Source organism: Arctopsyche grandis, chromosome 1 (assembly GCF_051622035.1).
Source record: "Arctopsyche grandis isolate Sample6627 chromosome 1, ASM5162203v2, whole genome shotgun sequence".
NCBI lineage: Eukaryota > Metazoa > Arthropoda > Insecta > Trichoptera > Hydropsychidae > Arctopsyche > Arctopsyche grandis.
The window spans coordinates 41,937,284-42,081,462 of NC_135355.1; the positions used below are offsets into that span (position 1 = coordinate 41,937,284).

Consider the following 144,179-nt stretch of genomic DNA (forward strand, 5'->3'; position numbering starts at 1 on the left):
TGGTAAAGAAGAATTTTCGATTATTTTTCACCATCGTAATGGCGGAATTGATATAAATATCTGTCGTTGATCAATCCGCGCAAAATGACAAAGTTTCAAAACGATCGGAAGAATGTAGGATATAATATATGTAATATGTTGTCAGACCAATGAGAGAAATGAAATATATGTAGAAGAGCCTTGTAAAAAAATTATATAGAAATATCTATTATATAATATATATTTTTAATTAATTGTCCAAAAAGGCGCATTGGGGTCTTCCTGTCAAACCTTCCTGGTATATATATATATATATATATATATATATCTACATATGTAAAATAAAATAAAAATCTCAGACAAGTATGAAAATATTAATATTATATTTCTAAAAATAATTTTAAATGTTGAACCATACAGCGTTTTTAATAATCAAGACCAAAATCATAAACTTGCTTAAGCAGAAAAATTAGCATAAGTGCGCGTATGCAATAACACGCGCGTAATGATAAACTGAAAAATATATTACATTTTCATATAACGAATCAGTTTTCGTATTTAAATATGTATGTACGTATCATACAGTAATAAATGTCGAGCATTCCGAGCCCACGTTGAAGATCAACTGGTTGTGTGATCGTGCGAGGGAGAAGAGCGCGAGAACAATACCGCAGGGGCGTCGGCAAAGAGCGTGAGAGAGAAAGAGACGCATATACGCGTGTCAACTACCACGGCAACATTTCTCTCCAAAGCGTAGATACCACTAGAAATGTGTGCCATTGACCCACATAAGTTGAATGACTATTTATACTGGTTATATACAGCCGGTACGCAAGTCAAGCGTAAAACTTTTTTCCATACTAATTTATTTTACCGCGACACATTTTTATACGACACGTAGTATTGATAGTGAATTTGAATTCGAATCCATATAAGCTACTCATGCTGCTGACTGCTGAATTGCAAGAAAAATTATTTGGATAGAAGCTTTTATACATACATAGATGGTAATGAAGATAAACAATATATTCATTACCATCGTTGATGAAATAAATTCTTGATTCAAGGATAAAATTTGTGACTTATGTAGAATAGATATGTAGAATTAATTTTCATCATGATTGTAACTAAATTGACAAAATCTATTTTGATATTAAAATTGTGCATAAGGAAAATGTAACTACATATAATGGTTATACACAGTGGTTTAGTGTTAAATAAAAAAGAACCCCTCCCCTCTTTTTTCATCACTTAAAAAATATGTATCCTAATATTGGTAGTTCAAATATTTATAAAAAAAAATCTAATGCTTATTAACAAATATTCTTGTTCAGATTATGATGTTTTTTTTTATATTTTCTAAAAACTTCATAATAATAAGTAACATAATATGTAACTAAATGAAAACAAAAATATAGAAAAGATATTGGAAAAGAAGAATTAAAAAATCTTCAAGTTTAAGAAAGACTTCTAGCTTGTTTTTAAAAATATTATGGTTTTCAGAATTTACTACAATGGTTGGGAAGATTATTTCAAACTTCAACTGTTTTAACTATTTGAAAAGAAGGAATCTCTGATCAATTTATTCGATTTTTTTCTTTTTGGAGTCTGAAAGTATGTCCTCTAAGATGAGTGTTTTCATTGAACGTAATGAATTTGGACATAAGACAATAAATTATGATGATTATTTATTACTTTACAGACTTCGATTAAGTCGCCTCTTATTCTTCTCGTCTCAAGTGTTATGTATATTAGCCAAAATATTTTTTAATTTTACTAATAAAACAATTTTCAATCAAAGTGCTAGGGCGGCCACCTGGCCCAAAAAAAAAGTACCTGGCCCGACTACACCACTGGTTATACATATATTATAATTAGTCACCGGACCCAGAAGGTGTTCAAAGATTTACAACAATGGAACAATGGATAGCACTGTGACTATCCTACCTCTAATTATCATACTTCCCAAAATTTGATAAAAAGCTTTTGTATATTTGTCTGGAGGAAGTCACAGCTACCAATAAAGCTATTGCTGTAAATTATCGTATTTTCAAGTCGTTTTTTCATCAAATTACAATAAGATGACAATGTATAAAACAATGAAACCTTTGAAATTGTTTACTTAATGTTCAAATTCATTTCCTAAAAGAATGTAAGAAAAAGAGTATAAAAACGATCAAATTTAGATTTTGGACTTCTTGATACACGTATACATACATGCAAAATATGACACTAATAAGTGTGCTGATTTAAGATTTCAGATTTGTAAAAGAAATATATCAAATAAATTGTATATTACAAACGAATCTTATGTTAAAATATTCAATAGATCAGTAGCCGATTGAAAGTATGAATAATCAACACTGAAAGCATCGACGTTTTTGTTGAATAGTAATTTTTGTCATCGCCTAGAGGCTTAAAATCTCACTTTTGACGAATCTAATAGTCGATCTATCAATTTGAATTCGTTACTGCTAAACTTGACATACTTTTTATGAATAAACTAGCTGAACCCGGCATGCGTTGGAATACCGCAATAACGCATGCATTTCTCGTTCCCGTTCCCGTTCGCATTTGTCGGAAAAACGAAGGCACCGAACACATTTGAAATTCAATTATTTGTTTATTTTACCCTAACAACACACGTCACGACGGGAAAATATTTGAAATTATTTGCGTTGCATTGCCACTCATTCCCGTTTTTCCCGTTTTTGGCCGATTTTTTTTCTCAGTAAGCTTCCCGGACATGCATACAATAAATCCTAAAAGTTCCATTGTTCCATCGTACAATAATGCATGCAATTCCCGTTCCATTTCCCGTTTCTCGATGCATTTCGATAAGTGAATGTTTCAGTTTCAAATTAATATTTACTTAATAATCAAATTAAATTATAGTAAAGTATAGGAACGCATACGTGACAGAAAGACAAACGTTGATTTTTATACATATGTAGGATTGTTATGAGAGGTACGTAATGTAAGGTTGGTATGAGTGGTACCTAATGTAAGAGTTGGCATGCGTGCGTGCAAATTGGTTACCAACGTACACATTTCCTTAACTACACAATGGCGCTTCATATGTATTTTCGTGTCGGTAAAATCGTAATTACGAATATTATTATTAAGAGGTTTTTTCACAGTAGTCTTCCTGGATATGCATACAACAGATTCTGAAAGTTCCATCGTAATCAGTCCAGTGGTTTAGGCGCCTATCCGGGACAGTCAGACACACATTGATTTTTACATACCTCCTTTGCATTTCACATGTCATTTTTTATATCTCTTATCTCTTATCCGATCGTTTTCATACTTTGCCATATTGCTCATTTTGGTCATCAATATACGTTAATGTATCGTCTGCCATTACGTTGGAGATAAAATATCGTATACAACGCGATTTAAAAACGGGGCACGTAGACCTTCTTGACGTTTAGCAAGCGTTCGTCCCGTGTTTTCCAACTTTTTCACCTTGATATGGCCACATCAGATTTTAATTGTTTAAACGCTTATAATTCACTCTATATTTTTATAAAATTTGCTCTATAGGTTCTCGTTATCTCTAATATATAAATATTTATAGTTTTAACTCTCATATGTATATATGTATATAGCCAGCAGCATAGCTCTGACGTTAAGCTTCTACTTACCGTCAAGAAGGTGCCGGGTTCAATCCCTGAATAAAAATGAATTTTTCAGAGTATGCTGTTGGTCAGACCTGGATTTGTGACTCCAGGTTGATCGTTTCCTATCAGACTTTGCCAATTTTCTCTGATTTCATTGTTGAAACGGTTCCCGGAAAAAAAAAATTGGCTAAAAAATCCTTCCTACCTACTATGTCACCACTATTTGAAATTTGATTGATGTACAATAAAAATTTATGTACAATTCATAGATGTCTCGTTAATTTGCGAGTTTTTTCAGTGTCTCGCAATTCAACGACTTATAATAAAAATGCTGCATTTGTATTTGTAATTGGCCAGGAAGGCGCATTGGGATTTACCTGTAAGGCCTTCCTGGTATATATGTAAAAATAAAAATAAAAATAAATAAATAAATATAAATTTCAAATTTGGCGTGTAGCTTCTTGTAAGGTAATACACGATATATATTGATTTTTGGCCAAATATGTCAGATCTGACATTTCACGACTAAAAGCATATCTCTTCACTGGGTTTTATCTGCGAGATAAGTATTCAATAAGAAGTTATGTTGTATCTAATTGTTAATATGATTTACAATAAGCTTACATACATTTAGTTTTTTACAATAAGCTTATTATAGACTATCTTTCAAAATGTGTTGACAAATGATTTTATGTACCTGCTTGGAAAAAAGTATGTTTTAATTGTGGTAAAATGATTACATAGTGATGCCTGAAATCGCATAGCACAATTATTAGAATATGAATTTAAAATGCATCAATATAATGATTTAATTTGAAAATACAATATTGTTCCACTTTTCACAGCGAGCTTATTAATAACTAAGCGCATTTTAATATCGGTCCATCATTATAAAACCGGTAGTATTATTGTATTGAGACTAAGCCGAGGAACAATCTGTAGCGTTCAGATACCCAACGGGCTCGACTTTCATGTCGATAAACTGTCGATAAAAACGCATCGATAACGAGCCGACGCGGCTTAAACGCCGCGCCAGAAGCGATTTTGCAAATCCTTAAGATCAATTTCAAGGTCGCTCGTTTGGATGCAATACGACTGCCTCCGGAGGAACTTTCTCCTCTAAGCTCCAGTTTTGAAATTGCTCGTGCAACACAAACGACGGTTGATATTATATTTCCCTGTCGACGGTGACGATGCCGATTTCGCGGCAAATGTCTCCGAATCAGCGGAGCATATCGTCGCTGCCATTTTTTTTTTCGTATTATTTTTATATCTGTCTTCTTCTTCTACTTCATTCTGCACGAATAAATTACGGCGGAAGAAGAAGCCACTGCGTCGGGGGAGCCTCTTCTGTTTCGAGGTGTGCGAAACACGAAAAGTAAGAGTTGTTTGTGCCACTGACATTATTCTGCACGGTCTAACTGTACTGGACACTGAATCCAGTTGAATGGGACTTTGTTCTAGGATTCTGAGTTAATGTTCTATGATCCTTGCGTAAAATGTAACTAACCCATATGAAAGATTAAATTTTAGCTTTAAAAGTGTCAGTGGAAGAAGCCCATATATAATATATTAGCGGTTTCAAAGATTTAAGAAGAATAATGGTATTGAATTAGAAGTTCAATTTGCTCAAATTGTATCTAATATATATAACTAGCTGAACCCAGCATACGTTGCAATGCCACAATAACACATACAATTCCCGTTCCCGTTTCCGTTCTCGTTCCCATTCTCGTTCCTGTTCCCATTTGTCGGAAAACAGCAGGCAGCGAACACATTTGAAATTATTGCGTTGCAATAACACTCATTCCCGTTTTTCCATGCATACAACAATTTACATGCATACAACAAATCCTGAAAGTTCTATCGTAATCGGTTAAGTGGCTTAGGAGCCTATTCGAGACACACACACACACATACATTTATTTTTATATAAAATATCTTTATAGATTTCGAAAGAAGTATTTTTGGTTGGGAACTTCGAAAACAAGTCTGATCTGATCCAGTTATCATTATCTATTCTACAATATATCTTTTTTAGTATTTATATTATCTTATTTTAATGTTAATGTATACCTAGGGTTGTCAGATTTCATGCAAGTCAAACCATGACACCCCCCCCCCCCCCCAAATATAATCAAATCAAATAATTTTTAATTTATATTAAATAATCTAATTATATTAATAACTTAAATAGGAACAAAAGCAGTCATAAAAAAATTGAATTTAAAAATAATTGACAATATAATAGAAACCAACGAATTGGAACAAAAGCAACCATAAACAACTAAATAAAAAAAATACAAATAATATAAACAAAAAAAATACAATTTTTTTAATAAATAGATTTTCTAAAATCTATATTTTTTATACTTTTCATTAAAGAGTATTTCGATTATAATTAGATAATCATACATTTGGCAACAATTTAAATCATAGTCTTCAATGCATTTTAGAATACTTTCAACAGTATCCACAGAAAGTATATTTCTTTCATCTGTCATCGACTTTTTTTTTTCATAGTTTATGTTACATATTTTTTAATTCCGAGTTAAAATATTCTGTAGGAATTTAAAAAGTAGTAAACCGGGACATTTGGGCGTCCCGAGAGGCTTGTTCGGGACACCGGGACACGAGACTTAAAACTGGTGACAATCCAGATTAATCGGGCTTAAAAAGACTTAAAAGCTACAAGACCTATTTAGAAATCTTATAAATGTTCGTAATATATGTATGTACATAGAGATTTATTATTTTTATCTAAAGACTTTTTTTAAGTCGATGATCCACAAATTGAAGAAACTGGTGTATTCTTAATTAATGAAAAAAAATGGAATTGTAGTGGATTTTATAGAGTTTAATTTTATTTATACATCCCCAATAAGTTATACAATTGGTTTGAATTAGTTTGGACATGATTTTTATTGATAGTGAAAAAAAACCTTCATAAGATGATTACAGTATTTCGAATATAATTCTATTTTGTTTGGTGCAATGTGTATAATAGTTTCAAAATTTCAAAAAATTTGTACTTTGGAAGCATTTGAGTTCATGGCTGAGATGCACGAGCGAGAAGATCCAATTCAAAATACGGATACGTGTGAAAGATCACGCGCATATGAGATGTTTCATTTGGGTACAAAAAATAAGTAAATTTCACATGTTGTACAACAAAAACAACATTCAATAAAAGGTAGATGCATGTAGAACAAATTGAAAAAAATAATAATTTCAATTAAAATTTACGCGCTGCTGTAGAATGTTCAATGTCAATTTTACTCCATGAATTGATTTTGATGATTTTGTCACTGAACTTGGGTTCATTATCGTCGTGGAACCGTTGACTAATAAGGAGAAGCAGTCAAGGTTGTAGTTCAATGATTCATGCGATGCATTTGGGTCATGCAATACGAGGGTGAAAAGAGTTAAAACTCTCGGAAGATCTTTGAACGATCTTTGCTTACGACGGTTCTCAAAATGTAACACGAAACAGTTGTTTTTTACAAATAAAAAAGTTTTTGAAGGATGGGTTACATATTTTACATATTTTATTTTATTTTTACATAGATATATACCAGGAAGGCTTGACAGGAAGACCCCAATGCGCCTTCCTGAACAATTACTTACAAACAATGCAGCATTTTATTATTACATAAATCACCGTATTTCCAGAAGCTGAAGAACACGAAATAACAATTAATTAATTAATTTCAAAATTAATCCATTAAGACATCTATATATTCAGATTTTGTACATATTTTTTAAAAATTATACACACAATAAATACAGAAGATTTGTGACAACAGAAAAGATGATTTTTTGCCAATTTTGAGGAACCGTTTCAACAATGATCAGATAAAATTGGCAAACTTTGATAAGAAACGATCGATTTGGAGTCACAAATACCCCCAAATCTAACCAGCAGTATGGCGGATCGAACCCACTGATCACTTGGTGCTAAACATACACGCTACCATTAAGCCATACAAATTACATAAGTAAGCCAACAGTATGGCTCGGTGGTTGCGTTTATGCTATGCACCGAGAGGTTACCGGGTTCGATCCCATGCTAATCTTTAATACTGCTGGTCAGACTTGGATATTTGTGACTCCAAGTTGATCGTTTCTTGGCACAGTTTGCCAAATTATCAGTTTTCATTGTTGTAACGGTTCCTCCATCAATAAAATGAGCAAAAATCATCCTACCCGCTTTGTAACAAATATCTGAATTTGATTTATGTACGATATGTAAAAATTTATGTACAAGTCTAAATCCATAGATGTTTCTATAGATTAATTAATTATTAATTTTGTGTTCTTCGACCTCTCGAAATACAGGGATTTTAGTAATTTAAAAAAATGCTGCAATGTTTGTAATTAACCATTTAGTAGTACCACTATAGTACTTATCAGAAACTAGAATTTCATTAACCGTATTAGCACGAATATAACGCAATGATACCTACAATATTCCTCTGCAAAAATCATTTGCGTTGTATGCGAAGTTTAAATGCTTCGAACGCCGATCGGCGTTTTGTCCATGGGCCTAAAAAACGCCGATAGGCGTTGTATATTGAGCATGTACAAAGTACACAAGAATACTACCCGCTAAGCCTTTCCAGGTAGCATTGAAAAAAATGCATTTAACACGAGTCGTGTAATCCGTGTCATTCATTTATCAATGTTTATAAAGACTGGTTTACACCGAAATTTCTGAATTTATAATCATAGCAGAATTTCCCGAGGGAAATCCCTAACTGCTGAGTATTTTAGAGTGTGTCTTGGCATTTAGATATATTGTGATCATTATATTTTAACAAAAATGAAGAAGATGGAACTATTTTTTGAAGCTAGATTTTAGCGAATTTTGGGAAGGCGCATTGGAGTCTACCTGTCAAGCCTTTCTGGTATATACATCTATGTACAATAAAATAAAATGAAATAAGATTATTTGAAATTTTGATCGGTTAAAAAATATGAGCTTCAAACTTTGTCAGGTGTAAATTAAGTTCCGTATAATTAGAAGCGACATTCGTCCACTGGCGTAAAACTTGATTTTTTCATTTCGAACTTTTTGATTTTTCCGAGATACTTATCTACGAATATGCATAACTTGTTCTTCTCGTAGATGAGACGTATATATGTACATACATATATATACATATGCATACAACGCTCGACAGAGAAAAAAAATTGATGCAAATTTGATACCGTAAACTTTCACTCTTCCGTCGAATGACGCCACGGTCGTTTTTGGACTAAAGTCAACATAAAAATACTCGTCTCCACTTCTAAACATCCATCTTTCTTCACCAGACCACCTTCAAAGTGCACGATCGCCCATCCAAAGCTTCTCCAACTGAGATTCAAATCACACGGTCGACGAACGCTCGCCTCTTTTCACAGTGCATTTATTTAGCGAAAATTTGAACGAGGAAATCGACCGGTTAGAACGGATCAATACAGATTTTGTGATACGAATCGGTCGAACAGGTCGTCTCAATGTACACATCACGTCCGTGGACCGATTCAAAACAACGGCTTTTCACTTCACATGAGCTTCCATATGGATGGCTTTATTACCATTCTAACTGGGACACCGGAAGCGCACTAAAAGTGATCCTTATACGCATTAATTGCAGTCGTATCTATTTGACGGGTAAAAATGAAAGCATTGTGATCTGATCTGGCAGTATGTTATATGTATTACAATAGCTAAATATGAGCACACGTGCGATTCGTATGAAATGAGCATTCAAATCGAGGCCGAATAATGAGCGTGAGAGAAATTGCTTATGAAGTATTCAAATAACGAAATTTTTACAAATAATCTTGAATCGTTCATAATATTAGGCATTTCTTCAAACTTTCGTTTACTTAAAAAAAAATCGTATAAATAATATTTAAATATATTTAATTGATGGCTTAAAAAACACTTTTTCTATTAATACCAAAACCTGCTTTGACTCTAGTTCCAGCTATTTATGACTTAAAATTTAATATTAAAATGACATGGTATTAAATTTTTAAAGAACTGTGTGTAGTTTAAAAAAAGTGATAATGTTAAGCCAGCAGTATGGTTTAATGGTAACGTGTATGTTTAGCACCAAGTGATCAGTGGGTTCGATCCGCCATACTGCTGGTTAGATTTGGAGGTATTAGTGACTCCAAATCGATCGTTTCTTATCATAGTTTGCCAATTTTATTTGATCATTGTTGAAATGGTTCCTCAAAATTGGCAAAAAAATCATCTCTCCTGTTGTCACAAATCTTCTGTATTTATTGTGCGTATAATTTGTAAAAAATATGAATCTATAGACGTCTCAATGGATTAATTCTGTAATTAATTAATTGTTATTTCGTGTTCTTCAGCTTCTGGAAATACAGTGATTTATGTAATAATAAAATGCTGCATTGTTTGTAATTAATTGTCCAGGAAGGCGCATTGGGGTCTTCCTGTCGAGCCTTCCTAGTATATATCTATGTAAAAATAAAATATGATTCAATTTTAAGTCATATTTTGGCTTAGTCAAAAAACTATTCAAATAATTTTTTTACTATGAGATTGGTCATTTTTAAGCGGTTTATATTACCAACACCGAGCAAAGCCGGGTAAAAACACTATTGTACTATAAAGAGTAACAATACAAATCATGTTATGAATAGATAATGAGCACTGAATTAGTGTCTATTAAAATAGAATATGAACAATAAAAAGCTTCGGAAGGTTAAAAAGAAAATCACCGTTCCGTTCCGTTTTGATAGGAAAAACGCATACGCATATACATACATATGTATGTATATTTAAATGCAGCAACAATATTAAACATTTAAATGTGAAATAAAACATTCGACATTTGTGAGAAGGTGCAATTATGTCGAGAGTTTGAGAGGGGCTTGAATATTCAAAGCGGAACAATTGAACGAGTGGTAGTGGCGAGAGGGACAGAGCGATACAGGCGTGCGTGAGAGCGAGAGAGACAGAGATAGAGAGCTTTGTGCGCGCGTGTACACGGCCCAGAGAAATGGCTGACCTTGTTTCTTGACCCACATTTCTCCGGCAGGTACCGCACCTACAACTGTGGCTCGCGACACACCACTAATACCTATACATACATAAATACAAATACAACACGACTCGTCGTTGACAATTTTCATTTTCGAATGCCGCGCGACTTGTCAACAGAATCTATATTTCATAAAATCCACATCTGTTCTCGGCATTTTTTGTGTTTAATATAAATCTGGATATTCAATGTGGTTCTCAAAGATTTTTATATGCAAAATTATGACGAGAACGTAAAAATAAATTCGAACGGGACCAGTGGTATAGTGCTAAATAAAAAAGTATCAGGTCTATTGTTAATTGAGTCGTCTAGTTCCAAAACCCGGTATCTGCATATTTGGTCAAAACGGAGATAAAAATGTATTCTGATTCTAGGAATATTTAGGATTCTAAGAACGGCAAAAATTCTCTCTGTTTATTTGAATTAACGGCAAAACTGCCGACAGCCAATCAGAACACTGCATATGGTAAGATGGCGGCCATTTCGGTCACCTGGGGTGCAACTGTCATTCCGCATTTCCATCGTAATTGCTGTTATCATGGACGATATGTCTCGAAGTATTGAAAAAAACAAAGATGGAGATACAAGAAAGAAAACAATCCGAAAGAAATCGTGAGCAAAGGAACGGAATCACCATGAAAGGACAACTCGGGAAAAACACCGGCAAAATCGTTTTCAAGTCTTAATATTTCATTTAATCTCAAAAATTTTCCAAAAAACTAAATTGCAAAATAACTTTAAATCTAAAATAAAACTTTGTAAATGAAATCCACTAAATAAAGTTGTGGCAGAAAAACTGCATTTACCAACAAATTAGTGAAATGCTTTTACCGGGTTTTGGAACTAGACGACTCAATTGACTCTACATATATTATGTTATGCATTTTTAATTTTTACAAACCTCCTTTAGGTTTCACTTACGATTACAATTCACAGGAAAATTTGCCTCTTATCCGATCGTTTTCATACTTTGCCACATTGCTCATTTTGGTCATCAATATAAGTAAATGGATCCTCCGCCATTACGATAAAATATCGTTTAAGACGCGTTTTAAGTTTCCATTTTTAAAATCTGAGTGACGTCTATGTAGTCTTTAGTTTTATACATAGATGGCGATAGTGAAATAAAATTATTTATTATACACAAAACTAAAAAAGAGGTTTGTTTTTTTTAAAAAATTTTATGTTATGTATTTTACTATTATGTTAATTGTATTTTTGCTCTCTTGTTTTTTACAGTAATGGAGATGTCTATTGTTAATTGACGACCATTCGTCTAACGCAAATCTGCTTTTGCCCATAAAAAATGGTTCACTATTGTCAATTACTATTGTCCTGCATAGCAAGAGGGTAAAAAAAAGGTTGACAATAGTGAACTATTATTTTTGGGTTAAAGCATCCTGGCCGCTTAAGTCTGCTTAAGTCTGCTTATGAAGTTATGACTAGACTCCGGACCCAAAGCGCGCCGTTTATTGTTCAATTGTTGTAAATGCTTTGTTAAAGGTTCGCCGAACCTTTTTTTTGCACTCTAGCTTTGTAAATAGAGCCAAACCGTCCCGATTCCTAGAAAAAGCACGCTCTCTATCCGTAGTCTAGTTATGACTTGAGGTAGGATAGGGAGCGTGCTTTTTACAGGAATCCGGGCGTTTTGCCTCTATTTACAAAGCGAGAGTGCAAAAAAAAAGGTTCGTCGAACCTTTAACAAAGCACCGCGAACAATTAACAATGAACGACACGCTTTGGGTCCGCTCACTACTTATGACTTTATGAGTATGACTGTCATGAATCATGATCAAAGATCGTAGTTCGATGGCAGCTTTTCGCACAAAAAATGGTTTACTATTGTCAATTTCCGAGTAAAATAATGCTTTTTGCTATCTTGCTTTAAACACCAATGGAGTGGTCTATTGTTATTTGAATAGAATCCATCGAACGCTGAAGACGGGTCACGATCCATTTGCCGTTTGTTTTTACAGCTTCAGTGGATGATTTCACTCGTTCCGTAAATTGTCTTTGAATGGTTTATAGACATGTGGTAATATGAACGTATTTAGTATTGTTTTGCCTTAACCCTTTGAGTGCTGACGTCTTTTCTGTTGAAAGCCCGCCACGATAAAAATTTCGCCAACATTTCCAATTAGAATTATTTAGAAATCTGGTATAAAAATTGTAGCTAATCCAAACAAACCCTAGATAACTACCGCCGAGAATTTCAAGTTTTGTAAAGGTGTGCTTAGACTCTCTAATATATCTTTGTAATAATATAAAATAAACAAAAGAAGGTTATTAATTAATGTATTTTCCAAAATTAGTTCCATCTTCTTCATTGTTGTTAAAATATAATGCTAACAATCTAAATTGCAAGCCACAATCTACATAAAATACTCAGCAGTTAGGGATTTCCATCTAGAAATTCTGTTATGGTTATAAATTCAGAAATTCCGGTGTAAACCAGTCTATATAAACATTGACATGGATTACACGACCCATGTGCAAAGCATTTTTTTTTCAATGCAACCTGGAAAGGCTTAGTGGGTAGTATTCTTGTTTATTTTTTACATACTCAAAAAAGAACGCCCATCGGCGTATTTCAGGTTCATGAACTTGTTGGCGTAACGCCAATCGGCGTTGGTCAGCATTCAAAGGGTTAAACTACGCATACAACGCAAATGCTTTTTGCAGAGGAATGTTGTAGGTAACATTGCGTTATATTCGTACTCATACGGTTTATGACATTATAGTTTCTGATAAGTACTATATTGGTACTACTTCCGATGGAGAAAAACATAATATATTAAAAAAAAGGCGTTTTCTGAAACTTATCATACCTATTATATGCTAAAAAGATTCAGCTTAATCCATTAGGTGGCTTAGGGGATATGAAAATCTAAATAAAAATGAAGAAAAGGACACCTAAAGATGTATTAGGGAGATGTACCATATCTGATCAATTTAAAAAAAGCAATTTTTTGACTATTGTTCTTGTTCTTGAAAAAAACTATAACAATAGTAATAACATTGCTTTATTAGTACACAAAAGAATTAACCTTTGAAGGACGGAGCGTCGAAATTGAACGAGTGTCCCGAACCGGAGTCGAGTAAGACCCCAGTATTTTTTAATCAAAATACAGCTTTTCTCAATACAAATCAATTAATCATTTTATATATCAACATAAAAAAGTTTAAGTCCTATAGCATGTTTTTGACTATTTTTGTATTAAAAAATAACGACAAGCATCGACATGAAAACGCACATAGGTAAGGCCAACAGGCGACTGCATGACTCAATAGTCACGCGCCAAAAGCGACGAAAACAATAGCTTACGAAAATATAGCTGTCTCTTTATCTCGCATTGATTCATCGATCAACAAGAATATGCAAGCGAACAGTCAAAAACATGACTTATCGCTACCGCCTTAAAGCCATACTTTGGAACGTAGAAATGTATAAATGTATTTTTTACGATATACCCCTTTTATAAATCATACAAAATCTATTAAAATAAATTTCTTGTAGTTCATTCTAGGAATACAAGAAATATAGGGTGTAAAGCTTTGAAAACTATATAGTTATTACGAAAAACGTAAAAGCTGGGGCACTTGCATACCCCACTTCGGTGAGGGAGGATTTGAAACATTTTCTTCTTTCTACTAACCAACACGCTTGCATCTTTCATGAGCTAAGCATTAAATATTTATGAGCTTTTTATCTAGTATTTTCATGAAGTGTTCATAAACAACTACTTTCCACGTCTTACTTGTTACATTTAATTAGTCAAAGACATTTAATAGATTCCATTGAATAACTTACCGTGGCGTTAAGTCCTACCCAATTCCAGGTTAATGGGGTAATTTTCGTGTCATTCTTTATCTGCGGTAGCTTGACCACCACCGCAGCAGACAATATAAACTAGTTTTTGAAACCGCCACTTCACATTAACATTCAATGGCTTGTGCAGTTTCTGTTTACCATAAAATTAGCATGTGCCAAAACTCGGTGCAGCGGTTGCATTTAAACCGCGGCTACGACGTGTTGCACTTCCGTACCGTAAGGCGTAAGCAGTGACGGTGACACGATTCTTTTTTATTATTCTCCTCCTCTCGCTTACGTTAAATCTTCAATCAGGATATATCCAAGTGCAAGGAAATGTCCAGTGAGTAATGGCACATCGTAACAGGGTCAACCGCTTCATTTCGACATCCTCATCCCAAATTCTTAACGCACACTCACACCCGCCATGACTACCGGTCACTTTAAGTTGAACCATTTGGTTACAGGGCTCAGTTTCAGTTTTAGGGGGAGGCTGGGTTTGGCGGCGCCCGAGTAAGATAAGGCGCCACTCAATGCGCCAAAGGCGCTTTAAAATTTAAAATTAGAGCGCAAAAGGCCCTAAAAATTTTTAGATTAGAGGGCCAAAAGCGCTTCTACTTTCTAAACTGTAAACATGTTTACACAATGTTCAACTTCAATATATCGCTGAAAGATCCTAACCGATTCACGTGCAATTATATTCCTTAAATAATTCCTTATTATCTGACACACGATGGGAAGCGAAAAAACTAAGTGTCAAAGCAGCTCGGTATCAAATTGTTGACGTTCATGATGTTTTAATTACTTTATCTGAAACCGAAAGAAAAGATCCAGGTGTAGCACATGAAGCAATCGCATTAGAGGAACAGTTAAAAGATTTCAGCTTTCTTGCTTCATTTATTGTTTGGTACGGTGTTCTTTTTCAATTTAATTAAATTTTAATTCTCAGATACAACATTAGTGTCAATGAATGAAAGATTCGAACTGTTGAACGAATATTCAGAGACGTGGGGATTTTGTGTATTTTGTAAACAATCTACCGGAAAGAGTCGATCATCAAATTAAGCTCGCCGCGAATTTAAAATCTGATATTATTGTAATGAACTTGGCGATGAATCTATCATTTTGAAAGCCTTTCTTTCAAATAAAGTTCAAGGTGAAATTAATCCACTCATTGTGTTAAATTTTATAAAACAGTATGATTTATACGAGAATTTTATCCAAACATTTGGGTTGCTATGCGAATTTTTGTCTGAAACTGTATCAAGTGGTGAACGTAGTATTTCGAAAATTAAAACTTATCTCCGGTCTACAATGTCACAAAAATAGACTTTCCAGTTTTCAAACTCTATCTACGGAAAATGATATCGCTGAAAATCTTGATTTTTCAGCTTTAATTACAGATTTTGCTAAATTATTTTGCTTAATTTTGAATTATTTATTTATTTTTAACTACACCTGGGATTGGGAAATCTTGTTAGCCATTTTTCTGCCAGTCCCAAGACCGGAAAAAGAGGATGGTAACCCATTTTTTAAAAAATTTCTATGGGCGCTTGGAAAAAATTGCCCGAGGGCGCCATAGGGTGTAAGCCCGGCACTGACAGGGCTATCATAAGTTATGATTCATATGGTCTGACCCTTAAACCTTAGGCTCTTATCTTATTAGTAATAAGTTATTACATTGCTTATATCCTATACCCAGTGGCGGACTGGCCATACAAGCGAACATGCCCGATGGCATGTGGGCCCCACTATCTGTTAGAAAATATGGGCCCTCAGTAAAATTAAATAACTTTTTAACTATTTCACGTGTGTAAAAATGTATAGGATATTGCAACTTTAGGACCTAAAGTTTGGGTATTTCAACAAAACAAATTTCTTACGATATACACAAATAACTAATACCTGCTTTAACAGCCCAAGGATCGGTTAACTTTTTTATTAGGCTTGAAATGTAAGTTTCAACATTTGCGTGGGCCCTTTTGCCGGGCCTATTCCAACCTCAAGATTATGTATATACCAATACCTATGTAACAACTAACTACTGAAATAAAAATGGGAATAAACAAATTTTCTTAAAACAATTTTGATAGGATGATTCATCATCAACCAGCGATTTAAATTTACTTCATACTTTCAAAATAACATTTGATTATACTTCGATGATATAGTAAGATTTAAATACACAATTTTAAACAGTTTCCGAATATAAAATCTATTCCTAATCTAGACACATCCATGTAAATAAAAATATAGGATAGGGGCCCCCTCCCCAAAATCCTGATTTTCGATTAACATTAATTGAAAATATTATGCATTTTTTTCAGGGACGTAATTTGGGGGGGCCATAGGGGGGCACTCGCCTAAATTAAGGAATAGTGTGAATTTAGAAAATATTATGAATTTAATGATTAATGAGATACTATGGATCTATGAATGCTACGTGTATTTCTTATGTATGTTACTTTTGGGTAACTAATAAAATAATCGCTGCTATGTGCTTTGAAAAAAAACAAAACAAAACTTTATCTAATGTTATTACGTACATATGTACATAGATAAAGTGACAAGACAGTCGGTAGAAATTAAGTTAATTGATAGTTTTTTGGAGAATCAGTATGATGGTCGATTAATGTTGACTATGTAAAGATTTGTGGAAAAAAATTTTCGCCTGCGGCGCTTTTTTTTCTTTTTACATAATATTTTTTTATAATTACTTTTTCAAATATAAGCTTATTTTTTTCATATTTTATAACTCAATAAGGTAAAGAATATTTTCCATTTTTATTCCGATATAAAAAAGATTTTTTGAAAAAAAATTCAATTTGACTAATCTTTGCCTGCCCTGCCCCCCAAAGAAAAAGCTGAAATGACGTCCCTGATTGTTTTCTACCGAAAGTAAAAGCCGCTTTTATGCCGCATTCTTTTATGATGCATTATATTTACCTAGGACAAGGGTTAAAACGAAATATACAATATAATTTATGGATCTATTTTGCTTTTGCCATTTTTCTTGTACCTAAATTTGTTTATTCCCAATTTTGAAAAAAAAAAAAAAAATTTCCCTTGATTTTTAGCGTGATGGAAAGAAGAAAATTTTTTTATATGGGGGGGGGGGGGACAAATTATTTTAACCCTGGGTGGGGCCCCCTTTGACTCCTGGCATGCACTGATTTCAGTCCCAGTCCGCCACTGCCTATACCTGTATCCTGGCCGTACACACGCTAGTAAAGCACACATCTTTCATCCCTCGAACATTTCCCGACATATGTTTTCAGCCCTTGAACGAAAACTACAAACCACTATAAAGAAAACTATGTAGTACTAAGATCATCGACGTATCGCCGTTTCTTCCTTTCTATCAATCGATTAATTAGTCGAATCGTGAATCGAAAGTGAAATTGACCGTTTAGTACGGGGCAGTGTGTACTTGTGACGTTCGAGTAATTAGATCGGTGATATCTGCACGGACCACCGTACCGTGTAATTTATTTGTTATACTGCTTTTTTGAGAGTCGTATAAACGAACAACAAACTGGATTATCTAATAAGCCATAATGCGGTCTTGAAAAATACTCATACGTCTGCAAAAAAAAAAAAAACTAGTCTTCAAGTAACACGACGCTCTCTAGTGCTGCAATTCAATGTGTCACACGCTCTTTATACACGTGTTTTACAAGAAAATCAAACTTTATTATCTCTATATCACTTTTATATCTCTGTACTGTAAAAAAAAAATTAAATTTATGTTGTGCCCAAGATGAATACAGATAGTGTATATTGAAACAAAAACAATACACTATTTGTTCTGAAAGTCGTAGGTTATGTTTCGCAATATTATTTTGATATCTTTAAATCGAGTTTATAAATAATTATTTTTAAATTTAAATATTCAAACATTTAAAATTTTGTCATATTTGCATAGAATACAAATTAATAAAATATTAACGACATCTTTTGAATATTTGTAAAATTACTATATTGTAAACGCGTTTAATTTAGCTAGTAACAAAACCAATATTGTTGAGGATTATTTTGGCCCAAATTGTATATAAAATTTATAGCTTCTCTTATTTATTAAAATAACATGATTTGTTTTTGTAAAAACATATCATATATAGTTTCAAAAAGCTTGGCAACCATTATTTTACATTTTTATTTCTGTCACACGATACACATTTTTTATGAACCAGAAAGTGTTCTTAAATATATGGTTCAATCATTTTGTTTATACTTTTTATTATATGTACATTAAATTTAACAGTTTTTAAGAACTTATCTTATATCAGTAGGAGTTTTTCAAGGAATAATTATTATTCGAATCCCATATATGGATGATACTCATATTGTAACTAACACATTTAATAGTATATATTTTGATGTACAATTGTACATAATAAACTTCATATCATATAAATCACACTCTAACTACATACTTCTCGATGATATCATTATCAAAGTTTTAAAATCTTGCAGATTTTCTATTAATAAATTATTTTCAAATATTATATTTGCCTTCAGTTTTTTTAGCATATGTTCCTACACCTCGGAAAATTTTCTTCCTCATAAGAATTAATATTATTTTCGAAGGCTGTGGATTCGGAATTGGAGTCTTCAACTCTTTTTTTTATAATTTTCTTTTTTACAGTATGTCTCAACTAGAGTCTCCAATTATATTGTAATAAATCCACCAATAAATTGAAATTTAATAATTTCCTTATAAAAATCATGAATTACATTATAAATAAAATCGTTGGATTGCACATATTTTTATGTATTATTTGACTTGTTTTCGAAGTTTCAACCATTATCCAAACCAACAATACTTACAAAGTCTCTTTCGAAATTTTATATTAGAAGAAGATGCAGAGTAATCAATAAAACATTAAAAGATTAACAGAAGTTAATAAAAACACATAAAACGTAATATTATGATTTTATCACGCACGTTCTTGGATTAACGTGCGTGTGTGTGTTCATTGATTTTGCTGATAATTCAAATTGACAGTATCTAGAAAATTGGCATATAAAAGAGCATCACACTACCACTGAATTCATTCTGTCAGCACAGTGTAATTCGAATACAGCAAAATGACAAACTTCAGAAACATCAGCCTGGCCGTTGCTTGCTTCCTGCTTGCTGTTCAGTACTCAGAGGCATCTAATATTATACATCCAACTCCTGAATCCTCACCTGGACACCTGAGTTATTCTCCAGTTCAAACTCTCCAACCCATCCAACCTGTTCAATCCGTTCAACCGATCCCTGCACAATCGTACTACCTAATAGGATCGGCTGCTCCAAACTTCCAATATCCTGTAATCCAGAATCCTCAAACTCCATGCCCACCAGAACGAATTCCAACGCAATCTCAAATGGTCCAACGAACAAATCCACAAATGTATTCCAAACCATCAGTCCTTGACTCAATTTTGAAATTCTAAATATAAAGTTGTCCTTTACCACTTATTATGTTATTATTAGCGTCTTGAGAGTCTCCAATTTTAGTTTGATAGTTTGAAAGTTTGATGAAAAAAATATAACCAGTATATATTTTTCAGTTATTCTCACGGACCAGCATCATATTTTTAAACAAAAAGTTTATGTATGTATATGAGTGAAAATTTGTTCATATAACAAATAAAACGAGTTCGAATTTTCGCATGATCACAAAACTTCATCTATTGTTACTACGTACATAGATAAAGTAATAATAAGTAGTAAAATGCCATGGGTGCCATGCCCCCCCCCCCCTTGGGACGAATTTAATTTCATATATACTGTAAGTTTTTCATATTTAAATATATATTATATTATTTATAACGGATTTATATTTTTATAAATATTAATTGAAAAATATTTCTTTCACATTCTTTGCTGAATGGGGTTTTACATCATAATAGTTTTCTTTAAAAAAAAATAACTAAAGTATCATATCTAGAGGTAGGATAACCAAGGTGCTGTTTATTGTTCAAATGTTGTAAATGCATTGTTAAAGGTTGGCCGAACCTTTTTTACAAAGGATTTACAACAATTGAACAATGAGCGGCACCTTGGCTATCCTACCTCTAATCATATCTACTATTATTTACATATATTATAATGTTATATAACTAGACAAATCTAAAATCACATCATTTTAAATTTTTTTATGTTCAATTTCAAAATGGCCCCCTCCTTGACCATTTTCTGGATAAGAGTCGTTTATAATCGGCGGCCCATAACCGCCGGTGCACGGACCAGTAATGGCCGCGGACAATAGTTTGAGTAGCACTGGTTTAAAGTGCACTCGTCGCTTTGGAACGGTCTGTAAAGGCGAATATTCATGTTCTATGAAATAAATAAATAAATAATATAAATAACTAATAATTCCATAAATTAGATAACATGTCAATTGACGGGCTGAAAACCAGACTGGTACAAGTGATATTTTTAAAAAAATCTGGTTTAAGTGCTAAAATAATAGTATATATGAAATGCTATTATTTTAGCACATAAACCAGCTTTTTTTAAAATGTCACTTATACCAGTCTGGTTTTCAGCCCGTCAATTATTAGTGATTTTTTTTAAATTCCTATAATTTCTTATATTTTTAATATATTTTCAATACTTACTGAAATCATTCAAGTTGGAGTCGGAGTTGGTAAATTTTGTAAATAAATTTGGTAAAATAATTAAAATTTGGTAAAATCTGACTCCACAGCCCTGTTATTTTGGATTAATGTTAACGGCTATAATTTTATTTAAAAACATAATAATTTTGAAAAATGTTGGATTGTACACAGAATAAATATTTAATGTATAATAATATTATAAAAAAAAAGCTAGTTTTATTTTATTGTTGATTAAATTGTTTTCTTAACACCTATTGATCAAATTAAAAAGCTACGTCACATGACTATCATTGCAGTAAAGCTTTTTCTATTTGACCATAGATGTCTCAAACTTTTATAAAAAATTTTCGAGAATTAATTACAAAATCAGGTGTCTCGGAACGTGCGGACAAGAAGGTAGGTGTTGTCGAACAGCTCGGCCAGGTAGGAGAATGGAATTTCGAATCGGCCGTGGGAAAGGAATGCGATCGCAGCACGTATCGGTCCAGAGGCGCCAACTTCAAACACAAACAATAAGCCCTTTTCGACCGCACCGAGACTTCATTCTCGACTCGAAAATACATACGTATGCGTAAGAAAGTGGATCACGCACGCGAATCAACCCTTTCGTGACCGTTTTCTTTCACCCGCTGTCTGATTCTAATCAATTTCTCGAGTCTCGACGAGGGTCACCATTCAGTATTCATGGTATTTGCCCGGACCCAGATTGCCAGCTGATTAATTCACCGTTTACATTTTTGTTTGAAACTTATCACCATGGAAACACGCCCTGCAACGTTACCAACCAGTAGTCAAAAACCTTTCGAATATACATATATATTATATTTACCTGCAGATATTTTTCCAACTTCTTTACATCTTGGAGGTGATCAACCCACATCTACATACATACATACATATATTATAATAAATGAAGGTGAGCATTCTGCAAACAAGTCTCCAGCTAATTGCATGCCATAGTTTGTCGTAGCTTATTTGTGTGATTTTAGATATTTATTTTTTCATTGTTTCTCCTTATGTGATAATTGTAATTTTATATCACCTTTCAATCGAACGCCTGTAAATTGTTTAATAAATATTTATATTGAAAATTTTGTCTAAAAAAAATAGATGCCAATAGAACCCCCAGCCCATATATTACACGCTACCATTAAGCCAGCAGTTTGCTTCATTGATCATTGGGTTCGGTCCGCCAAACTGCTGGTTAGATTTGGGGATATTTGTAACTCCAAATCGATCGTTTCTTATCAGAGTTTGCTAATTATATCTGAACATTGTTGAAACGGTTCCTCAAATTGGCAAATATCCTTTCCTGTTGTCACAAATCTTCTGTATTTATTGTTTGTATAATTTGTAAAAATTATGTAGAAAAATCTAAAATCCATAGATGTCTCAATGGATTAATTCTGAATGAATGAATTAATTAATTAAATGTTATTTCGTGTTCTTCAGCATTGTTTGTAATTAATTGTCCAGGAAGGCGCATTGGGGTCTTCCTGTCAAACCTTCCTGGTATATATCTATGTGAAAAATAAAAAGATAAAATATATGTACATGGTACATAGTCCCAAAAATCACCCCCTGGAGTGTTTTCGGGGATATTTTATCCTTACTTGACAGTGATCGATGTCGGTGAATCCCATATTTGAAGAAATTTAGGAGAAACTTGTCTTATCTCGGGCTTATAGATATGCATATACATACATATGTATGTGCGAGCTCCCAAAAATATGCACTCTGCACGTGCAACTACACCCGAATTCGGTTTGGGGAACCCACAATGTGAAGCGGTGAGCCAAAGGACGTAACGTCCCGTACCATTCAGTGTATTTTCGCCCTAAGAGTATTAATTTATTTATATTCTTTATAGAGCGCATTTAGATTTAATCATATTTTAAGAAATAAATAGCTCCATCATAAAAAATATTACATAATAAACATTATATAAAAGAAAATAAAATTGATTTGTGAAGGAATAAACAAAAAAAAAAAAAATTAAACGAGGCAATGTTTACTTGAATTATCACCACAGACGATAAAAAAATATATCAAATTGATATAATTGGTGGTAACGAATGTACAACGGAAAACAATTAGCATCTCGCCTGACACCTGAAAAGTCAACGAACACTAAAAAAAAACATAGATAAAGTAAAAAACAATCTTTAGAAGAAGACTGTATGTAGTTTTGAAACAAGAAAATGTTCGGCACGAATGCATAAATTGAGGCCACACACGCAAGTCAAGCCGAAATGTCTGGGGTTTAAAATTGATTACACCCATTAAAATATGGGTCGAAAAGTATCAGAAGCAACTACCCTTTTGCACGAAGAAAATCGCCATTTTATATTAATAAGCACTTAAATAAAAATTTCAAACAAAGAATTTGTCACGCAATGGTATGAGTAACTTCGACGCCTGTAAATTAGTCACAATTTTAATTCCACACTTATGTACATGGTACGTATACGAGTATGTACTTATCCCCAGGGATCGATCAAGCGCCGGGTGACCCAGTTGATTATAGACAATAAAATGTATAGGATGCAGTTAAATACTGCATCGGATGCACCCGTAAAGTTCGCTTGGGAAATGCACGAAAACGAATTCAAACTAAAAACGTGTGCCCTTTGACTTGGGCATCATTAGAAATTCTTTTTACATCAAAAAACCTTTCATAAAAACTACTTGAGGTCATACATACATATATAGAATGGGGAGCTTTTCCCCCACTAAATAATGATTCACGGAAAAACTGAAGAATTAGAAAACCAATCCTTATAAACATGGTAAAATAAAAAAAAACTGGTCAAATAAACGCATGAAAAAAAATATTTTTGACTATTAAAATTTGCTATAATAAGTATTTTAAAGCAATGATATATCACAATCAATAGGAAAAACATCTGACTATTGATTCCAATACTCATTTTGATCACAGCAATACTATATTTTGAGTTAAAGACAGCAAAAGCCAAAAAACTGTAAAAATTGCGCACTTTTTTAGACGGTCATATCTCGTAAACGAGAGCAAACCAACAAAAATCATTATCATATTCGAATTCAGTAGTTGAAACTTAATAAAAATTGATTAGTCTTCGCTCTGGTAACTCAAAAACGTGATTTTTCGTTGCTCAGTGTAATTATCGTAGTGAAACATAATAAGATACAAAATAAAATAAATTACAAAAAAAGTAAAATACAAATTAAATATCTGAGATAGTAACATATTAACTAAAAGAAAACGAAGTTAAAGAAATGTATTGGAAAAGAAGAATTTTTGTAAAAAGAAGAAATTACAAAAAATGAATTAAAATTTAAGAAAGACATCTAGTTATTAAATATATAAAGGTTTTATGAATTTACTACGTTGTTGGGAAAACTATTCCAAACTGAAACCACTCTGTTTCAAACCGATCGGAAGAATGTAGGAATATTGCCTGAACCATTAGCGAAGTGAAACATATATTATATAAAAGCATATTTTATATATATAGGTATATATGTAAAAGCCTTGTAATAATAACAATGAATGTTTAAAATAATTATATTATAAAAAAAAGTTTTTTAAAAACATACCTCTTCTATAATTTGTATATAAAATTATTATTTTGATTAAAAATACCAATAATTTTATTTTACTACCGTCATCTATGTTTAAAACTAAAAACTGGATAAACTTCAGGCACTTTTCAGAAATTCAAATTTCAAACGCGTCTAAAACGATATTTTTTCTCCATCGTAATATCGGAGGATACATTTACTTATATTGATGACCAAAATGAGCAATATGGCAAAGTATGAGAGGCAAATTTTTTCCTGAATTGTAATCGTAAGTGAAGTATAAAAGAGGTATGTAATAAAAATGTTTCGAATTATTGATACAATCAGTCAAAAAATGTTTAAAAAATGCATTTTATTATTCTGACGTCATCAACTGTTAACTGAATGTTAATAAACTCGACATAATTACTTACATGATGAACCATGACAGAATGATGAAGGTGGAATAAAACTGGAACAGAGATGCTAATTGCAATTTTACACGTGCTCTGCCTGGATTTAATATAACAATTTAAGTTTTTTATTCGACCAATGTCGCTTTTTAAATCACAGACAAATTTACTATCCAATAATGAGTAGTCGTACAAGTGAATCACAGTGACTTCATCGCAATTTTATTTGATACTTGACCTGTCACCATAAAAATTTAACCACAGAAAGCAGAGGTTCAATGCCACGTGTGTACTGTACAATTATGAATCTTTATTAAACATTTTTATGTAATTTAAAACATAAAAATTCCTCCACATTGTAAATATGTACATTTAGGACAGGTATGCAATAGTAATACCGTGTTGAATTATTATTCATTCAAAACTATTGCCGTTAAACGACACTGGTTACATGCGTTAAGGTGAAACTTTTAACCTGTGTGAATCGTAAACGATTTGTTAATGTTCAAATAAAGCCTGTTTGATTGCTGATTTTATAATATAATATAGATGGTCAATGTTTTTACATCTACCGACATTTATATGTCGGTAGATGTAAATTCGAACGGATTTTAAAATGAGGGAATGCCAAATATAGAATCAAATTATATACGTATGTAAATTTACATTTGTTGACATTCAAATCTGATTTGTTAAATCAAATCAAATAAATTTTGGAAAGGGTACTCTTCCAAATAGATAAAATTGATTGTAATTGAAGGAATAATGTGTTGTTTATTTGTATGTAGATTCAAATTTAGGAAGGAATTAGATATGTATTTTTCCACTTCGTATCTGCAATATATGTTTATGTATTTTAAATGAAATATACTTAAAAGTGTACTATTACTAATGCCCACTAAAATGATTAGAAAGATTTAAAATTAAAATAAGGATTCAATTAATATTCGTAGAATCCTAATTTTGAATGAATCAATATCTTATTTGAATAAAATCGTCAAATTAAGGTCGAATTGGATTCGTTTTCATTCGTATCTGTTGTATTTATGTACTTGAAAACTAAACGGTGTTTTGAAAAGGGTATTCTTTCTGTTTCCTTCTAAATATACAATAAATCAATTACGAATGATTTGGATTAAATTTGAATTGTAAAATATTTACAAATTTTATACTCTAATATTTTTCAAATATTTTTACCTGAACCGGAAGTAGTACTTTTACTCTGGAGAATCGTGGGTTTTTATGTTCTTCTCAGAAACCGTTTGGTTTATTGAACTGAAATTTTAACATAAAGTGGGGTATGCAAGTGCCTCAATTTTTACGTTTTTCGTAATAACTATGTATGTGGTTTTCAAAGCTATACACCCTATATTTCTTGTATTCCTAGAATGAACTACATACAAGAAATTTATTTTAAAAGATTTTGTATGATTTAGAAAAAGGGTACATCTTTTATACATTTCTACTTCTTTTATACATTTCTACGTTCCAAAGTATGATTTAAAGGCGGTAGCGATAAGTCATGTATTTGTCTGTTCGCTTGCATATTCTTGTTGATCGATGCTATTGTTTTCTATTGATAAGCTATTGTTTTCGTCGCTTTTGTCACGCAGTCGCTTGTTGGCCTTACCTACATATGTGCGTTTGCATGTCGATGCTTGTCGTTATTAATACAAAAATAGTCAAAAACATATAGGACTATAATTTTTTTTATGTTGATGTATAAAATGATTATTAATATATATATTGAACCCATTTGTATTGAGAAAAGCTGTATTTTGATTAATGAATACTGGGGCCTTACTCAACCCCGGTTAGGGACACTGGTTCGATCCCGAAGCTCCGTCCTTCAAAGGTTAATTATCGAATTTTGCTTTGTGACCTTCTTATATTCCTCAAATACATATGTATATAGAGTCATGGGTTGCTTGCTACAACCCATATCCGATATCTAATTATAATAACGAGCGATTGAACTACGCTATAATATTGTAGAACAAACGTTTGATTTTACATTTCAGTGAATAGGTTCATTATATGTTGAATTTTGCCGTACATTTTGCTAGAATTTTCTTTGTTTCCCGGAAGTAGTCGTCAAAAGTTCGCGTGCGCACGAACACTTCATGGCAAAACACACGCCACACAACTTGAATACTGGAGTAGTTATTCAAAAATCGAAGCACGTATCCAAATGGCTATAAATAAATAGTTCAAAATTTTCCAAACGGATTGAATTCTTTGAAGCTGCGTCGTGTCGAGATCTCCATGCGTTCGACCATTAGAAGGATTGACGCAATTGAGAAGATGTACGTTTTGTTGTCCAATTTGTAGCCAATTCAACGAAGAGCTCGTCTTCAATGGGTGGTGAATGGAGGAGCCGGGATTAAAAATAGCCAACGGGATCTATGTATAGTGAAACGACATTTTTAAATTGTACGTAGATTTATGCATGTTTAATGTTAGACTCTTCATCATCTCCATGTATCTCCATGTACATAAAATATCATATTTAATAATATAATATACCTAATATACCTACTATACAATAAATTTACAACAACGATACAATTCACATCGAGATGATGCCACATTTAAATCAAACATATATAATAAATTATTGACACTTTTCAGATTGGAATGCATCGTATACATATACACATGTATCTATGATATAATTATCTATTGGTGACTCTTTAACAATTAAACTATTCAATTCTGTGTGCGATGATTCAACACAGATGACACAACTATGTGTATTTTTTTATGTACAAATTATATATAATAGGATGAATTTAGACAATTTTGATGTATAAAAAAAAGTATACAATTTTACGTTAATTCTTGGATAGGTAGTAACTTATAATTATCCGAAAAGGCACACTTTCGGCTAATTTTTTTTTACTATATGAGTAGTACAAGGTAAGTTAAGCTTTTCCATTGCATTCTAGTGCAACAATGCTGTCATCCAGTGGGTTTCCGGGAACCCTTATTTTAAAATATAACGATAGGATATGAATTTTGTTCATTTTCACTATCCATATTTCAATAACAACTATTTCAATTCAGCCTCACTGGCCATTTGTGATAAATTGAACCTGATGAAAGTTGCTATGAATATTTAGATATGATTCGATTTATAAATCTATAATTTATTTTGCTTTTCAACTAATTTCAGATCTTCGAATTCTCATCAACAGTTTAAAGACTTTTGGAATGTAAGCTTAAAGTAATGCAATAAATAAAATGTAATTTTTTTTCTGAATTTATAAATATAATTTTTTTTTTGTAAATATATTCAAAAGTATATATTACTAGTATAATTGCCCAGCATTGCTCGGACGGTAAAAAATATTTAAAAAAACTTATCTTTGAACCTCTTCTAAAACTGTCTACAGTACAATATAGTATAGGTTTTTCATTAGATCTTTATATCATTAGATAGTATAGGTTTTTCATTCCAAATTGACCCTTATTCATTTCAAATTGACCTTTATTCATTTCGAATTGATCTTTTTTCATTTCAAATTGACCCTCATTCATTTCAAATTAACCCTTTTTCATTTCAAATTAAACCAAACTTTTAGATCAATTTTAATTGAAAAAGGTTTAATTTCAAATGAAAAAGGTTCAATTTTAAATGAAAAAGGATCAATTTGGAATGAAAAACCTGTATACCAAATTTGGTGGTTTCAAGTAAATAATGATAGTTACTATGTAGGGTGACCGGAAAAATGCACTCGAGATAGTTGCACTCTCGAGACATCTTAACATTCAAAGATGCTCAACGAGAATTAACGCAATAGAATCTCATAAGAAGCATTTGTATGTTATCGTAAGTTTTTTTTGAGCGTCATTAAAAATTAGGACTTCTCGAAACTGCGCTACCATTCAGTGCAATTTAGTGCATCTTTCCGGGAACCACTATGTAGGTACAGCAGATCTTATAGAGAAAACCCGTCGTTACGGAAATTGGATGACACCACTGAGTGTGCATTTTGAATATTTAAGCTAGCACCGAGTCTAACTATGTAAAATAAATCCTAAAGGAAGTAAAATTTGACTATAATTTTCAACAACGGAAAATTGCACATTTAAACCATCACAGTATTGCCTATCAGGCATTCGGCCTGATTTCCACTCTCCAACAGTTCAGAATATCCCGATTCAACACTGCAAGCACTATCACTATCTCCTCTGTCGGTCTCGCCTTCGTACTTAAAGTCTTGGGTTTTGGAGGTCTCGATGGAGGAATGCACCGCGCTGTCGACGTCGCTGATGTTTTCGCTGATGGCATCATCAGGAGGGAAGGTGGAGCACCTCATATAGGCTGCTTTAGCACTGGTGAGGTACGTTGGGTACTTCTCGCCCAGGGGGACTAGACTCACTTCGTCGCCACAACTAGGAGGACCAGTCTCCCCAGATGACGAATAGCAAGCACTGTCGCTCGGACTGGAACTGGTAACCTCACCTGCGTGGGAGTCCATTCCGCTGAATTTTTTGCTGCAATTGCTCATAGCCGATGACCTCATCGAGCTGTTCCTCTCCCTCAGGAACAACTGCTCGAAACTTTGCACTCTTTCAAGAACGCTCACTTTCTCCACATTCTCTTGGCCGTTGACCGTGCACGGAAGAGAAGTCATCTCAATGTCTGAAGAAGTCACAGTGCTGGCAGTTTCGCAACCACTCGATATAGACCCTTCGTCGCTGTCCAATATGAGATAATTTGCTTGGTTGCACAACTGTTCCAAAATCGACTTTCCGCTGTCTTTCTGTGCAGCGTCGCTCTTTTGATAATCGGTTTCACAATAGAAGACCTCGTTATCTTCGTCGGTAGTAGCAGGTAGACCTTGCTCACTGCTTTCCGACAAGTTCGAGAACGTAAACGAAACGTGATTGGTCAGACTTGGCGATCTCTTAGTAGGCGGATCCAGTGGTTCGTCGTTCGCATTGTCGAAATCGCAAATAACAGATGCTTCGTGATTGCAATCGGAACTGTCAGAGTACTCCTGGTTGCTTTCAGATATGTCTATGTCGTAACTTTGGTACCTAAGCAGATTGGTTTCATCCATTTGACTTTTGGTCTCGGGTAAGCTTATCTTTCTGAAGTGGTCACATTTCCGCCTGCCCAGCGTGTAAGACGGGAATATATCGTCGACTTTGCAACACATCTTAGTCGTTGAATCTTTGGTCCAGGTGTTTTTGTTGTTGATCGCATTATTAGCGGCAGTCTCTTCTTCTTCGTCCTCTTCGGAGACCATCTCCTCGATAGCCGTCAGTTTGGGTGCTGATTTGGATCGCTCCAGAGGCGGTTTGTAGTTATTACCACCGACGCTCAGAAGAATCTTCCTTCTGGGCATGCTCGGATTTTCATATATACAATTGGCTAAGCTCAAGCGTGCGTTTTGGCGAGCAATCTTATCCTTTTTGAACTCGAGCAACGCTTGGTGGATTTTGTTCTGGAGGTCGGTGGTTATTCTCTTGGATACGGACTCTTTAGTGCAGAGGACAGCATGACAACGCAATTCGTGCTTCAGCTTTCTGCCCTCGTGTCTGTAGACCCAGCAGAATATTTTCGGAAACTCTGGTGGGGTGGTACAGAAGGTGATGCGATGAGCCCAGTACTCGGTGAGGCCGTGCTCCTTTGTGACTCCTTTCAGACCAGAATTGGTGATGGACAGCTTCATGACGACATCAGGTTTTGAGGATTGGTTGTAGTTTCTCCAAAGAGTCGACAGAGGCTTGTCCACGCAACCTTCACCTGCAACAAAAAAATTAAACGACTTTTAGAAAGAAAGGAGTTGCACATTTCAATCATTTAGCTAGAATTTGCTAATTCATCACTTTCTATCTGTCCGCATACATTTCACTTGTGCCGACACAAAAAATATGTAACTAACGACGTTAAGTAACTGGACTGAAATGAGAATATGGGTGTATATCTAAACTGTTATCTAAGCATATGTACATATGTGGCGGCTATTTCCTGTACGTTGCGATAAAGCAAAAATTGAGAAAACTTTAAATAATGCAATGTTACGCTTATACAATTGTCGTCTACACCAAAACATTCAAAACAAACACAAAAGAGATTGTAAATCAAACTAAAGCATTATCATACAAATAGAAGCAACCTTTGCGAGCGTTTGAAAAAGAGCAATTAGCAATTCGTCACTCAAATAAAGTAAAGGCTACTTTTAAAAAAACCATTACGTTTACGAAAACAAAAAGTTTTTTTGTGAAAATCATAGTGCGAAGATCAAAGGTTTGCTCCATGTCCCAGTAAAATAAGCCAATTAGTTAGTAATTCTACAAAATGTAACTAACGAACTATCATTATCATTATAAATATTGCATAGAGATAAAAAAATCATTATATGTACATTCGTAATGGATCAATCAATATTATATAATATATACAAATTGTTGCAACACTGTTTTGCTTTAGTGATACTTGGAATATTGAAAAGGCACTTTATTACATAAAAGAGGAACACTTAATAAGGAGTCGTGATCGAGAGGTACCCAAAAGATTGATGAAAATACGAAAGACAATGAAAATTGGCAATTTTGTAAAAAAAAAATGTAGCATCGACATTTCATGCAATCAGCTTTTAATATCTTACATGTACTAGAACTGTTTTTTAATTACAAAACCATATATTAAAAACTTTTATTGTTATACAGCCAGCAGCGTGGCTCAGTGGTTGCATCGATACTAAGCACCGAGAGATCCCGTGAGCTGACCTCGAGCATTTATACAATTCGAATTCATACAAACGTCATCTACAGTGACATATATGGAGAAAGCATTTTATTATACAAATCGCCGAACCTCAAGAAGCTGAATAATTTGAGATTTGCAAGAGATATTGGAAAGGAGGTGCTAATTTACAAGAAGCGTTTCAATGAAAAACAGAAAAATTGGCAAACTCTCATCGACCTGGAGTCACAAATCAAGATCTGGCCAACAGCTACTAGTGGGAATTGAACTGTGACCACTCTGCTTGAAAGCATAATAGGTTAACCACTAATCCACGCTGCATATGTACATATGTATATTGACTTTTGTCATAAATTTTGAATTATTTTTTTTTTATTTTTTTTATTTATTTATTCATATACATATATTTACAGGATATAATGTTTATTTCAAAGTTGGACATGTATTCCTTATCAGATAAGAGTAGATCTTGTGCCTGATAAGGGAGCTACGATTCTATTATAAATTCTTCAAATCTATTATAATATTTTTTATATAAAAATTACATTAAAATTTTTCAGTGCAAGTTTTTTTTGAAGAAGTGTTTAATTTTTTTTACTTGTTCTGTTTGGTTAACAATACAATAAAAGTAGTCTTTCCAGAAGTTCTTTATATGATTGAATATAAAAGCTTGGGGTGTATATATTACATATTACATAGCCAGCAGTATGGCTCGTTGGTTGCGTTTATGTTTAGCACCGAGAGGTTATCGGGTCCGATCCCGTGCTTATGTTTAATGCTGCTGGTCAAACTTGGATGTTTGTGACTCCAAGTCGATCGTTTCCAATCAGAGTTTGCCCATTTATCTGATTTCATTAGACTAAAGCACCACTATCGACAGAATTTATCAGCTCTGCTAACACCTATCGACATCGAGTGTAGTAATAACCAAACGGTATCAATTACACCATTTCACCGCGACAAAAAGTTTAAAATAAGCGGTTCACCACCTTTTCGCAATTCGTCACACAATAAAATAGGCCGTCACGCGTCACGGCCGTCGACAGATTCAATTACAGACTATTCAGTTTCAAGTTCACTGACAACACGCAGATTAAAACCGAGAAAGAAATGAACATGAGACTATTCCCATGAAGAAGTGCGCAAGTTTCAGAAACGCCATGAGAAGAAGTGGCATTGTCTGCAATCGGCCCATGACCCAGACCACCGAGCCGATAATTCAGATGGGAGGAGAGCAGAGAGAGAGAGAGAGAGAGAGAGAGAGAGAGAGAGAGAGAAAAAACAAAAACAATAACAAAGCACATGTGATAGATTTGGCAATGACCAAAACAATCAGCAACAAACGAGTGCCCCCGCAATGAGCAAATTGTACGTGGTAGTAGTAATAGACGGGAGTACTACTACGTGACTCCGGGTGCGAAAATATGCGTAGTTGCAATCAACGAACGCCGCTTTTTATTTTCAATTCCAGGAAGTGCATCATCAGAATTGACAAAATTCTCCGATGACTGTTCGATGAGATTACCAATTCCCGGCGAGCACACGTCCGTAATCAGATACGAGACTACTTCCCCATCACGTCGCCATTTGCCATTATATAATGCAAAAGAGAGCACGTTCGGAATTCCACACAACATTCATTCGAACATGCAACTTGATAATCCTGGCAAAAATACAAGACAAAGATAGAACCTGTCGCTTTGTCGTATATGACTCAAAGCAGCATCTGATCTGAAGATCAGCTGCATGTTCGAGTTCGATGATTTGCTATGAACAGTGGTTGAAGTTAAACATTTATTAAATGGGTTTGTTTGTGTAAACAAATCTTTAGCATTCTTGTTGAATTCGAGCGAATGAAACTATGTCGCATGATATATGGAACTTACAGAAGTATAAACTGCACTGAACAGTGGCGCAGTTTCGAGAAATCATTTGAATGATGATTTTTTTAATAATTTAATTAACCCCCCCCCCCCTAAATGCTCTTATGGAGCTTGTATATATGGTTATGTATGATGTAATTGTTTATTGTTTAGTCTTATCAATGTGTTATTATGCTCAGGCGACGCCAGGTAGCTACTAGTATACATAATATAATATATGAGTAGACGATTCAATACTGACAAGTTGTAAACAATCAATTCAATACTGACAAGTTGTAAACAAAACAATCGTTATATTATAACTAAAATACGTACAGCATGAAAGGATATTGATTCATGTGTGTATATTGAAATAGATTTGTTTTCATTTTATTGATAATGACGGATAGATTTGTCGGATGAAAAAAACTTAGAGTTAATTGTTAATAAAAAAAAAAGTATTGTCCAGTTTTCTTAGTAATATTGTAGAATCTAGTTGTCAAGAGACATATGCGATACATTAAAAAAAATAGATTCGTTGGAAGATTTAAAACATTGTTTACTCGGCGGAGCGCCACATCGAGCTAATCACATGTACAAGATGGCAACTAAACTATTCTTCAAGTCATGCATGCCAACCTAAATATTCATACATGCATTCTTCTAGGCTAGAAAACTCAATCCCACAATATTTTGAGTCATTGCAAATATGATGACCCAGCCGATTGTATTGCATTTTTAACTCGTTTTTCATCGCTGAGAAGCAACTACTACAAACAAATCTCTATAAACACTATCTGCAGACAAATCCATCGGTGATAAAACGACAATTTGTGAGCAAAACAGACGAATTGTCGCCTATCATTATCAAATCCAGTTTCATCGCGGTTGGAATAACATGAAATCAACATCTCCACTTGCACTGTGTCTATTTTCATACCTAATCATGGCAAAAGGCAATTTGGGTCAGCATTAACTGGGATTATAAACAGTCGCGTTTGTAGGACAGGAAGGAGAACGACATCATCAACAATCAAAAACAAGAACGCAACACAAAAATTGGTACGTACTACATATTCCAATCAAATCATAATCGGCACAGAACGAAACAGACATACATTTTTTCTTATAATCATCATAATACAGACTAATTACTATTGCATATCTCCGTTCCACGATCGGAAAACACATCCATCTCTCGATGCACTTCCTACGATTGCATCCGCGCGAATCGACACGCAATTTGCACCGCACATACAGGGTGGGCCTAATATCAGAGTAGGGTTTGGAAGTCAATAGCATAGTCATCAGTGAACATGTGAGTATTTTATAGCCTTGTTAAGTAAACAAAGCCACCTTCGCGACCGGGAGGGTTCCAGTCTAGGATCGATTGAATCTTCTTTCCGAAGCTGGAAGCTTTCCGTTTTATCAAAATCATTATTAGAGTGGGGAGGAAGCCCCTCAACTAATTAGTGAAGAGTAGGGGTAACAAAAAACCACCCGAAAGAAAAAGCCGGTTTTCGTTTTTTTTACAAAAAAAAAGCTTTCACCGGTTTCAGAAAATTAAGATTTTTTTTAAGTTTTAAATTTCTATATCGAAAATTGTAAATATAGATATCATATTATGCAAAAAATAGTTGCTTATAAATTAAATTCAGTTGTAAACATTATGAACTTTTATAAGATTATTACTACATATATATATTATTATTACAAATATTAGAAATAATAAAATTTGTATTACATATCACAGCTGTAAAAACGTAGATCCTGAATACGCATAATTAAATGATTTACATAAGCTACTATCAAGAATATATTAAAAAATAATGTCTTACCTCGTAGAAAAACTGTAATCGTGGAATCGTGAATAAGAACACTGCTGAGATGAATTTGTATTCAAAAACGTAATGAAGTATGAAATATTTCCATTTTTCAAATTTATTTTACACATCTGTTTTAGCATAAACAGCAACGAATTCTTAACAACGTTTTCTATACTTTTATACCTGAACACGCAAAAACTACAAATAATTATTTAAAACCCAATTAGCCGACATTCTGAAAGGCCTTGCGTAGGTTATTTCAATAATATTTTATGACCTGGTCCATTACTAAATCTCAAAGCCACCGCTAAGAGCTGTACCTTTTTTTGTTGTTCAAAGAAATATACGCCTATTCCCGAGGAAAGTTTGGATATACATACACTATTTTGGATATATTGATCTTTCATAAATATTTGAAATTCATAATTAATGAAAACCTTAAAAAGCCGGTTGATCGAGCCAAAAAAGCCGGTTTTCGGTTTTTTGAAAAATGGTCAAAAAGCCGGCTTTTTGGTTTCGGTTTAAACCGGCTTGGAAGCCCTAAGCGAAGAGTCTTGACGAGTCATTGTCGTTGTTGACTCTTCAAACCCTACTCTCTGTTATTTGGTCCAACCTGTATATATCAAGGCATTGCTAAGAGCTGAAATGGTACTAATGTTCCAAAAGTAGTATATTGTAATATTATGTGAAGACCTTGATACTGAGGTAATAAAACGGTCGTTTCGTTTTAAAAATAGTCGAATCGTAAAAATAGTAGTCTGTGCGATCGGCGCGAAGTGCACGTTCAATCTAGCGGCGATTTCCTGGAAGTTCAAGGAAAATCGCAATGATTGAATAAAGGAAAAAATGAACTATTCAAGGATGTTGCGGATTATTATCGGTGACTATCAATTAACTGCGCTTCTAATACAGGAAGAGGAATTTGTCGATATTTAAAAAAAAAAACCGGTATTGTGTCGCTCAAGAAGTGCAATACAATAAAACGATAATATGGTATGTAAATAAGAGAGTCGAGAGATAAACATGGCAAGAGTTCTAAACCTTTTGTATACAACGTATTCGTAGATTAAGTATTGTTTTTGTGAGATTTCTACTTTATAGCTTTTGAATAATGTATAGAACTCAGTATCAATCCCGAATCATGTTTTTATTTTATTTTATGTTTTATTACGTTTTATACCAGGAAGTCCTTACAGATAAACCCCAATGCGCCTTCCCGGCCAATTACAAACAATACAGCATTTTTATTATACAAGTCGCTGAATTACGAGACACTGAAAATTCGCAAATTAACGAGATATCTATGAATTGTACATACATTTTATTTTACATTAATCATACTCAAATAGTGGTGACATAGTACGTAGGAAGGTTTTTAGCCAATTTTTAATCGGGAACCGTTTCAACAATGAAATCAGAGAAAATTGGCAAACTCTGAAAGGAAACGACCAACCTGAAGTAACAAATATACAGGTCTGACCAGCAGCACTACTGATATACCCAGAAAAATTATTTTCAATCGAGGTCAGCTCATAGGATCGAACCCGAGGCCTCTCAGTGTGCAGAAGCTTAACGACCAAGCTATGCTGCTGGCTAGTGGTAGCTAATGGTTTATAGAAACCATTCAGTGTATGAAAAAAATCTTCATTTGTTTTTTTAATAAATTTACACAAACGTCTTTGACCGATCCAGCCAATCGGTAACGACTTTGCCCACAGCTAAACAGAAACGTATCATAAAATATCTGTCGTAGTATCTCTAGCTACGGAAAATTCTGTACGCAGAGATTTATCGATATACTTATATATTTATGTATGTATATGCCGACAAATATCTCCATGAGAGAGTTCACTTATAATGTGGGATTTAGTTTTCTAGAAGAATGCATGGTTGGCATGCATGCTTTGAAGAACAGTTGAGTTGTCATCTTGTACATGTGACGCTTAGCGAACGATAAGTTCGTTGTGGCTCTCCGAGTAATAAACAATGTCATCCAACGAGTCTCATTTTACTCTACATTATGTCTCTCCTAACAACAAGATCCTTAAATTGCTAGAATAAAACTTCTAAAACTATCACATGCTAAAGTATTATGTAGACTTTCGATGGCATCCTCTCTAGCTTACTACATGTCCACTTGAATATGTATTGTTTATATATAACTAGCTGTATTACCCGGCTTCGCTCGGTATTTGTAATATAAACCGTTTAAACAAGACTAATCTAATAGTAAACATTTTATTAAATTTATTTGAATAGTTTTATTTTATATAAATTTGAATACTCATTTGTTTTTTTTATTAAATTGACTGTCACGAACAAACAAACATATATAGTAAGTCTCTTATAAAAATTATATGTACACCCCCGGCGTCTGCGCCCCTAGGGCTCCGCCCTCGGCGCTCCCTAGGGCTCCACCCCCGACGTCTGCACCCTCTAGGGCTTCGCCCTCAGCGCCTACGCCCCCGGAAACTTCAAATCCTTTGAATCGGAAAAAAGCGAATTATTTGTTCGATGACGTCACGGATTTCTACGAACGAAGGATGCATACATACATACATATATACAAAGTCTCTTTCCAAATTATATATTAAATATGTATTTTTTAGCTTATTACAATAACAATTTATACACTAATTACAAATCGCTCCGACTTATAATTTCAATGAGGTCAAAACACGAGCCTGCATTATGTTAACAGTTATCTAATCTTTCAGGACGTCGACCCTTCAAACCGTTAAAATGAAGCATTTCAACATAAAAATGCTAATTTTATACGAAAAAAACTATTTTTCTTACACGTACTCGTACGTATCGATAAATGCAACTAAGGTTAGATCTAAACGCTCCTCTGAATAATTCATCAGTTCATATTAATTAGCAAAACAAAAACAAAAAATCAAGGCCATCAATAGAACATCACTTGCACGTACAATTTCAAAATATTTAATTGTTTGCAAAACGAGTTTGAATTGCAGTACAATTAGGCGACAGGTGATTTTCCATTACATTTCAAGCATCGTGTGTATGTATAAGAGATATAACTCAATCAATCGAATGAATTTATGTTATAGTGCTTTTATATGTGGATCGAAAGAATTAAAGATAAGCGGAACGTGACAATGGAAACGTTGGGCTCGGAAAATGGAGGGTTTTAATTCAAGTAATTGAAGCACCTCGTCGTCACCTCGGCCTCATGTCATTCATGGTACGAGTACACATCATCATGATGTCATGCGTGGCGTTCGACACGAATATGTGTACACTTAGGACAAAGAAAGGCAAGTAGATGAAGAGGAGGAGGAGGAGGTTTGACCAGATTGAGATGAGGCCGTTTGCCTAGATAGCCAACAGCATCTTGACTTGCATAATCAAGTCGCCTAGTTCCCAACTGCGATTAGTCCAATGGCATATTAACTCATCTGCCAAAAGGTGAGCAAATTTTAAATAAGGTTCAGTCTTAGCTTTAGCTCATAGATTGTACGGATATAAATAATATAAGTTTGTAAATCAAATAGACGAGAGAGCAAACAGAAATACAAAAAAAAAATATTATTTGCATCAATTTTCTAGTTTGTTTTTTTTTATGTAATATTCCATTGTATGCTTGTACGATCCAAACGATACTAATAAGATAAAATGATCTTGAAATTATAACGTAGGAATTCCGGTTTGTGGGGAATAACGTTTATAGGGAATGCCGGGGCTGTTCGGACTACTGCATGTCTGATCGCTTGGCTACCTGCCTTTAAAAAAGAGGGACACGATGTAACTGGACATTTAGCCAGCAGTATGGCTTAATGGTAGCGTGTATGTTTAGCACCAAGTGATCAGCGGGTTCGATCCGCCATACTGCTGGTTAGATTTGGGGGTATTCGATCGTTTCTTATCAGAGTTTTCCAATTTTATCTGATCATTGTTGAAACGGTTCCTCAAAATTGGCAAAAAATCTTCTGTATTTATTGTGTGTATAATTTGAAAAAAATATGTACAAAATCTAAATCCATAGATGTCTCAATGGATTAATTCCGTAATTAATTGTTATTTCATGTTCTTCAACTTCAGGAAATACAGTGATTTATGTAATAATAAAATGCTGCATTGTTTGTAATTAATTTTCCAGGAAGGCGCATGGGGTCTTCCTGTCAAGCCTTCTTGGTATATATGTATATATGTAAAAATAAAAATAAATTCTGGAGTGATCATTAGGATCCCTGAACCAACCCTATGATCTTAATACTTTTTATTTTATTTATTTATTAAAAAAAAATCAATACCACAGAGACTTGACAGGTAACCCCAAAGCGTCACCATGGTTATTATAAAATATAAGTATACAAAAAACAAAAATCATTTAAAAAATTAAAAAATAAAAAGCAAGTAAGAAATGTGTATAGTAAAAAACAAATAAATAAGAATGATAATTATATCGTGCTATGTAGGATGTGTTCGACCAACTCAACCTAACTGGCATTGAAGAGGTCCAAAGAATGTGCCAGTAAGTTAGGGAGTCGAACAGCTCTCAAGAGGGGGGAGTTCATGAGCACGATTGTTTTAGCCCTGATTGGCATAAAGATATCATGCTTTCGTAAAACCCTATGATTTTACGGGGTCAAAAATATTAGCTTCTCCAGAATAGCGGGATTGTGAATCTCTCCTCTTAATAATTTTACGAAATGTTTCCCAAGGCAAAGGCACTAGGGAACAGATATGGATAAAATAGAAATGTCTTCAGATATAAAAATCTGAGGAAGGAATACTTTTATGTACGACAGAAGATAAATTGAAATAAATATGACCAGATCGAATCAAAATCAAGGTAAATCGTCATTCATCGATGGATCAATAAAACAAATGACTCCTGTCATATCATGCTTTGATTGTCGTTAAAGGTTTGCCTGACGTGAAAATTTGTCGGCAAAAAAGTCTCTAATAGGCTGTCTGAAGTCTCTAATATGAAGTTACAATAAAATATTATCATCTAATTATTTAAAAATATTCTGTGTCAAATACGATAACTCGATCGACCGTATTGTGTTGTGAACAAAAGCTGCTAGTTTCAAAGAAACCGCTACGACAGATTTGTCTATCAATCGGCAAATAAATATTTATATGCATGTTTTAGATGTTCCTCAGCGACAGTAAACATACATATCTGCAAATAAATACGGTTTTTTCCAAAACACAATTCAATCACTTGATACTTTTTCTAATCTTCTTCTTCTGAATACTAAATATATATCTCGATAAAATATTTAAGCGATCTCAAGAGTGCAAGTGATTCAAAATCTGATCACAAATTTTTGACGAGCAGGAATTAACCGAGTGATGCAAAATCAAATTCGACAAAATACTTTACGTTAAGACCAATTAACTCTAGAAGTTGCACACATCTTAGATGATACACATTGCAAAGAAATTTCGTCAAATTTGAACCCATTATAATTACATCTATGCAGTGAATATAAAAAACCGTGTCAAAAACGCTTCGAAACGACAACAACAGTAGAATGCCGTTTGTAAACAAACATCATCTGTTCTTCGACGGAACAAACTTGAATACCTAAACGGAAATAAGTAGCATTTAAGCCACGTTATTTATTTAACTGTCTTCATAGACACAAGTCGTACAACATGGCTGTTTGTATCGACATCAATCGACCAGTCAATCCAGTAGAAGAGTCTTGCGACCTCGACGAAGGCAAACGAGTCCCTGAGAAAGATCGAAAAAATATCGCAGACAGGTCAGAATACATGTAGCGCCATACTATATAAATCGAATCTTAAAGTTTAAAGGCGATTAAATTATCTGTGTACAAAAAAAAAAGCCGTCGGCAAAGTTATACGGTAAGTTGGCCAACTCTGAACTGGTATATGTATATATGTATACGCTTCGAAATTGCGAAATTGCAAGTTGCGCGGACTTTACCGTCTGTTTTCGGCTTTTCTAGCCTGTGTATTATTATTGTCGGTGTTTCGAACGTGTTCCAACATTTCAATGCAGAATTCCAATTGTGAAAATGCGAGCAATTTGACTTTTAAATGAAGAATCGAGCACAAATTGTGTACAAAACGCGCTCGTAAATAATAAAGTGCAATAAATCTAATGACAACAACAAAGCGGTTTTTTTTACATATTTTTTCAAGCGAAATTTCTTTGTCGAATTATTTTGAAACTAAATAGGCTGAAACACGACACTGAAGTGAGACGATGGCGAAAAACCTATCCCCAAGCCTTGAAAATTACCTCACAAATCTAACCTATTTCTAAATGTGGCAGGGGAACAGTCCCTTTCTAGCGTTTTACTTTAGCTCAAAACGTAGTACAAAGTTTCGCAACACGTTCAAATCCATTCAACGGTGGCTAAAGAAGTTTACAATAAAAAAAAACTACAATCATCCTTTCCAAAACGGTCTATTGTAGGGTACCATGAGATAATATAAACAGCAACACAGTTCAGTGGTTAGCCTATATTGCTTTTAACTGAGAAGTCATGGGTTCAGTCCCTGCCTCGGTGTTGCAGATCAAACAATAAATAATGCTCAGGTGTTCCACAGGGATCAAATCTCGGCCCTTTGCTATTAATTTTATTTATTAAAGATATTAGTTAAATATTTCACAACTGCACCTTTTTATGATCTGAAACTTTTTAGGTGCGTTGAATCTTCATTTGATGCTCTTCTGTTACAGAACGATTTAGATTCACTCTTTGTTTAGTTCTATTTTAATTGCCTTCAGATAAGCATCGACAAGTTTCACATTGTTTCTACTGAATTTGGATATATTTCAGATCGATGGTTCTATTCTTGCCCGTCGCGCACTTGTCAAAGGCCTGGGAATTACTTTTTTTAAATATCTGGAATTTTAATTCTACTGTCCAAGATGTTTGAAATATGGCTACGAAAATATTGGACGTTGTCATCACCAGTTCGATCAGATTTTGCTAATTTATCTAATTTAATTCCCTGCGGTCTTTCTTTTACCCTTTTACATTCTCTCGGGTACCATTCTAGCACTTATTTTGTCCACCTTTCGTACATTCTTCTAGCAACGTGACTCACCCATTGCCATTTCAATATCTTTACTCTATCTAATAAATAGTCACTTACGCATACAAACAATATACATATATTTTTATTTATTTATTTTGATAAAGACGTCAGAAAAATAAAGGGACGAATAAAATGCAACACGCCTGACGGAACAATTACGTACGTATTATGAAAGTGATGTTTCTGACACGCGTTTCACAAACAAAAGCACTCGTGTTAATGACATTGAATCGTTGGATGTGTATTTACATTCGAAAATATTCTGCATAATATTATAACGTCGCAGAATTAATTTTACGTATTCTACAAAACGTTGCATGCGGTTTATTTCTATTGCACAAAACTGCTATTTTATAATTCGAACCGTCTCGTGGAACGTGAGCTTACTATCAATGCTTACGAGGAAAATCATCATTATAAAATATGTACATGTATGCGGGTATAATCGTCCGTACGAGATATAAATTGTTTTTAATAAATACTATGTAAATTTAATTGGTATTAACATACATACATATAAAACGAAAAAGAAAGTTATAATTTATCGATAAGTGATTATAATCATTGAAATAAATCGACCGAGACGTTTCTAATACATAAAAAATCGGGTAAACACACTATCACATAACATTTTACAATCGCTTACAAACATAGGAAACTATTACTTCCGTATTAATATGTATAATAATAAAATATATTATAAAAATCGTAACGGATCATTTTTAATCATAACAATGAAGGAGAAATTAATAAACGCTCTAGAGTTAAAATCGTACGCGGCACGTTTTTTTTTTAGATAGTTTTGCACGTTTGGTCTGTGCCAAAACTGAGATCTTCCCAAAATTCACCCCCTGGAGTGGTTATTGTGATATTTATTGTATTAGCAGGTTTGATGTTTGATGGTGATCGATAACGGGGATTCCCATATTTGAAGAAATGTACGAGAAACTCGTTGAAATAATAAGATCGTATGAATTAACAATGATCTGAAGGAACGCCCTTCTCAGCTGGAAACCACAAGCACTTCCATGCCTTATGATTCAGTGAGTTTGCACCTTAACCGTTGGTTGCATTGATACTATGTATACATATATGTATTTCAAAATATCATATACAATTATATAAAACAAAGGCTTGAATTTTGATACATATCTCAGAGACTCGCAGATAATCGGCAAGGGCACGTTCTTGGCCTCCTGTGGTGAAAAATCGTCACACACCACAGGGATTATTTTTTGACAAGTTACTCGAAAATTTAATTAAATAATGGGAATCACTTTCAAACCTATGTCAATACAAGGATTTTTGACATGGATGTCATATCATAGATCAAACTTTTTTTTATCATTTTTATTTCATAGAACATGAACACTCGCCTTTAGAGATCACTCCAAAGCGACGAGTGCACTTATACATATGCAATAAATACATAATCATATTCTACAATACGAATTCATACAAACATCCATAGTATGGAGAAATTTTTGCAGCATTTTATAATCAAATAGGCGAACCTCAAGACGCTGAATAATCTGAGGATAGGAGATGCCGATTGTACAGGAACCGTTTCAATCAATGAGGAAAATTGGCAAACACTGATAGGATACGTTCGAACTGGAGTCACAAACCAAGGTCTGGCCAGCAGTGGGACTCAAACCCGTGCCTCCTGTGCTCGAAAGCATAATATACTAACCACTAGTCAACACCGCTGGTATGTAAAACTAATCTAAAAAAACAAGTGTCGCGTGTTTCTGTGACTTAATTTTAAGTATTAAGTCTACTAGAGATTCATCAAATCAATCCGTCAGTGCCGAGCTCAAAATTATGTCTGACATCATTCTATAGGTACATAAATTTAATTACAACATGCTGAAACTTTAACATCAAATATAATACATAACTTCACGTTATCGCGAAACACGTTAACGGTACAACGTAGCCTTTAACCAAGGGTTCGCTAATATAATTAATTAATTAAATTAATTTGCATGACGTCAAAAATAAATTTAAACGCATCATATCATTGACGTCAAACAAAATCTCGGCCAATTTGACATACGCGGAATTCGCGAATTAGACATAAACAAAATGGTGAACGTGTGCTAATTTTACATTAAACAGCGTACATACTTATCGCACCTCCGATAGGAAACAGTCGTGGTTAAATTTGAGTAATGCGACTAAGTTAAACCTAATTCGGGACAGAAAAACCGCAGACTTTGACGAGTCAACGTAACACTTAACCGTTATTACGAATTTCGATTAATTCCGCACGAGAAATATGTGTGTACGTACATAATGGAAAAGTTTGAATTATTGATTGCACTATTTGTGCAATGGCGATTTTTTAAATAATACGAAAAATCGCAAGGAAAAAATAATTAATAATAATTGGTATATATTATGTTACGTAGCAGGCCATTACATCTATCACGGTTTCATGAAATAGGAAGTATCGTAGTTTTGGTGTAGAAATGTATACGATTTTTAAAAAATTTAGCAATTCTGCAATTATTTAGCACTCACTTCCATACTTGGTTCCAAACCGTAACATACTTCTGTATATGTAATAATATATGCATTTTGTTTTACAAATTGCACTGCAAAAAAGGTAAACGATGCGATTTGTCTGTCGTAGAAATAGCTGCATTTACATTTTTTTTATTTTTACATAGATACATATATACCAGGAAGGCCCCAATGCGCCTTCCTGGACAATTAATTACAAACCATGCATCACATAAATCACTGTATTTACAGAAGCTGAAGAACACGAAATAACAATTAATTAATTAATTAATTACAAAATTAATCCATTAAGACATCTATATATTCAGATTTTTTACATAATTTTTACAAATTGTACACACAATAAATACAGAAGATTTGTGACAGCAGGAACGATGATTTTTCCCCAATTTTGAGGAATCGTTTCAACAATGATCAGTTAAAATTGGCAAACTCTGATAAGAAACGATCGATTTAGAGTCAAAAATACCCCCAAATCTAACCAGCTAAACATACACGCTACCATTAAGCCATACTGCTAGCGATTTTAATACGACAAATTGTCCAACATTTTCCATCATATTACATACATATGTATATCATCTACTTTACTTATAAAGAAGAATGTTTACATGCTTGTGTCTGCAATGCAAATCTACGGTTTTCAATAAAGAACCAGCATATTTGGTATCTTATGGTTATGAATTTATGATACATAAACTGTACATAACATTTTTTAACAGCCAAGCAATGCCTGGTTTAAAAATTTACATATGTAGTTAGCCTATTAAATAAATACAGTTGATCGTAATAAAGTTAAACCACCCTTTAGTTTATCGCTACTATAAATAGCCCAACTAATTAAACGGCCTTTTGGAATTACATACATAATTATATCGAATAATCTAGACCTTGAAATACTACTTACTAGTATGTTGCTACGATAAATAGCCCAACGAATTGCTTTTATATTTTGAATTAATAGTAATTTGAGACATCTATGAGCAAATTCTTTTTACATACATTTTTACGGAGTATGTAGGAGGGTAGCATATTTATAATAATCAACAAATTCGAGATACTCAAATTTTCAGGAAACGGGGATAGGTTGCCAATTTGGTGGAACCGTTTCAACAATTAAATCAGATAAAATAGCAAACTCGCCAGGAAATGAACCCATGACCCCTCAGTTGAAACCATTATATGTACGATAACTACTGAGCTATGTTGCTGGTTTAAATAAAAGGTATTATATAAAATACGACTTATTACATAATGAGTTTAAATGATAAATGGGGATAGGCCACAAATTTGGTGAAATCATGTAAATTGGCAAACTCTGATGGGAAATCGAATGGACTAGTATCACATACATATATCTAGGGGTCTGGTCATTGGATTAGATCTAGGAATTGAACTCATGACCCTTCAGTTAAAATAATTATACGATAACAACTCAGCTATATTGCTGGTTTAAATAAAATAGGACCTTTTTTTACATAATAAGCTTAAATGATAAACGGAGATAGATTGTCAATTTGGTTGAACCGTTTCAACAATAAAATCATGTTAATTGGCAAACTCTGATGGGAAATCGAATGGACTGGAATCACATACATATACAGTGAGCGACAAAAATAGGTACGCAGTAGCAAAATTTCATTTTATTCGTTTATAACGCAATATTTTTGATTTAAAAGTTTCTGAAATCATGACTAGGATCATTAAGATAATAAAACAAGACAAATAATTAATTATATTGATGTATTTATTGAGATATTGGAATTATTTACGAAATGGACAAAGTTGGGAAAAAAGTATTGGCAGTTCTTCGGGCGTTTTTAATTTAATTTAAAGCGGTTTTCACGGTATAAATTTTTTAAATGTTTCCTATTAATAATATATACATAAAACAATAATATATAAATAAAATAAAGCTTAATATTTAGTAATTCCCCCTTTGTTTTTCATTACTGCCTCAATTCTTCTGGGCATAGAATAAAACAATTTTTTTATAACATCTGGGGAAATATCCTTTTCCCATGTCTCCGTTATTATGTTTACGAGCTCCTGAAGTGTTTTTGGATTGCGGGCTCTTACTTTCCTCTTCAAAATCGCCCATAAATTTTCGATAATGTTCAGGTCTGGACTGTTCCCGGGCCAGGTAAGGGATTTAATTCCCAAACTTTCATTATAATTGGTTATCTAAAACAAGTCGATGATATTTACCACATAAAAAAACAAATTAAAGATAGAAAAACGGTTAGATAACTTACAGAACGAGCTCGATGACAAGGTAAAGATTCGTCCTGAAATATTGGTTCAGCGACGGATTCTGTGAGTGCTTCGATGGTGGGTAAAACACGTTCCCGTATCGTGTTTTCGTATTGGATGGCATTCATGGACCCTCGGACGAACTCTAGCACCCCCATTCCATATCCTGTAATGCACCCCCATATCATGACATACGGGGAATGCTTCGCGGTCGCGAAACACAACTTGCGTGAAAACATCCTCCACTTCTACGGCGAACTGTGGTCTTCCCATCAGATCCAATAAGATTCCAATTAGATTCATCTGAGAACACCACCCTGTACCAGTCCTCTGATATCCAATTCTTCTTGTCCTTGGCCCATTTCAAGTGCTTTTTCTTCATTGAAACCGCCAGAAGTGGCTTTTTCGCGAATTTTATCGCTCTAAACCCTAATTTATTCAGCTTCCTTTGGATCATACGGGTATGTACTGCTGTGGATGTTGAAGTGTAAACCTCATTCCTGATTTTAGAAGCAGTAATAAATTGATATTGAAGAGCAGCACGTTTTATGACACGATTTTCACGTTCCATCAATTTTGACATCCTTCCAGATCCTGGAGCCCTTGGTAATAATCCTGTATCACTGTATTTTTTGATGAATTTTCTCACAGAACCTTCACTGAACCCCACCCGACGAGCAATCTCTCGATACGCGATTCGCTCTTTCGTAAGAGCCAAAATTACCGCTTTTTCATCGGTCGACATTTGGCGCGCGGACGACATTTTTCTGATGCGATGTTATTGCAACCAAAGTTAACGCGAAACTAAATAGGGAATTGACCATCAGCTTTGTAAATCTTTGTACCAACGGTACATAGAGTTGTGTAAAAAAAAAAAAAGGTTGGGGTCTCATTGTTTACGGCAGGTAGAGAGGTTTGTTTCGCGCTGTTTGTCCGAAATCTTTGTGCGTACCTATTTTTGTCGCTCACTGTACATATGTGATTAACAACTGAGCTTTCTTTCTGGTTTAGGTAAAATTTAACAGATAAAATAGGACTTTTATATTATAATTTAGTACGTTACACACATAAAGGAAATGTGTTTAATAGGTGGTAGTAAATAATGGATTTGCTTTATAGTTTTTGAAATAAATTTCAAATTCAAAAGAAACCAAATTGCTAACGGTGCTAATAAAAATGTCGTCAATTTGATTACTGATTCATGTACCATTTTGATTTATACCTACATAGCACGTCATTGTTTTCTGTGTTTGTGTTTCTATTTAGCAGGTTTTAAATGTATTTATACGCATAAAAATGCAAATACGATTCAAGAGCTCCTTTCATAGTGCGAATCGCAAGAGCATTGTATTGTATATCAGTAAAGACAGTTTCACCACCGGCAAGTTCGAAAGTGGAGTCGTCCCACACGACTCCCAAAGTGTCAATCCTCGGATTGCCTTGAAAGTGAACAGCAGCACAAACAAACCCAGCTCGAATCTAAAACCAAAACAACTGGTTATCAATCGTTAGCCATAAGGCATATAGACCAGGCGATCAACCGGTTACTTCTGGAAACCCTTGAAGCGTGAACGACACGAACCAGATCCGTCTGTCTACACTCAAAACGCACAACCGTACAAGTGTGTGCACATTACGAAATGGTGGTTTTCCAATGCACATTAGCACCGAGACTGGCTCCATTAGTTCAACAGCATCCCGGCGAGATAACATCTGCACGTACAATTGATTGAGCATCGTCTGAGACGCGACGTCACAAGACCCACAAGTTCCAGAACAGCTCCGACTCGTTCCTCCCACACACAGTTCATTGAAAACAACGACTTCTTCTTCGAAAGGTGAATAAAACGTGACACTGAATCACCCTCGGGCTCGCACTCTGATACTCACCAAACAAGGATATGATATTATAGCACCATGTGAGGATCGAATCCTGGGATGTTGCATTTGTACCAGAAGGCAGTTTGTGTTTGAGAACAATGACGGGATGATACCCAAAACTATAGATACAAGGTCGAGTCGTGCACACGGCTTTAATATCTTAAGTGTGCAATAACTTGTACAGCTATAATTATTGTATAGAGTAGTATGTTGGAATGGTACTCAAGAATCGTATAAGAAAGTCGTATAGATTGTTTCATATATCAGGATTTGCATCTGAGAATAATGATGAGTAAGAGGTAGGACCGGAAGCGTGCCGTTTATTGTTCAATTGTTGTAAATCCTTTGTAAAAAAGGTTCGGCAAACCTTTCACAATGCATTTACAACGTTTGAACAATAAACAGCCCCCTCAGGGTCCGGGCATTAATGATGAGTCTCAATTCTAGGTGAGCTTTTCCTCATTCTAGCCAAAACTAAATATAACTAGTGTTGTACCCGATGACATATCATCGCATGGGTGTTAATATAAAAATATATAAATATAATAATAAAAATAATTAAATTAAATAATAGGAAATAATAAAAATAATTAAAAGAAATGTGTCATCGGTCATGTGTTCGATCCCCACGCGGTCGAATTTTTTCAAAATACCTTTTAAATATATTTAATTGTTTAATATGAAAATAAATGGTAAAAACCACCTACCTACATATAAATAATATAAAACACCTACAGAAAAAGTAATTAATTAAATAAATTTTGAATAGATGGCGGTAAATTCTCTGCCAAGCGCAAACATTTGTAGCGATCAGTATATTTAGAAGTTGTTTTCTTTTGTTATTGTATTCGTATATACGTTTTGGCAGAGGTTTAGCTGTGACGTACTTATGTACATATATCGAAACGAAACGACTATTATTGTACGGCGAGCGTTATCTCAGACAGACAGACAGACACACAGACATATTGTGTCATTGGAACATGAAAGAGAGAGAGAGATAGTATCCACTGTCTAAGTGCATTCGTGGGTGAACAATAGAAACCCTGGATTAGTTTTACGGGATTCTGGGCCCGAACAAAGGATACGCTGGAGTTCTTATAGACCCGGGCGAGTGCGTGCGACTAGTCAGGGTAGACTACGTGCCTAGATAATAGACACATTAATGGATCAGGGAAGCTGTGGTGAGCAACTTTTCCTTTATAAGAAGTTACACACGGTAAATCAGATTATTCTGAAGTGAGCGGTGTGAACCTCGTGAATCGTTGAATAATGCTGTGAAGCGACTTTAGTATGTTGGACATTAATTTGGATCCTGAACCCACCCCTATGCAAGAATATATAATACATAGTTGAAATGATTATATGAACGGTACCCCAATTATTACACGCAGATTGACGCATATACCTATAAATGATAAAGTAAAGGATCGCTTTAAAAGTAATTACGAGATGTAAGTCTCAGTTCTACAATAGATTATTTCCATCGCATAGTCAAAAGTTCACGAAGCCAAGTTATGTGGCAATGAGATAGAATAATTGTATAAAAAGCAGAAGAGTTGTTTGCTCAATGGCAAAAAAAAATAGGTAGTTTTAGAAAGTCGTGTATGTAAGTTGATTCACATAATGGAAAGGACTTATGATAGCAAATTATGAGAATAGTCTCACTTTCAAGTCAAATCAATCTGGTTCCCAAAATTGTAAAAGTCACAGACACAATCGTACGGCACGGCATGCCTAGGTCAACTCCAGCAGGGAATGAGCGTATATTATGTGATTGTGAATTCGTACGATCTTATTATTTCGACAAGTTTCTCGTAAATTTCTTCAAATATGGGAATCATTCTCAATACCAGGAAAATATATCAACAAAAATTATCCAGGGAGTGAATTTTGTTCTGGCATAGATCAGGCGCGCAAGCGTTTTTTTACATGTGCAATACTACATATCTAAAAAAAAAAAACACCCACAACTCTGTTTCTGTACACGAAGTCTTCAAAATGTTTACCATGAGTATTACATACATATGTACATACATATATATTATGTGATACAGTTATATGGAAGAAGTCTTCCATTTACGAAGGCCCACGGAAAAGTGCGCAAAAGTACATAATTTTGTCATGTGCAGTACATTTCGTGGAGTGGGGGTGGGCCTTCGGTAATGGGACGATTTCTAGAAGAGCCTGAAGCTCGAATTATAAAGGAAAAGCATGTGTGTACAAACGTATATCCTAGAAGAAATAATTAAATCGTGTTAGAGAGAATGGTGCACGGTAGGCAATAATGATGATGATGACGATAGTTAGAGTAATTACAACTTACATCCGATCGAAATCGATGAGTCGATAAACGGTGAAATCGAACGAAATGCACAAGGAAGTACTAAGACTAGCTGAGAGTGCTATAAAATGAACAGAAATGCATTTTTAATGCGTTGCAATTGTAAACAATGCTATTATGCTGGCCCATTACGAATTCGCTTAGTTTAAGTACATACATATATAATAAGATGTAATAAAAACGACTTGAAATTTACGAAATATGTGACGTAAAATTTTCATTACGCTTGTAATCAAATTCATACGAAAGTTTTAGTCGTCAAATCACGTATTCTCAACCTTTCAAAGGTACGAACAAACCCGTTTGGGAGAAAGTCACTCGAGCTTAGGTTCCATCTGACAATGTTTCTGTGATTTGTAAGAAGACGCCAAGTATAATATATGTATGTATGTACATATAATAAACGTTGAAAATGTAAGTTTAAAAAGGAAAAAGTAAAATACGGCGCAGATAATAATTAAAGAAAGTAAACATTTCGGCTATTGTGCATTGTTGCATTCTGGTTTGAAGATTTGACGATATAAGCGAAAAAAATTGTTATAATTGATTTTGAACCTGTGATTTTGTTATTGTTTTATCACGAAAACAAACAATGGAATTCTTCCAGCGTACAGTCACTACGTTGTTATTGAAAAAAGGTATTCTTCTATAAATTGGTCACACTTTACCAGTGAAGCGTCAACAACCGGCAATGCTGATGTAATGCAAAAAATGTCAAAAACAATGTCTTTAATTCTACCTAGTGTTGTACCTGTTGAAATATTATCGCATGGGTGTTGGCATTAAATTAAAAAAGTTATTAAATTAAAAAAAAATAAAAGAATTTTTTTCAAATACCTTTTAAATATATTTAATTTAATATTTATATTTAATTTTTTAATATGAAAAAAAAATGGTAAAAACTACATACATACCTTCATATAAACAATATAAAACACCAATAAAAACAATAATTAATTAATTAATTAAATACATTTTCATTAGATGGCGCTAAACGCTCGAGACCTGCCTAGACGCAACATTGGTAACAAATAGTATATATATATACACACACACACACACACACGGACAGAATAGCGATAGTATAATATGTACATATGACTATTCTTGTGGATTAATAACAAAAATTCGTTTATTTTATCGAGGTAAGCCAGTTATCAATAGAATTTTTGTTATTAATCCACAAGAATAGCCGAAATATGATTTTTCTAAGTGGAATTTTATTTGATCGCAATGTGACTAATAATCCAATTACCGTAAGAACATACAGTATTTTTTTAATTCGAAAAGTTAATGAATATTTTTCAGCTTGCAGAAATGAATGTGTATGCAGTTAATTTTGCACTAAGAAAAATTTACATGTTCTCTAGATATTTTTTCCAAATAAAAACAAACGGATATCTTGCGCGAGTGCACGCACACACACCGTGTGCGCTTCACGACCGCGTGTGAAAATCCCCTGAAATGATAACTGTAAATCGTTTAACAAAGAAAGTTATCTTCGAAACGAGTTGTGGAAACAATGCACAATTTCTTTTGCGATACCTACCACCTGTGAAAAAATAAAAAAATGTTCCAGCAATAGGAGTTCACTCCGATTGTCGCACTTATCTCGCGGTCGTTAAATTCACATTGAACATGAAACGTCTTCATCTAACGAATCTCGCACTAAATTCCCATCGATGATGTACAAAAGCGTCAACATAATCCATTTCGATTTTAACACCGTTTAGCCGAGACATATCGACGAAACGAATTTGCAGCCATTAGCCTAAACGAGAACAATCGGATAATAGGCATACATATGTGGAATACCACAATGCTATTGAGCGTTGGTCTTAGTATAATAATAATCTCCTAGTACAGAAGGACGCACCAACTAGAGACAATATACATAAGTTGAAACGTGATAATTATTTTATTTAAATCGAACATGTACACTCGCCTTTGAGCTGGGCCACACCGTGCAACTTTGTCGGTCGACTAGTTGCGCGACACGAAAAAATGTATGGAAATGTGAGCGACAAATAAGTTGACGGGTGTGGCATGTCCCATTTAACTGCATGCATTGGTCTGGTCGCCCTCAACCAAGTCGCTCGCAAGTAGTATGGTGTGGCCCAGCTCTTTACAGATCTAATGGGGAACTAATACAGATACGATACGATCGATGCAATCAATACGAGAATTACGATAAAAATTTAAAAAAAAAATGGACATACAATATCTGTGCACCAAGCCATCATGCAATGGATTGTCCGGATATTATTTTTTTCTCGGGCTATTTGGCTATTTTGTTTTGCAATACACTGTCTAAGACTATTTTGCTTCAGACTTTCATGCTTCGAGGTATTCTGTCAAAACCTATTTTATCAGGGCTGATTTTAGTTTTTGCTATTTTGTGAAGGTGTCATAAGAATGATTGGATAATTAGCATATAATCGATTTCTATGCATATACATATGAACATACATATGTATAGTAGATTTTTACAAACCTCCTTTACGTTTCACTTACGATTACAATTCAGAGGACAATTTACCTCTTATCCGATCGTTTTCATACTTTGCCATATTTTTAAAAACTTCAATAACGTATTTCTCCATTGGTTTCTTTCTACCAATGAAAGGAACGATGAGGACTTCAATTCAAGTTATAGAAACATAATTGCTACATAAATAGTTAGTCATTGTTGTATGTAATGTCTTCTTATTTATGTCTCCCATTAAAAACAACAATCAAAAGGCACTTGATTGCAAAAACGCTCAAATTCGAATAGACACTTTCAAAAACAAACCGTTTCCTCAAATTTAAACACCATCATCAGAATCGCTTTATCGCGAGGGAAAATTCAGACACAACAAGAGAGAGATTCTGGTTCCGTATCGCGTTATCGCGGACGATTCATCACCGGACATTATATATTATATATCATTCGAAAAGTTACGTCAAATTTGACAATGATACGCGAGAGCAAAGTCGTAGATCATTAACACTCCTCTGTACCGAAAATCATCATCAATTACACAACGGCCGCCTATTTCGTAACGACGATGACACATTTGCAGATAAAACGCACCAGACTCGAAGATCATCGGCCGTGGCACTTTCTCCGGGTTTACTGATCTCTCTTTTCCATCTCGAATGTTAAGACCAGACAATTACATACAATGCGTATCTATAAAATAGTTTATAATGCACCCATATATACTAACTTGAAAAAACTGCATGCCATAAATAATATTACGTTTGTTACAGACATTACTAACAAACTAACCAGTAGATTCTATGACAGAATCACTAATAACCATACTAACACACTTGTCAAGAGTCTCGGTGATTAGATTACAACAAAATGTCTATACCCTTCAGGTATAACACACAGATTACCTAAACACAATCTGCTTTAAGTCATCGACTTTAGAGAGTCTTTAATTAATATTATGTATTAGATGTATTATGAGCATTTATAAGAATTGTAAATAGGTTTTTGAGCTCTGTTTCCTATTATGCTGTACATTAACATTAGAATAATATAATACTATGATTACCTACAAAATTAAATTAAAATTGTAAAATAGAAAATGATCAGTAGATCAGTAGCTATTAAAATAGATATAACATGTATTGTGAACATAATTTAGTAATAATAAAAAGCATTTAAAAATCAAAATCAAATACAATGCGTACGTTTAAACGCGAGATACCTACAATACATATTCTATAGTTGGGTTCACACATGACTTGTTATGCGTCTGCGGACGTTTGCTATATAAATATAACTGACTTATATGATTGTGATTAAGTCAAGTCGAAGATCGGACAATTGAGAATTCTCTGCGTGTATAAACACTGATTTGAAGAGATTCGTATCAAATGTTGAAGTACTTTTGCCGGACGTGCGCTGTAAAAGAGAACGTGCGGCCACCCACTTGCGAATGCTTAACTTTTAATTGAACTCGTTTTGGTATAATAATTGCGTAATTGTAGCAAATATCGAATTCGTACGATAAATATGTATGTGATCGACGATCGGAATTTTAAAAATGTCTATAAGGAAGTTTTCAAACGCTCGTGTTTTTACAATTTCTAAGAGCTACTTAATTTTTGATCGATTATACATATACATATGTATATGCAGTCCTACAAAAAAAAGAAAAGAACAATAAAAATTACCAATCATTCATCTCATTCAAATGTACTTGTGTTAAATCTCATGAAACTGACCAGCTCATCAACATGACAATTGAACAGGTCCAGATGTTCATCTATCACATTAAGGAACCGGAAAACCTTTACAAGAGACGAATTATTGAAAGCAGACGTTTTCGCACGAATAGATTGGAAAAGTAAATGATGACGCAAAGCTCTACCACATTCAGGCGCTGAAAATTAAAATTTCAATAAAATCGAAGGGTTGTCAATTCTTCTCTTTAATACTCCAAAGAAATATTTGGAAATGTCAATAATTCTTCTCGAAGATAGTGAGTCAAAGCCTAGCATACCTTTTAAAAAGGCAGTATACACTGACTAGTAAGTGTATGCATCATCAAAATCACCCAGTAACAACATACACGGGAGAATGAATGGACACGTTTACTAGTGAATTCATACACTAGCTATCCGTACGAAGCAAATTTTGACATTCTTAAAAAGTATGCATATAGTCGACACATGACGGATTAAACTAATAACTGAAAGAATGCCACATTATATCGAAGAACATATTATTAATGAACAAAATAAAATGTAACTTAACCTAACCTAAACTAAAATCGTAGGTAATACGAATGTACATCATTGTAATTATTGGATTTAACCTTGTTAATTATTGTATGTTTCGTATCAATTCAAAATAAATTAGTTATTTGAACACAAACAGTTATATTCTTGTGCATAAAATTCATTGGAAGAGAAATGTCAAACTTTGATCAGCTGTCAAACCAGTCAAATTTCATTCGTTAGCATATTTACTACATAGTGCACAGCAGCAAGTGCATGAATTTGAGCGTCAGTGTATACTTTGTCTGGTAAGAGTATCTGCGGAATCTAGCGTCGTAAGTTTTAGCTAAAAATCAATGCTAAGTGTACACACTTAGTAGTCAATGTATACGGATTCCAGATTTGACGCTCTTACTGTAACACACATATACATATGTACATACATACATATACATATGTTACAGTAATAGGTAGATAAACATATAACATGTAGATAAAGTGATAATAATGAATCAAGTAATCGATTCAATGATGATGATTCAAGGAAAACGTATTCAACAGACGAAGTTGGTACATATACATATATATTATATATGTACATATATAAATGATTTGTAGGTTTTCATCCAATAGTACATAGCAAAGAGCTCATAAAATAATGACGATAATTTATATAATATAATAAAAATCCATTAAAACTTAATTATTTTACAACACAACTCATAATATGATAACATTTACCTACACACTATGAAGTATCAAGATTGCAAAAGTTCAACAGAGCGAAACTTTATACGAAGCATCAAACAAACAATTTTTAATTAATTTACAACACGTACCTAAAATATATTTTATTAAGTCCATTTCATCATCGTTAATATGTAACATATTGCACGTATTAATTCCGCAGCTAATTAATATAATATCCAAAATAGAACTCACCCCACGCAAGATGCATACATTTGAATACATCAAGCACCGCGGGGAAAGAATAAAAAGTGTCACAATGTTACAAAGTCCGTTACACAATAAATCGTAGGTGTTACAGATATGCCCACATGTTACACGGTAACTTTTTCCGGAAATACTGCGATCATTTGATGACTTGTATGGGATGTGCCACCGACTTGTTGAAACCAAATCCGATTTACATTCAATTCGAGCCATGAAAATGATCAACGAAGCTCAACAATCAGAAACCACGATAGTCAAACATTCATTGACACAAAATGTTTCCAATGTTAGCTCAAATATATTTATATATTGTGGTTGAAATGTTTGAGAACTGCATCCACTGTCTACCTTTATTAAGATCGCATTCCGAGCGAGTGATTCTTTTGTTCGAACGGTTGATCAATTCCTTAAGAATTGTCTGTAATTTAATATACGACTAATTGCCCACTTACGGCTATAGCACTCATCTATACAGAGTCACATTAGATAAAAATAAAAAAAACGCAATATAAAAGTCACGTCAGTTTGTTTTACAATAAACTGCAATCAAAAGTGCGAATAGCGAAAAGTTGCACGAGTCATTCGCGTGATTTATATAATATATGTACACATGCATAGGTAAGAAATATATGTGAAATATCATGATGATATGCGATGACTATTGTAAAGTAGTTGAATTATTACATATTATCCTTCAAACCGCCGGTCAATTTCGTGACACTGCGTTTGTATGAAACGATTTGTGCAAAACACGCACGTTACCGCGAACAATTCAATTTCGCCGTATGTTTGACCGCAAATTATATACGTATGTATATTATACAAATATCATATGGAATATATATGTATTTCCTCTAAATAATTGTATTGTATGGTCGTAAACGTAGGATAAAGTCAATTATGAATGACTGTTCTAATAAACAAGAAAAATCATTTTTAAAAATAGCCCACATTTCTCAATAATCATAATTTTTTTTTGTCATTTTAAATAATTACTTATACAGAAATAAAAATACTGCACTAAATATAACATCCCGTATATACGATTTAAAATTAAAATGCGTCAAATGTGTGACTAAATGTTGCACAAAAGATTTCGAAGGAAAAGTACATATTTTCAGCATATAAATAAAGTCTATATGAGATGAAAGTAAATGACAGTATAATTTATCGCTTTTATCAGATTTTATGTATAAATCCTTAAAAAAGCGAACAGCTAAAAAATTTGGATTGTTATCCAAATGATTCGATGGTTGCGTTCATATTAAGCAGCGAGAGCTGACTGTGATTGAAAAGAATTTATTCTGAGTATAAACATTAATGCTGCTGGTCAGACTTGGATATCTGTGACTCCAAGTCGATCGTTTCCCATCAGAATTTCATCATTGAAGCGGTTCCTCTATCAAATTGGCAAAAGCCATCCTACCCAGTAAGTCAACACTATTTGAATATGATTTCAAAAATTTATTATCTATAACATATGTAGATGTCTCGCTAATTTTCTTATTCATATATAGTCTTTGTATTATGCTTATATGTCTAGTCACAGTGACGCAGTATTCTGTAATGTCACTTTGGCTAATATGTAAATAAATAAATAAAACACATTTTGCAAAATTTTAAGTTGTGCTGGAACGGACCATATCTCAAAAACCTAATCGAATACAAAAATATTAATATTACACTCGAATTAGTAAAGATTTATGATTTTTTTGTAAGTAGTCGAGTGGTAAATTCACTATTGTTTAGTTTAAATGAAAAACTTTTAAATCACACATCAATGTTTACTTTGTACAATAAAAACCATAACACATAAAAGGACAGTAAAAATAATAATGCTAATTTTACATTATCATATTGTTATTGGAAAATTTTGGACTTATGCACTTTTAAGCTTATGAATTCAACTCTACGTGTTATCCTATTAAAATGTATGAATTCAAATAAAAAAATTACTGCTTTGAATGCAATTGAAAATCTTTCTTGAAATATTCACATACATATTTGATAAGACAGTACAATCGATGAACCCGAGACGTTTTATTTATTTATTACTATTCAGATATAAAAATAAAACTTTCTATACAAATAAAAGCGAAAATATATATTTATACGTATATAAAATCATATCTGATTGAAGAGCACATACGCTTATTGTAATAAAATTTGCGGAATAAATACGGAAAAGTGTGGGAAAATGCAGTTTTTCCGACAGGGAGCGCTATCAATACTTTCCAAGCTAAGAAATCAGCACGCGATTGCACTAGAGATTTTCCCAAATACCAACATCATCGGCTGGGGAAGAAAGTATATAGCTTTGTCATCGAATCAAACATACATACATATATGATTGTATGTGTCCAGGTCTTCCCTAATGGGTTACCGTGATGGATGGTCCCGTTCATTACGGCCAATTGTACGTATCATTCAATTAAGCCTCACTGTTGCCACATTCTCCTGGCGGCTATATAACATATAGGCTGAAAATGCGATCGTTAAATATATCCTGTCAGATGCTGCGGACGCTCCATTAGATGCTAATAATAGCACAAAAAGAAAACACGGCATACGAAAAATCAACAGTTGCCTATCGAGCACGATTGTTTGTCGACGATAAAAGGTCCTAACTATATACTATTCCCGACACAACAGTAAACTACTCGAATGGATCTGAAGAATGTCTGTTATAAATCGACCATTGAAAGCAGCCGTACAAAGTGTGTATCGAAGTGTTTCCAACGACAACAAAAAAAAAAAGACTTTCGTCCTTTCAACGGACGCTACTGGAGTTTTCAATTACGGCCCAGCTCGTATATAAAGCAAATTTTATAAAATATAGAGTGAAAAAAGAAAAAGTTATAGGCGTTTAAATAATTAAAATTTGACAGCGAGATGGCAGGGCGAAAAGTAATGAAACTACCGATGTAAATGATGAATGTGACAGATAAACGTCAACGTGTAATACGATGCAGTATTTTCAAACGTATCTAATACGATATTTTTTCACCATCGTAATTGCGGATGATACCTTAACGTATATTGATGACCAAAATGAGCAATATGGCAAATTATGAAAACTATCGGATAAGAGATAAGGGATATAAAAAATGACCGCTTACACGAAAACCATGTGAAACGTATAAAAGAACGACATTTCCTCGCAGTAATTTAAATTTAATATTTTTGAAATTATTTTATCTTTAATTTACACCAATTTTATATATTTTTTATAATTTTATATATACTTTAATTTATATCAATTGATTTTTAAATTCTTTTTATTATTACGAAATTATGTTCACAATACATCTTATATGTATTTTAATGGCTACTGATCTACTGATCATTTTCTATTTTACGATTTTAATTTAATTTTGATAGTAATCCACCTATCTACATATATATTATATATATGTATATATAATTGAATGTTTGTCTGTCTGTCTGACTGTCTGTATATGTACATAATTTCACTAATAGGAAAATAAAAATGTAACTGGTTATGATTTCACTGAAACTTCAGTGAAATTATAATTTCACTGTGACATATGTATAATATATATGAAAATGTATTAAAATGATATTCTATTATTTTTTGAACATGTTTTTTGTACGATTGTTTACAACGCCATGTAGCAGAAAGAGTCGTTTAAATAATACAAAAAAAAAATGAAAATAATTGCTCCGAAAACGAATAAAATCACATGAAAAATCAGAGCCGATCAGTCATTTTTACAAACCTATTTTTGGCAAATGTGAATATTTTCATTTTATAAATATAATAATATATATTATATGTATATACATATGTATGTACACGAGCATGTGGAGATAATATCGCTTCGCATCGTTTTATCTCGATCTGGCAAAGTTTGACACGTCCGAAACAGATTTTACTTTCTCCATCCATTAAAAACGCATTATAAGAAACAAAAAAAAATACGTATACACCCACTGCGTACGACACGAAACAGTTTAAATTGCTCAACATATTCCAAAGAATAATATATTACGTGTTAACAAAAATTTACCAGGGACAAAATGGTTTCGAACGTACATAGATTTACGTACGCCCTAGCTCAGAATTTCTTGCAGAAAATTACATGTAATAAAATATCAGAATTGCTATTTTGCTAAGATTTATTTTTATTGTCAGTATTGTCTTGTGCCATTTTCAATGCGAAAATCATTCGAATTGGTTATATTTTCAATACGGCAATAATTTCGTACATTTTTGTCTGTGCATATATACATACGTATGTATATATTTATTTTACATTCCCTTCTTTGTTTTTATTTATAATTTGTAATTATTATTATTATCCGCTATTTATAGCTTATTATTTTAATTGTGTAAATACTTCTATATGTATATTTGTTTTTGTAATGTCTAATTTATATAGTTATTATTTTGTTTCTTTTCTGTTATATTTTTGACGATTGTGGCGCATTAGGAATTCCTGTAATGCTACAATGGTCCAAACTTTAAATAACTTTGACGCAATATACTGTGAAATCAACATGGCGACAAATAAACACATGTTTCATTCCATAAATGAAAGTGAAAAAAGTAACTTTTACAAGTGTTCAAGGGAGTAGAAAGTCATCGCTTCAATCTGACAAAAGATTCCGATGTAATTTCCGAGTTCGTTAGTGATAAAACTTTTCTGGCTTCATGTCTAAGACATTAGCTTACCTCAATGTTAGCTAATCCCCCCCCCCAATGTCGGTAAAATATCAAAGCGATCTAAAGAGTGGAAATGGTTCAAAATCTGATCACGAATTTTTGACGGGCAGGAATGTCACTGAACTTACAGAGTGAATTAAGTAAATATTTAAAAAATAAATAAATTACTTCTATGTGGATATAATCTTAGATTTATTGCGATTGTCAATTCAATGCACAACTTTGTCAGCAAATCGGCTATTTTTACTTACCTCTTATTCACATTCCTATTCTATTTAACGATATATGTAAGTATAATTCCAATACCACCAAATTGGCAACCTATCCCACTTTCCCGCAAATTTGAATTTATAGTTTCTCGAATTTGTTGATTATTATATACTAGTTGTTTTACTCAGTGTTTGTAATATAAACCGCTTCAACACATGGCTAATTTAATAGTAAACATTCACTTACTTTTTTATTAAATTTATTTGAATCGAAAAAAAAATAATATTCAACAATATCAATATCGTCGGCATAGAAAATTTGACTTTTTTGATACGAACCAAACAAAAAAACATACATAGATATATACAAAATCTCTTTCGAAATTATATATTAGATAATATATTCTGTATTTCTCCCAAAAAATTGTTGTTTATTGAATTTGTCTACAGATTATTATCTACGAATTTGTCTACAGATGAAATAGTTATAGGCTTTTAAGCAATTAAAATCTGACAAAGCTAAATGACGGCGAAAAGGGATATTCACGCGAAAAGGGATAAAACGCCGAAGCGATCGCAGTAGGCGAACAATGCGACTGAACATTTTGGACGATTAACGTCAGGCAAATCTTCGTGGGACAATTTTCAAACGCGTCTAATACGATATTTTTTCACCATCGTAATGGCGGAAGATACCTTCACTTATGTATATTGATGACCAAAATGATCAATATGGCAAAGTATGAAAAGGATCAGATAAGAGGCAAAATGCAAAATTCGTTTATTTTATCGAGGTAAGCCAGTTATCAATAGAATTTTTGTTATTAATCCACAAGAATAGTCGAAATATGATTTTTCTAAGTAGAATTTTATTTAATTCTCATATAAAGATAATTTAATATATTATCCCTATTAATTCAATTGAGATTCGTGTAAATACGAGTAAACACTAGTACGAGATTTTTGCTCGCAATTTTACCGATTTAAAGTTCATCACACTTCCAATTAACCCTTTTAAACGAAAACAACAAATAGTGTGGTCAGAACACTATCTTAATAAACATGTTTCAATAGAAAATACTCAATATAAAATAGTAATAACAGTGGGAAAAAATCCCAAGTGAAAATACGTACTTTTGACTTTTGATTTGAACTGGATGACTACTAAGAGAGATTTGAAAGCTGAAAAGTACTACAAATGGAAGATAAAATACCCGACTATAGATTACAATATTCATTTTGAACAGGAAATTGACAGATTTTGAGACATCGACCGAACAACACCAAGATATAGGAAAATCGCGCGATTTATAAAACACATATATCTCCGAATCTCGAGCCAATCAACATTTTTTATTACCAAATTCGTGTTCACTGGGCATAATTCTATAAGAAAAGTCATATCTCGTCTCTGAACCAAAAAAAAAGTCGTCATTTGTCGAACAGTGTAATCGTAAGTGAAACATAAAAGAGGTATGTAATAAAAATATTGTATGTGCTCATATGAAGTTCTGCGTCAAAATGCGATCGAGTCATAATCAAGCGTATTACGAATTAGGACACGGACTAAGGACACACCAGTTCAAAATGGCGTAATGACATCGTCCTCTGTTTGACATTTGACCCGGCGTTGATCGACCCCAAGAGGACCTTCCAAGTACGACAGAGTTCTCTTCGAAAAAGTCTCGATAAAAATGCAATTTTACACTGTAAATGTATTTCACATTTGAACACACTTACGAGAATCAATATATCTTCCATGCCGATTGCACAATTCAAATGCGATGTGCATCGCGCACGGTAATGGCCATTATCGCGCAAACGCTCGTCTATCATAAGAGATTTATTTCCAGTTGGAAAAATGCGAGTCGACACGCGCAATTTCCGCGACAGAGTGCTTCAAAAACTCATAGACTTGACTTTCATGCAGATTAGCCTTGCTGGAGTAATCCCAGATAAGCAGAAGGCACTTATCCGAGTGAACTTTTGACGACCGGACGAACACCTGCCGTTGTATTCCAAGATATGTATATGTATATTCTACATACATATATGTTCATACAACGGACGTTGACTGTCTTTTAACTGTTAATTCTATAGCATTGGTGGATATTTAAGTACTGGCACGTCGTAAAAAGCGAGTAGATTTAATGTGTAACATGAAAAGATACGTCAAACTGGCCAAACGGCAACTTCCTGGTGTTGGGTGAAAGAAAAGGATGTTTTTGATCTCACTCAATTACACGAAAAATAACGGTAACCGATTGGTCCAAATTTTGTACTAATTGACTAATAAGTAGGGATCTCAAATATTCGAATATCGAATAGTAGCTTTAAATTATTTATTTTTAGTTTTAAAAGTTCAAGATATTATTAAAATTTTAAGAGAATCATTATCCGTAAAATCAAATAGAACTAAATGTGCTGTAGATTGAGAATAAAAAAACAAGTCCGTATAAAAAGTATTCGAATATTCGGATTTGGAATCCCTACTAATAAGAGACTTGGAGATATTTATTTATTTATTGAAAAATCAACAGGCCTCAGATATAGAAATTCATAAAAATAAAGAATAGTAAAAGTTTTCTGAGAAAAACATACAAAACCTCGATTCTCGAGAGTAAAAGTACTACTTCCGGTTCAGATAAAAATATTTAAAAAAAATACAATGTTATAAGATTATTATTTCCATTACACTGGATGGTGCCATTGACATTTGTCACATCTCTCTTCATTCTCTGCACCACTTCCTAAGTTACGGAAGTCGCGACCATTTAGAAAGGTTGAGTTAGTTTATTTAATTATGAGTTTATTAAGAATTCTTTTTTTTTCTATGTCATGTTTTATTTAATTATCTTTTCTTTATTTAATTTGTATATCTAATTTGTTTATTTTAGTTGTATTTCATGTACCCTTTCTTAATCTTTTTAGCACACTCGTCACTTTGGAACAATCTGTTAGACGAGTGTGCTTGATTAATTGATGTTGTATAATAAATAATAAATAAATCCCAGTCCGATTCAGCTAGCTCTTTGAGAGATAATTGAATTCAAAGACTTAAATAAAAGAGGACACCTATAAGGGGAGGTACCATTTCCGGTCAAGTTAAAAAATTGAAAAAAATTTACGTAGTGTCCATAAAAATTTCAGTTCGATAGGACTAACGATGTTCAAAAAATCCTCAAAATACACAGACACACACACACATTTTTGTTATATCATGAAAACGTGATCAGTGATCGATTCCGAGTTCGAATCAGTCAAAATATCGAGTTCGAATTTTCGCATGATCACAAAACTTCATCTATTGTTACTTACTACGTACATAGACAAAGAAGAAATACACTATTAATCGCAATTTTTAGCTTTGGCATTTAGTAAAGATTTGATGTAGGATTTTAAAAAAGTTATTGAATAGAATTCTACATACATATATCTATAGTTAGACATTTGTAAAAATCATAAAAAGATAGCATCACAATAAAAACGTTGACGTAAAATATACATAAAATAAATAAAAAACTATTTGTTACGCTAATTACATTGTACGTACGTACATTCAGCATTAAGTCAAATTGTCAATAGCACATTTTGGACTTTGTTTATTCCATTACTACTATATATGTAGGTACATAGTATTTAATGCCAAATATTAATTTAATAAAAGTTGATTTATAAATTAATCGACGACCTCTCCGGTGGTCACGGTCGCCAGTTTCGATTGTTGCATCATTGAGGAACAATTACTAAAACGTTCAATGATTAGGCTTGACGATGATACATATATCAACTGGTTAAGTCACGAGGTGATAATTACGAAATCCTGGATACCTAACTACATAAAATAGAATACATACTCCAATTGCTCGTCCACCTCTGACCTAAGGCAAAAGGGAGTCATCTTAGCTCACGTGTCGTCGATTAAACTCCTACGTGAGTCAACGATCATTATTAAGGATTGTGATATCTGAAGGTATGTACGTATGTACATATATAACCCCTGTGTATATGTTTATATATACCTACATTCCTCAAGATTCGATTTAAGAATTAAAAAGGTCTAATTTCGGCACCTCTACAGGCGCAATCACACTGAATTGTACGGCACAGACGTGCACATGGTTTCTAGCTGGGAAGAGCGTTTCTTCAGGTCATTATTAATTCGTACGATCTTACTATTTCGACAAGTTTCTCCTTGATTTCTAAAAATATGGGAATCACCGTTATCTATCATTGTCAAACGTACGTCAATACAAGGATAAAATATCGCCACGATTTGGGAAGATCGCGACGGAATAGACTAAGCATGCCAGCGATTTTTTTGCATGTGCAAAACTATGTGCCGTCCATCCGATGGGATCCTACATATGTATGTATATGTCACAGTGAAATTATATTTCAAATGAAAGTATATTTTCACTGACGTTTCAGTGAAATCATAACCGGTTACATTTTCAAGGTTGATTTTATTCATTTAAGATTAGATTATTATGGTTGGTATAATTTAAGGGTTAGGATCGGTTTGGTTAAGTAAGGGTTGGCCCTATTCATTTAAGATTGGATTAAATGTATAGAGTTAAACGTTGTAAATTCATTGTTTGATACATTTTCACTGCTTGAATTGGTAAAAATATATTTTCACTTGAAATATGCTTTCACTGTAACATGTATACAAATTTAAATGGAAGCTGGAAATGCTATCTTTGTTTTGAATAAATTGATTATTCGATATTTATTTTTTTCGATTCAAAAAAATTTAATAAAAAAAAACAACGAATGAATACGTACTATTAGATTCGCCATGTTTAAGCTGTTTATATTACAAATACTGAGCGAAGCCGGGCAAAACAAATAGTATACATTTATAATAAATTAGTATGTACGTACATATGTAAACATTTTAAATAAATATCTACTAATGAAACTATTCAAATATAATTTTTGAATAGTTTCATAAGTCTACATTAATCTACAGTGAAAATATATATTTTTTAATAAAAATAAATGTAAATTAACGTATCGCGTCCTTAGAGCCCAAACGTGATAAGTTATCACATTTGCAAAGTTATTCAATTTAGCCAAATCGTGGAGTAAACAGTGATAACTCCACGATTTGGCTAAATTGAATTGTAAGTGCAGTTTTGTTCCAGTTTTCATATTCTATAAGAGCACGTTGGTAAACTTTTAAAATAGGGTCCCGGTTTTTGATGATATAATATGTATATATGTAGTTCGCGTTATGTAATAAAAAGCAAAAAAATAAAAGGTAAATTTTGTAAGTAAACTTATTCTTCTATTATATATAATATATTATTTCTGATATATACATATCTGTCTATCGGTTATCTATCTATCTGTGTATCGGCTTTGCCGCATTTGTGTTCGAAAAAAGTGGTCGAGATTGTAGCATATTTTAAACGTGTCCATTACGATTATTTTTCATCATCTAACCATCAGAAACGATTTAAATTTCCATCGTTTTATCAAAACGATCGAAAGACTATAGGAATAGTTACTGAATCGAAACATAGAATAGGCTTGTAATAGCTTTCAATTGAAATACGATAGATCAGAATGAATGATGAATAATTATCATTTTCAAATTCAGTCCCTCTGATTTATTGCAATTTTTAAAACACTGCACCGAACAATAGGCGAATACGAGCCCCAGAATGGGAAACTCTGTAGTTAGAAGCCAGAATGATACTTTCAACGACACTCATTTACTAAAATATCCCGTTTGTTACAGACATTACTAACAAACTAACCAGTAGATTCTATGACAGAATCACTAATAACCATACTAACACACTTGTGAAGAGTCTCGGTGATTACAAAAAAATGTCTAAACCCTTCAGGTATAACACACAAATTACCTAAACACCATAATCTGCTTTAGATCATCGACTTTAGAGGGTCTTTTATTAATATTATGTATTAGATGTATTATGAGCATTTATAAGAATTGTAAATAGGTTTTTGAGCTCTGTTTCCTATTATGCTGTACATTAACATTAGAATAATATAATACTATGATTACTAACAAAATTAAATTAAAATTGTAAAATAGAAAATGATCAGTAGATCAGTAGCTATTAAAATATATATAAAATTAATAAGATTGTGCACATAATTTAGTAATAATAAAAAGAATTTAAAAATCAAAAAAAAAAACTCCTTCGAATATATTACAAGACAGATAGATACCCAAGTAAAGCGACAGTGTAGCAACATTATCATAGCAAGTAAGTAAGTACGCATTGCCAACCAGGAATTCGCTCTGTGGCAACAAACGAGTGTTGCGAAAAACGCGATTATAGCAACGCGACCACGAGGAAGTGACTGGATTCGACACAAAACCAAACAGAAACCAATCAACTGCGAAACATACCTTTGGCCCATCCGGTCAACACGTTTCCGAGATACGCCACCTTGAACACTGGGTCTGGCTCGCTGATGTTGACACTGCTGTGCCTCTTCAGCAACCTGCCCAAACCCTTGGACAGAGTCCTGAAAGTCTTCTCCCGAAAGTCCTTAGTGGCAGCAGCCACAGACTCAGCACTATCCACACTCTTCGACAACGACTTCTGATTGTGTTCGTGCAACTTCTGGCTGATCAACTTGGGCAAAGTGGGCAACGACCGCCTCCTCTCCTTGAGAACGGTCTTCGCTTGAAACACGCTGTACACATTTGAATTCTTCTTGTAACTCTGCACGTCAACACTTTCCGGCTGTTTGGACTTGGTCTCCGGATCAACTTTCAGGCATTCGGCACTTTTGGCTAGGATTTTCCTAGCCGTCGTCGAGTTATTGTTGAGCTTATCACAGTCTGTTTTATGGTTGAGCAGCGATATCGCTGACTTTTCCCTTCTTCTCAGAGTCGAAGTCTTCAATATGAGGTTCTGCTCGCTGGAGCTCCTAGTCTTCAACACGTGCACTTTGCTGTAGACTCGATCGGTCTCGTCGAACCCTATGAACCTGTCTTTGATCTCGGCAGCCTCCTCTTGGGTCGGCTCTTCTGCCAGCAGCTCCTTTTTGTTCTCGTGCATTTTGGACTCGAGTTTGGAGCAGGACTTGCTGCGTTGACGTCTCGCGTCCAGAGCCGTTTTATGCGCCATCCTCGCGTGTGGCACAATTCATCCTCTCGAAATATCACACTGCACTGTTGCAAACTGTCAGAACTGCCATCGTGGTATATGATCGTGATAGCACTGTGCGAACGTAGTATAGTCGCGAACGATGTTGCCGCGGCCGCGTCTCGCTGGCAAATGATTCACCGAACGGCAATACGGCAGTCGACTGCTCTTGCTATTGAGTCACCTTCGTGGAAGTGCTGGCCACTGCGTACAGTACGTCTGCAACAAATGGAAATGATACTCCGGTTAATATATTGTACACACATCATCATCATCGTTGTCAATTACGGGGTGTTTACGTACGAATTACATATATGTACGTATATATAGGATAGGGTTACCATATCGTGGTCATTTAAGGGGGTATTCTAGTCTAGACTCTAGAGGCATGAATTGTAGGTATTTTTTCAGGTATAATAAAAAAACTATTTCCTATAAAAAGTACTATTTCCGGTTCGGATAAATATATTTAAAAAATATAAGGTTATAAAGATTATTATTTGTATTACATGTAAAAAAATTTCAGTCCGATTCAGTAAGCGGTTTGGGAGATAATTAAATTCAAAAACTTAAAAAAAAAGAGGACGCCTATAAGGAGAGGTACCATTTCCGGTCAACTTAAAAATTGAAAAAAAATTTACATCGTGTCCAAAAGAATTTTAGTAACCAATACTAAATTACAATTCGATAGGACTAACGGTGTTAAAAAAATTAAATCAGCTGATAACTAAAAATAATTGTATGTGATGTATGTATGTAAGCTTATTGTAAATCATATTAACAATTAGATACAACATAACTTATTATTGAATACTTATCTCGCAGATAAAACCCAGTGAAGAGATATACTTTTAGCCGTGAAATGTCAAATCTGACATATTTGGCCAAAAATCAATATACATCGTGTATTACCCTACAAGAAGCTACACGCCAAATTTGAAATTTATATGCATATACATATGAGAGTTAAAACTATAAATATTTATATATTAGAGAACGAGAACCAATATAGCAAATTTCATAAAATATAGAGTGAATTATAGGCGTTTAAACAATTAAAATCTGATATCGCCATATCAAGGCGAACAGGTTGGAAGATACGGGACGAACGCTTATTAAACGTCAAGAAGATTTACTTTCCGCGTGTTTAAAACGCGTTGTATACGATATTTTATCTCCAACGTAATGGCAGACAATACATTAGCGTGTATTGATGACCAAAATGAGCAATATGGCAAAGTATGAAAACGATCGGATAAGAGATAAAAATGACCACTGACACAAAAGCCATGTGAAACGTAAAGGAGGTATGTAAAAAAATACACAGACACACACACATTTTTTCCAGATCATGAAAACGTGATCAGTGATCCATTTCGAGTTCGAATCAGTCAAAATCTCGAATTCGAATTTTCGCATGATCACAAAACTTCATATATTGTTACTACGTAGGTACATATGTACATAGATAGAGTAAAAATAAATAAAAATTATGTGTCGGTACCGTGTTCGATCAGCACGCGGTCGATTTTTTTAAAAATACCTAAATAAATATATTTAACTAGTTGTTTTACCCGGCTTCGCTCAGTGTTTGTAATATAAACGGCGTAAACATGGCGAATCTAATAGTAAATATTCATTTGTTTTTTTATTAAATTTATTTGAATCGAAAAAAGTATAATATTGAAACAATTGTATTGTCGTCATAGAAACTTTGTTTTGTTTTCGAAGTTCCCAACCAAAGATACTTACATACAAAGTCTCTTTCGAAATTACATACATATATACTAGATATATATATATATATATATATATATATATATATATATATATATATATATATATATATATATATATGTTTTGTTTTCGAAGTTCCCAACCAAAGATACCAAAGATATATATATATATATATATATATATAGATATATATATATATATATATATATATATATATATATATATATATATATATATATATATATATATATATATATATATATATATATATATATATAATATCGCTATTCTTTTTATATTACAATACTGAACGAAGCCGGGTAAAAACACTATTATATATATGTATATAATAATTAGAGGTAGGACCGGAAGCGTGCCGTTTACTGATCAATTGTTGTAAATGCTTTGTAAAAAAGGTTCGGCAAATCTTTAACAATGCATTTACAACATGTGAACAATAAACGGCCCCCTCAGGCTCCGGTGACTAGTTATGACTAAAGGGCAGCTAGTCGTAGTTGCTTTTACAAATAATAATAAACCATTCCATTAGTGTTCACAGCAAAAGAGTAAAAAAACATGTTTTTTATAAAAAATTAACAATAGTGACCCTTTTTGTGCCAAAAGCAACCACCAGTAGCCAAAGTTTAGTTATGACTAGAGGTAGGACCGGAAGCCTGCTTTTTCCCGGAGACAGGGCGTTTTGGGTCTATTTTCCAGGATAGCATAAAAAAGGCTTCCTCATAAAAATGAACGAAGCCCGACGAACAATGAACGATGAACTGCGCAAAGTTGGTCCGCTCTTTAGTCATGACAAATTTCGTAGGCCCTACAAGGGTCTAAAATGCTCCAACACCAAACTTTTGTTTTAAGCTTGTGAATAAGTATGTATGTGCATATGTATGTATGCATGTGCGTAAAAAATTCATGGGAATATAAATGACGTTTGGTAGCCCTAATATCAATGTATATGTACATACGTACATAAGCCCCATTTAAAAAAGTATACGTTCTAAATATAACCGTTTAATCATCAGTTGAATAATAAATGCAAAAATGGGGGGCGCTCATTAACATTATTAATATTTACAGGTGTTGTTAACGCCGTGTGAGCAATTGTACAAATACTGAATAAATTAATGATTAAAAATCATTATTTTTGAAAATGGCATACCTACAATAGATAAAGAAGATCCTCCACAGGTATAAACAGGTAGACTTGGTTTAAAAAAAAGCAGATAAACAAGACTCAAAACCTGTTCACTACAATAGAACCATATATTTCCACTTTTTTTTCCCTTTAAATACAAGCATTAAATATATAGATAAGGAATTGTGAATACTTTTAACTACATACATACATACATATATTGAAGCAGTATTTAATTGCTAAAAATTTCGTCTTGATTGTCAAGCCCTAAACATGAATTGGACAATTCTAAAACAACATAAATAAAAACCATATTTCAGAAAATCTGCGAGCGATAAACCGTACTGATAAGTTGTACGATTTGGAAACAAGTCGCGCCATTTATTTTTATTTATTATAAAATACCAAATTGCTAATGAATTAATAAAACTAACAACTATAATATAACATATCTACATAGTTAACAAAATTAAAAAAAAAACTATAATTAGTAACCCTAAAATAATATAATATAATTCCAAACATAGCATTTTATTAAACTTACATATATAATCTATTAGCCACAGTAAAATTATCAACCAGCAACATGTGTAGCTCAGTGGTTAGCGTATAATGCTTTCTACTGAGGGGTCATGGGTTCAATCTCTGGCCTGGTGTTGCTGGTCAGACCTTGGATATATTACGCAAGTTTGATCGATTCATATCAGAACTTGCCAATTTATCTGATTTCATGTTTGAAACAGTTCCACCTTATTCCTCGCCTTTATTCCTTTCTCGCAAATTCGAGTTTTAAAGAATATACTACCCACTCTACTCTGTAAAAATGGATGTTTTCTGGCAAAATTTGCTGTATATTGAATTTGTCCATAGCTATTGTATAAAAATAGTTGTCCTTTCGGTATTGAATAAAAATATATATGTATATGTAATTGTATTTGTAAAATGTTTGGAATTGTAAGGACTTGCATTTGTACAAAAAATGGGTTTACCTGTAATAAAATTTTACAATCATCGAAAACGTCTTAAACCAAAACGTCTCATCACTGATATATTTAAAATCGTTGATAAATCTGCTACCTACTACGTAGTACTTTAACCAAAGGAACAACTCTGCGTGCGACAAATCGTCACGATAAGTTAACAACTAGTTGGAAGACTTCAACATACATATGTATGTAAGCGTCACTAACAGTTATTGATTTGACTCCGATTTACAAACAGGAACAAACCTATATTATAACAATCAATCAATGTCATTTAATACATTTAAATCACCATCATAGCTTTTGGCCGAATTCAACGTGATTCATTGGATATTATTTTTTGAATTTCACTTCATTTAAAAGCGTTTCACCGATGAAATGAAAACAATGAAAATCAACAGAGTGCCACTTTTCTTTGAAATAGCAAACTTTCGCGTGGAAATCATTCGACGACTGCAATACAAAATGAATTTAATCAAAAATTATGCAGATTGTAAAAACAACAAAAAAAAAATCATTAACTAAAAATTACGCATTGCCGTTACATCGAATTGATCAAACAAAGAGTTGGCTAATCTAAACACCAAATTACAATACAATTTACATTAAACATTACAATATTCAGTTAATTTAACACATCGAAGTACGCAACTGTGTAGGCACGAAACGTTAATTTAAAACAATCCATAATAATCCGTATTGCGCAACATTCATACGAGTGCGTTACGCAACGTTACGCCAAATTAATTAGAATTGAACCTTTGAAAATCAACTGAAAATTTAAATCTGTATTATTTTATTCGAGAGACAAGGATGTGAAAAAAATTGACATTCGATCGTCGTGCTGTTGAAAATTTCGCAAAAGCAATCCACTATATACACGTCTGGTCATGGATCGCATACGAATTGAGCGTATACCTGTACAGGTGTGTCATAAATTAAATACACCCGTTCAAAGTGTAGTTAAAATTCAATAAAATACACATTTAACATTGTCGGGCTGTGAAAATTTTCGTATAATAAATCTTCCGTTTCCTGTGAAATCTATAAAGGGACATCCCTTTCCGAACCCATACCCGCTTTTGCAGTACAAAGATGTCCGAGAAGATTAGAATTAGGATTTATTTAATCATAATTCAGGACTCGTGTATCTTTTTTTTGTTGGAATTTTCCAGTTTTATTTAAGTGAATTCGTTTATTTTATTGAGGTAAGCCAGTTATCAATAGAATTTTTGTTATTGATCCACAAGAATAGTCGAAATATGAATTTTCTAAGTGGAATTTTATTTCATTCTCATAATAAAGACAATTTAATATATATTATCCCCATTAATTCAATTCAGATTCGCGTAAATAAGAGTAAATACTAGTACGAGCTAATTACCGATTTAAAATTCAGCACACTTCCAATTAACCCTTTTAAACGAAACCAAAAAATAGTGTGACCAGAACACTACCCCAATAAACATCTTTCAATAGAAAATACTCAATATAAAATAGTATTAACAGTGGGAAAAAATCCAAAATGAAAATACGTATTTTAGACTTTTGGTTTGAACTGGACCACTACTTAGAGAGATTTGAAAGCTGACAAGTACTACAAATGAAAGATAAAATACCCGACTATAAATTTCAATATTCATTTTGAACAGGAAATTCACAGATTTTGAGACATCGACCGAACAACACCAAGATATAGAAAAATCGCGCGATTTAAAAAACACATATGTATGTATATCTCCGAATCTCGAGCCAATCAACATTTTTTATTACCAGAAGAAAAGTCATATCTCGTCTCTGAACCATTTTTCGTGTCGAACAGTATAATTATTAGAAAACATTTGTAGACATATGTATATCATATTTATGTATATGCAAATATGTATCAAATCATATCAAAATTGATTTTTATATACACGTGTATCACACCCAAAGCGTGAAAGTGCACAGTTCATGAATTTGACATTTCAATACCTCCTTATACCCTCTTGCGTATTTATTTTGCAAAAAATATACATTGTGTCTACGATTCCTTTTTCGGCAATAGAAATAATTGGGTGCGCAGCTCTCAGAATTTTTTCTTTTAATTTGAAAAGTCAAAGGGTCGTCCTTTGACTGAAGCCGAATGTCACGTGTTTGCAACACGTGAATACTTACCTGACAAAGCAAAAAAAAAGCACGTGCAAATTACAAAGATAAGATTTTTCCATAATATTGTGAGCCATTATACATTTTTACATATTTTGAGCCGAACAAAATTAAATGTTTTTTTCGGAAATCCAACAAACCGCTGAAAAAAAACATATAACTGACGGAAGCGGCAAGTTTTTTTTTAAGCAACCGAATATTTTACCATATTGTTTACGTATTGAACATTATATATTTTTTTAAATCATCAAAACCTAACCCTTGGCCATTTTATTAGCTTCACTCGGTTAGTTCCTGTCCGTCAAAGTTTTTGATCTGATTTTGAACCACTCTTTAGATCGCTTTGATATTTTACCGACATACGGGGTTAGCTTACATTGAAGTAAGCTAATGTCTCCGGTGTTAAGCTAGAGTGTAATCATTAAAAAACTCATTAAAAATTACATCGGAATATTGTGTCGGATCGAAGCGATGACAGCTACCTAAAAAAGGCGGTTTTCTATCGCCTCTTCGCAACTCACTTGAACACCTGTAACAGTTATTTTTTTACCTAGTTACCTGAACGTAGCTGTCGAACCTTGTCTTATCATTATTTTCATAATTTAATGTGATGTATGAGTGGAATTTTGATCTTCTCTCTTCCATTTGGGCCTCGCAGGGATACTTTGTATTTGCGGCTGGTTAGATGCAAGTTAGATGACCGTTTTGGTATTACAGGAGTCCCTAAGGGTGAAATCACACAGCGGTGAATGTGGCACGTGGTTTTTTTTAGATAGTTTTAAACATATAGAAAAAATGTGACACGAAAACTAGAAAACTAGACTGGTACAAGTGACATTTTTAAAAAAAGCTGGTTGAAGTGCTAAAATAATAGCATTTCATATATCCTATTATAGTCATTTCATATATCCTATATGTCACTTGTACCAGTCTGGTTTTCAGTCCTTCAATAATTATGCTTTACTACAAATAGAAATTGTATAAATTTTACTATTCAATATTTACTTATGTCACATGCTAATGCATACATATTGAGTTCATATAGGGATATTCTTATTTTACAAACATTTTTTTAAATTTCTAATACTTCTTATTTTATTTCATTGTTTTATCACTTTTTTATTTATTTTTTATATAATTTTTAGAATACATACATACGTACAAATTATTATTTTTTGACTGATTTAATTCAGTGTGTGGTAGCAATATTAAAATGAGCACTAGTTAGATCAGCGTAGTATGAAAATAAAATTAATATCATTAAAAGCGTACAAAATAAAATAAACCATTACATGCGAATCATCACTCTGTAACGACCCAAATGTTTGAAGCAAACGGCGCATGTAAAAAAGCCCAATGACTAGTTCGTGAAAATCGAGCACAAATTCAATGCATATGCATACGTATTAAAATAGTTTCAAAAATACGTACATATAAAGAAAATCGTCAGTGGAAAAATTTCACGACAAACAATTTCTTTTTATTTATACAGCAGCACCGTATTTACGAGAATTAAACATGCCATACGATAGAGGCTAAATTTTCTCATACAGGTACACATGTATTATCGCTCGATAATGGCATATAAAAAAAAATAATTAAAAAAAAATAACGGACAAATTATGTGTGTCCGTTTAAACAGTTAATGTCAATCAATGGCGTTAAATTATATACGATCGGTAATTAAATCTCGGGTTCAAATTTAAGCGTAATAATGGCCGTCCCGTCGCCGAGCGGAGACTTTTTCCAATTAACAAATAATCGAGGAAAATCTCGGAAAATTGAAGCAGCGCTTGTTAACTTAACAAGGCTTCCGACATCTTTTACTTAATTGGAAGCTTAGCTATTGCGCTTTCAACAGACAGGTTTTAGTTAACAAAATAAATACAAAAAAATGACACATAATACAAGCCTACAATATATCCTGTTGTCGCAATACTTTTTTTTTCATTTTTCTTCTAAATGTAAAGAGATATTTAAGAATTTTGCATACATACATATGTATATTCATACCAGTAGCGTAGACTAGTGGTTGGTTTATTATGCTTTCGAGCAGACTGGTCACGGGTTCAAGTCCCACTATAATCCCGCTGCTGGCTAGACTTTGGTTTTTGACTCGTCATCGTTTTCATTGTAGTGTTTCGTGATCGTTTTTTTGACTCGTGACTTTGATCGTTTTCTTTCAGAATTTGCCAATTTTTACAAACCTCCTTTTAGCTTCACTTACGATTACAATTCAGGAAAAAATTTGCCTCTTATCCGATCGTTTTCATACTTTGCCATATTGCTCATTTTGGTCATCAATATAAGTAAATGGATCCTCCGCCATTACGATGGTGCAAAAATATCGTGTAAGACGCATTTGAAATCTGTCTTTGAAATAGTGCCTGACGTTAATCGCCCAAAATGTTCAGTGACATTGTTCGCCCACTGCGCTCGCCTCGGCGTTTTATTGGTGAATATCCGTCAGTAATCTATAAGTTCATTTGTCATTGTGCGCAATAGTAGCTGTGTTTATTTGTCATATATCTTAAAAAATTGCATTCTAGGCTCTCATTATCTCATATTATACATATATATTTTTACTTCACAGATGATTATACTGCAATCATTAAAAAAGTTTTCAACTGTTATCATATTCCATCCCTTCTTCAATAGTAATCGAGTAATTTCAGAGCGCTGAAACTTTATAACGAGTTTTAATACAAAGTAGTGCGAACGATAGGAAAACTTTAAATAACATATCCGCCTTAAACTTACGTTCTATATAATATAACATTTCCATTCCAGCGCTGAAAATAGTATTTTATTCGAATTGGAATCTCGTGTCACGTTTCGTGTAGATTCATAATTTTCAAATAATATAAATATAATATTTACGTACTTGCGCATAAAAAGAAATCAACGTCAATATACAAATAATACATATATAAATAAGCAGCAAGAAAATCTCCATTGAAAAGATCGAAACATAACATACATACATACACACGCAAATAAATAATATTTATTACACCTTGACCTCGAACTTTGAAATTCATCTTAGTATTTAAAAAAAATATTTAATAAACAGCTTGTTTTGCACTTCATAATCGTTTATTTATTAATTTAAGAAATTTCTGCATTATGTATTTGCATACATTTGCGTAACTATGTAAATTCTATGGGTTAAAGCGTATCGAATACGATATGCAAAGTGCAATATAAACTTTGCCTAACGGAACTAACCCACATATGTAATTGAACTTGTATGTTTTGCCGGTTTTTGAAAGGGATTTTTTTCCAACTATATGTACATACATATGTATACAATACAAAAAAAAAATTACAAAAAGACAGCAAAAAAGAAAACATCCTACTATTGTTCAATTTTACAAATTCATATTTAAATATTAGATATTTAAATTAAAATTTTACATAATTTACTTGTTTATATTTTAAAAAATGCGCATTTACACGCAATCGCTAATGCCAAAACATTAACTACATACACATTACATTGAACTGTCGAAAAAAGTAGCTTGAGGAGTGGAGTGGGAGAGCGGAAAGGCGAGGGGGGGGAGTCGAAAGTAAAAAAGTGCCAAAATAAACAGAAAAATGGCGAAACAAACACAGATGTGTTTATTATTAACAGGGGACGCTCAAAAACCAATGTTTGACGAATGATATCATGCTAGGTGCGCGCGAAATTAATTCAATAACAATTTTCTTAGGCAAATTTGCCCGAGAAAATTACCTCAGAACTTTTCCAGAGCGGAAAATTTTCAAAGAAAGATTCCCCTCTAAGAACCGCATTTTAACAAATAAAAAAAATACGGTACAAAATAGAATATTTTATGAACATTTTCAAGTCAATCGAATGTATAATCTATATATGTATGTATGTATATAAATCAATGTTTGTCTGCTGTCTGTCTGTCTCGAATAGGCTCCTAAACTACTGAAACTAAACCGAGTACGATGGAACTTTCAGGATTTGTTGTATGTACATATGTCCTGGAAGATTACTGAGAACAAAAAACGGGAAAACACCTCTTTATAATAATATTCGTAATAACGATTTTATCTATGCGAAAGAATGAAGTGTGTAGTTAAGGAAATGTGTACGTTGGTAACCAACTTGCGCGCACGCATGCCAACGTACAAATACATTACGTAACACTCATACCAACCTGACATTACGTACCACTCATAACAATCCTACATACATATGTATATAAATTAATGTTTGTCTGTCTGTCACGTATGCGTTCCTATACTTTACTATAATTTAATTTGATTATTAAGTATTAATTTGAAACTGTAACATTCACTTATCGAAACGCATCGAGAAACGGGAACGGGAACGGGAATTGCATGCGTTATTGTACGATCGAACTTTCAGGATTTAATGTATGCATGTCCGGGAAGCTTACTGTGAAAAAAATCGGCCAAAAACAGGAACGGAAACGGGAAAAACGGGAATGAGTGGCATTGCAAGGCTATAATTTCAAATGTTTTCGCGTCACGACATGCATTGCTAGGGTAAAATAAACAAATAATTGAATAATTTCAAATGTGTCGCTGCCTGCGTTTTTCCGACAAATGGAAACGGGAACGAGAACGGGAATGGGAACGGGAATAGCATGCGTTAGTATGGCATTGCAACGCATGTCGGGTTCAGCTAGTATTATAATATATTGTAGATATGTATTTTCAACCGTAGAACTTCATCATATAATTTTAAATGAACTATGTATAAATGTGCTATGAACGGCTTGATTAGCGGAAAACACTCGAACACACATTTATGAGTATACTAATAAAAATACATATGAATACTTCATCTGATATAGAGAACAATGATGGCGATAATCATGCATGTCGTAAAGACGAAGATGCGGAAGTAGACGATACTCCAAGATAGTCAGGTATTTCAGATAGTCGACAAAAGTAGCAGGAAGAAGTAGCATGATTGATCGCACGTGAAGAACAAAGCACACGATAAAACATAAAAGCGAACCATTATTACTTAACCGTTAAATATCGCACGTATGCAACTGCTAGGATGCTTAAGGTGGCCATCGACGTAGCGATTTGTGTGCAGACGAATCTCTAGTAAATCATCTGTCGTAAGGCGAGGCAAGGGAAAACAAGTCTCAAAACCGCAATCAAGACTAATCAGTAGTCACCGGAGCCTGAGGGAGCCGTGTATTGTTCAAATGTTGTAAATGCATTGTTAAAGGTTTGCCGAACCTTTTTTACAAAGGATTTACAACAATGGAACAATGAGCGGCACCTTGGCTATCCTGCCTCTACTAATCAGTGGTACGGGGTGCAACTTAAGCTAATATACAGTGCGTAGATTCATATGTTTACGACAGACACATATGACACATATGTCCATAGATATCTCAATGATATTGTATAATATTCGTAATGTAAAAATAGAATAAACCTGTAATAAAATAAATGAGAGTGAAAAAAGTAACTTTCACTACAATACTGATATTTTTTTAAGCTGAAAGTTGCAAAGCGGCGGTAAAAAGTTGCGTTTGTATATCTAGCTGTCATCGTTTCGATCTTACAAAAGATTCTGATGTAATTTTTATTGAACTATTTAAGGAACAATTAGCTTACTTCAATGTTACCTAACCCCCCACAAATATTTTATTTTATTTTTAATTTTACATAGATATACATATAACAGAAAGACTTGAGAGGAAGACCCCAATGCGCCTTCCTGGACAATTAATTACAAACAATGCAGCATTTTATTATTACACAAATCACTGTATTTCCAGAAGCTGAAGAACACGAAATAACAATTTATTAATTTATTAATTACAGAATTAATCCATTGAGACATCTATTTTGTACATAATTTTTACAAATTATACACACAATAAATACAGAAGATTTGTGACAACAGGAAAGATGACTTTTTGCCTATTTTAAGGAACCGTTTCAACAACGATCAGATAAAATTGGCAAACTCTGATAAGAAATGATCGATTTGGAGTCACAAATATCCCCAAATATAACCAGCAGCATGGCGAATCGAACCCACTGATCACTTGGTGCTAAGCATACACGCTACCATTAAGCCATAATGCTAGATATATATCGTTAAAATATCAAAGCGACATATGTAAAGTAGTGGTTCAAAATTAGATCATAAATTTTTGTCGGACAGGAAATCACTGAACTGACAGAGTGAAGCAAATAATAGAATACAAAAAAATATTCCAAAATACAGTAGGCTCTGTCGTGGAAGGATACCCTACGAGGTATTCGCCTTCGGATAAATTTCTGCGTGAATGTCCACCTTTATCTCAAAGCCTACATTATATCACAATATGTATCGATGACCCGATTTAAAATTATAATCATAAGAAAATTTCAAGTTTGACGACCCCTATAAAGCAAGTGCAGCTCAACGGCAAAATAAATGTAAATAAAAAACTGGAATAAATTACAATACCGTCCAAAGAAAGTGGATCGGTAGGCTTTTGAGGAGGATCTGAAAAGTATAACGCTGTCCAACTTTAATATGTTAATCGGTGAATATTTTACACGGGCACACTTATCGGATAAAATAGTTATATATATGTATATAAGTACGTATACATATGTATTATAGTTTGAAACGAGAAAATACTGTCGTAAAGCTCGCGTTTTATTATTAATTATGTATAATGAAGGAACGCCGCTTTTCAACATAAATTCAACGCAAAAGCTTATTTATAATAATAAATTATTTATATTTAACAGGTAAGGTACTTTTTAACGAGGGTTTGCATCACAAATGACGTTTCCTTTGCATACCTTGCTGACATATGTATGTATGTATGTAAATAGTAAAAATTGTAATTGAATACGGAATAGCCTTATAAGGAAACGCAACTCTAAACTATAAAATCAAGAGGAAATGATTCATATTATTCAGAAGAGTCCAATCTTAAGAACACGCTGTAAATCAACTCACTAAATAGTCGTTCGTATGCCACCTTATATATGTATATATGTATATACTAGTTGTTTTACCCGGCTTCGCTCAGAATTTGTAATATAAACAGCTTAAACAAGGCAAATCTAATAGTAAATATTCATTTGTCTTTTTATTAAATTTATTTGAATCGAAAAAAATATAATATTCAACCAATTGAATTGTCGTCGTAGAAACTTTGTTTGGTTTTCGAAGTTCCTAACCAAAGATACTTACATCCATACATACATATATACATACTTACATTATTTCGAAATTATATAGAAGAAATATGATACAGTCACTAGCGCGAGTTATCTGTAAAGTATCGTAGATTTTTAATGCGCACTTCATTCATTTTGGGATGCTCTATATTTTTTCTGTTGTGAAAGTAACTTATCAACCACCCGCATTTGATATTTAAATGCTGAGCTAATTAAAACAGTGGATTTGTAATTTTTCAAATTATCAATTATTTGTATTTATCTATTGCAGGTTTTATTGCTTGTTATTTTTTTTAAATTAACAGATATTAAATTATACCTATAGTAACATAATATTTTTTACGTGTTTTTTTTTTTTGTTTAGTAATCTAATTATAACTTTTTTTCAATTGCTGTTTTTTTAAGGTTACCATTTATCGGCCCGGCAAAAATAATACCCCTCTCTAAAATAGCTCGCACGACAGCTTCGATTTTCGCCTGGCAAATCAAACGTCAAATGAGTTGCCAGTAACAAAACTAAATACCGACCCTAACAACCTTAAATGAATAGGGCCAACCCTATTCATTTAAGGTTGTTAGGGTCAACCTAACCTAACCTAACCTAACCCTTAAATAAATAAGTGTTGGCTGCTGAGATATTACGATTACCCAGTGAAAATGTAACTGGGTATGATTTCACTGAAACGTCAAATTTTATTCTTGTTACTGGCAACCCGTTTGACGTTTGATTTGCCGGGTGAACGCCGATTCTGTCGTGCGAGCAATTTAAGAGATGTTAATTTGATATTTGTCGTGTTATTTATGTTACAGCCGTGCCAAAAATATTATCTCATTTTTTTAATTAATTAAAAAAAATATATATTTTTTAATAATAAATTATTTTTAAATTGTACATTTATATTTTTAAATGATATACTAATAATATTTCTTTTAATTCACACAAATTTTATGAAATGCTTACGATCAATGCGCATTTGTTTTATAAAAAGCGCATTTAAATTGTCCCCTTATCAAATTATTACTACCCACTAGGTTTTCACCCTAACAAGGTCTACGGGTGATAAATCGTTTATTTTATCGAGGTAAGTCAGTTATCAATAGAATTTTTGTTATTAATCCACAAGAATAGTCGAAATACGATTTTTCCAAGTGGAATTTTATTTAATTCTCAAATAAAGACAATTTAATATATTATCCCTATTAATTCAATTCAGATTCATGTAAATACGAGTAAATACTAGTACGAGCTTTTTAGCTCGCAATTTTACCGATTTAAAATTCAGCACACTTCCAATTAACCCTTTTAAACGAAAACAAAAAATAGTGTGGCCAGAAAACTATTTCAATAGAAAAACTCAATATAAAATAGTATTGACAGTGGGAAAAAATCCCAAGTGAAAATACGTACTTTTGACTTTTGATTTGAACTGGACGACTACTTAGAGAGATTTGGAAGCTGAAAAGTACTACAAATGAAAGATAAAATACCCGACTATAGATTCCAATATTCATTTTGAACAGGAAATTGACAGATTTTGAGACATCGACCGAACAACACCAATATATAGAAAATTCGCGCGATTTAAAAAACACATACGTATGTATATCTCCGAATCTCGAGCCAATCAACATTTTTTATTACCAGATTCGTATTTACTGGTCATAGATCTACATATAAGAAAAGTCATATCTCGTCTCTGAACCATTTTTCGCGTCGAACAGTGTAATCGATTAAGCCAAGTGTCAACGCACATTTGCGTAAAATACAACTTTCCTTTTTAGAAGTGTCTCTTTCGACAATACACTAAAAAATAATACTTACTCGTATACATATGAACATAAACGAGTAACCCGAAACGTATACGGCAGTGCATTCACGTTGTGTCACAAACGTAATACGTAATAAACATACGCATTGAATACTCATGCATAATACAAAACATAATAATTATGATTCGAAACGCGTATGTATGTACATATTTATGTACGAACATAAGGTTCGTCGTGAAGATTGCGACGATTCGCCACTTGTTCGTTCACAAATCGTGACTTTCTACCTTTTAACTTTCGATCACAATGAAAATTCGTGAATTTTGTACGTTTATGTATGTATGCAGTGGCGGACTGGCCATACAAGCGAACATGCCCGATGGCATGGGGGCCCCACTATCTTTTAGAAAATATGGGCCCTCAGTAAAATTAAATAACTTTTTAACTACTTCACGTGTGTAAAAATTTATAGGATATTGCACTTTGGGACATAAAGTTTGGGTATTTCAACAAAACAAATTTCTTACGACATACACAAACAACTAATACCAGCTTTAACAGCGCAAGGATCGGTTAACTTTTTTTATTAGGCTCGAAATGTAAGTTTCAACATTTACGTGGGCCCTTTTGCCGGGCCCATTTCCAACCTCAAGATTATGTATATACCAATATCTATGTAACGACTACCTACTGAAATAAAAATGGGAATAAACGAATTTCTGTGAATAATATAAACTGAATTGCTTAAATCAATTTTGATAGGACAATTCATTATCAACCAGCGATTTAAATTTACTTCATACTTTCAAAATAACATTTGATTATACATACTTCGACGATATAGTAAGATTTAAATACACAATTTTAAATAGTGGAAGAAAAATCCGGTAAACTGCCAACAGGAGTAAAATGTCACTTTCAATCAACGGGTGTTCACGAAATTTTATATATCAAGCATTAGGTTTATTATTATAGATATGAAATGTCAGTTCAATACGTCGAAAAATTTCCGAGAAAAAAATAAAAATACCTCGATCTTATAGGGTAAAAGTACTACTTCCGGTTGAGATAAAAATAATTTTATATATACGAATACATATATAAAATAATAAAAAGATACAGAAACACACACTCAGACACACAGAGCCGCATTTTTCTATATTATGTAAACGTGATCAGTAGAGGTAGGATAGTCACAGTGCTATCCATTGTTCTATTGTTGTAAATCCTTTGTAAAAAAGGTTCGGCAAACCTTTAACAATGCATTTACAACCTTTGAACAATACGCGGCACCTTCTGGGTCCGGTGACTAGTGATCAGTGATCGATTCTGAGTTCGAATTTTCGCTTGTTGTTATTACGTACATATGTACATAGGTAAAGTGAAAAGACAATCGGTAGAAATTAAGTTAATTGATAGTTTTTTAGTGACTCAGTTTGATGGTCTATTTATTTTGTTGACCATGTGAAGATTTTTGGAAAAAATTTTTCGCCTGCGGCGCTTTTTACATAATATTTTTTTATAATGATTTTTTCAAAAATTAGTTATAAAATATGAAAAAAATAAGGGTATTTTTGAAAAAATATTATATAAAAAGCTAAAATTTTCATATTTTATAACTTAATAGGGGGTATGCAAAGAATATTTTCCATTTTTATTCCGATATAAAAAAGATTTTTTAAAAAAATATTCAATTTTGCATTCTTACCTAGGACAAGGGTTAAAACTAAATATACAATGTAATTTATGGATCTATGGGCTTTTGCCATTTTTCTTGTACCTAAATTTGTTTATTCCATTTTTTAAAATTCCATTTATTTTTTACCCTTGATTTTTAGCGTGATGGAAAGAAGACAATTTTGTTATATGGGGGGGAGGGGGGACAAATTTTTGTAACCCCGGGGGCCCCCTTTGACTCCTGGCATGCACTGATTTCAGTCCCAGTCCGCCACTGTATGTATGTATATATATATATATATATATATATATATATATATATATATATATATATATATATATATATATATATACATATGTAGGTATATAAGACTCGTGGATGTTCCAACGTATGACAGCTCTTTGGATGTTCAATTTAGATTTTGTACGTATTGAAGTTTCTATCGCGTTGCATTTGAATGCAATTCCAACTTGCATTCGACTGTCAAAGTCGTCCAAGTTTAATTATACTATATTAGTATAGTACATAAATGTTGGCATTCAAAACAGATATAATCTATATTAATCCGTATGTAAAGCATGAACATAGAAATTTCATAAAAAACACTGGAAAGTAATTCATTAAATAATAAAATAAAAAACGGCGATTAACTAGAATACTTCATTGTGCAGTTGAGCTATACTTAAGTAATAAAAAAATCTGAAGAAAAAAACGAATAAAAATTAAATTTCCGTTAAAATTTACTATTTCTTTACGACTAAAGGTCTATTCATATTATCGAGCACTGCACGGCAAAAGCCCACCACGGCAGCGCACGAAAAAGACTACTTCTATTCATACTATACAGCAGCGCAGGTTATAGGGCTCTTCAACCAGATTTCTATTAGTTTTGATTTGTTTAATCTAAAATATACAGATCTGGTTGAAGGATTGTTTAATTTGGTATCATAACATGTTATAAATATTATTATATTTGTTTCTGATAATTTGTTTTATATTTGTGCTTATTTTGTATATATTTAATTGTGTTTTATTTTATTTTAATCTAATTGTATACTTTTTTCATTTTCGCTTCGACATAGTAACGACTTGGAACTACTCTGTAATGTCACTATTTATTTATTTATATAGCAAACTGCTAATGAATATATCACAAAATAACAACTAAAATTAAAACTATAAAATAATACAATTAACAAAAAAAAACTGTAATTAGTAGCTGAAACATAAAATTATAAAATTATAATGCCAAATATTGCATTTATTAACTTATATAATTACATCATCTTCCACAAACGTATCCATTAACACCCTTCAAGAAAGCACCAATGTTATTAGCACTTCTTATACTCTCAGTAAGGGCATTATAGATTTGAACACCTCTGTGAAAAACACCTCCTGCAGTTCTTGCTGTCTTAACTTTGCCTATAATTAATTTATTCCTATTTCTAGTTTTATAATTACATATGTAAGTCTCTATTCCTAACTATGTAATTATTAAAATATTTGGGTAAGAGATTCTTATCTAGCTCATATATAAATTTTAAAGTGCTTAATTTAATACTATTTCTAATATCCAACCATTTCAATTCATCTAGCATACTTCTAACATTCTTACGTTTCCTCAAATTCAAAATTGCACGCATTGCTCTATTCTGCACTTTCTGCAGTTTATCACTACACAATCCAATAAATAGATTGGCAAAATTGTATTAAATAAATAAATAATAAATAATGTGAATGTGCTGTTTTCGAGCAGTTGCCGGTCTGTGCTGTGCCAGTATAAACAGACCTTAAAAATTTGACACATATCGTGCGTAACACACACACACACACACACACACACACACACGCACGTTTCGTTACCATTCTCGTAACCGCCCAGTAATGTTCACTTAAAAATCGGCATTCTTATCGATTTAAGCACATTTACAATATGAAAAGCATAGTCAAATGAAAATAAACCTCATCAAATTTTAAACAAAGACAATTAGAAAGCCGTATATATGTAGATAGTTTGCAATTTGGAAACCGCGCTTTTGAATTATTCGCCATTGTTTCGACGATAAAACAATGATGAATGACCTAGTGGTGCGTAGTACTCTAGATTCCGTTATATGTATGTAAAGAGTTATGATAGCAAACTCACAAGTATAAACGCACAAAGCAAGTAACATCGCCGTGAAGTGCGACGTGCACTCTTGTGCGAAAATTGCGAAACGCGACGAATTCGAATCCTTTGTGGGTGAATTTCGACATTCGCGTCTACACATTTCGAATTTCTATGAATGCCTTTTGGTCGTAGATGGGACCGACTTTACGACACAACAGACAGAGAGAGCCGGCGGGAAGCCGGGACGAGACCAGGCGGACCGGTCGATCCACAAACCACTTATTTCATACACGAATTATTTGTCAAAATCTACTTAAGTGAGGTACAAGTGACGAAAAGTGTATCAGGTTGATGTGCAAGTACGGTAACGAACTGTTGAAAGTTGACAAAGTGGTCATCCACGGATAGTTTTGTCGGCAGATTAATCTCTCGTAGAGTTTCCGCATTGTCTCTACCTAGGGCTTCCGAGCCGCCTTTTTGACCATTTTTCAAAAAACCAAAAATCGGCTTTTTTGGATCGATCAACCGGCTTTTTAAGGTTTTCTTTAATTAAGGTTTTTTTTCCTCAAAACTAACAATTATATATTTATTTATTTCATATACTTGGGGGAGGCGGCAAAGCCGATAGACCCAAGGGGTTTGATCATAGATATTTTATCAAATTAAATGAGAAAAATAAAATACATTAAAAAAAGACAATATTAAAATAAAAATAAGAGAGCAAAAGAGTAAACATAAAAAAAAAAACAGAAATACGATTTTGGGAAAGAACAATTACAGAAATCCTTTAGTTTTAAAAAACTATCAAGCTTATTCTTAAAAATATTAAGGTTATCAGTGGTTACCATATCAATTATGAATTTCAAATTTCTATGAAAGATCAAAAAAAATATATATATTCAAACTCCCTTAGGGAATATGCGTATCTTTCTTTGAACAACAAATAAAAGGACAGCACTTAGCGGTGGCTTTGAGATTTGTTTTTGCGCGCTCAGGTATAAAAGTATAGAAAACGTTATTGTAAGTTGTTATGAATTCGTTTCCAAAAATTCAAAGGGTTGCTGTTTTAAGCTAAAACAGATGTGTAAAATTAACTTTGAAAGATTTAACATAATATTTATTTAACATAGTTGGGAGAGGCGACAAAGCCGATCGACCCAAGGGGTTTGATTTATACATATTATATCAATTTATACATATTTTTAAATTAAATGAGAAAAAAAGTAAACAAGAAACAGAAATAAGATATTGGAAAATAAGAAATCCTTTAAGTTTAAGAAATACATCAAGCTTATTCTTAAAAATAAAAAGTAATAAGGTTGTCAGAAATTACAATATCATTAGGAAGACTATTCCAAACTGAAACCACTCTGTTTGAAAAGAAGGAATCTCTAATCAATTTATTAGATTTTTCTTTTTGGAGTGTAAGCGAGAAATAGAATAGAATAGAATAGAGAATATAAATAGAAATAGAAAATAGTCTTTTGGAGTCTAAGCGAGAAAGATGGAAATATTTCATACTTCATAGTTCAAATTTCAAATAAATTTATTTTATTATACATAGATATATTACAAACATTGCAGCATTTTTTTAAATTACATAAATCGCTGTATTTCGAGAGGCTGAAGAACACGAAATAAACAATTAATTAATCCATGGAGACATCAATGATTTAGACTTGTACATAAATTTTTACATATTGTATGTACACAAATCAAATTTTACATATGGTTTTTGCCAATTTGATGAAGGAACCGTTTCAACAATGAAATCAGATAAATTGGCATGTTCTGATAAGAAACGATCGAGTCACAAATATCCAAGTCTGACCAGCAGTATTAAAGATCAGCGCGGGATCAAAACTTAACTTAACTTCAACTTAAGCTAGGGCTCAACTTAAGCTAGTATATTATAGTCAATAAGTACATGGGCAATAAAACTTTTCCAATATAAAAAATTTCACAACGATTCATTCCAATGTCGTTTCAATACTAAAATAGTAAACATTCCATATTGCGATTGCGATGCATTTGAACGCGGATTTGCAACATTTGCAAGTCCGAAAACAGACCAAGGAACGTCAAGGCCTCCACACTGTCATCACAGACGAAAAAGTACCTACAAGTGTAATGCAATCAACGACAGATAACCCATTCAGAAAAGCTCAAGAGAAATAAATCAAAATGATTAATGTACATAAATACACATTATATATTGCGTGTCTCGCAAATTACACCGTTGATTTCATCATGACAACACATGAAACTGTCTCCCGTATCGAAGATGATATATAATCAATTTTCCACGGTCGGTTTGATCCATAGAAAAAGTGCACATGACACGTTGTAATTACATGCCGAAAATGATCGGTATAAATTTGCCAATTTCTCTTTAAGCGGATGAGAAAGTTGGCATCGACAACAACAAAAAAGCAATATTTAAATACTTAAAAACATATTGCCAACTAACCAACTGATAAACGAGTTAAACCACACATCCGACGCTCATTTAAAACTAACGATTAAATCCAAATGAAAATTCTGAACAATACAGAAGTTTGCGATGCAATTAAAGTGCATCGCTGAATAGCCACATACATACGTGACTGACCGTTGCGTGACACACAACGTAAAGATTAATACACATTTACGTTTTGATATATGTACTTTTGAACGTGTACGTATGTTCAGACACACGTGTGCGATAAATATCAGGTGAAAATCAGTCAAGTGGAAATACAAATGCACGATATTATTATCAATGCCTCGTGTAAGTGGTTTATTCACCTGTAACTAAAAATCTAGGTAGTCGCTGTTATGAAACTACATATGTATGTATGTATATATGGACGTACTGTTGAACTCGTTTATAACGACGAAATTTCCTCGTAATATTAGTAATGATTTAGACTATTTTTTTAATCGGTACATATCCATATTTCATAAGTGTCAACCATAAGAAGAAAAAAAGTTCTGTTTGACACTAAATAAGAAAGAGCAGTTCCCATTTGCAAATACATATATGTATGTATAATATTTTATTTTATTTTAACATTTTTAAGAGAAACTTACAGCTAATACAAAAATAATAAAATTAATATTTATACATAAGCCAATTACAAGTTTTTTCAGATAGCATGAAAAATCTGAGTAAAGTGGAACTTGCTAGGAAGGATTCGCCAATTAAAAAAAATAACAAAATAATACAAAAATAAAAAATAATGAAAAATTCATAAGTAATAGTAAATTATGATACGTAATAGTAAAAAGTTAAGCGAAAAGGGTTAAAAAAAACGATCTTGCAAATGAGTTCTTAATAGTAATTAAACTATCGTAAAATAGGTCTATATCCTCTAAAGATTCCAATATTAATATACTAAGGATTCCTAAGATATGCTATATATGTATGTATGTATAGTACTAAGGATTCCAATACCGGTACTATCGTAACTATTTTTTTTCCTTCGGTACTACCGGTAGTAACTAAATATAATAATTCAATTTTATATAAAACTGTTTTGTATTTAGAATGTAGTGTTGTTTTTTTTTTTTTGGTTAGTTTGTATGGATTTGTCTAAAAATTAATTAACACTCAACATCCTTTTTGTACTGATATTCAAAGGAGCCTCTAAGTGTATCAAAAATTTTAAATCAAAGATAAAGTATTCTGAAAATACTATTATTATACTTTTGAGACTATTTTAGAATACATATGTATATTGATTTATAGCCTTTCGGTTTTTTTGAAAACCTATATTTTTCTTTCACTTGACAATTATTTGAATAAATATATAAATATTTAAGAGCAAAAAAACAATTTTTTTCATACAAAAATTCTTCAAAGCAAGGAACACTCTTTTAAAATTTGTTTCCTTTTTTAAACTCGCTGATTGGTATTCGTGCGCGATGTAAAAAGACTCGACACATTATTTAGTAATTTATCAAAATAATAATTGATTTACCCACAATAATCTTGCAATAAAAATATATATTTTATTGGTAATTAATCAAATTGTATTGAACTACATACATATGTAGTTATGTACTTAAATAAATAAATACCGGTAGATACTAGTAGTACCGGTAGTGTTAAATGTCAGTACCTATGGAATCACTAATATGTACATATTTACATAAAAATAATGACCGGCAAAGCCAGGCAATCCAATTGTAACTACTACTATTGAATGTTTATATTAAGCTTGTTTTTATATATATTTACAGTTGAATAATGGTATTAAAAAAATGCTACATTTCCTCGTAAAAAACGTGTTCGTATTCATCAAGTTCGATTCGGTACACAAATATTGTATAACAATCATCAGGTTTTCGTTTGACACATATTGAAATGATTGAAATCGCATTTGAATTCCACAACAGGTGATTGCATTCATTCTATCACATAATTTAGAAAGGAACGTTTCGCATTATAAGACATCACCTTGAAAATGTTCGAACGCACGTTTCAATTACATCATACGTATTTTATAATTATCAAAATAAAGTTCGAGAGATTTAGATTTAATGGAAGAAATAACAACGTAAACAAATCTGACCGATCTTATTCAACCGGTAAAAGCAAACAAACTCACACACATAATAATCAACATTGACAAACAAACAAACCATACGATTTTAGAAAGTGAAACGAATCGCAGACTCGCGCATTGCTCAGTTTAAATATGCGTAGAGGATTAGATACGAGAGGAGAATAGAAATGGAAAGTGTAACTATGCAATTGATTAGAATTACCAATCTCTGCTTCGACTAAATAATTGCATTCAAATACACTTTCAATGTGGGTTTCACGCTTATTATCGAATCACGCATTTACATCTCTATTTAAAATCACGCAAATATAATGAGGATCTAGCGAACTCTTTATGTTCATCATTTATAAATCGCTGCTCTACACAGTTCATATGGTATAAAAAGGGTATTTTAAGGGTCACGGGGACATAGCATTCGATGTTTGCCGTTTGTTACACATTATAAATAGATACGTATAATATGAGTTTGCGAAGGTGTTCGACGAAGTTTTAACCTTCTGGGCGACTTCCTGCACGACAACTGCTTCTCAATGAGATGCGCGACCTTTGTTATAACCTAAAAAGTCTAATGCTGTATGTGTAATATAATATGTTCGACATACGGTGTGCATTTCGCACGGCAGAATTATCAAAGGCAAGGCCGCTAAAGAGCCGTGAAAAACAGCAGTCGCACGCGTTTAGAATCCTAATAAAATTACCACTGAAGCGAATCGGTCAAAATCTTCGACTTCAAAGCCTTCTTCAATTAAAAACAATATGTAAATAATCCAACAGTCCATTTACAAAAATAGTACCCCTCAAATTAGATTTTTCTGCCATTTAATGCGTCTGGAAATGTGCTTAAGGGGCTTAAGAGCAAAAAAAACACACTGAGTGGTATGCGATGTCACGTCCCTGGCTCGTAAACAGTGGGTTTTCTGTGAGCGTAAAGAGTGGGTGCTCCCCAAACCGAATTCGGGTGTAGTTGCACGTGCAGAATGCATATGTTTGGGAGGTAGCACGTGTATGCATATCCATATGCAACCGACAAGTTTCTCCTACATTTCTTCAAATACGAGATTCACTGTTATCGATCAGTGTCAAGCAAGGATAAATACAAGGATAAAATATCACCGAAAGCACTCCAGGGGGTGATTTTTGGTACCGTCTACCATGTACGCATGTATGTATGTATATGGGTGCGTGTTTAATAGTATCTAAAAAAAATACCACTGAGTGTGTTTTTGCCCTTATTTAATCCATATATGCTTAATCTGCAGTCGATTTTATAAATTATCGATTCTAATTACGAGCCGCAAATAGATAAAAAGTGGTCATAGAAAGTTTTCATATATTCAAGCAATAGATTCAAAATACTGTTAATTAGCATTTTATAATTATATAGAAAATAATTATTCAGCTGACACGGTATTTACTGTATACATATTTCCGTTTTTTTTCCTATTTATAATACTTTCCCTATATCATTCGACAATGAATAGATGAATGCAAAGTTTGGCATAAGATTCGAAAATAATCAATAGCACTGTTCGACACGAAAATTGATTCAGAGACGAGATATGACTTTTCTTATACATCTATGCCCAGTGAACACGAATCTGGTAATAAAAAAATGTTGATTGGATCGAGATTCGGAGATATACATATGTTATGTGTTTTTAAAATCGCGCGATTTTTCTATATCTTGGTGTTGTTCGGTCGATGTCTCAAAATCTGTCAATTTCCTGTTCAAAATAAATATTGAAATCTATAGTCGGGTATTTTATCTTTCATTTGTAGTACTTTTCAGCATTCAAATAACTCCTAGTTATCGTTCAGTTCAAATCAAAAGTCAAAAGTACGTATTTTCACTTGGGATTTTTTCCCACTGTTAATAATATTTTCTATTGAAACGTGTTTATTGGGATGGTGTTCTGGCTACACTATTTTTGCTTTCGTTTAAAAGGGTTAATTGGAAGTGTGCTGTCTCGTCTCTGAACCAAAAAAAAGTCGTCATTTGTCGAACAGTGTAATCAGTGCACGAAACGTCAATTTTTTGATATATGTATTTACCTCTAAACGACCCCTTTTGGAGAAACACTGAAATAGTAACATGTATGTACATTTCAATCATTGGTTCCATGACAGGAATTACCCCGAAGCGACATACATATAATTAGATTATTTTTTGTAGTTGAGTAGTAACAATTTTGCAAAAAGACATAGAGACATCTATGGACAATTAACAAAATTTTTGATACATCAAATTTGCGAGAAATGTAGAAACGTAGGTAGCATATTTTTATAAGAATCGATAACTTGCAGAACGAAATGCAGCAAATTCAAAACTGCGAGAAACTGTGGTAGAGGATGCCAATTAATTAGATCCGTCGCAACAATTAAGCTAAAAAAATCAGAAAATTCTAGCAGGAGACGGTCTGTCTATGTTTTAATAACCACCAAAATCTCACGATGAGCATATTTTAACCCATATGGATGTCTATTGGAAAACTATACCGTGGCTATATGTATCAGCAGTGGACTTATTTTGCCGAAGAATTTAGATTTTTTTAATTTTAAAATATATATACCTGTCTTGACAAAAGCCTCAAAGTATATTATTTTTCTTTTATAGGTGTAGAATATGCATAAAAAAAATAATAATTCCCTCTCAATTTTTTGATGAAAGTTGTTTTTTTTTTAATTTATTAAGGAAAGCAAATAATTGCGTCCACTTAAAGTTGAAATGTCATTTTTATAATTATTTTACATCTTTAGACGAATAAAAATAGACTGCGAGACGAACAAAAATAGACTGCGAGAAAAATTACAAGTCCTTTCGCTTGAAAGGACTTGAAAGGACAAAACCAACAAAGTAAAAATATTTCGGCAAAAAGGAAGTACCAATACAATTTAAATTAAAATTAAAAGTTTATTTCATTACTAAGTTTATAACTTTCGAGGTGATCTTTACATTTATTTATAAACATGTACTTACATACATATAAGTACAAAGTATAATATACATATATGTATGTACTTGTGAGCACGCAAGTCAGCTAGACTATTTAAAACTTTTTAAAGGAGTTCGAAATGAAATGAATAAAAATCTTATTATTAATATTGAAAAAAACATCGAATTATTTTTATGCAACATTTCTTTATTTTCAGGTGTGTTTATTTAATCAAAATAAATTAAATAAAAAAGCATTAACGAGATAAAATTTTAAATCATTGTAAAGGCATCAAATAAATAGCTCTACAATAAGGACATTTTACAATTCAATTAATTAACATCTTGGTAATTAAATTTATTTTATGAACCATTACAAATGATCGGTCGAAAATTTATAAAAGAATATATTTTACGAACACACCTTTGGAATTACTAGTAGTTTAATTTTAGGAATCATATCATATGAATGTTTGATTTTGATTTTTAAATGATTTTTATGATTCCTAAATTATGTTCACAATACATCTTATATCTATTTTAATAGCTACTGATCTACTGATCATTTTCTATTTTTCAATTTTAATTTAATTTTGATAGTAATATTATAGTATTATAATGTTAATGTATAATAGCATAATAGGAAAAAGAGCTCAAAAACGTATTTACAATTCTTATAAATGCTCATAATACATCTAATATTAATTAAAGATTCTCTAAAGTCGACGATCTAAAGCAGATTGTATTTAGGTAACCTGTGTTTACCGAAACACATATTAGGTAATGAATGTTTGTTTTGTTTGTCCACTATGCTAACTTGCAATTTTAAATTTAGAACCATTAAATTATAATATACCATAGTGGTGCTACCCGGCTTTGCTCGGTTCCACTTTTGACGATCTCTTCCGTTTTAGCACGGATATAACAAAAGTAAATTGAAATGGAAATGCAGTCTAAATAGTGAGACTACCATCGAACCATGAAAAAAATCTTTATTTGATTTTTAATTAAACTTATTTGAATCGAAAAATATTATATTATTTATTGACCGACCAATCGGAAACGACTTAAACTTAAAGAGTCCACTCACAACGAAATTCTACAAAGGACTTATGTAACTCTTGACTTTTTTCTGAGAATCTTTTGGAAACGAGACTTTTCAAGATCTACCTAACGTAACCTAACCTAACATAGCCTGTTTTTTGTTTAATCCTCCCGAGCAGCGCCTGGCGATTCGGCAAGTAAACACACGTAACTATAACAGGTATTCCCTACACACGAACATACATATGTATGTGAAGTAAACGCAATATCTGAATTTTTAAAACCGACATGAATAGAAGGGATCGCACGAACGTTGAGGGCTTTCAAACTGGCTCGGGCTAAAACCGACGCTCAAACTCATAAATATTTAACGAACTTTAATAATTAACAATATGTACGTTATTCTGTTAATATCAAACGAAGAGGACGCTCCGGCGAAATTCGTGTCACGGCGACTACCAAGTCCGGAAAATTCAGCCAATCCGAAAAGATTCATCAATATGGATGAAAATCGTTCGAAAAGTAGAACGGTACTATTTTATATTTTATTTTTACAGCCATTCAATTAACAAACGACTGTTAAGGACAAGTTTCAAGTTTCATGACAAAACAAAATGGCAAAGTTTGACTTTGCAAACGATTGATTAAAAATAACGTAGGAATATTGTCTGACCGATTAGCGAAGTAAACCCAATATAAAAAAGGAAAAACATTACATGCAAAGATAATACGAAATCGGGGAAATTCAGAGAAAAGCCATAAGCAAGGTTTTTCAAATCCAGGTTTAGGTCCTTGGTTTTCTTCAACGATCAGCTCCATTTCAACGGAAAATTGAACCCCTAACCATTTTTATTAACTCTCCCTCACCGAAGTGGGTATGCAAGTGCCCCAATTTTTACGTTTTTCGTAATAACTATGTGGTTTTCAAAGCTATACACCCTATATTTCTTGTATTCCTAGAATGAACTACATACAAAAAATTTATTTTAATAGATTTTGTATGATTTAGAAAAGGGGTACATCGTAAAAAAATACATTTATACATTTCTACGTTCCAAAGTATGATTTAAAGACGGTAGCGATAAGTCATGTTTTTGACTGTTCGCTTGCATATTCTTGTTGATTGATGAATCAATGCGAGACAAAGAGACTATATTTTCGTAAGCTATTGTTTTCGTCGCTTTTGGCGCGTGGCTATTGAGTCATGCAGTCGCCTGTTGGCCTTACTTATGTGCGTTTGCGTTTCGATGCTTGTCGTTATTTTTTAATACAAAAAAATAGTCAAAAACATGCTATAGGACTAAAACTTTTTTTATATTGATGTATAAAATGATTAATAAGATATATATTGAACCCATTTGTATAGAGAAAAGATGCATTTTGATTAAAAAATACTGGGGTCTACTACTAAACTACATGCTTTTGCACAAAATCTCGACTTATTATAAGCATTACGGTATCGAAAAATGCTGTAACCACCCGCTTAAAAGGTGTTGAATTAAAATACAAATATACATATATTCATGACAAGAAAACGTGTGGTAATTCAAAACTTAGCATACTTTATATGTTGTAGCAAAATAATCCAATGATCAAATTTAAATTACACCATTAGAATTTTAATCAAAATGTGTATAAATATTTGAACATCTTTCACAACATGTAGTATGGTAGTAAAGCGCAAAAACAACTGTATAAATTCTAAACGTGTCGTATAATATGTCGATATTTTTAGTGTGTAATCCTGTATTTTTCTTATAATAATTGAGATTTAATCGAAAATGATTTTTAAATAACTCTAGATCAGTGATACCCAACTGGAAATTAATTACAGATATCAATTTTATCAAATATCAAATATTTTACGAACCAACTGCTGTTTATTTTCGTCAAGTTGCATATGACGACTTTATAAACCTTCTAATTTACGATTTTCTACAAATTCTACATTACGGTTGCGGAATTCTATGAAAAATTGACAGAAAGTGAAATCACATATGGAAATCAACATTGCCAGAGTAAATAAACCTTTCGACTTTCCTTTGATTTGTATCTGTCTCAGTGAAATTATGACAGCAGTGAAATTATATTTTCAATCATAGTCAGTTATATTTTCACTGGATATAATTCAGTGGAAACATAACCAATTACACTTTTCACTGGCCCCTATCAGGGAAATTTTTGACAGTGCATTTCGACACAAATCGTCACAGCCCTGCTCCTCTCCATATAAGGTAAGGTTAGGTTCATTTATTAAAGATCAGGCTGTTAGATTTGGTAGTACGTTATAATTCGAATTACAAATTCACTGACATTGAGAAGTGAATTTGTAATTATATTGTTATATCTAGAGATAGGACCGGAAGTGTGCTTTTTCCAGGAAACAGGGCAAACTACAAAGCTAGAGAGCATAAAAAAAGGTTAATCATAAAAATGAACAATGCACGGCTAACAATAAACAATGAACAATGAACGACGCAAAGTTGGTCCGCTCTTTAGTTATATCCATACTCACTGCTTGAGTCAGTGAAATTAACGTGAAAAATCACACTAGTGAAATATAATGTCGGTACTCACTGCTTGAGTCAGTGAAATTATAATCTCACTAGTGAATTTACAATTTCACTGACAATTACAGTTTCGCTGTAACATATCTATTTGGTTTGTTCCCACTTGTCTTGAAGCTGTCGACATTAGAGTTTATCCCAAACATATGCTTAGACGATTTGCAAATGTCAAAATATGACAAAAGCATATGACAAATCCAAAAAATCGAGCATGATCAACAACAGGTTAGGTTTGTGAGATGATTTTCAAAGAGGACACTTCCCAGTAATAGTATAGAGAAGTATGGTTGCAACGTTCAACCGTTACACTTCAAACGTTTTCTAATGCGAGAGGTAAAGTGTTATGGAAATGAGCCGATTCATAAAATTTGGGAAGCACTGCTCTAGATAAATTGTTGGGACAAGTTGCGAAGCAAAAATAAATAAATCATACTTACTGAAGGAGGCCTTCACGGTTTTCGACCTCACCGAAGGAAGTAGCATCTCGACTTGGACGAATAATGCAGGAAGTTATTAACGAATAAAGCAAAAACGATTTGTCTTACGCAAAAATCGGAAAAATATGCATCATTTCGCATCAGAGGTGCAATGACACATATACAGCATCAAGGTTCGATCTAAGCATAGTAATAATAATCTTACGTTGCGTTCTGCGATGGACTTGACGATGGCCTATAAATTGAAAACCGTATGCAAAAAGTGAAAAGTACGTGATGCGATGTCGCCAGGAAAAATCGTGATCGGAATAAACATATATGCATTATACATTTCAATAACGTTTGACAACTTCGGTCAAGGTGATAATTGAATAAGTAGGATTGGCATAAGCATTCAAGGAAAACCCTTTGAAATTTTTAACTAACCTCGTCTCGCTAAAAAATAAGTGACTTTTTGAAACGGCAAAAACATAAAAATAAACTTCCCGTTCGATATAAAAAAAAAAATTAGCGACAGAACTTTTATTACATCAAACCGTACGAAGATAACAGTACGGTTTAAATTTTATCAAAGGATTATAAAAATCACTGTTAATGACATTTTTATTGGGACAAACGATTTATATCCATTTTTTATAACCATTAACAGAATGCTTCTTTGATATACATACATCATCATCATCATAATTATCTACAGCGACACACCATCCACTGATCTCTGTTTTGCGCAACTCTCATCGATCTAGGGGTTCCAAAAAACCGCCCAAAATAAAAAGCCGGTTGATCGGCTTTCACCGGTTTCAGAAAATTAAGATTTAAATTTTTATATCGAAAAAAAAATTCTACATATTATGCAAAAAAATAATTGCTTATAAATTAAATTATGTTATAAACATTATGAACTTTTATAAGATCATTATTATTACAAATAACACATATAATAAAATTTGTATTATATATCACAGCCGTAAAATGGTAGATCCTGAATACGCACAAATAATTAAATGATTTAAATAAGCTACTATCAAGAATATATTAAAAAAATAATGTCTTACCTCGTAGAAAACCTGTAATCGTGGAATCGTGAATAATAACACTGCTGAGATGAATTTGTGTTCGAAAACGTAATTAAATGTGAAATATTTCCATATTTGAAAGTTATTTTACACATCTGTTTTAGCTTAAAACAACAACGAATGATTATATAGTTACGATAACATTTTCTATACTTTTGAACCTGAACACGCAAAAACTACAAATTATGGAAAACCCAATTTGCCGAAATTTTGAAAGGCCGTGTGTAGGTTATGAAAACTACTTTCAATAATTTGACTTTGTCCATAACTAAATCTCAAAGTCACCGCTGAGTGCGATACCTTTATTTGTTGTTATAAGAAATATACGCCTATTCAAGAAGAAAGTTTGGATACACACATTTATTTTGATCTTTCATAGAAATTTGAAATTCATAATTGTTATTTTTGAGGAAAAACTTTAAAAAGCCGGTTGATCGAGCCGAAAAAAGCCGGCTTTTCAGTTTTAGTTTAAACCGACTTGGAAGCCCTGCCCCACACATTTTCCTGATTTCTTATACCCATCTTCCTTGCGGTCTTCCTTTTATCCGTTTGCATTCTCTTGGGTACCGTTCTAGCACTTCTTTTGTCCACTTTTGTCCATTCTTCTAGCCACGTGGCCCGCCCATTGCCATTTCAATCTCATTACTCTATCCACGATGTCTAAAAGTATAAATGAATAAAAAATATATATTCTGATTGACCTCGATTATCCAAAACCACCCCATGAACGAGCTCAAGTTACAAGTTAGAAGGAACGCATGCGGAATAGATATCAAAAGTAAAAAATCAGTATGCAATTAATAATAATACTCACAATCATCCGGAATTAAAACTAAAAAGAGACAAATAGTCAAATCAAACACAAATCAACTGACGTCTGAAAAATCTTTGATTTTTATCAATTTTAAACTTTATTTACATACACGAAAAGCACAATACGCAAAAAAGATAATAAGTGCACGCTAATCACAACTGACTTACGACTAAAAAAAAAGCAACAGTTTAACCGGTTTTCCGTTACTCTACTTCTACTAGAACTATTACGGTTAACGTCACTCCCGAGAATCTTGTTAGTCAAAACAATTTTTTGCGGATCCGTACACGACCAATTTTAGACGTTATTGTTCCATTGTGGCTTCTTACGATATTGACGTGCATGAATTTTAGCAATGATTGAAAATAAAAATCGATCGCCAATATTGATACCGATAAACCGTTAAACATAACAACTAGTTAAATTTTAAACCGATATAAAATTTTCCCGATTATATAATAGATCTTATAATACAAATTCTGAACGTTGATATGATAACCAAATAAACAGCTTTTAATAACTAGAGATCAGATTTGGATTGTAATAAAAAAACCCAAACTGAGAAAATGCTTTATATTTTTCACACGATTATTATAAAGTTCTCACATTACTTATGCATATGTATCTATAAATGTGTGTGAAATTTCTTCTGTTACAATCACAAACTAAAATGTCAAGCTAAATAAAATGACGCATAAAAAATATTGAAACGCATATTACATATGCATAATATAAAATATCGCTTTTGTCTTCCAAACTCGTACAAAACACAATTTGACTTGGAAGAAAAAAGCGTCAAATTATACATAATTTTCCATGTCATGAAAACATGCAAACACTCAAAAGCGAATAAATTATCATACTTTTTTTTTTTTAGCAAACTTTGTCCAGCTGTCATTATCATTAAATGGAATTCCGATCAGCGACGGTTAACCATAGTTTCAATTAAGTCACCACAGCTTTATTTATCTCGAAAGGTCAAAATGTCATACGGTGATTAAATTATATTATGTGAGAAACAATAGCACGTCATTACGAAGTGTATTGCTTTGAAAGAAACAAGATTGATGATTCAAACAATTATGCGAGTTCAAACGATCGCGACTTTTTGACACGCTATCGTAAGATGATCCAATCGGTATTGAAGTTCAACACTTTAACTGATGACATCCATTCGTTTGAAGGACTAAATAACTGAAGGATTAAATGAAAAATGAAAATTTTGAACGTGTAAGGATAATATTATCTGAATTTGGGACTTGTGGAATCAATACCGGTATATCGGTAAATACCGGTAAATTTTAAAATTTACCGGTATTTGTCGGTAACTATTTAATCGTGAATTAAGTACATATACAGGCATATTATTGCAAAATATAACATTAATAAAAATCGATGCAAATGGTGTATTGTAGATAAGGTTGTCTTGAATTTGTTTATTTTCAGTATTAAATGTGGCAATTTCAAATTGATAAAATCAATAACAACACACACTAACCAAATCGTTAATAAATGCAATCAGACGGTGGTTTCAATTATAGTCTGATTGCATATATGTATATAACTTTCAAACAGTCCAAACTTTAAATAAATAAATATGATTGATTAAAAATAAAATTTATTTATTACTACGAATTTACTTTATTATAATTATATGACATTATTCACGTGATATTTATTTCTAATTTACGATTCAACCTAGGTTGATGTTTTTAGGAAAAGAAGCCACACAGAGTTACACAATCTAATCCACGAAATTGTTTCATTTACCGGTAAATTGCAATTTACCGTCAAATTTCAAAAACCAGTAAACTTTAAATTACTTTTCCTACTACCGGTATACCGGTATTTACTGGTAAATGTCGGCAAACGGTAAAATATTTTTCTAATACCGGAAAATACCGGTATTAGAAAAAAAGTTAACAGATAGATAAAAATAGTTAACGGTATTAGAAAAATAGTTCACCGTTCGCCGAAATTTACCGGTAAATACCGGTATACCGGTAGTAGGAAAAATAATTTAAAGTTGACCGGTTTATGAATTTGACGGTAAATTGCAATCCCTACTATCATCTCAAGTCGAATAGTATCCCAGCTGAAACGGAACGTTTAACTTGAAATACAGAGTCGTTTAAAATTGTGCAATTGCATAATAGCAGTTCGTTGGTTGAAAAGAATTCCATACTTCATTATTAATAACAAAAACAAGAAATTGTAACAAACTCGTGACTCGAATAACTTTTGTCCGAAAATTACGCGCACTGGGAACGAAAGTCTTGCTAGAAAATCGTCAGAGTTTCGTGGCATTTTTAGCATAATCGTTCTAATGTCGTGAAGGAAGCATTGACATTTGATATACTATCTCACGACATTCGGTTTTGGCTACAAAATGACACCGCTCTAGATATTTTAGAATCTCGACAGTTGTATCTACACATGTATATATAAACATAAACGATGATTCTTCAAGGCAATATCAATTTTCGTTACTGTTTTGATAAAAAATGTTGAGCACTTTACCTAGAACCATTTTTTTACGTTCATTCTACATCCCCAAAAGTAAAAATTGATATTGAATCTTTCATCAACGGACTCGTACGATGATTGATTAAATACATACATGCCAAATAGTCGACAAGTCAAACAATAGAATAGAGCGCAAAACAAATTGCGATCTTTGTTTGGTGTTATGGTACAGTTTAAGCTCATTTCGAATGCAAATCGACCCATACAATTGCGTCTCATATTTCAATTCAATACCCAATAATAATAAACAAAAATTAATGGAGCTCGCGAGCGCACAATAATACAACACTAGACGCCATACAAATCAAATCTGCACAATAAAAATCGCATAAATGCATTTAATGATGACGTTCTCGCTAATGATCTTTCGCAGAAAATTATACCCACTACTTACAATATAGAATAAAAAAAGATCGACTACAGAGGTGAAATAATACATACCCACATGTACCTAGTATATGTATGTACATATGTAAATGCATCTCTCTATATAGCGCTAACAATTTTAATATTCAATTAACATAATATGAATATGAATGTGCGAAACGCGGCGCATTTTTTTCACCGTCGATTATATTATACCTACTCCCAACGACAATGGCAACTGAACAAATCGCCAATGTAATGTAAATATGTAAATTAGCCATCGAAGACGAGTCAGCTTCAATAAAAGAATTACATCATACATATGTATATGTATGTATGTGTTATATCACATAATAATATATGGGATCAGAATGAAGAATATGAATGCAGAATTAAACACTTTGAATTGAGGACTTGAATTGAAAAACAATTAATAAAATAAAAATGAATTTTAATACTATAAGTATTTTAAAAAAAATCATGTTTCATACATTTCAGCATTACATTTATGTATTTGGAAGTAAATTAATAAGTACGAGTTATATTTTTAAGCGGAAGCTTTAAATTTTAAATCAACAAAATACAAAGGTCAGTGTTTTTACGGATTGGTCAGTCAATACTTTTATTCGATTCAGCGAAATGTCGATTCTATTAAATTATATAATCACTCTAGTGTTGTATGTAGTATGTACAATAGAGCTTCATATGTCAAAATAAACTGACCATTTGAGTAAAATACTGACCGTTTTTCTACTTACAATATTGTACTGAATAGGGATTCCAAAAATATTTACACTACCTCTACTACAGATATTACCGAAAATAAATTTCTCACTAGCGGTAAAACCGGTATTGATTTATTTAACGAATTAGTGCAATCAAATTTAATTAATTTTATTGCAGGCTAATTAATTGTCGGCAAATCAATAATTATTTTAATCGTCGACTTTAAAACAAAGACATTATTTTCTGCGAATTCTGTACGGAAGGAATGGTTTTAGCTTTTGATTATTACATAATATATTTATTTAATTCATTTTCAAGCGAAATAAATAGATTTCGAAAATATCGGAAGGCGACGAGGTTAACACAGGTACATATAATGACGGTATTCTTAGAATACTTTGTTTTGATTTTAAAATCATGATATCCTTAGTGGATCCTTTAAATAGCAGGTCAAATAGGATGTTCAGTGTTGACTTATTTTTCAACTTAACTCTACATATGTAACATTGAAATTTTTATATTTTTTCGGTAGTCTATTTTGTACTACCGGTAGTACCGAAGACGAACTTTTGGCAAAAACCGCTAGTACCGAAGACCAAAAATAGGCAAAAACCGGTAGTACCGAAGACTAAAATCTGTAGAACCGATTTCGATATTACCAGTATTAAAATTCTAGTTCTGAACGTTTATTTTACTTACTGGCAATTTCTTATAATTACTAATCGTTTAAATACAGAGTTTAACTCCATAACTAACTTAACATACATATATACAATATATGTACATTGTCAATTTTCAATTTATTCAATAAAAATTCTATACTGCCAAATTGCAGTAATATTATTTTATTTTGTATTGTAGCCAAAAATAGAAAATAAAATTATATTTACACATGTGAGTATTAAAAATATGAACAATGCAAAGTTTTATTCCTCATACATAATACATAATATAAGCACTAACTTTTCTTCAAAAAAAGTTAAATATTAGACGAATTTTAAATGGAGGACATTATTTTAAATTTGAAAATGAGGTTATGTCGATCTTTTGGGTACCAAGCGGTAAAATAAGATTTATTTATTTATTTTATGATGATTACACGACAACATCCTGGTGCCTATTAGAAGAAGTTCGCTAATGAAGTATACGTTCTCAGTCTACTTTAATTAAACGTTGCCATATTGGCATTTAGAGTTCATTTAACGTGTGGTCTACCATGACAAAAAGAAAGTTGAACATGTACGTACATAAAAGTGTACATATATAAAAACAACACGCTCGACCGAGCCGAGACAACAATGCGAATTATCTTCCTGTTGACAAATAATGGCCAAAATTTTATTTGAAATTATTGAGAAGCACTAACCGATCCGCTTTGCAGCGTGCTAAAATTGCTTTGAAAAACAATGCCTAATTGCTTGAACATTCCATGCAATACAATATTGCCCAAATCGTATGTAATTTTAAATTGTGCATATTGCAAAATACACACATACATATACAGGCTTGTCAAGCGTCCCGATTAATCGGGATTGTCACCAGTTTTAAGTCTCGTGTCCCGGTGTCCCGAACTAACCTCTCGGGACGCCCAAATGTCCCGGTTTACTACTTTGTAAATTCCTACAGAATATTTTAACTCGGAATTAAAATATATGTAACATAAACTATGAAAAAAAAGTCGATGACAGATGAAAAAAATAGACTTCTGTGGATACTGTTGAAAGTATTCTAAAATGCATTGAAAACTATGATTTAAATTTTTTCCAAATGTATGATTATCTAATTACAAACAAAATACTCTTGTAAAAGGCTGAATCTAATGACAAGTATAAAAAATATAGATTTTAAAAAATTTGTATTATTTTAATTTAGATATTTATGGTTACTTTTGTTCCTATTCGTTGGTTATATTATATTGTTTTGTCAATTGTTTATATTGTCAATTAATTATATTGTCAATTGTTTTTAAATTTAATTTTTATGACTGCCTTTTTTTCCTATTTAAATAATTAATATAATTAAATTATTTAATATAAATTAAAAATTATTTGATCTGATATGTTGTCCCGGTTTGACTGGCATGAAATCTGACAACCCTACACATATATAATGTCGGAAAAAATTATGACAAAGGGTTAAAGGGGTTAGTTTATTATGAATATCCCAATACAATGATTAAAAAGCGTCACAAAATCAATTTCGCATAATCACAAACACGTCGCGTTTAATTTCGTGTAATTAAACCAAAACATTTCAATACTAGATTTAATTCTATCAGCAACCCTTTGAGCCTCGGATTAATTATACACCACTGCAATATCCTCACCGCTGAATTACCATCGACGAAACAAATTAAATTTCCGATCGATCTGCGAATAATATAATAAATAAATGCGCAGATTTTTTATTATACTATATTATATAATACATAACGCATGTGCATTTCATTGCAGTCAGAATCGTAAACAATTGTCAATTAATTCCGACCACAATAGAACGTGTGCGAATTTAAATGCAAATTCCGTACACAAAATGTATTGAACGACCGCGTTGTTTAAATTCATATTTGACGGATTAGTGCGAAAACAAATATTTTAAAAATATTACACTAGGCCAGGGCTGTCACTTGTCAGTCATATCACCTTTAAATCAATGTCGCACCTGTCGAAACAATCGAAATTTTAACGTGGTTCTGTGTAAATACATACATATAATGACAAAAATCACATACACATACGAAGACTGTTTTTAATTTGGTCTGTCGCAGGGCCAGCTCAAAGGTGCAACAAACTAGGCACGTGCCTAGGGCGCCATAGAAAAGGGGCGCTACAAGGCGCCCCCATTTTAATTTTTTGATTATTAAATTTTAAAGCATTCTATATTCAACTTAATTTTTCTACTCAAGTAACAGTACTGATTGTAAAATATTATAATTTTAAGAAGGAACGCAGGAGTTGACTGTCAAATATCAATCACTCACGAATAAAACGTGAGCAAACAGTCGTCGTTACAAATGGTAATTTGAAATTGTATTTTATATAAAATACCGCTGAAACATATACATATATGTACATATGTACATACATATACATAACCAGCAGTATGGGTCGGTGGTTGCGTTTATGTTTAACACCGAGAGATTACCGGGTTCGATCCCGCACTAATCTTTAATACTGCTGGTCAGACTTGGATATTTGTGACTCCAAGTCGATCGTTTCTTATCAGAGTTTGCCAATTTATCTGATTTCATTGTTGAAACGTTTCCGTCACAAATATCTGATTTATGTACAAGTCTAAATGAGCTGTGCCTATTTAGACCTATTTTCGTGTTCTATTTCCTCTCTATTTATGTAATAAAAATGCTGCAATGTTTGTAATTAATTGTCTAGAAAGGCGCATTGGGGTCCACCTGTTAGGCCTTCCTGGTATATATCTATGTAAAATAAAATAAAATATATATCAGGGAGGGATTTGCTTCACGAAATTAAATACGAGTATATTAACCAATCATATTCGAAAGAAGAAATGTTACTCTATAAAATTCTTCAATTCATTGTTGAATATATGTAAATTAATGCCTTCATTACCGAATTTATTCATAGTTACCCGTATTTTATTTTATTTTATTCATTTTTATACATAAAACGTGTCTATTTTGAATAAAAATTTTGAAAAAATTGATTTTTTTGTTTTTGCATTAAAATTTCAAGAACTTTCATGAAATTAATTGTTCGCCTGGTCTGTCTGTCTAATCTACCTGGTCTGACGTAGAATTTACAGCTACGAAAAAATCATAACCAGACTTTTCTTGCATTAAATATGGGTCTACATATAAACCGGAAAGAGTCCGAAGGAGTAATTTTATTCAATGAAGCCCGACTGCTCGTTTCGAATTAAATAAAAAAAATGATCCAAAGGAGTAAATAACCGGTTCGTTAAAATTGTATTAAGACGAAACGAGACAATGGAACAAAGAACTTTCCGGATCCCGAGTTAAAAATGCACATCTTCAAGAAGACGCTAACGAGAAAAAGGGAATATTTTAACGACACACAATATGACGGGCTTTGAATTCGTAAATAACAACCGAAACAGTTATATTGAATTATAAACAAAACGGAGGAAAGTTTGCCAGATTCGAATCGACGTATCGATCCCGAATAATTCCGGCTGCGAAACAAATTATGGCTGTCGCGAAAAATCTCCGATAAACATGTCGAATTATAGAGTTGAAAGTTTGCCGAGATTGATCGGCGAACGAAAAGGGCAAAGCACAAAAATTTTATACATATAACAAGGGTGAATCGGGAAACCTTACCTGACGTTGTATAAAAAATAAAATAAAATAAAAAAAAGAATAATGAAAGTTTCCCAACTTATCGAGACGAGATTGTTCGGAATTCGATTAGATACAACGAAATTACGCCCCTTAATGGAAAACTCTTACGGCACGTAAACACATCAAAAACGGGGAAAGTGCGTAATATAAAAATATAATTATATATTGTGACGTCATCGCATTCAATAAAGCACACGATCAAAAGTCTTCCGAGATTTGAACTGATTGCAATTCGACCTAAATCTAAAAAAAAGTATCGGAAATCACTATGGTACGATTGTAGCCGTATGATATAGTGTTTTTTTCGGCCTCTATTTAACCGATCAGTAAAACAATCACATTTTGATCAGTAAAAAAAACATTTGGTAGGTAAAAAATAATGGATTGATCAGTGAATATAATAAATTATCAGTTTGTATGCGATCAGTTATTAATCCGCTATTATATAGCTTATAATTTTATGATTGTGTTAAATATGTTGTTTGTGTATATACGTACATATGTATGTATATGTTTTGTTTTTGTCATTTCTAATTTCTTTCGTTATTATTTTGTTTCTTTTCTATTATATTTTTGACCATTTTGGCGCATTAGGAATTCTTGTAATGCTACAATGGTCCACACTTTAAATAAATAAATTAATTAAATAATTCAACTTAAAATAAATTAAATTTTATTAAATTATTATTAATTTAAATACTAAATAATAATTATTAATTATTTATTTATTTTACTTTAATAATTTGTTTAAGCTTTTGAATTATATAATTATATAAGATCATTCCAATGTCCAATCAGATCCCTCGGTAATTCTTCATTATTTCACATTAATCCCTGTTCTACCAATAATTCCTGTGATTCAATTTTTTACATATGTATGTAATTCTTGCCCTTCTTTTAACAATATTCCCCCTCATATTTATCTTTTTTTTCCTGCATTCAATTTCTATTGTTTGATCATTTTTCTAAGTAATACATATGTACATATCGATGGCTTGCTGGACAAATATTGTACGTCCAATTTTGAATTTGTATCGAATTTTAAGTTTGTAGATGCCGGAATAATTCAAGTTTTTCGTTTAAGGTAATTTGATAAAAACCTGAATTATTCCAGCAAACAGACAAACTTAAAAATCGAAAATGGTCATACAATATCGATATATCCTAAATATGTACATACATATATACATATATCTACCATTATCCAATGCTTTTGTTCTTTGTTTTTATTTATTTCATTGTTATTATGAATTTTTAGAAACTTTTTTGGTGTCAATGTTATATACGTTGTAATTTTTTTTTTTTAATAAATAAATACAACTTGAAATGTTCTGAAAAGAAACCTAAAAAAACAAATTTTAAAACTTCATCCAAATCTAAAAGATTATTTAATAATTAATAAAAAATAAAAACAAACCAATTCTTGGCTTTTAAGTTTTGACACACGCACAAAAGACAAATATATTAAATAACAATTTGAAAACTAAATATTTCTCACAAAAATAACACTATTCCGAATCAGCATCGTTTACAAGCAGTCACCAACGGATGAAGGACGGATGAAGGCCTCTCCAGCTCGCTTCTGTATGGGACAAATCTCACCCCACACATTTTTCCAATTTCATCTATACATCTCCCTTGAGGCCTTCATAATACATTCTTTCGGGTACCATTCGAGCACTTCTTTCATCCATTTTTTCTATCTACGTGACCTGAACATTGTCACTTCAATCTCTGCACTCGCTCCGCTGTATCAACTACTCTTATCAATTCATCATGACGCATTCCGTTTCCTATCTCTCCTATGTAGTTATTCCTAGCACACAGTGCTCCATGATAATTTTAATGCATTAGACTTAATGTAATATTCTGGCAGTAAAGTGTCCAAGTCCACATCCTTACATCAGCACTGGCACAATACATTGATCGAAGATCTTCTTCAACATACGTATAAATGTTTACTTAAGCATAATTGATTTCAACGAAAAATAGCAATGCAAATTTGCCTACCTAGTAGGCCCACCTTCAAAGGTATCAAAGACAAACGCAGACCTTAAAAATCGTCCAAACCAAGGACACCCGATGCGTGTAAATCCAGTTCGAATTCATCGCACGATATGGTATTTGGCTTGCGTCCAACAGACCGTAAAACTATTTCCAAATAACACACTTTCTCTATTGTTCGTACATGTGCGATCACTGAATAAATAGCAGATCAACTCGCACATGCATAAACATAACAGCTTAGCCTAAAAACACTACTACGAGGAGATATCCTGGATGATGATCCACTGCGGAGAGACGAAGACAACATTTACATAAATCGGCAGTCGAGCGAAACCGACCGCTCACTCAGTCATGGCTTGGTAGTTTGGTCTTTGTCCTGGTCAGGACACCGAAGATCCTGACTCGGAAACCCTACCGAAAAAATATTCACCGCACTCTATTCAGATACGCTCCGGTAACTTTTACCCCCTTTTTTCGTTGAGGTGGGCATTCACGGAGAGGTCCACCGACAAACGAGTCTCATGACTAATGTCAAAGCTGTGTAGAAACTCTACGGCAGACATCTTTATCAAAAATCATTCTATCAAATACAATTTTAGAATGATAAAACTAAATATTGTCATCATTAGACTTCGGCTAACGTCAGTTGCTTTTGGCAAAAATAACATTACTAACAAGCTAACCAGTAGATTCTATGACAGAATCACTAATAAGAATAACCATACTAACACACTTGTGAAGAGTCTCGGTGATTAAAACAACACGTCTATACCCTTCAGGTATAACACACAGATTACCTAAACAAAATCTGCTTTAGATCGTCGACTTTAGACAATCGTTAATTAATATTATGTGTTAGATGTATTTTGAGCATATATAAGAATAAATTGTAAATAGGTTTTTGAGCTCTTTTGCCTATTATGCTGTACATTAACATTAGAATAATATAATACTATGATTACTAACAAAATTAAATTAAAATTGTAAAATAGAAAATGATCAGTAGATCAGTAGCTATTAAAATAGATATAAGATGTATTGTGAACATAATTTAGTAATAATAAAAAACATTTAAAAATCAAAATCAAACAAAAATAGGATGCATGTGTACTATACTAGGAGGACTGCAGCCATATATACTGTCAAAAAAAGCCTCATCTGTCAAGACAAGTTGATCTTCGAGAAATCACTATTACAAATAATTGCTAGCCGACAAATATCTACATGAATGTCCACATTTACCACAGCCAAAAAAGAGAGTACGAAAGATTAAAAAACTGTAATAAAAACGTATCACAATATATGGTTGTACATTGTACACTGAAAAAAAAATGATACATTTAATTCGTACGATATATTCGCAAGCTTATTAAATTTTGCGTCGTAAAAAGGTTGATTTTCCACTTGACATAAAAGCAATATACATACATACATAAATACGTATATCGTCGAAACTCGTTAAAAATACATGTAGGCACTATGAGAGTTTTAGACAGATATTTACTGCCTACAATTTTCTGTACATGAAAGCACTTACAGAATATTTTCATGAAATACTTATTCAAAACGTCTCCTTTGACAAAAAAATATATTATTTTTAAAGTACATACATACGGTTTATACGTAAAACCATTTTGCTTTTGTGCGATATAAGCGCAATCTAATCACATTTGATTCGTATATAAATAATAACAATAAAATGGGTTATCATCGACTTTGTTTATTTGTTTTTAAAATATTACGAATAGATGCACAAAATTACAGAAAAAAAAATCGTATCTAATATATAATTACGAAAGAGACTTTGTATGTATGTATGTTTGATTTTGATTTTTAAATGCTTTTTATTATTACTAAATAACATATGTTCACAATTCATCTTATATCTATTTTAATAGCTACTGATCTACTGATCATTTTCTATTTTACAATTTTAATTTAATTTTGTTAGTAATCATATTATTATATTATTTTAATGTTAATGTACAGCATAATAGGAAAAAGAGCTCAAAAACCTATTTATTATACCATTCTTATAAATGCTTATAATACATAATATCAATTAAAGTCGACGATCTAAAACAGATTGTGTTTAGGTAATCTTATACATTTAAGTATGTATATATCTTTGGTTGGGAACTTTGTAAACAAAACAAAGTTTATATGACGACAATTCAATTGGTTGAATATAATACTTTTTTTTTATTCAAATAATTTTTTTCAGAATTGTAATCGTAAGTGAAGCTAAAAGGAGGTTTGTAAAAAAAACAAATGAATATTTACTAATTAAATTCTCCATGTTTACGCTGTTTATATTACAAACACTGAGCGAAGCCGGGTAAAACAACTAGTAATATACATACATACTTATATAATTTGAACCGTTAGATGTGCGTTTTGATTCGAGACGGGAAAACTCACCCAATATACATACATACATTACACAAACAAATCGTAAAATTTAACATAAACATGTTATTTAATTACCTCTTTTGGCGAGACGCACACAACAACGACGCTTCGTATTATACCATATCTGAATATAATATGGTAAAAAACGGTTGAGAGTGGTCGTTGATGGTGTAGTTGTTGGGTCCTCTCGAGCGGAAGCGTTCGTCGCACAAAACTTTCGTAAAACGACACTTTTCAACGGGCGAAATGGCGACGATTGACGGGACAACTAGCCGGTAGGGTTTAGGTGTGAAATGGAGCTTCAAAAGCGAACAAATCGATGCAAAAATGAGGAAAATGTTCGCGTTTTGGGTGGTATATGTAGTTAGAACTGCAGGTAGCGAGCGAGTAGCGGAGAACGCGCGCACCGCTCCAAACGATAGCCGACTGTCAGGTTGGTCTCGGCTCGAGGTGCTATGAACCGGCTACTGGCAGGGCTGCTCAACCGAAAGTGAGCGAGCCCCTTCCGCACCCCAATTCCAACGTAGTGTGTCGATTCTGTCATTTTTGTCAAGTCGAAAATCTGACAACTTGTTGTGCAACTTATCGAGACGATACCATCTTCCGTACCATTGGTACTAGGTAGTAGGTAGTACCAATGTACCATATAGTATAATACATCACAACTTCCTAAATGTTTTTTTTTTATTTCATTGAAAATATGGAACCTGGTGACTTTTAACCCTTGAGTGAGTGCTGACGTCGGGTATAGTGTTGAAAATTTAAATCACAATAAAAATATAGAGTGAAAAAAGAAAAATTTATAGGCGTTTAGACAATTTAAATCTGAAAAAGCGAGATGGCGGCGAAAATGGATATAAAATAAGAAGAGGCTATAACGAACAAACTGGGCGAACAGTCTGAACCAGAGAGATGTAATAAGAATAGAGGGGCCCTTACGAATAAATAATTGTTGTCAATTTTACGCGGTACGTCTCTATAAATACGCTACATCGCACGGAATACAATCGGATCAATTTACTTATGAAAATGTATCCCATGTTGTTTATTGTGTGTTTTTGAATGTATTGTGCAATTTATACCGATGCTTGCCCATCTTGCGAGTAATATAAACAAACAGAAAAGTTTTTGTGCTAAAACTATTTAGATCTGTTCGTGGACAGAATGTCACTTGACAACAAAAAAAAACACCTAAAGCCACTTCTATTAATATTACATTTCTCTGGTTTGAACGATCAATTCGGACGATGGACGTCAAGAAGAAATATGACTGAGTATTTTCAAACGTGTCTGTTACGATATTTTATCACCATCGTAATGGCGGACGTCATTTCCACTTATATTGATGACCAAACCGAGCAAAATGGCAAAGTTTGAAAACGATCGGATAAGAAACCATACATTGTCACACGTACAAATCATTTCTGAAGTAAGAAGAGGTTTGTATACAGACAGAAAACCAAAACGTTTAGTTCTGAACAGGACCAGACGACAAGAGTGACTGAACGTTTTCAAATTCATTCATGGAAATATAGTGTTTTTACTACCAATCCTACATCTGGGATATTTTGTTTTTTTCGATGACCAACCAATACTCAACATCCTTGAAGAAATACATCTGGCAGTCGCAAAGATAATAGAACATAGAACTCTATGCGCATCGAAGCTATACCTGCTATCCCGTTATTTCCGCGAATTATTATCGGGTGTGTTACAAGTTGTAACTTGCAACAGCAATCCACAAGTATACAACAAGACAAACTACATCATTTCATTTAAAAAAGCACTATATCTTGTTTGGTATTTTTGAACTCTTTGAGTGCTGACGTATTTACTGTTGAAAGCCCGGACTTGTTTATAAAACGCCGATCGGAGTTGGTCAGCATTCAAAGGGTTCACCAAATCGCACTACAATAAATTGTCAAATATGATATGTATAAAGCAAATGAAAAACAAATTATTCAATATTAAGTCAGAAATAATCCAACTTGTTGGATAATTTGTCGAAACGATACAACTTTCCGAAAGATTGAGGAGTAGGTAGTAAGTAGCCAGTGGTGTCATTCTATTGGTTTCCGGAAACCTGTTGTTCAAAATTAAAAGTTTCTGGCAACCCGTTGTTTGAAATCAAAAATTCATGTAATTTTTGTTAAAAATTACACAAATGTTCAAGCAATTTCGAAAATATTGTTTTATTCGTAGTCGAATACATAACAGGTATAATGAAAGGACCTTATTTTCCGTTATGCAATAGCAAAATCAACTGCTAGCCATTCAATGTGAACTGCACAGCTGCACTTAATATCCTGTCGAGTAAAAAGTCATAAACATTGTTGCTTAGAACTGGAAACACCCCAAGGAAGTCGAAAACTCGACATTTTCAGTTTGCCATATTATTCGATTCAAAATGGACGCATTTTATTTGGTTTTACTCGATTGAATTTTTAGACCTAATTTTCATTGAAAAAAGTAACTTTTACCACTGTTCACGTGAGTTGCGAAGGGATGGTAGAAAGCCGCGTTTGGATAGCTAGCTGTTATCGTATATTTTTAATAAGTTCGTTAATGATTAAACTCCTCTAGCTTCATGTCAGAAACATTAGCTTACTTAAATATTAGCAAACCTCCGTATATCAGTCAAATATCAAAGCGATCTAAATATACAAAGACGTACAAAATCACATCACAAATTTTTAGCTAAATAAAACATAGAGTGAAAAAGAAATACATAGTTATAGGCGTTTAAGCAATTAAAATCTGACAAAGCTAGATGACGGCGAAAAGGATATTCACCAAGAAAACGCCGAAGCGATCGCAGTAGGCGAACAATGTGACCGAACCTTTTGGGCGATTAACGTCAGGCACATCTTCGTGGGAGAGTTTTCAAACGCGTCTAAATACGATATTTTTTCACCATCATAATGGCGGATGAAACCTTTAATTATATTGATCAATATGGCAAAGTATGAAAACGATCGGATAAGATGCAAAATTTTTTCTTAATAGTAATCGTAAGTGAAACATAAAAGAGGCATGTAAAAAGCTTGTAATACAAAAAAAATATATTATAGCAAAATCAAATTCCACACCCATATGTATGGACTTGTTCTACTATTTTCTCTCGCAATATACATAAATATCCAATAACTATTCGATTACAAATAAATATAATAGATTTCATCGATACTTGATCAAGCCTTGAAATCGAGATATACATACATATGTATGTAAATGCGACGATTACTACAATTATCTTCAATTAAAAAAATCGTTTTACCTACATATGTATATATGTACATAAACCCATACTATTTATTTTCAAATACTTTTAATTAAAATGTTTAAGGATAACTTGTCGTTTAGCTACATGTAATTAAATCAATTTTATATACACACAGATGCACATTGGCAACCTTTGAATGCGACAGTGAAAAGTCTATTAACCTCAATTGCAATTGCACAAAGAGTCAGTAAGAGTAATCCTTGATTCGTCTAGATTGAAATTCATATATATATATTTGTAAAATAAGGATAACGAAGAACTTTATGGATTCATGGTAATTAAAGGTTGTCTATCTCTAGGCCATCGGTTCACAGGCTCTGCCCATGCGACTGTGTGGGTAAAAGAGCCGAGCATTCCTACTGGCACAACGCATTCACTAAACACACGGTGTTCCGATAACTACTACTTATGTACATACTACAGGTGGTTCCTTCCAAAAAAAAAACCGCACATTAAAGTGCGTACAGAAAATTGCGTACATCAAAAATTTTGCGCACATAAATCCTGTAATATTTATTTTAGTTTTGGGCATTAGTTTATTCTTTCTGATAAAATATTTTAACATGCGAACTTCTCGGTGTGCGCTTATTTCGTGTTCGCATTTTTTGTACTTCTTCTTCTTTTTTATTCCTCTCCTCGTAGGAGGTTGGATATCATGACACATATCTTCTCTCTATCCATGGTTGCCCTGAAAAGTGTTGTGGAGTCACATTGGTACCATCCACGGAGATTGCCCATCCATGAGATGCGTCTTCTACCAACGCTTCTTTTCCCTTGTACTTTCCCCTGCAATATGAGCTGTATGATTTCATATTTCGGATTTCTCATCACATGACCCAGGTATTCGAGTTTTCTGCGCTTCACGACGCTTAATAACTCTCGTTTTCTTTTCACTCGTTTCAATACTTCTTCATTTCGGACTCTGTCCACCCAGGGGATCCTCAACGTTCTCCTGAAACACCACATTTCAAATGCTGCCAGCTTTTTCTCTGTAGCTTGAGTCATTTTTTGTACACATGTAATCAATTCTTATATCTTTATCTATATATATGTACTAGCTGAACCCGGCATGCGTTGCAATGCCACAACAATGCGTGCAATTCTCGTTCCCGTTCTCTTTCCCGTTCCCGTTCCTATTCCCCTTCTCGTTCCCATTCCACATACGTTCAATTTTATATATAGGTATAGATATACATATTTATTGACGTGGGCCATCCGCTGTGTGATTGTGGTACAGCCCTGAATGGTCAATACATTCGAATGCGAGGTAGGCGTGGCGCGATTATTGTCACACTCGCAGCGTGATAGCTTTACTTTCGCGTCAGTAAAATCGTAAATACGAATATTATTATTAAGAGGTTTTTTCCCGTTTTAACCTGAATTAACTCGACTTTTACCTGATGAAATACTCCGACATATACTGCCTGGTTCGCATATAATTTCGGACGGTTGGGCAGCGTACGGAAATATTCCACATATTGCGAATAGAATATACACGCATTCGTTTATGGTTCAATACAAATTCATCTAAATATGAATCAAAACGGGCACGCATTGTGCCAAATTGACGCCTCGTCTTTCTTTTCACACGCATCTACATATTTTACACATTTTGCGTATGTACATATATACATATTTCACAATCATTTGGATCCACGAAATTTTACCGGAATTCGGAATATTTCCGTACGCTGTCCAACCGTCCGAAATTATATGCGAACCAGGCAGTATATGTCGGAGTATTTCATCAAGTAAAAGTCGAGTTAATTCAGGGCACGGCAATACTTAGAGTAGTCGCAAAGAGCAACCAATGACAGGATGGAGCGGGTTGACCGAGCCTTGCTTCCAAGCCTAGAGGGTCCACACTGTCGACAATTCCGACTTTTACCATAAAATGTTTGACCGCATGACTAATTGCTTTATATTTAAAATATGATAATTAGAGGTAGGCCCGGATGCGTGCTTTTTCCAGGAAACAGTGCGTTTTGGGTATAATTTCCAGGAAACAAGGCAAACTACAAAGCTAGCGAGCATAAAAAAAGGGTTCATCATAAAAATGAACAAAGCACGGCGAACGGTGAACAAAGAACGGCGCAAAATACAGAAAGCATAGAATAAAATTTATATTTACCTAAAAAATTATGTGAAAAATCGATCAACACTCACGGTTTCAAAGGTGTGTTTGAGTTTGCGATCACCCGGTAAACGGATGTATAGTACCGGAGTAACCACCGGTGAAGCCTCAGCGGCCATTTGAATGCGGTTCAGAGCACCACCTGCACACATGCACCGAACCCAGATGCATTTTACAATGCAACACCTAATCATCGTTTACAAATCATCAACGGTGTCCTTGTGAAAGTGATGGAAACATCGAAGAGTGAAAATCATCTGACTACGAGACTTGAAACATGACTCTAACCAGTCCCACAGAGTTCCCACACGGTGTTCGAACTTTTTTTTTAATTGTATCTTTCCTTCGAGATCCTTCGGTTAAGCGACGGTTACCAATTGAGGGGTCACGGGTTCAAACTCCGGCCAAAATCGAAAGATTCATTCGATTTTTTCGACGATCGCATACAACCGCATCGAAAATGCAAACAAGAAAGAACCGCATATGGAAAAAAGCGAACATTGAAAACCGCACATGTGAAGTTTTTATGCGCGTGCGCATTTTTCTAAGCGTATTTTTCGATGTGTGGTTTTTTTCGATTAAAAGTTTACTGCAAGTATTAGACAACATTTAAATGTAGGATTCACTTCACAAAAGGATACGTGGTACAGGTGGTCTATAAGATTCATTCAGCTCATTTTTATCGTCATTTATCTATGTACATATGTATATCGAACGATATTTACAAAATATACTTTTTTTTAAATAAGTATTGTTGCGTAAGGGTGGGTGGAGGATCCAAGTAATAGGCCAAAAGTCGTTTCACAGCATTTATTGATGATTAAGGAGATACACGCACTGGCAGTGCTCAGTCCAGAATGACCTGATATCGCCTACATACGTACCGCCTTAAAAAGGGTAGATCTCTCAGGACGTCTAATCTGTTTACCTATTGTATAGTCACGTATTCGGATATGTATTCCCACGTCTCCCCGTACCGATTCTGAGAAAGGACTAATAACGGTCATTGTTTAGCCTAAATGCACTTAGAGTCCAGATGTAATCCTGGAAGTAAGTGCAAGCACTTAGTTAATCCGTTAACAGATAACCCTTGAACGGTCACATAGTCTCTGGGATTCTATTCGCTTAATCCGCGGCGTACGTAACAGTATAAATAATCCTATTCAGTACTATTGTTATTATTATACAACAAGTGTTGTGTCCGATGAAATATCATCGCATGGGTTATAGCGTATTAAGTTATTGAATAAAAAAATTGAAAAGAATTGTATCGGTCCTGTGCTCGTATTTTTTCAAATACCTTTTCAATATATTTATATTTAATTGTTAAATATGAAAAAAAATATTGGTAAAAACTACCTACCTACCTACATATATGTGTATGTATAAACAATATAAAACACGAACAGAAAAATTAATTAATTAAATAAATAAATTTTCAATAGGTGGCGCTAAATGCTCAGATACTTATTGCCCTAGAGGAAACATTGGTAGCAAACAGTATATACAGAAGTTTTTTCATGATCTGCTATTACGTTCGTATTATATTCGTACATTTTGCTGACAGTGTTTTAACTGTGACGTACGTATGTCGAATCGAATAGCGCTATTATTTATATGATGAATGATGATAAATTAAATTTTAACTTTAATTTAACTTTTAACAGACAACTAAAGTATGTATGTATATCTGAAAAAAACGACATTCGAGTATGATATATATATATATATATATATATATATATATATATATATATATATATATATATATATACATATATATTTATATATATATATATATATACAGTGGCGGACTGGCCATACAAGCGAACATGCCCGATGGCATGTGGGCCCCACGTTCTGTTAGAAAATATGGGCCCTCAGTAAAATTAAATAACTTTTTATCTATTTCACGTGTGTAAAAATTTATAGGATATTGCACTTTGGGACCTAAAGTTTGTGTATTTCAACAAAACAAATTTCTTACGATATACAAAAACAACTAATACCTGCTTTAACAGCCCAAGGATTGGTTAACTTTTTTTATTAGGCTCGAAATGTAAGTTTCAACATTGGCGTGGGCCCTTTTGCCGGGCCCATTTCCAACGTCAATATTATGTATATACCAATACCTATGTAACAACTACCTACTGAAATAAAAATGGTAATAAACAAATTTCCGTGAATAATATAAACTGAATTGCTTAAACCAATTTTGTTAGGACGATTCATCATCAACCAGCTATTTAAATTTACTTCATACTTTCGAAATAACATTTGATTATACTTCGACGATATAGTAAGATTTAAATACACAATTGTAAACAGTTTCCGAATATAAAATCTATTCCTAATCTAGACACATCCATGTATATAGAAATATAGGATAGGGGCCCCTTCCCCAAAATCCCGATTTTCGATTAACATTTAATTGAAAATATTATGCATCGTTTTCAGGGACGTAATTTGGGGGGGGGGGCATAGGGGGTACTCGCCCCCCTAAATTAAGGAATATTGTGAATTTAGAAAATATTATGAATTTAATGATTAATGGGATACTATGGATCTATGAATACTACGTTTATTTCTTGTGTATGTTACTTTTGGGTAACTAATAAAATAATCGCTGCAATGTGCTTTGAAAAAAAAAATATTATTTCAAAGCATATTTTGGTTTTTAAGTGGTATGCCTTGGGTAAAATTTGTCCATCCTATGAAGCGAATCGTTAGAAAGGTCCCCTTTACTTTATTTTGTCTCAAAAACAGATGTGTAACGTTTATTTTTCCGAAAGTTCGTATATTTTTTGTTTTCAAGAAATGTTTTAAATTAATATTTTACTGAATCGGTTCGATCACAAATGATTTTATTTCTTTTATTTTTATTTTATTTGCAGACGTCCATTATCTCACAAAACAACGAATGAGATGGATTTAAACTTCTTGTGTAACGAATTCGGTCCAAAACAAGTTTTAGTTATTTAATAAAATTGCTTTCTGACCAAAACCTCATCAAATTTAGTACATAAAGAATAAAAATATAAATTTTCAGCTTGATACGTTCAGGGGTGTGGTAAAAATTTTTTTTACTTTTTTAAGAGTAAAAAATCCCACTTTTGGTTAATTAAATTTAATGATTTTTTTTATTATATTTTCATCACTTGATACAAGGAATTATACATAAAATCGTGAAGAACAGACATATTTAAAGGGTCGATTAAAATAGTGGAAGAAAAATCCGGTAAACTGCTAACAGGAGTAAACTGTCACTTTCGGTTAACGGGTGTTCACGAAATTTTACACACACTCAGACAGAGCCACACACATTTTTCTATATTATGTAAACGTGATCAGTGATCGATTCTGAGTTCGAATTTTCGCATGATCACAAAACTTTATCTATTGTTATTACTAGTCACCGGAGCCTGAGGGGGCCGTGTATTGTTCAAAGGTTGTAAATGCATTGTTAAAGGTTTGACGAACAATGGATAGCACTGTGACTATCCTACCTCTAGTTATTACGTACATATGAACATAGATAAAGTGAAAAGACAGTCGGTAGAAATTAAGTTAATTGATAGTTTTTTAATGACTCAGTTTGATGGTCGATTTTTGTTGACCATGTGAAGATTTTTGGAAAAAAATTTTCGCCTGCGGCGCTTTTTTCGCTTTTTACATAATATTTTTTCAAATATAAGCTTATTTTTTCCATATTTTATAACTCAATAAGGTGTATTCAAAGAATATTTTCCATTTTTATTCCGATATAAAAAGATTTTTTGAAAAAAAATTAAATTTGACCAATCTTTGCCAGCCCAAGAAAAAGCTGAAATGACGTCCCTGATTCTTTTATGATGCATTCTATTTACCTAGGACAAGGGTTAAAACGAAATATACAATGTAATTTATGGATCTATTTTGCTTTTGCCATTTTTCTTTTACCTAAATTTGTTTATTCCCATTTTTGAAAAAAAAAAATTTTTTCCCTTGATTTTTAGCGTGATGGAAAGAAGAAAATTTAGTTATATGGGGGGGGGGGGGACAAATTTTTTTAACCCTGGGGGGCCCCCTTTGACTCCTGGCATGCACTGATTTCAGTCCCAGTCCGCCACTGTATATATATATATATATATATATATATATATATATATATATATACATATATATATATATATATAATATTATATATGTATGTATGCTTGTACAAGTGATATCAATTCTATTCGCCAAATTATATTTCCAATTCAGAATATGATATCCGTTTTCAAGAAATTGAAATCGAGACTGGCGCCATAGGGCAATTCCAATTCGAGAAAATGTAATTTATTCATCGTCCAACAAGATGGATCGATATTACATATTTATTTATATATACATGTCACCGTCATAATACCTATGTATGTATATGCCCAGATTATTTTTTTAATGATTTCAAACCTCCCATAAAATATTTGAAAACGATCAATAGCCTCAGGTGTATTATTATTAGACTACGGATATAGAGCGTGCTTTTTCCAGAAATCGGGGCGGTTCGGCTCTATTTACAAAGCTAGAGAGCAAAAAAAAAAGGTTCGGCCAACCATTAAAAAAGCATTTATAACAATTGAACAATAAACGGCGCGCTCTGGGTCCGCTCTTTAATTTTTATTATGTAACTTTGAGTTGATTGTACAAAATTTGTACAATACATGTAATGTCACTGTGGTTAGTATGTAAATAAAAAAATAAGACTAAAAATAAAATGATTAAATGTTCACGATGATTTCCCGCTCGAAAAGTTTTGGGTATAAGATTGATGTGAAAAATGGTCAGTAGATCTTTTGAGATATCGTAGTTGTAGTGAAAATGATAGACGATCGTATTGGAATAGAATGTAGTGGATCAACTATGTAATGTAGTAATGTAGTAATCAACTGTGAAGAAGGAGTCATTCATTTATGAAGGCCCACCCCCACTCCTCAGATCGGGTGCGCAAAAGTATCGCTCACTATACGAACTTGTGGTGGGGGTGGGTCTTCGTAAACGACAGTTCAGTGCAATTCGAAACGTCTTATTACACTAAACTTTTCTTGCAAACTACATACATACATATGTACATATACATGGCATGTGAATTTTCCAGATTTCCCCATAGAGTTTTCCTCGATCGATCGGTCCCTTAGTAAGAGTCACATAGTACATATGTAAGTGCATTGCAGATTGCGTGAGTGGCACTTGGAAACAATGCTCGTTTATTTTCACTCGTGCGCTATTTTCCTTTGGATTTTTTGTTGTCCAAGTCCAAGCATATTTTGTTGTCGTTTGCCACTGGGCACGAATCTGCGATAAAGCACACCGCTTATGAAACACATGAACAAAAGCGACATTTTTGCTCGTTGTACGTCCGCAAACATGACACGTACTCGACATAAACGCACTGCACTTACAATACACGACTGTAGTATGTAGTAATTGTCGGGATGCCGACCGGAACATTTTGGAATTGAATGGTATGTAAATGTTAAAATTTAAATGCTGAGCCAATGATGACCTCTACTGAAGCATCTTTTGATTACACTGTTCGACACGAAAAATGGTTCAGAGACGACATATGAATTTTCTTATAGATCTATGTACATATATATGCCCAGTGAACACGAATCTGGTAATAAGACATATTGATTGGCTCGAGATTCGGAGATATATGTGTTTTTTAAATCGCACGATTTTTCTATATCTTGGTGTTGTTCGGTCGATGTCTCAAAATCTGTCAATTTTCTGTTCAAAATGAATATTGGAATCTATAGTCGGGTATTTTATCTTTCATTTGTAGTACTTTTTAGCTTTCAAATCTCTTTAAGTAGTCGTACAGTTTAAATAAAAAGTCAAAAGTACGGATTTCCACTTGGGATTTTTTCCCACTGTTAATACTATTTTATATTGAGTATTTTCTATTGAAACATGTTTATTGAGATAGTGTTCTGGCCAGGCTATTTTTTGTTTTCGTTTAAAATGGTTAATTGGAAGTATGCTGAATTTTAAATCAGTAAAATTGCTAGCTAAAAGCTCGTACTAGTATTTACACGAATCCGAATCGAATTTTATTTTATTTTATTTTTTATTTAATTTACACCAAGAAGGCCTAACAGGTAAACCCAATGCGCCTTCCTGACCAAAGACAATTATATAAACATATATGTACACCATCCATATACATATATACACAAATACTTACACGTATACACAAATACACATACATACATACATACATAAATATAAAAATACACATATATACATATACATACATACACACCTACACATATATATATTCACATATACATACATATACATATACATATATATATACACATACACATACATTACATACATCCATAAACATACAAACATTATACATGCATATACACATAAACACATAAATACACATAAATAAAGATAAATTACTCATATATATAAAAATAAAAAATAGCATACATATATAAATAAAGATAAAACCAACATACATACACATTATGCTAAATAATAAAATTACAAAATGAAAACAACATGTGTAAATATGTATGTAGCTAGAAGTCATTTAAAATATGCTGCCTGACAGAACTGTGTGATGAAGTAAAAACATCAAGGCTCCCAGAAAGCAGGTTAAATAGTCGAATGGCTCTTGAAAGGGGTGAGTCATCAAGCACATTAGTTCTGGCCCGAATAGGCAGGAATAGAGTTCTGGAGCGAGATTCTCTCAGTTTCTCAGGTACCCTAAGTTTAAGATTACACAGAACTTCAGGAAGATGACATTCACCCCTTAGAATTTTTAGAAAAAGCTTACCAAGATGATTGTTTCTACGTGAAGCTAAGGAGTCAAAGCCCAAGGAGCCCATGACAAACTTACTGGGAAATAAGTAGGGATAGCGCCCAAACTCTCTCATGTAGAGATAGCGAAGAAATTTTCTTTGCACCCTCTCTAACATTAGCGTGTACCTTAAATGATTAGGACTCCATATGGCCGAGCCAGATTCAAGCAAACTGCGCACCAAAGTAGTATACAGTAAACGCGTCACTCTGATGCTATTAAAGGCGCGTGAGTTTCTGACGACGAAGCCTTAAGTTTTTGTAGCCCTATTGCACACATCTTGGATATGAGAATTAAAATTCCAGATATTTGAAAAAGTAATTCCCAAATCCTTGATATGTGTGTGACGGGCAAGAATAGAGCCATCAATATTGTAACCAAATTCAATTGATGATCGAGATCTGGAAAAAGAGACAATGTGACACTTGTCAACGCTTATCGAATTATTATTGAATTAATAGGGATAATATATTAAATTGTCTTTGTATGAGAATTAAATAAAATTCCACTTAGAAAAATCATATTTCGACTATTCTTGTGGATCAATAACAAAAATTCTATTGATAACTGGCTTACCTCGATAAAATAAACGAAAATTTAATATATTATCCCTGTTAATTCAATTCAGACCAAAAAAATAATCGTCATTTGTCGAACAGTGTTATCAAACTCTTGATAGGAAACGATCGACTTGGAGTCACAAATATCCAAGTCTTACCAGCAGCATTCAAGATTATACTCAGAATAATAATTCTTTTCAATCGAGGGCAGCTCATGGGATCGAATACGGCGCCCACTCGGTGCTTAGTATCAACGCAACTACCGAGCCATGCTGCTGGCTTAAAATTGCGATTCTGTATGTATATATGTACATACGTACTTATTATAGACACGGCCAGTATACATATATTTGTATATCGATGAAGCGCATTAGCATGCCAGTCCATAAAAATCAGTCCACTTTTATAACAGTGGCCAATTTCGCCGGTTTTTTGCACGCATACTCGACCCATATAATATGACAAAGCTCACAAAACTAGTTACAAAACAAATCTTAACAAAAAGCACCCGGATTTCACTCATTCCAAGCTTACACATGTATCAATCAAAGCTAAACAGTAGAAGGAAACGTCTAAAATTTGGCAAATTTACACAGCAGCATGAAAAATGCAACATTTGATTACTAGAAATTTGAAAACGATTGCGAGAAGAAAGCATGGGAAAGTGTTCAAAGTGGTACTAGCATTTATGAATATGTATGTTTATGGCAATCTCTCTCTCTCGTTTTAAATAACCATACCCTACCTACTGATGATTCATTACACTATGCTCGTGCCCACCAACAACTCAATTAAATCCCATTAAATGTACATATGATCAGGATAAAATATATAATAATGGCGGCGGATCCATTTACTTATATGAATGACCAAAATGAGCAATATGGCAAAGTATGACAGCGATCGGATAAGAGGCAAATTTTTTCCTGAATTGTAATCGTAAGTGAAACATAAAAGAGGTTTGTAAAAAAACTGAACTTCAAACGATAAAGGAAAAGACATAATTTATTATTAACCTCAACATTCTGTATTCATTATTTATTATATGGAATTTAACTCCTTGAGTAAGCTTTACCTCAAAAATCGAGACCCGTTTCAATTGAAATTTAAGACCAAAAATTTTGAGGAGTAGAAATTTGGTCAAATCATTAAACCAATTTTCGTTTTATGTTATTATTCAAGAATAGCTCATCCACTAAGATATATTTTTTGAGATTTGAATGTGAAATATATACATACATGTAGTAAATATATACATGTAGCATTTGATTTTGAACGTGCAGGGTGTATAGTACAGAGCGTGTATGGTTGGAATTTTTGTGCACTATAGACACTTGCCCCATGGATGTTAAGGGCGAAAACACACCAAGTGGTACATGTTTTTATTTAGATACTTTTAAACATCCCATATACATGGTACACAGTCCCAAAAATCACCCCCTGGAGTGTTTTCGGTTATATTTTATCTTTGTCCTTATCATTGATTGTCAGTGATCGAAAACGGTGAATACCATACCTCTCGGTGTGTTTTCGCCCTAAGACTCTATCTGATCTAACGCACATGCATCATTTGGAACTGCTTGCATCCAAATCCTACATATTTACATACATATACTCTACGATGTTCATACATCGACCTACATATGTACATAAGTAATACTACATAATTAGCATTACAGTTATTATTATATACGTATACATACCCGAAATAGACCAGCATGAGTATAAATAAACGCATGAGGTAATAATACATATTTGCATTCAGATCTGCGATAAATGCTGGAGCGCTTATCGACACTGCAAATATTTACCCACACCTGAACTTCACTTTGAAATTTTTCGCTTCATTATTATTACATATATACACATACAATCCCAAGGCGAATCTTTACACGATCGATATAAATATAATGTATAATTAGCATCGAATTAGAGTGTGCACTTCCTTGAGCAAAGACACGTCGAAAAGTAAAAAATAAAACCAATGCACATATGAAACATGCGTTCTCATGCATAAAACAATCAAGGCTAAAACGACTCATCTACGTTGAAAACGTAACCTACACCATTCCGCGTAAAAGTGAACCAATTCAAAAATCAACAAACACGAGCAACATATAATGATAATAAAAAAATCTTATTAAATCTTATATGTATATAAAATTGAATGTCTGTGTGTGTGCCTTGAATAAACTCCTAAACCACTGAACCGATTAAGATGGAACTTTCAGGATTGGTTGTATGCATGTCCGAGAAGATAAAAAACGGTAAAAAACCTTTTAATAATAATATTTGTAAATACGATTTTACTGACGCAAAAGTAAAGCTATCTCGCCTTCAACGCATCACGCCGCGAGTGTGACAATAATCGCGCCACGCCTACCTCGCACTCGAATGTACTGACCATTCAGGGCTGTACCAAAACACACGGCGGATGGCCCACGTCAACAAATATATCTATACCTATATATAAAATTGAATGTATGTGGAACGGGAACGAGAACGGGAACGGGAATTGCACGCGTTATTGTGGCATTGCAACGCATGCCGGGTTCAGCTAATACATACATATATAACCAACAGCGTGGTCTAGTGGTGAGTGTTGAATTATTTCGTGCAATGTGTCACAGGTTCGATTCCCACTAGAGTCTCGTTGTTGGCCAGACCCTGGTTTATCGAAAATTTGCCAAATTTTTCTGATTTTCATTGAAACGGTTCCTGTAAAATTGGATTTTCTTATCCAATTTTCTATTGCAAACCTTGAGTTGTTATATCTCAGCTTTCGCCAAATTTCTCCCCATAGATGTCTTTGTGGATGATTATTGAATGTAAAAATTCGTATTGTTACATGAAAAATGTTATTGATCGTATTGTTTAGGATGTTTGTAATGTCTGACCATAGATGTCAGGCGTTATTTCGATTTACATGTGTAGTTATGTAATCGTTATGTATTTAATACATGTAATATATAATTTCTCGATTCTTAATCTGTTTAGCACACTCGCCGCTTTGAAGCAATCTGTTAGGCGAGTGTTCACGATTAATTGAAATAAAATAAAATATATAAAACCGAAACGACGTATGTGATTCGTTTCTGATTGCCTGTCTTCAAAGTCATTTCTGATTGGCTGTCTTCAAAGTCGTTTCTGATTGGCTGGATTCGTCGAAGACGTTTGTGATTGGTCGGTCGTTAAACATATATTTTTTTCAAACATAAAAAAATAATTTTTTATTAAATTTGTGAAAGACTTTTTTCATTGTTTTCATTTAATTTCCATTTACCGAGCAAAGCCGGGTAGCACCACTAGTATGTATGTATGTACATACAGTAACTTTCCAAAGCAAATAGCACGTTCATTTATTTAACAAAGTCACATAGAGGAAAACGTGAATCTAGACGGAAATTGAAGCACATTCATAGCTCACGTGTTTCACCAGCTTCTTCCGAACACATCATCTCTCGTGCATGTGCAATGTGAATATTTGCGACCGCATAAGGTCGAATCTGCGACCGAACACGTTGCACAGGACATGCATTCGACCACAGAAGTCGGCTATTTAATGCATTTGGCGCACGCAACACTGTCTATTTGACGATGAAGATCGAAATGATGATGATGATGGAGATGTGATCAATCGGCTCAATCGGTAGAGCGATGAAATCGTGTGCCAAATGCTCACAGTTCGACATGGTCCAAAAACTTGGCACCCTTTAACCACTTCATCACCATTAGCGCACCAGTGTGCGCTCCTTCGTATTTAAGGCTATGACTCGAAATTAATTTTGGTTTCTTCACAGTGACATCTAAAAATACTAATGACATTGAAAAAAGACAATATTTTTTGTTAGTTTGTGTTTTATTCAAGAGGCAGTGTCAAGGGTTGGCACTGAACACATATAATTAAATAATCGAATCGGTTTCTACAAACGCGCGACGATTAACTGCTTAAGTACATACATCTACTATATAAAACACTAAAGTTTGTTCGTATATGTATGTATTTATGTACCTACGTATTTTTCGTCAACAGTATATTGTTCTGACGTCATCGAACAAACAATTCGCTTTTTTCCGATTCAAAGGATTCGAAGTTCCCGGGGACGTAGGCGCCAAGGGCGAAGCCCTAGGGCTCCGCCCCCATATGAGGTGCCGTCGCCGAGAGCGGAGCCCTAGGGGGCGCAGACCCCGGGGGTGTACATATATATATTTTTATAAGAGACTTACTATATATTTTTGTTTGTACGTGATAGTCAATTTAATAAAAAAAACAAAAGAGTATTCAAATAAATATATATATATATATATATAAAATAAAACTATTCAAATAAATTTAATAAAATGTTAACTATTAGATTAGTCATGTTTAAGCTGTTTATATTATAAATACCGAGCGAAGCCGGGTAATAAAGCTAGTATATACATAGTTCCAATGCATAAAATTGAGCTTGTAATCAATACTCCATCACAAGGGATTGCAATTTACCATCGAATTTAATTTACCAGTAAATAATATCCCCCATTACCGGTTTATAGCGGTTAATAAAATAAAACGTGAATTAGATAACTATGTATATGTGGTTATTTTTCATAAAAACGTTAGCCTAGATTGAACCGTACATACATAAATAAAAATAAATTTCAGGTGAATAATATCATATATATACATCATAATTGAAATAACAATTAAAATAAAATAAAATAAATAATAATTAATAATCATAATTGAAAAAACCTTCTAATCGCATTTATTACGACTTGGTACGTCTGTGTTGCCACTCTTAAGCATGCGTCAGTGTAGCCACTCTTACGAATGCATCAGTGTAGCCACAAGAGAACTGTCAAACTGACAGAAGAATTGCTACACGCTACAACTTATTGCAATGAGTTACTATTAATTATTTTACCACTGTTCAAAACTTAAAAACTTGCATACCGCCTATTTATACCGCTCAAAATTTTAGTCACTTTGGACATTTAATAATTTAAATGAACAAATTCCAGACTACGTAATCCACAATACGCCATTTGCATCGATTTTAATTTAATAAACGCGATAAAATATTTTACGAAATCGATTTTAAATAGTACATAGATATGTAAATAGCAAAGAATGGTGATTTTAGTAAAAATATTTAATCTATTATTTTGTCACCCATTTGGCTTGCACCCAGATGTCCGGCGCCCAATTGACCCGTGTTCAACAACAGACATTCATACTCATCATCAGAAGTAGGCGTTGATTCGATGATTTTCAAAATAACAATAGATCTATCCATTAGTGTTCAAAGAAAAAGAGCAAAGAAGCATGGTTTTTCTAAGAAATTAACAATAGTGAACCATGTTTTGTGCGAAAAGCATCGAACCAACGCCTACCTCTGCTCATCATTAGAGGTCGGAATCTGAAGGGGCCGGAAACGCGCCGCCTATTGTTCCATTGTTGTAAATCCTTTGTAAAAAAGGTTCGGCAAACCTTTAACAATGCATTTACAATCTTTGAACAATAAATAGCCCCTTCAGATTCCGGTCTCTACTCATCATCAAGAAAACCGAATAAACTTTTCGACTTCAGTCTGTATTTAAGCCCACGACCTCTCAACTAGTAAACAAGGACTCGTTCTAGGCCAGTTTCTCCACTTACTAGATTGAAAATAGATATATGTATATTGAAGACGGATCAAGGTACTCTAGGACTTGGATATTGATTAGGTGTAAATTCAACTTATTATAATATTTTATGTGTGTAATATAGCAATGCTATTAACCGATACTCGTTACAGGCGTACAAAGGAGGATTATTAAGAATATCGTCCTTGTGTCGAGTTGACCGACAAAATGACCAATAGGTCACACTGACCCACACGCGACCGGTCCAATGACATTAAATGGCAATTTCGCTAACAAACGATTCCAAAAGCACGCAGATCGAAAATAGCTGCAATTATATATGTCATGTCAGACTATTTCCTGAGACTTCCTAAATTGTACTACATATATAATAGCAAGTCAAATGTTCGATGAAATTTTATACATAAAAGATACAGTTATCGGCCGGTGTATATATAGTTACTGGCCACTTTTATTCAAACAATACACCATCACTCAGTAGTGAATAGCAGTGTCATTGAGAGCACAGAAGGCTCTGGCAATATCATGTTTTTACATAAATATAAGATGTCAACAACTGGAACATTTTCCTTAACGGGTCGATATGTATTCAATGATCCAATAGAAAAAATAATCAAATTACTTAGATAAATACTCACATAAAAAAATAGATTATTATTAATTCACACTAAACGAAGCGGCGACTGAAAATTTGTTTCAATTGTTTTTTTTTATTATTTAATACCAAAATTATTTAAAATTCAAACGATTATAAAAACGGATTAAACAGTTATCTACCAAGATCAGTCCCAATTGTAGACAAGAACATATAATATATAGCTTAAATCAGACCCAAACCACGAATAACTATTCATATTAGACCTTGCATATATGTATGTATAATTTCAGGTCGATCACAGTTTGCCAATTTATCTATTTTTCATTGAAACGGTTTCAACAAAATTTGTCAACCTTAACTCATTTCGAGTTTTCAGCATCTTGAATTTCAGCATCAGCCGATTTGATAAATGCTGCAAATTTAAACATATATTGTATAATAATTATAATACTTTTGGCCATAGATGTCGTGTTTAATTTAAAAAAATATATGGGTCACCCGTAAAATAAATAAATTTGGCTCATCTTGTAGACCATATTTAAGCGTAGTTCATTTTTCCAAGATTATCCTATTGGCTTATTTTTTCTATAAATGCAGTTGACGATATAAAATATAATATGAATTTTAATAAAATAAATCACAATAAAATGTGTTAAATATTTTAGATAAGATGTGTCGAAATCTTTTCAAATATATTTTATATAATATTTATATTTAATTGTTTAATATGAAAAAAAATATGGTAAAAACTACTTACATATAAACAATATAAAACACCAATAGTAAAATGAATGAATTAATTAACTAAATTTTCAATAAATGGCGGTAAATGCTCAGAGACTTAGCACAGTCTCTTAGACCCGGGCCGCACTGTGCAACTTTGTCGACCGATTAGTTGCGCGACACGAAAAAATGTATGGAAATGTGTGCGACAAACAAGTTGACGGGTGTGTAGCATGTCCCATCTACCTGCATGCATTGGTCTGGTCGCCCTCAACTAAGTCGCTCGCAAGTCGCACGGTGCAGCCCGGCCCTTAGAGAAAAAGTATTTAGTCAACAGTATTTTCATACAAAAATAGTCTCAAAGAACAGGCAGAGCAGGTACTAAAACACCATAAGCATTCATTGCAGTTATTTCCTTTCAAAAAATACGAGAACAATATCGATTTCTTGACTAGTATTCGTCGAAAAAAAAAAGTTTAAAACCAAAATTTAAACTAGGCTCAAAAACAGTTCACTTGGCGAACACTGATGTAGTATATGTAAATAAAATCATTGGTAAAACCCCGATGGCATTTCAAATGGCATTAGTTTTACCACACACACGATAATGCCAGATTCTGAATACACATCCACCAAATAAATACCAGTAGATACTTTCCGTATATACGTAAGCTCTACTGGAATTTCAAATACCATCGCTTTATTAACTTGTATCGCCCAAAAACCTACCAATAGAACGCCATAATCTGATTACGACTAGCTTTAGGGCGAAAACACACAGGGAAGAACGGCACGTCGTGTGCTTGGCTCCCCGCTGTGGGGATTCTCCTACATTTCTTCAAATATGTGAATCACCGTTATCAAACACTATCAAGCAAGGATAAAATTTTACCGAAAACACTCCAGAGGGTGATTTTATTTTTATTTTACGTAGATATATACCAGGAAGGCTCGACAGGAAGACCCCAATGCACCTTCCTGGGCAATTAATTACAAACCTCCTTTACGTTTCACTTACGATTACAATTCAGGAAAAAGTTTGCCTTTTATCCGATCGTTTTCATACTTTGCCATATTGCTCATTTTGGTCATCAATATAAGTAAATGTATCCTCCGCCATTACGATGGTGCAAAAATACGTGTAAGACGCGTTTGAATTTCTGAAAAGTGACTGACGTCTATCCATTTTTTAGTTTTAAACATAGATGGCGGTAGTAAAATAATTATTACATAAATCACTGTATTTCGAGAAGCTGAAGAGAACACGAAATTGACAATCAATTATATGTGCAAGGCATGCCACATTTTTTTCGCATGTTGAAAAGTATCTAAAAAAAACCACGTGCCGCGTTCCTTTCTGTGTGATTTTGCCCTTATGCCCAACTGTACATATCGTTCAGATTTAAAATCGAACGAAAAGTGCAACCGATTTGAAAGTGAGTAGTACACACCTAAAAGGTAAATACGAGCCGAAACTTACCAGAAATGGGACACGAACGAATCCGAATCGAAACTGCATAAAAGATCCATCACACACTGAACAACGAGAACAGGCCTTCAATCACTACATATTTAGAACAACAAACCGGTATTGCAAACACAATCGATTCCCCATCGCGAGGAGAGAAAGGTCAAAATTTGCACGGAGCTACGCGCAAAATGTCCGCCGAATTCCGAGTGTTTTCTTCATTGGCAGTTTAGCACAATTCGGCGAGGAAACGACCGGCCGAGCGCGAACGGAAATGTTTATGAAACTTTTTTGGTGTACGGTCGCCGTTTACAGTTCACTTGAAATACTGGTTATGGCCGGGCGTCGGCGCGCAACGACTCTACTCCGACGCGTCGCGAGCCAAACTAGTCCTTACGCCGACCGTCGTAAGATCCCTTTTACCATGCATCCGATTATCTCCGTATTTGGTCGCGAGATCGTCGCATCGGATAATAGGCCCTATGCAGTCTAGACATACGGTTCATTTTCGTGTGCATTCGATGTTCGCTGATATGATTGTGGTTTACTTCTATTTTTGTTTGAATATTTTTTTATATCTAACTTATCGAAGGATTTTGCGTGTCGAATACAAACTGCGATCAACGACCCAGTTCTGATTGTTTATTTTAAAAAAAGTACATTACCCATTTTGCTCAACAGCTGATTTGATAATAAAATGAAATCTACGATCGATTGGTGACTAAATTCATAACTCTGGATAATTGAAATAGTAAACACGTCAATGAAGGCATTCCGTCAAGTATTTATAAATACGTTTAAAATTTCTGTATAAAGTATAGAAGAGGCTTGCAAAAAATATGACATTAAAGGTAAATGGATTACAGATTCATAAAACAAATTTCAGATGTTTTAGTGTTTTTTATTAAAGAGTTCTTATAACTTAATTACAGTTTATATTCTTGATGGATACAGCATCTGTAACAAATAAAAAAAAATATCATTAATAAAAATCGAAACATACAATTTGAAACAATTTTTTGAAATTCCTTAGTTTTTGGCAAAATAAGACATTATAAATGCAATTTTTTTTTTTAAGAAACACATTTAAAAACGTTTGTTTTTTAAATATAAATCATATCACAGAAAAAAAACGGATAGATACGCTTGAAATATTATAGTAAGGTAAGACATAGCTGAAATATTAGATTACGTTTAGAGATAGAAATGGTTGGGTAAAGCAAAAGATAAACTATAAAGGGACTCAAATGATATAGGTTTTTCATTCCAAATTGACATTGAAAAACCTGTACCTGAGGAAATTTAAGAGACAAGGAATGCTATACATGTGAAATTTAAAAAACATTTAAAATTTAAAATATAAGTGAACAGAAGTAAGGAAATTTATAAATATAACAAGATAAATGTTCACTCAATGAGATTTTATAAAAAAGCTGTAATGATTTTTATAAAAATTGCTAAAAACAAGTTTTTGATACAGTAGTTTTACTACAGAGTTTCTCATAAATATGTAAATGGTGTATCTGGTAATATATTTGCTTATAATTTCCTTATGAACAAAATGCAAACGTTAATAAAAACTCAAAATCAAAATTATGAATAAAAATCAATCAAAAAAACATGCCTTTACGTCCAAAGACAAACACACCTTTCAAACCTGTTTAGTCTTTTTGTTATATCTATCTTGCAAATACATTTTAAAGTATATTATAACATTTCATTCAAGAGTCACAAACGATGAACAAATATGAAAGGAGACAATAGTCTCGGCTTATAGCATTTCAAGAAATGAAAACCCATCGGAATGTCGATAAGTTCACAATATTTATTATATGATATGATATACTAACAATTCTGATTCTATGTCCCATAGCTTTGGAGGGAAGGTTTCTCTTGAACTTGGCACGCACGGCGCCAGATCCTCCATGGGGACGGGTAACCTTTCCCCAGATCGCTCGGACCTTGGTCTTCCTTCCTTTAGGTCCACCGGGGACGGTGGTGCGTTTCTTGGCACGGTAAACGTACACGCACCGTTTGCCTACATAGAACGAGCTGTCATTCTTATAACGGCATCCTTCAATCTGAAACACGAGACCACGGGACAAAATCAAAATACATTTCATATACAAATCCACCACACGTATGAACGTTTGTTTATATATATATATATATATCAGTTAGAAAAAGTGTCCACAACGTTTGTGTTCAGGTTTCAAATGTCAAAAGCATCATGTAAGAGGAGCATTGTGTGGACGAGCATATCGTATAGAATAGGAGCATTGTGTGGTACCTTTAAGAGGGCTGTGTTTTCGTGTTGATTTCTCAATCCACGTTTGTATCCGGTGAAGATAGCCTTAGCGTACAGCCTTCCGTGTCTCTTAGTGGGAGTTTTGACGGTTTTGGCAACCAGAGTCGGAGCCTTCGCTACCTTCTTCTCGGCTGGTTTTCTGGGCGCGGAGGCCTTGGAAGGTTTGGGTGCAGGAGCGTCAGCCATTTCTGAAAACAATACCAATTGCACATGAACATGAACATAAGCTGGGAAACAAAACGTAAGAGTGTTTTAGAGCGAAGAGAGGCGGAGGAACCGATGACATGTGTGGCGGATTGTTTTAGGTTATGTCCTGTGCCGAATCCGCTGTCATCGGGGCGCAGCGCCGCGCTCGGGGCTCCCGGGCGTCGGGACGGGGGAGGGGGTGTGGCGGTAAGAGGCGCTACGCCCCCTCCGCCCCTCGGCGCCCCCATAATTTGACAAGAAACTAACCTTCGGCCGGTGAGACCCGCTGACGGGACCAAAAGAGTGAACTGCGACGGCTGACAACATTACGGCAGGCATCGTTTCGGATCTAACAACGCGAAACACGCCCTACTCCATTCTTTTTTCATTTTGTAAACCGTTTTCACTGCTTTTTCATTAAAATTGATGAGTTTATAAATAAAATGCTGATAAAAATGTATTTCATATTTAATTTTGTAGTTCCACACGTTTTAATAAAGATCGGAATTTTATATTTCCCTTAACCAGTTGACTGCCCAGCATAGAAGTAAAATGCATACAATCGCTCTCAGCCTCCAAAAATGTTGCTACAAAAACTCTGCGCGGCAGAGTTTGTTCATTGTTTGCTAAACTTCGTCTCTCTTCTGACTTTCCGTCTCTCTCTTCGATGGCTCGCTTTTAAACGATACTTTTGTTAACAATGACCATTCTATGCTGCCCAGACTTTCAGGAATTAATTTAAGGGTTAAGACGTAATCATATATTGTTTTAATTATATTTCACATGACAAGGAATATTGCAACTAGCATGTCATTTTTTTCGAGATCAAAATTCATTACTTTTTTTCAAACTTTTAGTGCTGCCATCACTACAAACTAAATTTCGTTATCAACAAATAAATTGAAATCAACACTAAATAAAATGGTTCGGTGATTACTGGTCATAGAGTCACTAAAATCTTTATAACGGAACATCTGGCAGCCGAAAAGTCCATCATACTAACGAGAACTTGAGTGCCAAATATTGCGTATTCGCGATTTTAATGGCAAAAATTATCTTTGTGACCACCGCAATGTGACTAATAATCCAATTAACAAATAAAATATCTTTAATTCAAGCTGGCAATGAATTTCATGCCTCATTTGCCATGGGATACTCCCGGAAAATTCATTCAGTAAATTACAAGTGTAGTCAACCATTCGGTGGCTTGCGACATCGTTGGATAAACTAAAAATAAAATTTATTATTTTAAAATTCATTTATTCAAATATAATTTTGTATTTATATTTGATACAAAAATTTATACATACATACTCTACAAGCAAGAGAACAAAACAATGGTTGACAAAAGTGTATAAATAGTGCATAAAATTTTGTGCATAAAAGCCGCCTATCTCTGATATTTACGGTTCGGTGATTACTGGTCACAAATTACTCGTCACAAAGTCACTAAAATCTCTATAACGGAACATCTGGCAGCCGAAAAGTCCATCATACTAACGACAACTATTATAGTAACGAGAACTTGAGTGCTAAATATTGTGTATTTGCGATTTTCATGGCAAAAATTGTCTTTGTGACCACCCCAATGTGACGAATAGTCCAATTACCGATATTTACATGTAAACAAAACTCAAAGAAGTTTCAAATTGACCACTTTTATTTTTTCAAGGGTTTTTTTAAGATAAATGGTGATTGAAAAAAATGCTAGATTAAAGTAATAAATTGATTTTAAAATAATGTATTATTGCCAGTTAGTAGTAAATGGGAGCACGAGTAATATTTAGTAATGACACGTGTTCCTTATTTCTACAGGCTTTTTAATACTTTTTAACTTAAAAACCTAATTAACTGACAACGTTAGTATGTTTGATGTTGTAATTTTCACCTGAAAATTACACTAATAATAAAAGACGAGATGTTTTAATAGTCAACGAATTATTTCGCCCATTGTGATCGCGCACACTACAATCGAGATCTCGATAGTATGATAGTTCGCGTGGATAGCTCGTGATGGGGCGTATGGAGTGAAACGACGGATATGTTAAGGCACGACTGTTTAATCTGATGGGCGGGAAGAAAGTAAAGTAGCGACAGACAACTTGGCCGAGTTGGTCCCAACTCGTAGGATGGTGACCGAAACTCGACCATGTCGTATAGCCGCCACAGTATTTACGACTTCAATAGCATTAAATTTACAAATTAGCGTATGATATTATAACGTAGGAATATTTGTGGAGAATTCCGAGATTAAAGGGAAATCATTTGTGAAGAATTTGAAGAGTTTGTGAGGAATAACGGGCCTGTTTGGACTACTACATGTCCGAATACTCGGCAATTTGCCGTTAAATTGTAAAAGGAAGAACACACAGTGAACTGGACATTCAGGAGCGAGCAGGTATTCTGTGTGGGCTAACCCAGTTAGGTTAGAATATTTAGGAATTTTATTTATTATCAGATTTTTGTAACAAATAATAATGTATTTCATTTTATATTTATAATAATTAGAAATGGGGGGGGGGGGGGGGGTGGCGGGCCTAACTAACCAAGTCATTAAATAAATGCTTTGAAGCGACTTTGGTCCATCATTTGGATCCTTCAACCCACCCTTACGCAACAATATATACTTATTTGACAATTAACTGATATTTGAGACAGGGTTCGACTTATATTTTTTGGCTACAAAGAATAGAAAATGAACCCCTTTATTAGATTCTTCCATAGAACTTATCCAAAGTGATTTTGAAAGTGTTTGAAGATGACTCTTTTCCCATTTTGAGGATCTCGAAGAAAAACATATTTTTTTTTAAAATAAAAATTTATTTATTAAACTAATATTTACAATGTTTATGAATTATACTCGGGCACTGGTACTTAACATATATGTACAAAATACAAATAAAATATTCGACCTAAAATTTAATACCCGACACCTGCGTACGATTCAAAAGTTTTATCATTCAACATTTCATGAAGACCTTGCTTGCAAAAAATAAAAAAAACATTATTTTTTACATTAAGCACAATATTTACACAAACGAGAATCAATAATATAAAAGAAACTGAAACTTTCTTTAAAAAAACAACGATAACAAAAAAAGTAAACGTATTTATAGAAATATATTTATTTGTACACAGCTTTGCAAATACTCGGCGAGAAAAATAAAATAAAACACAACAAACCAACATCGAAGAATACTTTTAAGCCGACAATTATAAGGTATACGCTTACTTTAATGAAAATGAACAAACATATGATAATAGACCCGTTCAAATGAGTAATAAATAATGAGATAAGGAATCCATTCGGTTTGGTGTTATAATTCATTTATCATCGACAAACGGTTCGGACAGAATTAATGCTTGTAAAAATAGAATGAATACAAATCAAAAACTAACAGTATATGAACACGAGAAATTAGTTTTATTTCATTGAAATTACATTTATGGAAGTGCTGGCATCATTTCATAACTGCAATAAGGAACGTGTAAATATAATATAATTAAAGCAATTTATTTCATTAAAATTAAAATGATTTAGTAAGTGTTAGACAAAAACGTTTCAGACTAGAATAGAATGACATAAGATAAATTAAACATACATATAAGAAAACTTTCAAATATAAATAATCAATATATACGTATATATGGCAAAGTATATACATATGTATGTTAAGAAAATTAGTCCAAAAAAAAATCACATAAAATAAAGTAATGAAATGAGCACCAATTACTCGGCTATTATGAAATATTGCAATATACTATATGTAAATATATTTATACGTGCAAAAATGAACAGTTTAAGATTATTGCTTGACATTTCTCTTAAATGAGACATTCTTAAAAAAACTACGACACATAAATCCAGTAGAAAATTTGGTGCGGGCTTTGAACAGTTCATTTTGCTTTTATATATATATATATATGTATGTATAACAATATTTATCACATTTTTCAAAACGAAAAAATGTCATCGCACAGTAACAAAACAAATCACGGATCCATGCAACATTCCACACCCACCAACAGTATTAAAATTCAGTTAAATTGATGACAGTCCTCGAGTCTTCACAGCCTCTAAATGCTTAGACACTAAGCTGATTTTTCTTTAAAAATAACTTCTATGTCAGGATGCAATTGTCTTTGAAAATTCTCACTAATTCACGCTAGGCAGAGCCGTTAATTGAAATGGAATTTGAACTGGAATGGACTGCCGTAGTGGAAATGATGGAACGCATTTCCTTGAGGACCACTTCGGCCGGCTTCCGGATCCAGCGGATCGTCTCCAGCGTCAAACTGAGCTCGCTTCTCGGGGTCTGTTAAAACCTGAAATTCAATTAAAATGTACATTTACTAATAATACCAATAATCAGTTAAAGTGTGAAATTAATTCGGATAAAAATATTCACTTCTTTTGCAGCGGCTATATCAATGAATCTACGCTCGGCGACTTTCTTCTCGTCTCCTTTGAAATTGTCTGGATGCCACTTTTGGGCGGCTTTCCTGTACGCCTTAACAATTTCTTGTTTTGTGGCTGACCTATGAATTGAAAACAAATATTAAAATAAAAATATCAAGATTACTAAGCTTTGTTATGTATAATTACATAACCTTTCAATTTGAAACTATTTATAATATATTGTTTTTCCATATTTTTACTAATCTTTTTAATACTAATAATAATAATGCCAACTTTCATTTAATATTTTAACTTAAAAAGATGCGTATTTTATATCAATATATCAACCACCGAGTAAATATTAGTTTTTTTAGATTATATTATTTTCTTCCTAATAGAAACAGCCGTACGAAAAGTATTCTTTGGTACATTCTATATAGGCACATTTATATTTTTCGTAATGTTTATGTAGCCAACAAAATCTATTCATATTATACAGCAGTACATGTCACCGAAACGTATCAAGCAAAACCAGTTTTCATCGGCTGTTAATACTATTTTATATGGAGTATTTTCTATTGAAACATGTTTATTGGGATAGTGTTCTGGCCACACTATTTTTTATTTTCGTTTAACACGTTCAACCCTGGCCACGCGGATAGTGCTATAGCAGACTGTAATTTTACAGTTCCACTTCATTGAGCACCCCAATACTAAAATTCCTATAAAGCTCTAAAGATTTAGGGACACGCGTAATTGGGTGTCGATACGCGTGACAGTGCCGCCACACGGCCAAATGTATGAAATAATGCGCCGGGCTGAATGTGTTAAAACGTCGGTTTCATCGCTAACTCTCTGAACTCAGGTATACCTGTAAGAGGATATTTGTGTTCGAGCAAGGGTACGCGAGTTCGATTCCGAATGAATTTATACAAAGTTTAGGCTTTTTATTGATTCATTCATTATGTTCGGCTAGCGTTAGGACACACACACACAGATCTTTATATATATATTATATTTTTTTCAATTTAAATAAGTAAATTCGCTTAAAATGTAATCGTTCAATTTGAATAAGAATATGTTGGTGCGGTTGAGAACACCTGTAATTTATACCAATTTAATAACATCCGCGATCTATACGATAAAAAGTACCATATACATCGATAAATATAATACAATAAAAAGTTACTTTTGCCATTAAAATAGGATAATTTAGGATTTTTGAACATTTTGTCGCGTGAACATTTTGTCGTTGAAACTTTTGGACTTGTACCAATTGTCGTTTAACCATATAATATTATAGAAAATTATAAGAGAATAAATACCTCTTGACGTCAAGTATTTTATAATAATCTCTTTTTTCAGCTTGTTTCAACAGTTTTTGCGCTCTTTGAAGACCTTCTTTAGCCCTCGGACTATTTTCATCAACTCCCAACGCATCCTGATATTTATGAATGGCTGAAAGAACATTGAAAATTCACCATAAATGAATTGCCAAAAAAAAAAAAAAAAAAAAAATGTAAATATATTAATATTGAAAGTACCCACCATCATCGTACATCTCGAGTCCGATCAAAGCTTCGGCTGTTTCACAATAAATATTCACATCCTTGAGTATATCCGTGGCTTCCCTGCAATGGGTGATTGCAGCCGTATACTGCTCGTCCTTATTACTGCACACGCACAGCAATCGTTTCGCTTCCCAGATCACCATCGAAGCATCGGTTTCGATCTTCACGATACGCTCCGCGTCCTCTATACACTGTTTATAGTCTTTCGAATCTAAATTAGTTTGTGCGTCTGTTACGAACTTATCTACTTTTTTTATTTTCTTGTACAACGGGAAGCAGTCTTTGTTTTCGGGATCCAGTTTGAGACACTCGCGAATTTCCTACAACATGATACCGTATTTGGTTAATACAGGTTATATTCCATACATAGTGCAATATCATTTGATTCGGATAAAATAAAATCTGCTTTTGCACTGCGAACTACAATAAGCTTTTTACTTTATCTATGTACATACGTAGTAACAATAGATGAAGTTTTGTTATCATGCGAAAATTCCAACTCGAGATTTTGACTGATTCGAACTCGGAATCGATCACTGATCACGTTTTCATGATCTAAAAAAAATGTGTGTGTATTTTGGGGATTTTTTGAACACCATCAGTCCAATCGAACTGAAACTTATTATCAATTACTGAAATTCTTATCGATATGACGTAAATTTTTTTCAAATTTTTAAGTTGACCGGATATGG

The 144,179-nt window shown here is 33.1% G+C and overlaps 3 protein-coding genes across 3 annotated transcripts in view; all 3 read right to left on the reverse strand.

The window, feature by feature from the left end:
- Window positions 1–27,479: 27,479 nt before the first annotated feature.
- Window positions 27,480–114,221, reverse strand: LOC143915609 (uncharacterized). The gene is made up of 3 exons (XM_077436322.1): window positions 113,864–114,221; window positions 68,481–69,444; window positions 27,480–30,809 (listed from the first exon to the last, which is right to left on the reverse strand). The coding sequence occupies exons 2-3, from the start codon at window positions 69,205–69,207 to the stop codon at window positions 29,143–29,145; spliced, it is 2,394 nt and encodes a 797-aa protein (XP_077292448.1). The 5' UTR covers window positions 69,208–69,444; window positions 113,864–114,221; the 3' UTR covers window positions 27,480–29,142.
- Window positions 114,222–135,597: 21,376 nt separating this feature from the next.
- RpL35A (ribosomal protein L35A) lies at window positions 135,598–138,733 on the reverse strand. The gene is made up of 5 exons (XM_077439670.1): window positions 138,701–138,733; window positions 137,785–137,866; window positions 137,314–137,519; window positions 136,874–137,104; window positions 135,598–135,980 (listed from the first exon to the last, which is right to left on the reverse strand). Exons 1-5 carry the CDS (start codon window positions 138,731–138,733, stop codon window positions 135,957–135,959), a joined length of 576 nt encoding a protein of 191 aa, XP_077295796.1. The 3' UTR covers window positions 135,598–135,956.
- Window positions 138,734–140,324: 1,591 nt separating this feature from the next.
- P58IPK (dnaJ homolog subfamily C member P58IPK) overlaps window positions 140,325–144,179 on the reverse strand; it is an 8,508-nt gene continuing 4,653 nt past the window's right edge. Inside the window, exons 6-9 of the mRNA XM_077436341.1 lie at window positions 143,465–143,807; window positions 143,242–143,374; window positions 141,927–142,056; window positions 140,325–141,843 (exon numbers count right to left, since the gene is read on the reverse strand). Of these exons, the coding sequence (XP_077292467.1) occupies window positions 141,697–141,843; window positions 141,927–142,056; window positions 143,242–143,374; window positions 143,465–143,807 (753 nt within the window). The 3' untranslated portion in view covers window positions 140,325–141,696. The remainder of the gene's footprint in view (window positions 141,844–141,926; window positions 142,057–143,241; window positions 143,375–143,464; window positions 143,808–144,179) is intronic.

Coding starts and splice junctions, on each gene's coding strand:
- LOC143915609 (XM_077436322.1), bottom strand. CDS start 69,207: ATGGCGCATAAAACGGCTCTGGACGCGAGACGTCAACGCAGCAAGTCC. Junction 30,810..68,480: donor GTTGACCGGATGGGCCAAAG/GTATGTTTCGCA, acceptor TTTTTGTTGCAG/GTGAAGGTTGCGTGGACAAG.
- RpL35A (XM_077439670.1), bottom strand. CDS start 138,733: ATGTCGCAAGCCACCGAATGGTTGACTACACTT. Junction 137,520..137,784: donor GCGGGTCTCACCGGCCGAAG/GTTAGTTTCTTG, acceptor TATTGTTTTCAG/AAATGGCTGACGCTCCTGCA. Junction 137,105..137,313: donor AAAACACAGCCCTCTTAAAG/GTACCACACAAT, acceptor CTCGTGTTTCAG/ATTGAAGGATGCCGTTATAA.